The sequence below is a fragment of the Aethalodelphis obliquidens genome, unplaced genomic scaffold (genome assembly GCF_003676395.1).
Source record: "Aethalodelphis obliquidens isolate GAN/ISIS:26980383/991018 unplaced genomic scaffold, ASM367639v1 scaffold8, whole genome shotgun sequence".
NCBI lineage: Eukaryota > Metazoa > Chordata > Mammalia > Artiodactyla > Delphinidae > Aethalodelphis > Aethalodelphis obliquidens.
This window is the reverse complement of record NW_020837952.1, coordinates 1098361-1242539: the sequence shown is the minus strand read 5'-3', so window position 1 is coordinate 1242539 and position 144179 is coordinate 1098361. Positions and strand designations below refer to the sequence as shown.

At 39.9% G+C, this 144179-nt stretch overlaps 3 protein-coding genes, 3 non-coding genes and 2 pseudogenes across 14 annotated transcripts; 6 read left to right on the top strand and 2 right to left on the bottom strand.

The window, feature by feature from the left end:
• Positions 1-27570: 27570 nt before the first annotated feature.
• CCNT1 (cyclin T1) lies at positions 27571-65885 on the top strand. Of its 3 annotated transcripts, XM_027106098.1 has the most exons (10): positions 27571-28771; positions 32325-32406; positions 38874-39002; positions 41111-41171; positions 42790-42852; positions 44632-44677; positions 45841-46004; positions 46167-46237; positions 65122-65211; positions 65788-65885. In XM_027106098.1, the coding sequence occupies exons 1-9, from the start codon at positions 28611-28613 to the stop codon at positions 65173-65175; spliced, it is 831 nt and encodes a 276-aa protein (XP_026961899.1). In that variant the 5' UTR covers positions 27571-28610; the 3' UTR covers positions 65176-65211; positions 65788-65885. The 3 variants fall into 3 exon arrangements, with proteins under 3 accessions (XP_026961899.1, XP_026961898.1, XP_026961897.1); XM_027106096.1 differs by lacking the exons at positions 65122-65211; positions 65788-65885 and adding an exon at positions 55685-61649 and having other exon boundaries at positions 27575-28771; XM_027106097.1 differs by lacking the exons at positions 38874-39002; positions 65122-65211; positions 65788-65885 and adding an exon at positions 55685-61649 and having other exon boundaries at positions 27573-28771.
• A 142-nt stretch (positions 65886-66027) lies between these two features.
• Positions 66028-85486, top strand: KANSL2 (KAT8 regulatory NSL complex subunit 2). Of its 7 annotated transcripts, none has more exons than XM_027106100.1 (10): positions 66028-66131; positions 66691-66949; positions 67747-67925; positions 68437-68551; positions 73085-73248; positions 73460-73626; positions 74963-75059; positions 79003-79256; positions 83970-84089; positions 84780-85486. In XM_027106100.1, the coding sequence occupies exons 2-10, from the start codon at positions 66699-66701 to the stop codon at positions 84909-84911; spliced, it is 1479 nt and encodes a 492-aa protein (XP_026961901.1). In that variant the 5' UTR covers positions 66028-66131; positions 66691-66698; the 3' UTR covers positions 84912-85486. The 7 variants fall into 7 exon arrangements, with proteins under 7 accessions (XP_026961901.1, XP_026961906.1, XP_026961904.1 ...); XM_027106105.1 differs by having other exon boundaries at positions 66114-66131; positions 66691-66760; XM_027106104.1 differs by lacking the exon at positions 66028-66131 and adding an exon at positions 66169-66334 and having other exon boundaries at positions 66691-66760.
• On the top strand, positions 75150-75286 carry LOC113621405 (small nucleolar RNA SNORA2/SNORA34 family). The gene has a single exon (XR_003433186.1). It is a non-coding gene; the product is annotated as a small nucleolar RNA SNORA2/SNORA34 family (small nucleolar RNA).
• On the top strand, positions 82680-82811 carry LOC113621409 (small nucleolar RNA SNORA2/SNORA34 family). The gene has a single exon (XR_003433190.1). It is a non-coding gene; the product is annotated as a small nucleolar RNA SNORA2/SNORA34 family (small nucleolar RNA).
• LOC113621407 (small nucleolar RNA SNORA2/SNORA34 family) lies at positions 84423-84559 on the top strand. The gene has a single exon (XR_003433188.1). It is a non-coding gene; the product is annotated as a small nucleolar RNA SNORA2/SNORA34 family (small nucleolar RNA).
• A 24592-nt stretch (positions 85487-110078) lies between the features above and the next one.
• Positions 110079-110878, bottom strand: LOC113621236 (olfactory receptor 11A1-like; annotated as a pseudogene).
• A 13777-nt stretch (positions 110879-124655) lies between these two features.
• Positions 124656-126657, top strand: LALBA (lactalbumin alpha). The gene is made up of 4 exons (XM_027108224.1): positions 124656-124808; positions 125133-125291; positions 125769-125844; positions 126325-126657. Exons 1-4 carry the CDS (start codon positions 124679-124681, stop codon positions 126383-126385), a joined length of 426 nt encoding a protein of 141 aa, XP_026964025.1. The 5' UTR covers positions 124656-124678; the 3' UTR covers positions 126386-126657.
• Positions 126658-130307: 3650 nt separating this feature from the next.
• LOC113621235 (glutamate dehydrogenase 1, mitochondrial-like) lies at positions 130308-131935 on the bottom strand (annotated as a pseudogene).
• Between the last annotated feature and the right edge of the window lie 12244 nt (positions 131936-144179).

Genomic DNA, 144179 nt, shown 5'->3' with positions numbered 1-144179 from the left:
TTCTGAGTCTCTGGTCTCCATGCCAACCAGGCACAGGGCAGGGATCTCTCCAAGCCACTCACATCCGATTCTCAGGATCTCAGGAGTCAAATCAAAATGCCTGTGACAGAGGGGAGGGAGGGAGAACAGTGATCAGACCTTCCTCACTACTCTCTTGCTGCTCCCTGACTCCTGGTTTTGAGTGGCCTCCTGCTAGAATCAGGATATTGACAAACACTTAGGGTTAGTGTAGGTGAAAAAGGCCCCTTGTCTGGATGGATATTCCTTTCCTGAGATTGGCATATTTGCAGAGCTTCAGTTGGTCTAACAGGGGAAATTATGTTTAAGCTAAGTGTTGGAGGATAAGAAGGGATTCATGGGACATAGTAGTATCAGGAAGAGCATTTCGGGCAGCAAGATATCAAGTGCGTTAGAAGCGCTAGAGAGGTCTCAGCTTGCTGTTGACTTAGAGCTGGACTAATGCTGGGTAAAGTGGAGAGGGACGGGGCCGGCAGCTGGAAAGGCAGTGTAGAGTAGGGTAGTGTAGACTTAGCATTCTTATGGGAGTTTAGGAATCTCCTCTGAGGCAAAATCTGTATCTTACAGTGACTGAAAAAACCAGACCTTCCTTACTCAGTGCTATGGTCTGAATGTTCCCATCCCCCCCAAATTCACTTGATGAAAACTTAATGCCCAAGGTAATGGTATTTGGAGGTGGGGCCTTTGGGATGTGATTCATGAAGGCAGAGCCCTCATGAATGGAATTAGTGCCCTTGTAAAAGAGACCTGAGAGAGCTTCCTTGCCCCTTCTGCCATGTGAGGAAACAATAAGAAGTGTGCAACCTGGAAGAGGGCCCTCACCTGGCATCCTGATCCTGGACTTCCAGCCTCCAGAAATGTGAGAAATAAATTTCTGTTGTTTATCAGCCACCCAGTCTATGGTATTTTGTTATAGCAGCCTGAATGGACCAAGACACCCAGCCTCTTGTGTAGCGAGGCCATGGGCAAAGAGTTTTGGTAGGCCAATCAACACATCTTCTCCAGATTTTGAATCAAAGATTGGGGTTGCAAAGAAGCTGGGACCATGTAAAGTCTTTTTCTGTTGATGGAAGTTGGGGCAGTGAAGCTGCATCTTGTTTCGAGCAGCAGTATCCGGGGCCCAGGGTCCTTGGTGTCAGCAGTGCCCACCACAGCATCGAATGCAGTGGCGTCTGTGCCCAGCCAGGTCTGCAGCATGATTCGGAACATTGTTTCTGGTTACCCTCTGCCAAGCTTTGTTCCCTGTTCCTTCTACAATTTTTATATGTTTCCCAATATTCCTTTTTTTATAAACTACTTCATTGTATAACAGAAAAAGTTGTATATATTTAATATATACAGCTTAATGAGTTGGGAAATAAGTATACACCTGTGAAACCATCACCACAATCTATGCCACAGACATATACATCACCTCCAAAAATCTCCTCCCACCTTCTTTGTTTATTGTTGTTATTATTTTTTTGACAAGAACATCTAACATAAGCTCTAACCTCTTAGTGAAGTTTTAAGTATATAACACAGTATTAACTATAGGCTCTGTGCTGTATAGTAGATCTCTAGGACTTATTCATCTTGCATAACTGAAATTTTATACCCTTTGATTACTACCTCCCTGTTTCTTCCTCCCCCCAGCCTCTGGCAACCACCATTTTATTCTCTGCTTCTATGAGTTTGATTATTTTAGATTCCTCATACAAGTGGTATCATGTAGTATTTGTCCTGTGTCTGGCTTATTTCACTTAGCATAATGTCTTCCAGATTCATCCATGTTGTTGCAAATGGCAGGATTTCCTTTTTTTTTTTTTTAAGGCTGAATAATATTCCACTGTATGCATATACCACATTTTAAAAATTCAGGGACTTCCCTGATGGTCCAGTGGTTAAGACTCCGCCCTCCCAATGCAGGGGGCCAGGGTTCAATTACCTGGTCAGGGAACTAGATCCCTCACGCCGCAACTAAGAGCCTGCATGCCACAACTAAAAAAGATCCCACGTGCCGCAACGAAGACCCCGCGTGCTGCAACGAAGACCTGGCGCAGCCAAATAAACAAATAAATCAACATTTCAAAAAATAATAAAATTAAAAAGTATAAAAAACCCATTCATGCGTTGATGGACGTTTATGTTGCTTCCATATCTTGGCTGTTGTGAATAATGCTGCAATGAATATGAGAGTGCAGATATCTCTCTGAGGTCGTGATATCCATTCCTTTCAGGATATCTATTAGAAGTGGGATTGCTGGATTATATGGTAGTTCTATTAATTTCTTGAGAAACCACCTTACTGTTTTCTATACTGGCTGCACCCACTTGCTTTCCCACCACAGTGCACATGGGTTCCCTTTTTTCCTCACCAATGCTGGTTATCTTTTGTGGGTTTTTTTGATTATAGCCACTTTAACAGGTGTGGGGTGACGTTGCGGTTTTAATTTGCATTTCCCTCATGATTAGATGTTGAGCATCTTTTCATATACCTGTTGGCCATTTGTGTGTCTTCTTTGGAGAAATGTCTTTTCAGATCCTCTGCCCATTTTTTGTTGGATTTTCTTTTTTTTTTTTGCTGTTGAGTTATAGGAATTCCGTATATATTTTGGATATTAACCCTTTATCAAATACATGGTTTGCAAGTATTTTCCCCCGTACTATAGGCTGCCTTTTCATTTTGCTGATTGTTTCCTTTGCTGTGCAGAAGCTTTTTAGTTTGATGTAATCCGACCAATATTCTTTTAATAAATTCATGTTCTGCTTAAATAGGCTAGATTTGGCTTGCATCTCAGAATCCTGGGCTTGTCAGGAACTGGGTCAAAATTTGCCATTCTCTCTTGAAATTGTTAAGATAGCTGACTCACCTCTGGTGGATGGTGGGGATGCCCCCTCTGTTTTAATTAATTAATTAATTGATTTTTGGCTGTGTTGGGTCTTCGTTGCAGTGCGCGGCCTTCTCATTGCAGTGCCTTCTCTTGTTGCGGAGCAGAGGCTGTAGGCGCGCGGGCTTCAGTAGTTGTGGCTCACGGGCTCAGTAGTTGTGGCTCGCGGGCTCAGTAGTTGTGGATCACGGGCTCAGTAGTTGTGGCTCGTGGGCTCTAGAGCGCAGGCTCAGTAGGTGTGGTGCACGGGCTTAGTTGCCCTGCGGCATGCGGGATGTTCCTGGACCAGGGCTCGAACCCGTGTCCCCTGCATTGGCAGGCAGATTCTTAACCGCTGTGCCACCAGGGAAGCCCCCCCACCTCTGTTTTATAGTCCTTCCCCAGCTCCTGCTTTCCCCCTTCATCCTGCTTGGCCCCACGCATTCGTCATCATCTGTCCCTCCACACTCCCTTTTGCACTCTAGTGGAAATCTCCTTTAACATTCTCTGAGACAATGACATTACCAGAGTGGGACACTGTTTGAATCCCCTCCCTTGACAGTTGAGGGCTTGGGCAGGTGGAAGCCTGGACTGAACCAGGGGCTGAATTTACTTCATCACAGTTTATAGCAATGAGGGGCCATTTCCTAGAAGCAGTGTCATTTGAGTTTGGTCGTTTGACTTTGGGCTAAGTGAGGGTGTCACAACGTCTATGGCCAAGTAAGTGTAGACTGAGGAGAGAGAGCAAGAGCATATTCCTAGTAGGCAATGGGACCTGGACTACAAGTAATTATTGGTCTGGGTGCAGGTGACAGTGGGAGCTCTTTATCGGGTCCCGAGGGCTCAGACTGTTCTTTAGGGTACAGCCAGATGATGCTCTCTATTATCTCAGTTTCCAAGTAGTAGTCTTCCAGCTTCCTGTATGGGTTACTGTGTGCTTGGAGGTGTATTGGACAGCATCACCCACTTGGATGCCTTCCTCTTGACTCAAGCACCAGTTGGCATATTCCTCAGATCAGTATTTGGCGAGCTGGAAGATATTTTTGGTAACCCATAGCTTCTGCAAGCTGCCAAGTTTTGGAAGCCACCTGAGGTGAAGGGTGGTGAGGGGTAGGTGAGAATCATGCCACAGCTACTTGTGAAAGGGCATGTTCTGGGTAGAGGGATGCAATGAACTCTTTATAACTCCACCATGGCAAGGTAGATGAATCCATCATTTTGTTGGTAGATGGTATAACACAGGTTCTTCGCTCACCCAGTTAATACTATACTCCATATGTTTTTTTGTGATAAATAGATACGAAGGAAGGGCCCTGACAGTTTCTTCTAGAGCCAGGCCATAAATTAGGAGTTGCCATAAGACCAGATTTAATGCTTTGAATGGACCACGAAGGACATATGGGGTAGTGCAAAAGTACTTGGGTGGACCTTCTACTTTTCCAAATTTATGTTGCAGATTTCTCAATAGTATAAGCTTCCCAGAGCCACTGGGATGGTCACAAAATCTTAGTTTTCCACTGCTTTGCCCATTGCCTCTGTTAGCTGGAACTGGGGCTGATTGGCCGCAATGTTTTCAGGCTGAAGAATTTTTAGAATGGGTCTACCTCAGTGGCTCCCAGGATTCTGACTTTCAGGTTAGGGTGTTTGCCTGTCTGTTGCAGATTCTGAGTACATGGTGGTGATAATATCTAACAGACGTTCCTTGCAGTTGTCTTGAAGTTGGTGTCACTGCAAGCAGAGTAATACCACCCTGACTAGAAATTTATACAAGATCAGTTTGAGAGAAAATGTTGTGGTACTGTACATAAAATATGACTCCTGTCTAAGAGGTCGTATCAGCTGTGGGGCATTAATCCCTCAAAGTTGAGTGGCGCGTTAACATGGATTGAAATTGGCTAAAGTATGTTTTGAAGGCTATCTTGCACTTATTGTCTTTCCTGAGATAAGGAAATAGTCAGTGCTTTGGGAGGAAGTGGACAAGAGCATAAACCCAGGGAGCCAGACCAATTCCCAGGGCACATTTTACACATGGGGACAGTTCCTTTGCCTCCAAAAATATCTTCCTCAAAGTGGTGCACTTGTTACACAGGGGAGGTGGAGGGGGCACGAGATAACAGAGAGGCTTAGTGCTGGTTGCAGACGGCTGATGTAAAATGGACAACACGGATATTCTAGAGATAACAACAATAAAAAGGGCTAATAATTAGTGAATGTGCTCAGCACAACTATAAAAGGTAGGTACTGTTACTATCTTATTTTGTAAATGGAGAAACAGAGGCCCAGAGAAGTTCAGTGATTTGCCCAAGGTCACATAACCAGCATATGGCAGAGACATGAGTTTAACCCAAGCAGTTTGGCTCCAGAGCCCATGCTCTTAACCACCGCATTAAACTGGCTCTTGAAATCATCTCATCAGGCCTTCCAGGAAAGACCAAGGACTAAGGAAAAACATGAACTGATAGAACTAGCCTCTTAGTGGGCTCCCCTTTGTACAGCTCAATGGGGGCCCTGTCAAGGGTGTCTGCTCAACTTGGAGAAGGCTTGAGTTGGGAGAGAGACATGATGATATCACCTTGTTCTAGAGGCAGATCCCTGCCTCCCTGAGATTCACTGAATTGTGGAATATCGTTTCCTATGGCCAGCATCGAGGGAGCAGAGAGGACTGGAACCTGGTGGGCCAGTCTTCAGTGGATTAGATCAGTCCCAGTGAGGAAAACCAGTGGGGAAATGCCAAGCCCCTGTGGAAAATGTGGTCTATCTGCTGCAATACAGACACAGTCATCCACCTTGGAGGTGCCCACTCCCTAGGCTTTGGCAGATTGTAGCTGTGAGTAGCTTGAGTACCTTCTCCCTTCTGGTTTCAGGTGGATGGGGATGATGGTCTATAGCAGCTATGAGACGTATGAGTGTTTCCAAAATACATTTCTGTAACTTCAGTATGTTTATCCATTTAGAAAGGCAGAGGGGCTCCGAGGTTTTGGCCAGTTCACTCTTGGCTAATTGTGCCATTCATGCTCCTGTTTGAAAAGCCAGAACCACAGTGCCCTCTGCTGGAGTCTAAGCGGCATCTCCAGCTGTCTCCTAATAGCGGGTCACCAAACAGGCAGCTAGGAGAGGTCAGGAGAACTAGGAGACTGAGCAGAGGACATTCCAATCAGGGTGGGGAAAACCACCTATGGGACCCCTTTGACACGATCCAGAAAATGAGAATACAAGTGATATATGCTCGGCTTTTACCAAAAATGTGAGATTTACTTTTTCTTTGAAGAGATTCATTTGGAAGTAAGAGCAACTTGGAGGACTCATTAGTGAATTCCTCTGGGAGAAGGAATGATAAAGGCAGCAGTGGAGGAAGATGGAGTGAGGCCCTTTGGATGTGCGGAGCTTGGAGGTCATCGTGTCTGTGGCTGGAGGGCAGTCACTAGAGAGTCTGGCAGGGAGAGGTCATTTGTTTCAAGCCAAGAATAAGCATAAGCACTCTTAACCACCCACCCCCATCGATTTGCCTCTGAGACACCTGTCAGTGGGCAACGCCCTGAGTGTAGATTTGTGTTAGGCTGATGCCTAGCTTGACCACGGGTTTTCATATAACGAGGCAAGGGAGTTAGTTGTCTCAGCAAAGGGCCAGAAAAAAGGGAATTTTTCTGAAATTCTGACACTCCTGGACCAAGAGGGGTGTCCAGATATGACGCTAAGAGTAGGTGGGAGAACAGGGTTCAAAGCAGGTGGTGAGATAGATTCAGCAAAGAAAAAGACATATATGGCCATGCTCCCCTGGGCAGGACAGAGAAGGGAAAGCTTAGGCACTCAAGGTGAATGAACACAGGAAGCTGGGCTGAACCTGCAGAGGCAACTAGTAGTATTATCAGGAAGGGTGAGTCTGGGAGGGGCAGGAATCTACTGATTAGTAGACAAGAGAGTTCTGGTCACTGGTCAGGGATGCTCTTCTGTGGGTGGCTGCAATTGACCAGGCTCTTTCAGGGCCTGGATGAGCTATCCTTTGAAGCCAGCTAGCATTTGTTGCTTCTCAAGGAATCTTATGGTTAAAAATATTGCTTTCCATGGGAATTCCCTGGCGATCCAGTGGTTAGGATCATCACTTTCACTGCCAAGGGCCCAGGTTCAATTCCAGGTTGGGGAACTAAGATCCCACAAGCTGTGCGACCAAAAAAAAAAAATGTACCAAAAAAAAATGTGTGTGTGTATATGTGTGTGTGTGTGTGTATTGCTTTTCAGGTACCCTGTCCTGGCAAGTATGTTTTGAGTAGCAGGACAAAGATATTCCAGTCAGAGGAAAGGTGTATATTCCATATGTAAATAATAACTTATTATGGTTTATAACTTTTCTTCCAATCATCTGTTGTACAGTTTTATGTGCTAGGTCTTAGCTGTATTACATACAATATATAATTTAATCTCCACAACAAATCTATAAGGAAGGCATTATTATCTCCATTTACAAGTGAGGAAACAGGCACTCTGAATTTGCTTAACGAGTTAGCTCCATGAATCTGAATAACTTTGAGTACCTGATACAAATGAGTTTCTGAAGTCAAGGATAGATCAAGGTATGCTCTCCACACTCAGTTTTCCTCCTTGGTTTTTCTATTTTGGTTCTTTATCAGGAGGAAAAGAAAGGAAGGAGGCAGAGACTGGCAGAATAGTTACCTGTGTTGACTCATGTCTATGAGTTTTCATTATGACTATAATAAGGAAAGCTTGAGTGGACCCTCACATCTACTAGAAGGGAAAAAAACTTTCTTCAAAGAAAAATTGTGAATGACTTAAAAATATTATAGTATGTGTTAAGAATGAGAAGTGTTAATAAGTTCATTTTAATGGTTGCTGTTAAAGCCCTCATTGAAGGGCCAGTTAAGAGTGCGGTTGATTTGAGCATGGAGAGCAGGTTGAAGTGCTAGTACAGGGGGACAGAAAAAGGTCAAGCCACTTGAGTGAATGTATTAACAAGGTGAAATCAGCCAGAAAGAGAGCAGGGCCAGAGAATCATTCTGAAGACAAGTGTGAATGACAAATTAGAGCCCTGCAAGATCACATGGAACTAAGGGTGAGCACAGTCAGGAACTGTGTGTTCCTTGAATTAATGAATGTAGAAATAGGGATTAGAAAGACTTGGGTAAGCAAGGTGGATGGATGTTGTTTTCTAAGAGCCAAACAGAATGCTGTATTTTCTCCATACATACTTTCCCAAACCAGTTCTGAAGTAATAGGAAGGTATGAGCCAAGTTCCCTGTTACGGTGGTCCACATTCCCAAATCTCTGCCAGCTGACATATTTCAAGCAACCTCAGCAGCACCAGGATTCAGAACCAGGTGAGCTCTGTTGCACTTTCCTGTTGATATGTTAAATAAGATGAGAGCTAAGAGCTTACCGTTTAATTTAGCAACATCGCCATGGATGTGAGCATTGGTGACTAGACACATAAGAAGTTTCAGTGGAGTGGTAGGGGCAAGAGCCTGATTGGCATGGGTTCAAGAGAGACTGGCAGGGCTTCCCTGGTGGCGCAGTGGTTGAGAGTCCGCCTGCCGATGCAGGGGACACGGGTTCGTGCCCCAGTCTGGGAAGATCCCACATGCCGCGGAGCGGCTGGGCCCGTGAGCCATGGCCACTGAGCCTGAGCGTCCGGAGCCTGTGCTCCACAACGGGAAAGACCACAACAGTGAGAGGCCCGCGTACCGCAAAAAAAAACAAAAACAAAAACAAAACAGAGACTGGCAGGATATTTAGAAACAGAAAGACCAGACAACTCTTTTGAAGAATTTTTCTGTATGGGGGGTGGGCAGGGAAATAGGATGTAGGGCTTTAAGATGGAAGAAATTATAGCATGAATGTAGGTAGATAGGAATGGCCAGAGATAGAAAAACTGATGCAATAGAGTGTGAAGAATATTGGAGTAGTGTCCTTGAATAGTCAACAATATGAGATCTGATGCACAAGTGGAGGGGTTGGTCTTAACAAGTGTGTAGACCATTCACTTATTATAATAAGACATATACAGGCACAGATGCAGGTAGATGGATAGACATGATTTTGTGAGAGGTTATAGAAATTATCTTCCAGTTGCTTCTGTTTTCACTGTGAAATAGAAGGAAAGTCATTATGTGAGAGTGAGGATAGGAGATGAGGTGTTAGAGGTTTGAGGAAAGAGAAGGTATGAAGTGGCCTTCAGGAGAGTGAGAGAATGCATAGAACAAGGAAATGTAATCTGACTTCTGGGCAGCCATAGAGGCCCACTTGAGTTTAGTGAACAGGAATTTAAGGTGAGGCCAATCAGCATGGTTGTTTTTCTCTTGTCGATGAGTATAAACTACTTTTCCCAGGAGTTTTGGTATAATCAGGAGTGGGAAAGGGGAGAAGGTGGCGGAGAAAGAAATGGGGACAATAGCTTGAGGGGACCATTTGGTCAAGAGAGGATTCTTTTTTTTCCCCAGATGGAATGATTACAGCACATTTGTATACTTATGGAAATGATCTGGGAAGAGGGAAAAAACTGAGGGAGAGGGGGATAATTACAGGAGCAAAATCTTTGAGGAAAGTGTGGATGAGATCCAGTACGCAAATGGAGTCAGTTCATTCATTGTACCAGAGGGAAGATACAAATGCAGTGGAAGGTTAAGTGTGATGATGGAAAGTCTCTTTTGATTGCTTCTATTTTTAGTTAAATAAGGAGCAAGGAAGTTAGCTCAGTGAGGATCGAGAGGGGATTTTAGAGATTTGAGGAGAGGGGGAGTTGCCTTGAGGAGTGGGAGAGTGGCTAGGGAAATATAATAGGATTTTCAGGAAGTCCCAAGTGCTCACTTGAGATTTGTGGTTATGGTACTAATCATTCTAGGAAGACTAGGTGTCCTAGAAGGAGGGCCAAATACACATACCTTTGTCTTCATAGGTTTCCCTGGGGCTCCACACTCCAACACCCTGGAGTTTCATAGCCTTATCCTGAGCTTCTAGAGTCAGCCTATGTGCCCCGGAGCTTGGCCATGTGGTCCCAGACTTCAGCTCCTGGGCAGCTCAAGTGGCTTCAAGGAAATACTATGAATAGCACATAATTACTATTGAGTGGAATTTTCAGGTGGAAGTGTCAATAACATGGTTGAAGCCAAAGTTGGCAGAGGGTAGCCAAGTTCCCTGAATGTCTTTGTGCACAGATATTTCAGGATGTGCACAATTAAAATGACTTGTCAAGAACCTACAATATGCTGCCACTTGAGGGCAAAAGACACACATAGATTGAAAGTGATGGGATGGAAAAAGATATTTCATGCAAATGGAAATGACAAGAAAGCAGCTGTAGCAATACTCACACCAGACAAAATAGACTTTAAAACAAAGTCCATAGAGAAAGACAAAGAAGAATACTATATAATGATAAAGGAATCATTATATTATGAGAAGAGGATATTACACTTGTTAACATATATGCACCCAATATAGGAGCACCTAAATATAAAACAAATACTAACAGACAATAAAGGGAGAAATTGACAGGAATACAACAATAGTAGGAGACTTTAATACCTCACTGACATCAATGGACAGATCTTCTAGACAGAAAATCAATAATGCAACAGAGATCCTAAATGACACAATAAAACAGTTGGACTTAATTTATATCTACAAGACACTACATCCAAAACAAAACAAAAACAAACAAACAAAACAAACCCAGAATACACATTCTTTTCAAGTCACATGGAACATTCTCTAGGATAGACTATATAAAGGACACAAAACAAGACTCAACAAATTTAGGAGGATAGAAACTATTTCAAGCATCTCTTCTGACCATAACAGTATGAAACTAGAAATCAACCACAGAAGGAAAAATGAGAAAAAATGGCGTGTCAGAAATGGGAGATGAGTTACAGGGTTCTGGCCGGGATGCAGTGAAAGCAGTCTGTGATCAAAGTGGGAGTTGGAAGTGCTTTGTTATGGTTTTAGCCTTGAATTCCTTCTAGATTTTGAATTTGCTCTTATGAGGATGAAGCTCTTGCCTCAGCTCTACACATGGCTGGCTCATTCTCATTCTTCACGGTGTGGCTCAAACATTACCTCCTTGATTACTGTCTAAAGTGGGCCTCTCAGGCTTCCCTGGTGGCACAGTGGTTAAGGATCTGCCTGCCAATGCAGGGGACATGGGTTTGAGTCCTGGTCCGGGAAGATCCCACATGCCCCGGAGCAACTAAGCCCATGCACCACAACTGCTGAGCCTGCACTCTAGAGCCTGCGAGCCGCAACTACTGAGCCTGCATGCCACAACTACTGAAGCCTGTGTGCCTAAGAGCCCATGCTCTGCAACAACAGAAGCCACCACAGTGAGAAGCCTGTGCACTGCAATGAAGAGTAGCCCCCGCTCGCCTCAACTAGAGAAAGTCTGCGTGCAGCAGTGAAGACCCAACGCAGCCAAAAAAAAATAATAATAATAAATAAATAAATAAAGTGGGCCTCTCCAAGTTACTCTCCATCATGGGATCTGCAAACTCAGTTGCCTATAAGAGTCAGGCAGATAATGTTTATGAGTAAAACAACTAAGAAACCTGTCCCATCTAAAGGGGCAGCTGCTACTTTGCTCTGGTCAGCTGTGGTCATGTGGGAATTTAGGGCCAGTGTGGCCAGTTCTAATTTTTAAGAGAAGTCAGAAATGTGGATTTTACATAAAACCTCCTGATTTTTAGATGTGGGTCCAAATTTTTTAAGAAATCACTCTGCAGGCTGAGTCCGGCCCTCTGGCCAGCAGTTTATAACTTCTGATCCATTGCATCAACTCTCCCACCCTATATCCTTCCCAGTACTTGTTATATTCTGTGAATATCTTGTTTGTTTATTTACCTGTTTATTGTCTGTGTTAGTCACTGTTGTATTCCTAGTGCCTGACACAGTGCCTGGCACAATCAGTTCCCAATAAATAATTATCTGATGTTGGATGAGAAGGGGAGTCTGGATTGGTGCCTTACTTGGGAGGTTTCTATGTATTCTGAAATTATATATATAAATTATAAATATGAATATATGTATATATGTGTGTGTTTATATAGAGGTGTGTGTATATATGTATATACGTAAATATATGTGTATACACACACACACACACACAAACACCTGTATATGGCAAATCTTTTCTCTTAGTCTCTCTTTTATTTATCTATTTATTTTGGCAGTGCCGCACGGCTTGTGGGATCTTAGTTCCCAGACCAGGGATCAAACCCAGGTCCTTGGCAATGATAGCACAGAGTCCTAACCCCTGGACTGCCAGGGAATTCACCTCTTAAGTCTCTTTCTTGCCTTTTAACTTTATGATGTCTTTCGATACAGAATTATAACTTTTATTTAGGAAAAATTGTCAATCTTTTCTCTTAGGCTTCTGGGGCTATGTCCTATGGGAAAGTTTTCCAAATTAACTTACAAAGTGTTTTCTTTTTTTTTTTAATTTTTAATTTTATTTTTGGTTGCATTGGGTCTTCATTGCTGTGTGCGGGCTTTCTCTAGCTGTGGCGAGCGGGTGCTATTGTTTGTTGAGGTGCGTGGGCTTCTCATTGTGTTGGCTTCTCTTGTTGCGGAGCACGGGCTCTAGGGTGCACGGGCTTCAGCAGTAGTGGCACACGGGCTCAGCAGTTGTGGCATATGGGCTTAGTTGCTCCGCAGCATGTGGGATCTTCCCGGACCAGGAATTGAACCCGTGTCCCCTGCATTGGCAGGAGGATTCTTAACACCTGTGCCACAAGGGAAGTCCCTATACTTATTTATTTTAAATCTGCCTTGTAATCCAAACATTTACCAAAAAATCCTCTTTTCACTTACTTGATAGTGACCTTTTTTTTTTTTTTTTTTTTTTGCGGTATGCGGTCTTCTCACTGTTGTGGCCTCTCCCATTGCGGAGCACAGGCTCCGGACGCGCAGGCTCAGCAGCCATGGCTCACGGGCCCAGCCGCTCCACGGCATGTAGGATCTTCCCGGACCAGGGCACGAACCTGTGTCCCCTGCATCGGCAGGCGGACTCTCAACCACTGCGCCACCAGGGAAGCCTGATAGTGAACTTTGAAGCACAAAAGTTTTAAATTTTGATGGAATCCAATTTATCTGTCTTTCCTTCTGTCACTTACGCTTTTGTTGTCTTTTCTTAGAAACCACTGCCTAATCCCAAGGTCATGAAGATTTTTCTCCTAAGAGTTTTAAAGTTTTAGCTCTTACATTTATGTCTATGGTCCATTTTGAGTAAATTTTTGTATATGGTGTGAGGTGGGGTCCAATTTCATTCTTTTGCATGTGATTATCCAGTTTTTGCCACACAATTTGTTGAAACAACTATTCTCTCCCATTGAATTGTCTTGGCATTCTTGTTGAAAATCAATTGACCATAAATTAAGGGTTTATTTCTGGACTCTCAATTCTGTTTCACTGATCTATATGGCAATTCTTATGCCAATATAACACGGTCTTGATTATAGCAGCTTTGTAGAAGATATGAAATTGGGAAGTATGTCCTCCAACATTGTTATTCTTCAAGATTGCTTTGGTTATTCTGGGTCCCATATATTTCCATATGAATTTTAGGATATCTTGTCAATTTCTACCAGATATCATTATCTTTGGGAGGTATTTCTTTTTTTAAAAAAATTGATATATAGTTTACATAAAATATTATGTTAGTTTCATTTGGGTGATATTTCACTACAAGGAATTCTAAGCATCTAAAATGTGTCTGGAAAGGGATCTCACATTTATTCCCCCCCTGCATCCTAACTCACATACTGAATTTGGCAAATATTCAGGAATCTCCAACTTGGTCCAGGACACTTATCTATGTTTTTATCAGTAATCCTTTAAGGTACTCTAGTTTCTTTTTGTTTTTTTGGCCGTGCTGTGCAGCATGCGGGATCCTAGTTCCCCCACCAGGGATCGAACCCGTGCCCCCTGCGTTGGGAACGCGGAGTCTTAACAACTGGACCACCAGGGAAGTCCAAGGTGCCCTAGTTTCTTGATGTATTTTAGACTATTAAGTGTGAATAGCTCAATATTATATATATAGTAGAAGCTCTTCTAAGGAAGCTCCATTGAGGGTACTTTCCTGGTGGTCCAGTGGGTAAGACTCTGGGCTCCCAATGCAGGGGGCCCAGGTTCAATCCCTGGTTGGGGAACTAGATCCCACATGCATGCTGCAACTAAGAGCTCGCATGCCGCAATGAAGATCCCTCATGCCGCAGTGAAGATCCTGCATGTTGCAACTAAAGATCCCGCATGCCGCAAATAACATCCAGCGCAGCCTAAATAAGTAATAAATAAATAAATAATAAATATTAAATAAAAGAAACTCCATTGAATAGCCTTGCTAGATTAATTAATGTTCTCCATTTCCTCTGAAAAACATATTAAAAAATGCCTGCAACCCTCCAGTTGCAGCCAAGAGCTACTCTAGAGTATACCTGCACACTTACGCTCCCACTGGAGTTGTGTGCACACCAAGAGTCAGCTGTGGTTCTCCTCCCCATACAATTTATGCCAGGTTTATTCTGTAATTGCAATATTGCAATTTAATGATATATTATTTCAACTAATAGAATATGTATTTTTCAAAAAAGAGCAGTGAGTGCCTCCATGAGATTTACCAGGGGCACCCAACGCAAACAGTCCCAACCTTTCTACATAAAATGTAACAAGCAAGCATTAAATAAATTTATGAGATATTAAAAAAAAGAGCAGTGGTTTGTATAAAAATGAAATTGAATGCTTTGGAAAAACTCAAACTTCAAAAAATTACACTTTAAATTCAAATGGATGTGATTTAGAAAAGTACCATTTTGCAACTATCATAGAAATAATTGAACCATCACTATATACTAAAACTAGTAAGTGAGAGTTTGATGAAGAATAGGGTATTTACATTTTTTCAAAGTATCTTCCTGGTAATTATTACTAATTACAAAACAAAGATAGTAACTTGACAGTGGAGAAAACTGGAAAACACCACCTTAATCAAATGGTCAAAGTTAACATCACCAATAATGGGACAAAATGACATCACAAGCCTCCTGATGTGATGTATTGAAGACATGATATTGCTTAGTCCTGCCAAAAATATTTAAACCTAATCTAATCTTGAGAAACATCAGACAAACCGAAATTAAGAAAAATTCTATAAAATATCTTGCCTGTACTGTTAAAATTGTCAATGTCATGAAACAAAGCATCAGAGGAATTGTTCCAGATTAAAGGAGACTAAAGAGACATGCCAACTAAATGCAATCCTTATTGGATTGATTGATTTATCAATAATTAATCAATTTAATTGGTTAATTAACCAATCAAATAATTGATTAACCAATTATTTCTATTTCTATGATCAGTCTTATCCTTAATTTTATCCTAGAAGGAAAAATTTTGTTCTAAAGGACATTAATGGGACAATTGGCAAAATTGGAATATAGACTATAGATAATTAAATAGTATTGTATTGGTGTTAAAATTGCTGAGTTTGATACCTATACTGTGGGTTGTTATCTAAGAAAATGTTCTTATTCTTAGGAAATACAAACTGAAATATTTGAGAGTAAAGGATATAATATGAGCAGCTTATTCTCAACTAGCTGAGAAAAAAATAGATGTTTATATAGAGATATGTAAATATATAAATTATATATATATATGGAGAGAGAGAGAGCAAGCAAATGTGGCCAGATATTAACAATTAACTAATTTGGGTTAAGGGTATAGGGAATTTCTTTTGTACCAGTCTTACAACTTTTCTATAATTAAAAAAAATTTATTTATTTTTGGCTGCATTGGGTCTTTCTCTAGTTGCCGTGGCTTCTCTTGTTGCAAAGCATGGGCTATAGGTGCATGGGCTTCAATAGTTGTGGCGGGCAAGCTCTAGAGCACTGGCTCAGTAGTTGTGGTGCACAGGCTTTGTTGCTCCGTGGCATGTGGGATCTTCCCAGACCAGGGCTCGAACCTGTGTCCCCTGCATTGGCAGGCGGATTCTCAACCACTGCACCACCAGGGAAGCCCTCTATAATTTTGAAATTATATCATGAAAATACATTATTTATTTATTTATTTATTTATTTTTGGCTGCGTTGGCTCTTCGTTGCTGCACGCGGGTTTTGTCTAGTTGCGTTGAGCAGGGGCTACTCTTCATTGGGGTGTGCAGGCTTCTCATTGCAGTGGCTTCTCTTGTTGCGGATCATGGGCTTCAGGCGCATGGGCTTCAGTAGTTGTGGCCAGTGGGCTCTAGAGTGCAGACTCAGCAGTTGTGGCACACAGGCTTAGTTACTCCGCAGCATGTGAGATCTTCCTGGACCAGGGCCCAAACCCCTGTCCCCCGCATTGAAAGGCGGATTCTCAACCACTGCGCCATCAGGGAAGCACTCTATAATTTTGAAATTATGTCATGAAAATACATTTTAAAGATGGTTAGTTAACCATAAAGTTTATTTCCTTTCCCTCCTAAATTTGCTAAAATCACATCAAAATAACAACAACAACAATAATGGCATTAACCTTCAAGGTCAAAGAGAGAGCGAGGATACAATAGCAAGATGATATATTTCAGTGGAAATATCTTTTGAAAAATGGAAAGTAGAGAGAGGGGTAGTAACAAATTTATCAGAATAGGAAAAGTTTTAACTTAAGTTTCTGCAGTGAAGGATGCATGTAGAATTGAGCTAATTCATTTGGGAGGCTCAAACCTTAGAACGTAGCAGGTACCACAGAAGGTACAGGTAAAGACTAGGTCCGAGAACAGGAAGGTGGTCACTGAAACTCTGTCTACAGGGCATGTGGCACAACCAGGCAAACCACCATGCCCCAACAAGGAGATAAAAGATTTCTCTGTCCAGCAATCCCACTTCTGGCTATATATCCAAAGGAAGTGAAAACAGGATCTTGAAGAGGTATCTTCACTCTCATGTTCATTGCAGCATTATTCACAATAGCCAAGATATGGAAACCTAAGTGTCTGTCAATGGATGAATGGATAAAGAAGATGTGATGTGTATATATATATATATATATATATATATATATATATGCCATGAAATATTATTCAGTCATGAGAAAGAAGGAAACCCTGTCATTTGCAACAACATGGATGAAACTTGAGGGCATTATGCTAGGTAAGATATGTCAGACAGAAGAAGACAAATACTGTATGATCTCACTTAGACGTGCAATCTAAAAAAGCGGAACTCAGAAACAGAGTAGAATGGTGGTTGGGGGGTGAGGGGATGAGATGTTGGCCAAAGGGTATAAACTTCCAGTTATAAGATGAATAAGTTCTGGGGATCTAATGTACAGCATGGTGATTATAGGTAATTATACTGCATTATATACTTGAAAGGTACTGAGAGAGTAGATCTTGAATGTTCTTACCACAAAAAAGAAATGGCAATTACGTGACGTGATGGAGGTATTAGAGCTAATACTTTGGTAGTTATCATCTTGCAATATATTTTAAGCGTATCAAATCAACATATTGTACACCTTAAACTTACACAATGTTATACGTCAATTGTATCTCAATAAAACTGGGGAAAAAGAGAAAGATTTCTCTGGAGGAACTGAATCTTGGAGGCACTGCACTCCTGCACAAGATTTACTGTGAGGGACGGCATATGGTGCAAGACTAAAAATACGATGATTAAGTGAAAATCGAGATCCTCAAAGGTGAGACTCAGTGCCCCCTTCACCTGTCTTAATCCCAGTATGCTAGCAGACAAACATGTAACCAATCCCCAGAGAAGCAATTATAGTGTTCTTCCCTGGAGAAAATGTAGAGATCCAGAGGAAAGCTCCCAGTGAAGCCCACAGTGGATAACTACCCCTGCCCTCCAGGCTTCTAGTCAGCTTTTTAGTTCCTCACTCTTAACTTATAATGGAGAGCCAAGGATCACCAGTTATTTGACAATAGTTATCAATGAGGAAAATAGAGATCAAAATAAACTCATAGGAAAAAGGGTGCAGAGGAAACAGAGCTAATGCAGAGAACAGAAGAGAATTTCAAATAAAGTATAATATCCCTAAAGAAAAAAGAAGATATGGAAAAGGAAAACCAGAGGACCAAAAACAGCCCTTGGAAATTAAAAATATAGTAACCAAAATAAAATGTTATGATACAAAGGTATGGTGATTTTCCTGTAGGTCCACAACTTCTTTATTACCCCTCCCCTTGAGTGTGGGCTAGATTTAGTAATTCTCTTCTAACAAACAGAATAAGGTGGAAGTCACAGTCACTTCTGGGACTGTCATAAAAAGGCATTGCGGCTTCCTTCCTCCTCCCACTCTCTCTCACTCTCTGATCACCTGCTCTGAGGAAAGTTAGCTGCCAAGTGAGAACAGTCAGGCAGCTTATTGGAAGGCCCACGTGGTGAGAAACTGAGGTGTCTTGTCAATAGCCAGAGAGGAACTGAGGCCTCCAGCTATGAGATGACTGCAGCCCCTGCTGACATCCTGTCTGCAACCACAAGAGAAACCCTGAGCCAGAACCAACCAGCTAAACTGCTCCTGGATGCCTGATTCACAGAAACTATAAGGTAATAAATGTTCGTTGTTTTAAGCCTCTATGTTTTAGGGTAATTTGTTACACAGAAATAGATAATTAACATAGAAGGTTGGAAGATAAAAGTGAGGAGCCTCCCAAAGAGTAAATGTTTTAAAACCCAAGGGAAGCATAGAGAAAGTTTAATTAAGTTACAGGACCAGTTCAGAAGGTTTTAGAGCTGACAAATGGAAGTTCCAAAAAGAGAGGAGAGAAAATAGAGAATAAATTAATAAAGAAATAATAAAGGAAAATTTGTCAGAAATAGAGTGCACAAATTTCCAGATTGAAAAAGCTCAGGGAATGTCTATCACAGTGAAGGAAAAAAGATCTACAGCAAATTCCAACATTATGAAATTTCAGAACACTAGGGAACAAAAAGAAAATCAAAAGCTTCTGGAGAGAAATACATCATACACAAAAGAATCCAACTGGAAGTTAGAGGACAATAAAGGTATAACTTCAAAATTCTCAGAAAATGATTTTCGACCTAGAATTTCATATCTGGAAAAACTGACAATCAAGTGTGAGGGTAGGGCTTCCCTGGTGGCACGGTGCTTAAGAATCCTCCTGCCAATGCAGGGGACACGGGTTTGAACCCTGGTCCAGGAAGATCCCACATGCCGCGGAGCAACTAAGCCCGTGGCCACAACTACTGAGCCTGCGCTCTAGAGCCCGCATGCCACAACTACTGAAGCCTGTGCGCCTGAAGCCCGTGATCCGCAACAAGAGAAGCCACTGCAATAAGAAGCCCGCACACCGCAACTAGGGAAAGCCCACGCACAGCAACGGAGACCTAACGCAGCCAAAAATAAATAAATAAATAAATTCATTAAAAAAAAATGTGTGAGGGTAGAATAAAATCATTCTTCACTCAAAAATATACCTCTTACACATTCTTAGAAAACTATTCAAGGATATATTCCAGGAAAGGGAGAGAGTAAACCAAGAAAGAAAACATGGGATCCAGGAAATAGGGAATAAAACTTTGGAGAGAGGCAAAAGCAAGTGTCAGGACAAGAGCTATGCGCCAGGAGTAGGAGAAGGCAGAGTATAGGAGTAGGAGAGAGACAGTTTGGGAAAAAAGGAATTGGTAGATTATTTGTCGTGTTTTGGTAGATTGTTGTGTTTTGAGTGATTGGAAAAAATATCATTGGGCATTTAATAGAGCTGTTGAAGTAATTTGTGGAAAAAAGTAACAGTAGTTACCTGGAGAGCTAAGCAAGTGAAAAAATGGTGGCAATTCTTAACTCTAGGGATGAACAAAAAATTGAACAAAAAAGTTATTATAGTGACATTATTTGGCTTAGCAGTGAACAATTTTTACATATTTGTAAGACTACAAGACTATAGATTTAAACTTGTATGTTCTATTGTTACATCCCAAATCATCAAATTTAGTGGCTTAAAACAACATCCACAGGCTTCCCTGGTGGCACAGTGGTTAAGAATCTGCCTGCCAATGCAGGGGACGTGGGTTCGAGCCCTGGTCCAGGAAGATCCCATATGCCATGAAGCAGCTAAGCCTGTGCGCCACAACTACTGAGCCACAACTACTGAGCCCGCGAGCCACAACTACTGAAGCCCGCATGTCTAGAGTCCGTGCTCTGCAACGAGAGAAGCCACTGCAATGAGAAGCCTGCGCACCGCAACAAAGAGTAGCCCCCACTCGCCACAATTAGAGAAAGGCCGCGCGCAGCAACGAAGACCCAACACAGCCAAAAATAGTAAAAGAAAAAACCCCAAAAAACAAAAAGCAACATCCACTTACTATCTCACAGTTCTGTAAGTCTGGTAGTCTCTGCTTAGTCTCACAAGGCTGAAATCAAGGTGTTGGCTGGGCTGGGGTCTTATGTGGAGACTCTAGGGAAGAATCCATTTTCAGGTTCATTCAGGTTATTGGCAGAATTCAGGTTTTTCTGGTTATAGGACTGATGCCTTGCTGACTGTCAGCTGGGACACTCTCAGCTCCTAACTGCCACCCACATTGGCATGGAGGTCCCCTGCATCTTCAAAACTGCACATGCTTCCAATCTCTGAATTCCTCTTTTGCTGTTAACTGGAAAAAACCACTCTGCTTTTAAAAGGCTTGTGTGATTAGATTAGGCCCACTCACATAATCTCCTTTTTTCCATGTAAAGTAACAATCACCAGAGTGTTATCCATCATATTCTGAGGTTCTGCCCACATTCAAAGGGGAGGGGATTATATAAGGGCAAAGTTCATTGAGGGTCATTCTTAGAATTTTGCTTACCACAAACCTAAAACTGTGACATAACTATACTGGAAAAACTAGGATGAGAGAGGGGAAGCACACAGTATAGTATAAGAAAGCTAAATTTTCAACTCTCGTAACAGGAGGGCAGTATGTAATAGCCCAAAATGGAAGAAGGGAAATTTGTGGGTTAGGCCAAGTGTGTTTCTCTGAGAGAGGGTGAAGAACTCCTAATTTGGAGACAATAGCATCCCCGTGGCATAATGCCAGGACCCAGCTGGGTGGGGGCAAGCAGGGGAGGGCTGGTGTAGGCCTATTAAGGGATTCCTAGTGTCCATTAGTGGGAATGTGTGAAACAGAGCTGAATACGTGAAACAGAGCTTCTCTGATGGAATTAGAAAGAGAACAGAGTGTGCCCAATGGAGGCCTGTACAAGATCAGTCCTTCTCAATCTTAACGTTACTTTATTTTTTCCCAGTTATCTCCTCCCTTTACCCCAACGCAACTTTTGCTTTAGTACCTGCCCACGCTTAGTTTCCTTCACGTGGGTTCTCCATTCTGCCTAGAATATCCTTTCTCCTTCATTTCTGTGCTTTCAAGCAATTCATCTTTTAAGACCTTAATCTTGTTACATTTCCTGTAAACCCTCCCTTTAGAATTAGTTTAGTCACTCAGTATCACTTATTCATTCACTCACCCTACAAATATATTTGTCAAACTTCTATTATGTGACGTACTGCTAGGTATTGTGGATATAATACAGGTCTGATATATACTCACTGCCTACTAAAACTCCTTCAATGGTTCCCTATAAAGTTAAAAGGTTTAGCATGGCTAACAGTATACTCAGTTATCTGGCCCCTGCCTAGCTTTCAAGGCCTGCTTCTCACCTCCTGTCTATGCTTTATCTGTACCCAAGGACTTGGAGTTCACTTAATAAGGTTCTCTCAATTTTCTGTTCCTTTGTCTGTGCTGTATTCCCTTGTCATCTACTTGGTTAACTCCAATCATCCTTTAATACTCAGTCCTGGAAGCATTTCCTGTGTGAGGTCTTCTCTAAAGGATCCCCCTATTCTCATTTCAAATCCAGTAGCATCAGGTACTTCCTCTTTTGTGGTTCCATAGCATTCCATATTTAATTGAATCATACACCATATTGCAAATTTTTTTGTTTGCATGCTTATCTTCATCTGATGGTCAGCTACTTTATGGCAGAGAGAGGTCTAATCCTATCCATCTTTGTAACGCTAGTCACCAACATAAAGCCTGACACATAGTTGGTGCTTAATAAATGTTGACTAAATGAGCAAATGAATAAGAATACACTTATTCGGTTGAACAAATTGGGTGTCTTAATAAGGATATTAAATGATAGGAGAGGGAATGGATATCTTCCATATTCCATAATTTTAACTAGTATAATTGTTAATCTTGGGGGATAAAACTCTAACCCAAAGTAGGAAAAGAAATGGCTAAGAAGTGGCCCTTCTAACCCTCTATTCTATGTTCCCCTTACATGTTTCTTCAGTTGTGTCCCTTTTCTTGTTCCGAAAGGCATTTTGATATCCTAATAGATATAAGTTGAAGAAGGCCATCTTGGGTCCTCCCTGTCCTCTTCTGGAATGTTCAGGCGGGAGCACTGGAGTCTGTTTGGTAACCATGGTAATGTCCTAAAGAATCACTATGACTGACACTCCCTTTGTCTAAGGAGGCACAGGATTTATGAGTTCACAGTGGGGCTGGAGTGGGCTGGAGTGGCACAGGAAACAAGAGCCAGTCACCCTTTTGCTTGCCCTAGTCTTTTTTTATTTTTTTTATTTTTTAAAAATGTATCTATTTATTTATTTATGGCTGTGTTGGGTCTTCGTTTCTGTGCAAGGGCTTTCTCTAGTTGTGGCAAGCGGGGGCCACTCTTCATCGCGGTGCACGGGCCTCTCACTATTGCGGCCTCTCCTGTTGCGGAGCACAGGCTTCAGATGTGCAGGCTCAGCAGTTGTGGCTCACGGGCCCAGTTGCTCCGCGGCATGTGGGATCCTCCCAGACCAGGGCTCGAACCCGTGTCCCCTACATTGGCACGCAGATTCTCAACCACTGCGCCACCAGGGAAGCCCTGCCCTAGTCTTATTTGCAGAAAGCAGTGAGTAGAAAGAGCAATGACCTGGGCTTAAATCTTAGTTTTGCCATACTCTAGGTGTCTGACTTTGAATTGATTAAGCTTCAGTTTCTTAATTTAAAAAAAAGGGCGGATATCTAGTTCATAGAGTTATGAGAATTAAATGAGATAATGTGTGCAAATTTCCTCAGCATAGTGTTCTGCATATAATGGAACCTTATATATGTATATAATGCATATAATAAATCTGAATGTGGTACTTTCAAGGTTATTTCAAGCAGCAGTGTGCTGAGCCAGTTCATACTGACTTTTGAGAGCTACTTGCTAAATTTTCAGGCATTTTGCAAGCTGGTTGTTAAGCCATTATTATTATTATTACAGATAATTTGTCTAAACTTACAATTGAATAAAATATATTTATTAAAAATAAAGGTAGTGAATACTAAAAACTCATCTTTTCCTAATTATTTTATTACACTTTACTATTATCTATGTTCACGAGGTTATTTACATCTTTGTATCTAGACATTCTGTTCTGCTGTTTTCATTATTTTTCCTCTTTGCTTTTCAGTTTGGGAAGTTTCTATTGACATATCTTCAACCTCACTGATTCTTTCCTTCATCATGTCCTGGGTACTGATAAGCCCCTCAGAGGCATTTTTCATTTCTGTTACAGTGTTTTTGATTTCTAGCATTTCCTTTTGCTTCTTATCGAGTTTTCCTCTCTCTGCTTACATCACTCATTTATTCTTGCATGTTATCCACTTTTTCCATTTGAGTCCTTAGCATATTAATCATAGTTTAATTCCTAGTTTTATAATCCCAAAGTGTTTGCCATATATGAGTCTGGTTCTAATGCTTGCTTTGTCTCTTTAGACTGTGTTTTTTGCCTTTTAGCATGCCTTGTAATTTTTTTATAGAAAGTGAGACATGATATATTGGGTAAAAGGAACTGAGGTTCTATGTTTATCTGGCTGGGAGTTAGGCTGTGTTTCCTGTTTGTTATAGCTGTAGGTGTCAGAGGCTAAAATTTCCTCTGATGTCCTTGTCTTTGTCTTCTCTGTTGTCTTTGGGTTTCCCAAGAAACTCCTTCTTTAAAAAAAAAAAATTAATTAATTAATTAATTATATTTTTGGCTGCATTGGGTCTTCGTCACTGCACGCGGGCTCTCTCTAGTTGCATCATGTGGAGGCCACTCCCACGTTGGTTAGGCTCTGTTAAATAGTTTCCCTTGAGGGAGGGTCTTTGTTAAGGAGAATGGAATGCTGTGGTATATTTCAAAATGGCTACTTTTTCCCTCTCCCTGCTGGAAGGATGAAGGGATTTTTCTCCAATCTTCATAGTAAGACCTGTGGGGCTCCTAGAGGTAAAACTCATGAAAACGTGGGCAACCCCTTAGGCTGGGCCTCCAGGAGTTTTTAAAAAAATCTTTCAATCTAGTTCAGTCTCCACCAATTAGTCAATTGCCCTTTAAGTATTCCTGTCAGTTGCTGGTTCCAGTAGTAGTTTTTGCTCCTAGTAAGCCATGATTTTGTGTTCTGCCTATTCTGATCTTGCCTGTCTCTCTAGTTTTTGTGGTGGAGATTTGCCCTGTCACTTCAATTCTCTGATGGATCTAAGAAGGGTTATTGATTTTCAGTTTGTTCAGTTTTTTTGTTGTTGTGAGAACAGGAGTGATAATTTCCAAGCTTTTTACGTGTCAGATGGGAAACCAGAAGTCCCTGTCTATTGCACCTGTATGGAGGAAATACTATGTGATGGTATGTTCATCTCTTCCCAATTTCATGATCACTGATGTCACATTGGTAGTTTGAAATTGACCATGGTGGGAGAGTTTACACTATAGAAATTGGCAAATACTACAAACAAGGTCTTAATTTGTTTTGTTGATTGTCAAGAAAGTGATCAAGAAAATGTTAATAATGTAGATTAAGTTTAAAAGTGTATCATATCTGTAGCCATTACATTGTCAAAAGCACAAAAAATGGAAATATTTTTGCAGTATTCAAAAACTATTATCCAATTCAGCAAAGATGTTGCTCAAGTCACTAACAAATAAGTGAAGTTCCAACATAAGTCTCATTGTTTCACTTTCATCTTATTAATGCAAATGAAAATGTCAACCAGAAATCAAAGCTATACAGGCATCCCTCATTTTACTGCACTTTGCCTTACTGCACTTTGCAGATACTATGTTTTTTACAAATTGAAGGTTTGTGACAACACTGGATTGAGCAAGTCTACTGGCTCAGACTTTTTTTCCAACAGCATCTGCTCACTTTGTGTTTCTGTGTCACATTTTGGTAATTCTCGCAATATTTCTTTTTCATTATTATTATATTTGTTATAGTGATCTGTGGTCAGTGATGCTACTATTGCAAAAAGATTACAACTCACTGAAGGCTCAGATGGTGGTTAGCATTTTTTAGCAACAAAATATATATATATATATTTTAATGAAATCCTTTAGTTTATTTATTTATTTTTGCTGTGTTGGGTCTCCGTTTCTGTGCGAGGGCTTTCTCTAGCTGCGGCAAGCGCCACTCTTCATCGCGGTGCACGGGCCTCTCACTATCGCGGCCTCTCTCGTTGCGGAGCACAGGCTCCAGACGCGCAGGCTCAGTAGCTGTGGCTCACGGGCCCAGTTGCTCCGCGGCATGTGGGATCCTCCCAGACCAGGGCTTGAACCCGTGTCCCCTGCACTAGCAGGCAGACCCTCAACCACTGCGCCACCAGGGAAGCCCCCCAAATATTTTTTAATTAAGATGGTAGTTTGCATTTTTTTAGCAACAAACTATTTTTTAATTAAGGTATGTATATTGTTTTCTAGACATAATGCTATTGCACACTTAATAGACTACAGTACACATAACTTCTTATGACTGGGAAACCAAAATATTCGTGTGACTCACTTTATTGCAATATTCGCTTTATTGTGGTGGTCTGGAACTGAACCCACAATATCTTCAAGGTATGCCTGTATTCATTTGTCAAATGGCATCATAGGTTGGTTCTTGATTCAAGAGTTTGGCAAAAGTCAATGAAAGCATTCTGTGAGAATCAGTTGGCTATGAGAAATTTATGATAAAGAATATTGTATATTTTAATTTTTGTAAATTGCATGCTATACATCCTTTCTATCAGTAAATTTTACAATAAACTTATGTAAATATACACATCACTGAACATAGAGTTGGGGATAGTTATGAATAGCACACCATCCTTTCATATTTTAGTTTGGAGACTATATGAATGTTGGGGAGAAACTGTTTTAAAAGTAGTAAATGGTAATGTGTGACATGACTGAAATATGACATTCACAAGCACAAAACAAAAAAGATCAAACCATGGAATATCATCCTGTACCCAGAATAAGTAGCCTTACAAGTGTGAGTTACAGGGAATGGAGTCCTATTTAAAATTTTAAAAAAGGACAGGAAAGTTCCTCTGGTCTAAGATTTTGTCAATTGTTCTTTAAGGGCAATGTATCTGAAAGCTAACATCTTTTACAATAAGCATGTATTGAACACCCACCATATGTCAGATGGTGTTCTGTTCGGGATGACCCTTATGATCACACAGCTAGTTAATACAGTAACTGGGAAATTTTAGGACATTATACTAAGTGAAATAATCCAGTCACAGAAAGACAAATACTGTATGATTCCACTTATACGAAATATCTAAAGTAGTCAAACTCAAAGAAACAGAAAGCAGAATGGGAGTTGTCAGGGCTGGGGGTAGGCGGAAATGGGGAGTTAAATGGGTATAGAGTTTCAGTTTTGCAAAAAGAAAAAGTTGTAGATACCTGTTGCCTAACAATGAGAATATAGTTGACACTACTGAACCATACACTTAAAAGTGGTTGAGATAGTTTAAAAAAAAAAAAAGAATAGCTGGGCTTTGAAACCAGACCTGAATCAAAAACTCATGTTTAGCAATTATGTAATCACAGCTGCCTACTTTCAAATAATTTCATCTTCAATCAAAGAATATTTCCTTTCTCTGATTTACACGGGTCCCCCTCTTCTGTATGGCAGGGTAGCAAGCCATTGGCTAGCAGCTGCATTGCCTGAAGCCTGTCAGATACCAGAACGTTTTCTTGGAAGATTGGTACACAGCCACCATCGCAAATTCAAAATGGGGTCATCAATCCAAGAGATTTAGTGGAGAAACAAACACAGGTCAGAGAAATAGGCAAGAGGAGTCTGGGAGAAATAATTTTGGCTGTTTAAAAGACAAAATTCATGATGACATAACTGAGAACGTGCTTTTCTATTAAAAGAAAAAAGTCTGTCATGGAAGAGGTTTGAAATCATAATATTTTTAATGTTATAACTTGAAGTATTTTTTCCTGAATTCTTACAGAGTAAAACAGAGCTAAAGCTAATTATAGGCAGTATATGGCAGAGGAGGGCCTGGAGTGGAAGAAAATACTTCTGAGAATGAATTAGAATCAAACTGAGTGGGAACAGCCATGTCTAGAAGTGACAAAACTCAAAATATTTATTATAAAAGACAAAAGATTCTAATATTACCCAAATTTAATCAAGGTGAATTGACTGTTCCAGAAAAGCAAGAGTACAGCTTGCTAGAATGGAAAGAACAATGGAATCAGACTTGATTTTAAAATCTACACTGATAAGTGGTGTAGTGTAGGACAAACTACTTAATCTTCCCAAGGCTGTTTCTCTACTGTAGGTTGTTGTGAGCAGTTGTTTGACAAACACTTATTGACTACTAGGGCCAGGACTGACTGCGTAGGTGCTAGGGATACAAAAATGAAGATAGTATTGTACTTGCCGTCAACTTCAATATAATATAATAAATATTATGAGAAAATCTACTGAATGTTTTCTACGTGACCAGTACTAATATAAATGCTTTAAACTCATTAAATCTTCATTTAAACCTTTTCAGAAACTAAACCACATGTACTACACCATTTACAAGAGGCACAGAGAAGTTAAGTATCTTGCCTAGGATCAAACAGCCCTCAAAACAGCTGGGATTCATCTTGACAGGTGGCAGGAATTTACAAATCTGTGCATGCGCAGGGTGGGAGTGGAAGCTTTCCACCCGGAAGGAGTTCACCCGTTCGTAAAATAGGGATTAAAATATCACTACCTCTTGGGGTTGTATCAATTAAATGAGATAGTATATTTGAGTCAGCATTGTGGTAAGCACTAAATTATTTCCATTAATTTCATTTTATTCCTTTAAGTTGGCCACCGTGGCGAAGGAATGTTTTCAAGGCTTTAGCTACATATTGCAACGCGGCTTTTCAAATGGGTAATTTATACTGCTACCAACAGTGCGAGAGCTTTCCAGTTGCTTTATGTTCTAATATACGGTAGGGCTACTCTCTTTGATTACTTTTTTCAGTTTTTGACAGTCTCACCCCTTTTCTCTGTTAAGTTCGCCATCTGCCCAGTTTTATACCGTCACCTACGTCACAAGCGAAGTTCTCCGAGGAACCGCCCAGCGGCGCGTGAGCGGACGCCGCATTCAGCTCTGCTCAGCGCGCGAAGGCAGAACCCAGTTCTCGCGGGAAGAGACGTGGTTTATTTTTGAACGAGAACTCCTAACCGCACCTTGCCTCTCAAGGGTCACATGACTGGCGCCTGTGTCCTCGACGCAAGGTGTTTCCTGTTGCCTGTTAACTCGGCTGCAGAGTGACCCGAGGTCCGTTCCGGAAGTGGATTCTTTAACTTAGCAACCCGTCGGCGGAAGCGTGTCACAATCCAGCCGTCCTCCCCTGGCGGAAGTTTGTCACGTCGCAGTTGTCTCCGTACAGCGGATGTGTGTCGCCGCTTAGGTGACGCTGGGAAGTGCTTGCAGCCGCCGCCGCTGCCTTTTGGTTGAAGCACTATGGAGGGAGAGAGAAAGAACAACAATAAACGGTGGTATTTTACTCGAGAACAGCTGGAAAATAGCCCATCCCGTCGTTTTGGCCTGGACCCCGATAAAGAACTTTCTTATCGCCAGCAGGCGGCCAATCTGCTCCAGGACATGGGCCAACGTCTTAACGTGTATCCTTGCGGCCTAGGCCTTCGGCCTTGGAGTAGGTCCCGCCCTGTTTGGGCGTCCAGGCTTCAAGGTCTGTCAGACAGAAGGGAAGAGGGTGGGCAGGGACTGGATGTCTAGTTAGGAGAGCCTACGATGGGGCGAACTGAAGTTAAGTGTTCGCTGGAGGGAAGCGAGGCCGAGTTAATTTCCCGCTCGCTCACCCGTGCCATCAACCTTGCTGGGAACGCGTATCCTTTCCGCTTTGTGTTTTAACTCCTCTTCCTCGTAGTCTGTTTTCGGTGTGTTCTGATCTCCTACTCCGGTGACTTCGAGATTCTGCTTTTCTACTATGCCCTAGGGATCTGGTGGAGATTTCACTGTTGATGGCTGCCTCTTGAACTTAGTGTGTAAAGAGAGTTTTGAGAAATTTCGATACCTGAAGGTCTTATAAAGAGAGTGGTCTAGAATTAATGCCCCAGCTTTGGCTTAAAATCCGTTCCTTCCCCTTACTAGTTGTTTAAGAAACCTGTCGAATTCTTGGTTTTCTTGTCTGTAAAATGGGGGCGATAACTCATGAATTTGATTTCTGTGCCCAACACAATGCTTGGCACTCGTATGTTAAAGTAGCTACTGTTAAGAGTTTTATAGCATTTCAGAGGAAGGAAGGATGTCAGTGTAGATTTGTAGGGATGTAGACCTACAGATCTAATGTTCTAAAAAACCTTTTATAAAATACTGTGTTTTAAAGTTACTCAGAGTGCTAATGTATATTCGTTTTCCTCATATTTCAGAGATTTAGTGAATTTTTTTTTCCCTTTAAGTGTTTTTGTTTGTCAGAAAACCTACTCATTTTGTAGCAGAGAAAGCTATATAAAGTTCTTTCCACTCAGGAAATGAAAATTTATTCTTGGGTGCAGCTTCCATTTAAATGTGTTGCTGGCTGTATGTTTGTGTCTTAAGGTTGTGCTCACTTCGAAAGTGGTGTCCTCTTTGGTGCCTGTATCCAGTTTGTTTCCTAAGCATCCAGTCAGTACTGAGTTAAACCTTTTTCTTTTTTTTTTAAATTCTGTTTCAGTGCATCCTAGCACTTGCCTTTTTACATGTGTGTTATTAAGGTTGTTGCCATTGTGGTACTGTCTCATCTCTGTATATCCCACATTGTTTTCTGAGGTCTTTATAATAAGACATTCAAAAGTTTCTCTTTTCAAGGGAACCCTTGTACACTGTTGGTGGGAGTGTAGCTTGGTGCAGTCACTGTGGAAAACAGTATGGAGGTTTCTCAAAAAGCTAAAAATAGAACTGCTGTTTGACCCAGCAATTCCACACGTGGGTATATATCTGAAAAAAACAAAAACACATATTTGAAAATATACATGCACCCCAGTGTTCATAGCAGCATTATTTATAATTGCCAAGGTATGGAAGCAACCTGAATGTTCATTGAAGGATGAATGGATAAAGAAGATGTGGTATATATACACAATGGAATACTACTCAGCCATAAAAAAGAATGAAATAATGCCATTTGCAGCAACATGGATGGACCTAGAGATTATACTAAGTGAAGTAGTCAGAGAAAGACAAATATCGTGTGATATCATTTATATGTGGAACCTAAGAAATACAACAAACTAGTGAAAACAAAAAGGCATATTCACAGATATAGAGAACAGACTAGTGGTTACCAGTGGGGACAGAAGGGAGGGGCAAACTACTGGCTGTAAGTTAGGCTATAAGGATTTATTGCACAACAAGGGACTGTAGCCAATATTTTGTAATAACTGGAAATGGAGCTCTTTAAAAATTAAAAGCAGAAAAAATGTTTTTCTTTTTAGTGAGTATCAAATAACTCACTGAATGAATATCAAATCATAGTGTTTCTGGTCCCAGGGATCACCTTATGAGTGCCAGAGAGAAGTAGAACTGAAAAGGTAATTGCTGGAGCTTAGAAGGTGAGGAGATAAGTGGAGACATACCTAGGGGGCAGATCAGGGAGAGTGTTGTAAATCATTTGAAGAGATATCCTGTGCAAGGATATCACCTTGGCAGGATTTTCAGTAGGCAAGTAACAGGTTTAGGTCTTACATAGTTTTGTTCATATTCCTTCTTGATCCACATGCTGAGAAGCTTTGCTTGTTTATTAATTCAGCAACTTTATAGTGAATATCTGTTACATATAAGACAGTGTGTTAAGTGTCAATTGGAAGTTAATTGATGAAAGAACAGATTTGCTTTTTAATTCTTAGAGGAAAGTATGATTTTCTTTTTTTTTTTTAAAGTTGAAGTATAGATGTACAACGTTATGTTAGTTTCAGGTGTACAGCAAAGTGATTCAGTTATACATATATATACATAGTCTTTTTTTTTTTTTTTTGCCACACCACACAGCTTGTGGGCACTTAGTTCCCCGACCGGTGATTGAACCCAGGCCCACGGCAGTGAAAGCACTGAGTCCTAACCACTGGACTGCCAGGGAATTCCCTACATATTCTTTTTCATATTCTTTTCCATTATGGTTTATTACAGGATATTGAATATAGTTCCCTGTGCTATACAGTAGGACCTTGTTGTTTATTATATATATAGTCATTTGTATCTGCTAATCCCAAACTCCTAATTTATCCCTTTTCCCCCTTTGGTAACCATAAGTTTGATTTTTGGGTCTGTGAGTTTGTTTCTGTTTCATAAATGAGTTCATTTGTGTCATATTTTAGATTCCACATTTAAGTGATATCATATGGTATTTGTCATTCTCTTTCTGACTGACTTAGTATGATAATCTCTAGGTCCATCCATGTTGCTGCAAATGGCATTATTTCATTCTTTTTTTATGGCTGAGTAGTATTCCATTCTGTATATATACACTACATCGTCTTTATCCATTCATCTGTTTATGGACATTTAGGTTGTTTCCATGCCTTGGCTATTGTAAATAGTGCTGCTATGAGCATTGGGGTGCATGCACCTTTTCTTTCTTTTTTTTTTTTAAATTTATTTATTTTATTTATTTATTTTTGGCTGTGTTGGGTCTTCGTTGCTGCGTGCGGGCTTTCCCTTGTTGCGGCGAGTGGGGGCTATTCTTCGTTGAGGTGTGCAGGCTTCTCATTGCGCTGGCTTCTCTTGTTGCGGAGCACGGGCTCTAGGTGCACGGGCTTCAGTAGTTGTGGTGCATGGGCCCAGTAGCTGTGTCTCATGGGCTCTAGAGCGCAGGCTCAGTAGTTGTGGCACACGGGCTTAATTGCTTCACGGCATGTGGGAATCTTCCTGGACCAGGGCTCAAACCAGTGTCCTCTGCATTGGGAGGCGGATTCTTAACCACTGCTCCACCAGGGAAGTCCCTATTTTTAGTTTTTTAAGGAACCTCCATACTATTTTTCATAGCGGCTGCATCAATTTGCATTTCCACTAAGAGTGTAGGAGGTGTCCCTTTCTCCACACCCCTGAGAGGTAAGTATGATTTTCATTTAGGGGCATCCACTGTGCTTGGCTGCATGGTCCTTCTGGGAGGATATAGAGGTTGTATTTTTGGGAATTGTACTGCCCGTCTGTTTTGGGACCTTAACTTGAACATTTTAGCTCACAATTGACCATCAACACTGCTATAGTGTACATGCATCGATTCTACATGATTCAGTCCTTTACACAGTTCCATCGAAATGTAAGTATAATTTTTATATATGGTGTAATCCTTTTGTGATTAATCTCAACTTCATATTTCTTTTATGGTTGATCTTTGCTGCTGAACTGGGATTTGAAGTTTAGAGTTTATGATTGATCACTTTCATTATGTGTCACACTGCTGTTCTGAATCCAGCCTTCTAGTTTTCCTGTGAAGTGTCTAGCTAGTTGTTTAGCTTTAGTGCATCCTTAGAGTAGGTGGATTCTCTAATAAAATAGATTATTGAACATTTAAACTTAACGTTTTTGGATTGGGAGAGTAGCCTTAAAGGGGGGTAGCATTACACTTAATTTAAGTGTGATTTTTGAAATGTTTAATAATAATATGGGCACAGGAAAACAAGTGAATGTTAAGTCATTTACATTTTCTAAAAACCTTTGATAAAATTCCCATCAATGACCAGTTGGAAGGGGAAGGTGTGTTATGTGATAACTGGGGGATGACTTTTAAGACAGAAAAAAGAAAATAATAGTAATAAAGGGATTTTTTTTTTTCTGGACAGAATTGTAAATAGTGCTATTTTCAGTTTTGCTACCTGAAATGGTCCTATTTAACATTATTGTAAATGACTTGGAAGCGAGTGCATAGTGATATCCCAGTTGCAGGTAAGCTTATATTTGTTTAATAAAATCACAAGGTAATAGGGCTAAACTTGAACACTTCATATGGATTTGTGAGTCAAATATTTCATTATTTTTTTAAGAAAAGGTTACGTTTTGAGAAAAGGTGTTTCAGACTTTTCCTTAGGATGATAGTTTTTTTTTTTTTTTAAATAAATTTATTTATTTTTGGCTGCATTGGGTCTTCATTGCTGCGCTCAGGCTTTCTCTAGTTGTGGCGAGCGGGGGCTACTCTTCGTTACGGTGTGTGGGCTTCTCGTTGCAATGGCTTCTCTTGTTGTGGAGCACGGGCTCTAGGTGCCCGGGCTTCAGTAGTTGTGGCTCGTGGGCTCTAGAGCACAGGCTCAGTAGTTGTGCACGGGCTTAGTTGCTCCACGGCATGTGGGATCTTCCCGGACCAGGGCTCAAGCCCATGACCCCTGCATTGGCAGGCAGATTCTTAACCACTGTGCCACCAGGGAAGTCCCAGGATGATAGGTTTTGAATTTTTATGCCATAGGAAGAGAAACTGGAAAGTTAGATATTGCTCTTGTAAGATATTGGTGGACTCAGTATTGGGAATAATTGAACAGGAAACCCTTTAGAGTGTGGATTAACTATTCCCAATTTTTGCTGATTATTCAATCAGTTGGGCTGTCTCCTACCCTTAACCTCCCTACCTCCTCTGATTGCAAGGAACACACTCTTAATAAGAGAGAGAGAAGCATTTAATGAGGCTGTCTGATAGCTCTAGAATAGAAAGTAGTGGATAAAGAATGGAATTTGAAGAGGAAGTCCATAGTTGTCTTGCCCATTATGAAAGTTTTCTACATTTCTTTTATTATGGTAAAGGTTTGAAATCCAGGGTGAACTACATCTCAAATCAATTTGTCCACTCTATGCATATGTATGTGTGTGTGTATGTATATTTCCCCTATTTTTACCTTTTAAATTATATCTTGTTTTATTTTCTATGCATTTATCTTAGCAAGGACAGAGACTCACTTTTCTGTGTATCCTCTAAAGCACTTTCAGTAAACTTGTTGAATGAATGAATGATCTGGTAATTATCCAATATACAGAGATTCTTCTGGAGTTTATGACCTTTTCCAAAATGCAATGTTTTTTTTTTTTTTTCCTGCGGTACGCGGGCCTCTCACTGTTGTGGCCTCTCCCGTTGCGGAGCACAGGCTCTGGACGCGCAGGCTCAGCGGCCATGGCTCATGGGCCCAGACGCTCCGCAGCATGTGGGATCTTCTCGGACCGGGGCACGAACCTGCGTCCCCTGCATCGGCAGGCAGACTCTAAACCACTGCGCCACCAGGGAAGCCCCAGTGATTCTTTCAGTTTGAGGTTATTGGTCCTCTTTAGAGAATTGATTTTAGGCACATTCTGGAATTAACAGATGAAAAATATCACTCCTTTAGTATGTTAATTCTAAGAGTTTAGCTGTAATGAGTCCAAATTCAAATTTGAGGGGACTTAATACATTGTTGTGGCATTGAAATGTAGTATGTAGTGTGAAGTGCTCATACATTTTTCTTGTTATTTTTTCTTATTACAAAGGTAGTAGGTGCTCATGGTAAAAATTAAAACAGTACAGAAATGTGTAAGGCAGAAAGTGAAAGCTCTTCTGTAATCCCATCCTCCAGAAGTAGTAACCTTTGATAAACATTTTGGTAATAGTGTCTCAGACATTGTTCTGTGCATATAGTACCAGCATTTATGTATTTCTATAAAAATCACTTCTTACTGTACCACTCTTACACAATTGCCTTTATTGCTTAACAGTATGTATGTATTGGACATTTTCTTATTGGTTTCTCATTTTAAGTGGCCACATAGTATTTATTTGAGTAGTTACTATAATTTATTTTACCAGCTCTCTATTGGTGGATATTGGGGTTGTTTATAGTTTATTGTATTATAAATAATGTTACATAAGTTAGTCTGGTACATATATCATGCATTTATATGACTATTTTATAAATTCCTATAGGTGGAATTGCTGTGTCCAAGGGTATGCATTTAAAAGCTTTTTTGTGTCAGTTTGCTCTACTGAAAGATTATGTCAACATACATTGTTTCTAGCACTGTGGGGGAGGGTTCTTTCCTCTGCATCCTCACTAACAACAAATACTCATTATTTCAAGAAATATTAAGTTCTAACTACTTGTCAAGCACTAGGGCTAGAGTGGTGAGCAAGATAGTGGAAGCCCTAAGTTATTTTCTTAATTTACATTTCTTCAATTAGTGAAGTTGAACTTCTGATGCCTATTGGTCATTGTTCTTGTGAAATTGAAGAATTATCTGTTGTTTCTTTTTGCCCCTGTTTTATTTTTTTTTGATTTTCTCATTTAAATGAGCTCTTTATATATCAGAGCCGTATGTCATGTGCTGTGAATACTTTTTTCGTTTTGTTGTAACTCTTCGTTTATAGTGTTTTCAAGCCTAGAGTTCTTGCCTTTTTAAAAAAATTTTTAAATTTTTGTTGAGGTATAACATAAAGTAAAGCACAAAAGTCTGAGGTGTGCAGCATGATTACTTTTTGCATTATATATACATAACCATCACTCAGAACAAGATGTAGTATATTTCCAATACCTTGGAAGGTAGAGAAGCTGTCTTTTGATTGAAATAAACTTTATTTCTTAGCAGACATGATTAAATGACTGGTTTATTCTCACTTAAATCCTGGCATTGCATTTACTCTCTTTTTGAGAAGAAATTCAACCTCATTAATTGAATTTCTGTATGTACTGTCCTAAAAGTTTTCAAGTGGGGGAATGTAAAAGTAGTGGTGAGCAACTTGGTGTGTGTGTATTTATTCTGTATTTTATAATATTTGATATACAGGTGTTGTCTTTTAATAGCTGACAAATTTGGGTGTATATTATTCTCATTAGCTGACTCTTAAAAGGTCAAGTTTAGTGGTTAAGAGGATGGGCTCTGGAGTCAGACTTGTCTGGATGCGGATCCTTGCTGCACTGCCTACCAGCTATATGCCTTTGAGCAAGTTACCATACGCCTCAGTTTTCTCATCTCTTTGGGGTCAATAATAGTGCCTACCTCATAGAGTAGTTAGTAGGATATAGGTGAATTAATTTACAAAGTGTCTGCATATAGCAAACAAATAAGTATTAGCTAGCATTATTATTGTTCTTTTAAAATGGAGAAAATCTTATACTCCTACCTGGAATTCCTCTGGGAAACTGCCTTTGATGGGAAAATAGTTTGATAAGCTAGCTTGGTATATGATTCCATGAGGAGCTATGAGTATTTACATGGTTGATTGGACAAAAAGGAGGTTGAAATTTATCTCTTGTGGTCTTTCACTTAACAGATATTATCTTGCCTTGTAAGCCATTGTTTGTATGTCGTATTTTCGTTAGATTCTTTCAAATATATTTTTAGCCTCTTGAAAGCAAAGTTGTAGGCTTAAAATCTTAAGTGTTGTCTCTGAGTTGTCCTTTTCCTTTTCCCCTGTGTCCAGTCAGTTATAAAGTCCCGTTAATTTTTATAGTGGTACCATTTTTTCTTCCCCTGTAAATATATATTGTCATCATAAAGTTAAAAGAGGACAGGGACTTCCCTGGTGGTGCAGTGGTTTAGAATCCACCTTCCAATGCAGGGGATGTGGGTTCGATCCCTGGCCTGGAAGATCCCACATTGCCACGGAGCAACTAAGCCTGTGCGCCACAACTAGTGAGCCTGCGTTCTAAAGCCCACGAGCCACAACTACTGGCCCGTGTGCCACAACTACTGAGCCCATGCACCACAACTACTGAAGCCCGTGCGCCTAGAGCCCATGCTCCACAACAAGAGAAGCCAGCGCAATGAGAAGCCTGTGCACCGCAACGAAGAGTAGCCCTTGCTCACCACAACTAGAGAAAAAAGCCCATGTGCAGCCACAAAGACCCAATGCAGCCAAAAAAAAAAAAAATTGAAAGAGGACAGATTAAAGGAGAAAGTGATGGTTTCCCTATAACTCGGTGTTCAGAGATAATCCTGTTAACGTTTTGGTGTATATTCCATTAGAATTTTTTTCTCTGTATGCAAATACATATATTTACTGAAAACCTATTTGTTTTCCAAGGTGAAAGCTGGGTTTCTTTTTTACTTTATTTCTACTGCTAGTGCCTACTCTAAACTTTATTTCCTAATGCCTGTGTTATCATTATTGTTGTTTTAATATTTATTTGTTTATTTTATTCATTTATTTGATTGTGCCGGGTCTTACTCAGTTGTGGCAGGCAGCCTCCTTAGTTGGGGCATGCATGTGGGCTCTAGTTCCCCGACAAGGGATCGAACCTGGGCCCATTGCATTGGGAGCACGGAGTCTTAACTACTGTGCCACCAGGGAAGTCCCTGCCTGTATTATTAAAATTTTCTCTTTAATAAAATTAACTTTTAATGTATCTATCCTTTCCTTTTAGTACCACCTACCACTGGATTAACCTTTCCAAATATTTCTTAAACTCTGCATTTTTTTATCTAAAATCTGTAGTGTCACTCTCTTCTTAAAAATCTTTTGTGTCCCACATCACTTTATTTATATCTTTTAACTCAACTACTCAGTTTAGTGTTCAGAATGTGCTTTATGCCCCGATTTCTCACACATTTGTTTGTGCCCATTTTCCTCTGGTTTTTCTTTGTTTATCCTAAGGTCTAGTAGAATATATGTAGCAAGCTCCATATATAACTGCAACAAATATGAAGGAAGAGAATTGTTATTCTGAATTGAATTTGTGGAGAAAAATCTATTCTAGCAAAGTATAACAGATAACTGCAGGGATACAAATAAGTGTTAGAATGCATGTCAGTTCTACTCAGTAAATAGATATTTCACTTTTATAAAATTATTTATTGCTTTCTTTAACTCCTGATGAATTGTAGTTCATGCCATTGCCATCTTTGATTCACTGAAATATTCTTAAGGTTCTAGAGACGTTGTGCTCCCTGAGGTTTCCCAGATCACCAGGCTATGTTTATGTCCTATTGCTCTAATTTCTTGTTTAGTGTCTGAGTTTTCTGTCTGCTTGTGGATTGGCTTGACTTTTTTATTTTGGTTGTGCTTCGAGGCTTACAGTATCTTAGTTCCCCAACCAGGGATGGAACCCCGGTCCTGGCAGTGAGAGTGCCAAGTCCTAACCACTGGACCGCCAGGGAATTCCCTGGCTTGACTTTTTTTTTCCCCCTCTAAGTACCTTCTACTTATAAGCTGTTGAATATAATACTATACTTTGAATTCTTTTTTAAAGATTTGTGCTCCTCTCCATATGTAAGTATAATTGAGGTAATTCGCATACAATAAATTTCCTCCTTTGGGTGTACAATTCACTGGTTCTTAGTATATTCAGAGTTGGGCAACCATCACCATGATCTAATTTCAGAGCATTTACATCACCCCAGAAAGAAACCCCTCATGCTTTAGCAGTCGCTCCCATTCCTCTCTTCTCCCAGCCCCCGGCAACCACTAATCTACTTCTGTCTCCATGGATTTGCTGATTCTGGACATTTCAGTTTACTCCTTTAAAAAAAGTATATAGAGTGCTTTGATAAAACTTAATAATCTCATTTTAAATAGAAAGCTGTCTATTTACATCTAGTGGTTTCTTGAATAGGTAGCTTTTAATGAGAGTTTGTTGAAGGATTGGTTTTCAGAAGTGGACGTGGTTAATGGATAGGAGAGGAGAAGATATTTAAGTAGAGGAGGAGAAAGCATAAACAAGAGGTGACGAAGTTGAGGTAAGCAAAGAAGTTGGTTTAAGACTTAGTTCTTTTTTAGATCTACCTTACTCTAGAAATAAACAAATAATAAATGTGATTTATTTTCTCTTCATCCAGTCTGTGGCTCCAGCAGCCTTATTTTTAGCAGCCAAAGTAGAGGAGCAGCCCAAAAAATTGGAACACGTCATCAAGGTAGCACATGCTTGTCTCCATCCACAGGAATCACTTCCTGATACTAGGAGTGAGGTAGGGGATTAATTACACACATCTGTTTTTCTTAATTTATTTTGATCATAACTTAGTTTTTTAACTTTGATTTACTGAAGTCTGAATTGGGGCTGTTAAAGGAACTTTTAGTGTTTGTTTTTTCCTTAACAAAAACATCACAGAAATTTATGGCAAAAGTTAATTGTATTCATTCTGGTAAAATTGGAAAATGCAGAAAAAGAAGAAAATATATTACCTAGATGTAATTTGTACCACAGATATATAAATGAACCAGTATTTCCAGCTTCTTTTCTATGAGTAGCTACACATGTATATATTTTATACCTGCTTTTTTCACTTACCGTATACCAAATATTTTCCCATCAATTCTCTGCTTCCTTTAAATATTGATATCGTATTTTGTCATATACATACATATATTTTAACCATTTTCTCTTAAGATAATTTCCAGCTTTTAACCACTATAATATCACTATGAAGAAAATTCTTTTAGATTTTTTGTTAATGAATTTTTTTTAAGTGAATCTTGTCACTGGTGCATGTGTGCTTAACTTTTTAAGAAATTACAAGTATGCTCATTATAAAAGAACCCAAATACTAAAGAATCATTTAAAGTCAAAGGTAAAGCTCATCTCCTCTCCTTCTCCTAGGAGGATACTGCTGATTACAGTTCAGATATATATTCTTCCACACCTTTATCCTATGTGTATACATATAGCTGTTTTTCCCTTTCCATCCTTCCTTGACCTTCTAAAGAAGGGAAACTCTCCTGGCTTTAGAAATCAGTGATTGGGGAATGATGAGTTTGGAGAAAAATTATGGATTTCTGTTACTAGATTATTTGTCTGTTACAGTGGGTGCATGAGTCATCCATTATCAAATTAAGTGGAATTGTGTGTTCTTCTGATCATATTGGGCAAAGTGGTTGTGGGGACGGTTTGTTTTGATAATAGCCCCTTATTATGTAAATTAAGTGTTTTGCATAGTAGTGTCTTGACTTACTTTGTTTTCTCTTTGGGCTGCACCAGTAGTTTTGTTGAAGAGCTGTTGGTCTGGACTTTTATTTACGTTAGAGACTACTAACTGCCACTGGTCTATAGAATTGACCAAATAAAATTTTATTTTAACAAAATAAAACAAAAAATAAAATCCCTACTTTATTTTTTTTTCTTTCAAGTATATTTACATGACTTCTCACCTGAGTCTCTCTTATGAGGTGACTAGGAGAATATACTTTCTTCACTATATGGAAAGGGGAACTAGCATAGTTTAAGTCCTTACTGGACTTATTCAAGATCATAAAGTTCAGTGGAAAGTTAGCAGCAACGTAAGTCTCTTAACTCCTGGCTCAAATCTCATTCTCCTAGAGTTCTAGACCAGTGCTGTCCAATAGAAATATAGGGGAAGTCACATATGTAATTAAATATTTTAAACTTTTCATTAAGCTTTATATAAAAATCTTTACTTAAAAAAATTAAGATTAATTTTAATATGTTATATTTTATATATTATTTTCTTTAACCCCAAAATATAGTCATTTCAGCATATAATCAATTTTAAAACATTATTAATGAAGTGGTTTACATTATTATTTCTTAACTAAGTCTTCACAATTCAGTGTGTATTCTACACTCATAACACATTTCAAGTGCTCGATAGCCATGTGTGGATAGTGGCTACAGTAATGGCCAGTACAAATCTGAAAGAATTTTTTGTTTGTCCCCTTTTCCTTTGAACCCATTTATGAATTTTAAAAATCTAGCATTACTCCAAAAGGAAGGTTTAACAGGAGTCAAATGTTTGAGATTGCCTATTGCCTGTAGGATTCTGTCTACATCATACGAACTTTAGAACCTAAAATGTCAGTCTGAAAATGAACTAGATCTCTGGTGCTTTTTCTGTAGCCATTTATAAATAAAGTGACATCTCTCACTATACCACTTTTTTTTTTTTTTTTAAGGAGAATCTGTTAGGAATAAGGGTTAATTTCAGTTCCTACTCTCCCTCATAACCCCACCCTTGCCTTTTGAGGCTTTGATTTCCCTTGAAGGTTGTTAGAATTTGCCTACACTTTATATATTATATATTGTATCTTTTGGGGGAATAATTTGTCTTCTCACCTGCAGGCTTACCTGCAACAAGTTCAAGATCTGGTGATATTAGAAAGCATAATTCTGCAGACTTTAGGTAAGTTTATTTTCCTTTAAAACATTAAAGAAATATGTACATAATGTAATGATTTTAAAATTTGCAAAATAGGAAATAGGAAGAGAATTTCTTGGGAAGGTTTTTGCACATTTTAGAGGTCATTTAACCCTGGCTTATACCACAGAGAGAATGCAGGCACGGCTGACCTTTGAAATAGCAGCTAGCAGGGGTTTTTTGTTTGTTTGTTTTATATTCTAGAATTCATGATTTGCTTGTTAAGATTTGGCAGTTTTTAACTTTCTGATAAATAATGGCAGAAACTATCTAAACAACTTTTTTTTCTTCCATGGATTTTTATAGTCTGCTTGTCATTATATTTAGATAACAGCATTTGTTTTTAAAATTGATAATCAGTGTTCAGAACAGTGGAGTGGAGGTGGAGGAATTCAAGCTATAGCAGTTGATGGGCTAAAGATCTGATGATGTTCTGCTATTATCTATTATTTTCATCAAAGAGACTGCCTTTAAAAGCTTAGCAAATATGGAAAATAAAGATTTTCTAGTTCTTTTGGACTATCATTTTTCTCTTTAGGTAGGGGAGTATTTCGTGAGTTATGTTGGAAAGTTACTGGTAGGGCTGTATTTTTGCATGTACAAAACATACAGTGAATTCTTCAAAGTTTGTCTCTGAAGTTAGTTTCTGCAAATTTTTACTTTAAATTAGTTTTCTTCAAGGTAACCATATTTTAGGGGACAATGATATTTTTCTGGTGGAGTAAATTTTTATTAATATTTTAATGTGGAAACCAGTAAGATCTAATTAGCAAGAATCAATTATACTTTTAGAATAATTTGCATCAAGTAAATTTCTCAATAGAATTTTTTTTCTTTCTTTTTTATTTTAATCAGTTTGTCTCAGACTTTATTTTTATTTTTTAAATTTTTTGGCTGCGGCACGCAACTTGTGGGATTCTGGTTCCCCGACCAGGGATTGAACCCAGGCCCTCTGTAGAAGAAAGTGCCAAGTCCTAACCACTGGACAGCCAGGGAATTCCCTAGAATTTCCTTACTTGTACTGGAAAATTTTATTTGCATACTCGAAAAGAGAAATTTCATTGAAAAATTTAATTTATATACTCAAAAAGAGAAACTTCATTGAAAATTTTTGTAGACATACCGATCTTCCTTAAGTAATTTTGGTAAAGATCATTTAGAGTTAGATAAAATGATCAGTACTTACAGTAATTGAGATGATGAAAAGGGACAAAACTGAGGTAAGAGAGGAATAGGTTTCAAAATGTTTTCTCAAGGTTAAGCTTTCGAAGATAATTATTACATGAGTAATTGCTTCTTCCAACCATGTATTATATTCTGTTGTCCCTAAGAAAATGTTTTGTGTTTAGAAGTTTTTGGTAGCTCAGGGATCTTGAGACTGCATTAGCTTTATTATCTGAGTGGTGCCTTCTAGCTCAAAACATAAGCACCTTTGAAGATAATCTTAAAGAAGAGTGTGCTCCATACTTTGACTCTCTTAGCCTCTAAACGGCAGGTTTGGGACCAGAAAATGAGGGAGGCCTTCAATGATGACTCGGATAAAAGAAATATAAGATATTTTGAGTATCTTTAGCTTTTTAACCAGTTACCTTTTTTTTTTTAGGCTTTGAACTAACAATTGATCACCCACATACACATGTGGTAAAGTGCACTCAACTTGTTCGAGGTAAGGAATCCCAACTTGAGATGCTGTCTTAAATTGTTTTACCATTTAGAGGCTAAGATTTGCTCTGGACAAATACAGAACACAGCTGCTTTGGCCAAAATTTAAACTAAAAAACCTACCTGGCTTAAATCAAAATGAGTGGTTGGAGTTTTTCTGTTGGGTTCTTACAATGTTTTTAGGTGATCTCCAGATAAAGAGAGTTAGTTTCTTATGGATGTTTGTCAAAGCTGGGGGCAGATTTTGAAATGTCATCAAATCATAAGTATCTAACAGCAATTTTAAGGATGTCTTGGGGGTTAATTTGATTCTAGGGTTGATTGTCCTAGGCACTCTTAAGGCCACCCAGAGGGTCATCTAGAATTTATTTGAACTTATTTTCATCTTTGTTAATTCCCTGGCAGGACTTTTTTTTTTTTTTTTTTTTTGTGGTACGCGGGCCTCTCACTATTGTGGCCTCTTCCGTTGTGGAGCACAGGCTCCGGACACGAAGTCTCAGCGGCCATGGCTCACAGGCCCAGCCGGTCCGCGGCATGTGGGATCTTCCCAGACCGGGGCACGAACCCGTGTCCCCTGCATCGGCAGGCGGACTCTCAACCACTGCGCCACCAGGGAAGCCCAGGACTTGGTTTTTATTCCGATTTAACTTTAGTAGCTGTAATTGCACAAAACCTAGCTCTTATTTATTTAAATAGTAGTATCAAGGCTATCTAGACACCATTGTGCGTTTAAATGCCATTTTTCGTTTTGTAGACTTAACTGATTGACAATTGGCCTTATTTGTGTGTTTCATCTGAAAACTCAATTTTCCCTGAGTTCTTATATTTTGAAAGGTTTACACTAAACAGAGATGGATAAATGCTAATATTTAATCTAAGGAAGGTTAAAATTTGCTTTGTTACCCAGAGCATTTTTTTTTTGAAGGAGGAATTTTTATTTGTTTATTTATTTATTTTTAATTTATTTTATTTTTTGGGCTGCATTGGGTCTTTGTTGCTGTGTGCGGGCTTTCTCTAGTTGCGGTGAGCGAGGGCTACTCTTCGTTGCGGTGTGTGGGCTTCTCATTGCGGTAGCTTCTCTTGTTGCAGAGCACGGGCTCTAGGTGGCCGGGCTTCAGGAATTGTGGCTCGCGGGCTCTGGACCACAGGCTCAGTAGCTGTGGCGCGTGGGCTTAGTTGCTCCGCGGCATGTGGGAACTTCCCAGACCAGGGCTCGAATCCGTGTCCCCTGCATCGGCAGGCGATTCTTAACCACTGCGCCACCAGGGAAGCCCGAAGGAGGAATTTTAAAAATTGTAATATATATGAATAATTTATGTTATTTGCTAATTTTTTCCAGATATAGCAAGGTCTTCTGGATTCTGATCTTGCCTCCAAATTAGTTCATCCCCTAGCTTAGAATTTCTCAGTGAACCCTTGTATCAGGATCTCTGAGTTACTAACAAGTAAAAATGTTTGTTACATTCTTCTCCAAATGTGTTGAGTCAAACTCTAGGGAGGATGCCCAGGAATTGCATTTTAAACATGTACCCCTTATACCTGGTGTGCAGAATAAAGCTTAGGTCCCTAAGTCGGGAAGCAGCATAATTATTAATATTATAATTAAAAATCACTCAAACTGTTTTCTTTGACAGTAGAATGTAAACATCAGGTGGTCAGGGACCACGCCTGCCTCATTTACCACTATATTCTCTGCCTTGCAAATATTACATGCTTACTAAATACTTGTTTAGAATGAATGGAACTAATAACCTTCTCCCCCTCCTCCCTTTCTTTTTTTTAGCAAGCAAGGACTTAGCACAGACTTCTTACTTCATGGCAACCAACAGGTTTATATTTTAGTATTTTTCTCTTCTGTTTTTGGGATAGTACTTTACTTGCATTAGAATTGTCACTTTTTGATGAGTATATGGAAAGATGACAGGTCTTGCACTTAGTAAACTAGAAGCCAAAGATCTAGGCAAGGATCTCTGATACAATGTGTTATAGACAATTCTATGGTAAAGGTTGATTTTTCTGCAGTTTTCATGTGTACCTTAAAATTTCCATGCTGCTCTTTTAATTTGTTAAAGTGATATATTTATTTATTGCTGATCGTTTGATAGCCTACTTAATTCTGCATTTGTTACTTTGCTTTAACATATCCAAGAGCATAATTCTGAAAGTTTGTTTAAACTTGGGGTTCATTGACAGTGACTAAAATCTAATTTGGAGGATTCTGCTGTTACTATATTTTAAAAGACTCTGTTTTTCTTCACCCACGCCCAGATAAATGGGCATGTATATGTGTAAAGAGTTGTGATACTTTTTCTTTCTCCTTCCTTTTTTAAAGAAAAAAATTAATACATAACTTGTATTACCAAATGACTTGCTTATTCTCATCTCCAGTCTACTGGTTGTTCATGGAAACCAAAGATACTCCTAATGACTGTCAGGGCTAAGAAGTTCATTTTTATAGCCTGGTGGGAAAAATTTTAAAAGTAAACTGTCAAGTATATTGACACTTGAGAGAATGATTGTCTGTTCATTATTTTAAAGAGACCAGACCTATGATTGGCATGAGACAAGATAATTTTTAGAATATTTCCTTAGGTATTTGACTTAGGGATTATACATATCAAAAATCTTATAATTTTCCTTAAGTTCTGAGCTTATTCTCAGGATAATTAATCCTTATTTTAAAAAACTGAATGCTCAGTCTTTTATTTTTGTTTTTATTTTTTCCAGTCCTTCATTAGTGTGTGGATTAAATGATGTGTAGTCAGAAAAATTAGAAAAGTTGTTACCTGAGCCAGTGGGTTAATGGAAAAAATCATGTTGGGTGCTGGGTCAGAGCACTGGATATTTCTTGCCCTTCTTGCTCTCCAGTGGGTTTTTTATTTTTTTAACTTTTTTTTTTTTAACTTTTTTTTTAAAGTAATGGAGAGTTTTGACTTTGGGTTCAGAATTGAGAGCTCATGACACTCTCTTGTTTCCTTCCCTCTGATGTCAGCCTGCATTTGACCACATTTAGCCTGCAGTACACACCTCCTGTGGTGGCCTGTGTCTGCATTCATCTGGCTTGCAAGTGGTCCAACTGGGAGATCCCAGTCTCAACTGATGGGAAGCACTGGTGGGAGTATGTTGACGCCACTGTGACCTTGGAACTTTTAGATGGTAAGTTTTAGAGTAAGGGACCTTGAATAGCACTTGCTCTTGATCTGTCACATATCTGGCCAAAGGTGACTTGATTTCAGATGAATATAGTTAGTTGAGGTTATTCTTATTTCATTACTTCTGCCTCTGAGTTTTTCTTAAATGTTCTAATTTCATTTGTAGAACTGACACATGAATTTCTACAGATTCTGGAGAAAACCCCCAACAGGCTCAAACGAATTCGGAATTGGAGGGTAAGAATTATTGCTGTCAGTTTGTGGAACAAACCATTTTCTTCTTTTGACCAAACCAGTGAAAATACCAGATATGGATATGTACCCTCGGTTTGGAATTTCCCTTTTTGTAGTTATGCAATAGTCATAATTTCAACTTCATAGCTTGGCTTCTGGCCCAGAAATCCATTGCTGTAGGCGACAGTGAGATTTATTTGGTGTTTTGCAACTCTTGTGATTTAGTCATTTGGTCAGCAACATTGGTTATTTTCTTGTGTGGAGAGTGTTAAGGGGAAAAATTTGGCTTTTCTGAGTCACAGAATGTTGGCTTCTGGTATAGGAAAGATTCAGAGTTAGGAGATTAGAACTGGTATTATAATTTTGTCTTTGACATTACCTGCTTTTAAATGGATTTTAGAATTTTGTTTTTATATAGATTGCAGTCTAAAGTTGTATTTCGGATATTTTTCAAAGTCTTATTTATGAGTAGTGGAATTAGCACCATTTGTTGAGAAGACTGTCCTTTCCCCATTGAATGGTCTTGGCACCCTTGTCAAAAATCATTTGACCATGTATGTGAAGGTTTATTTCTGGGCTTTCTATTCTGTTCCATTCATCTATATGTCTGTATGTCAGTACCCCACTGTTTTGATTACTGTGGCTTTGTAGTAAGTTTTGGAATCAGGAAGTGTGAGTCTTTCTGTTTTGTTCTTCATTTTCAAGATTGTTTTGACTATTCAGGGTCCTTTGAGATTCCATATGAATTCTAGGATTTTTTCTTTTTTTAAATTTATTTTGGTTGTGCAGGGTCTTAGTTGCAGCACACGGGATCTTTGTTGCGGCATGTAGGCTTCTTAGTTGCAGCATGTGGACTCTTAGTTGCAGCATGCAGACTCTTAGTTGTGGCATGCATGCGGGATCTAGTTCCCTGACCAGGGATCGAACCCGGGCCCCCTGCATTGGGAGTGTGGAGTCTTAACCACTGGACCACCAGGGAAGTCCCCCCACATTTTAACAGTATTAATGTTTGAATTAATGTTTGGATCCAGAACATAGGTGAGTTTCCAGTTATGTTTTACTTAATTTTTTTCAGCAGTGTTTTGCAGTTTTCATTGTACAAGTCTTTTACTTCCTTGGTTAATTCCCAAGTATTTTATTCTTTTTGGTGCTGTTGTAAATGGAATTGTTTTCATAATTTCCTTTTTAGATTGTTTATTCATGTAGAGAAATGTAACTGAATTTTATTTGTTGACTTTGTATCCTGTTACTTTGTCCAATTCATTTATTAATTCTAATAAAATCAGAAAAAATAAATTCTTTTTGGTTGAGTCTTTAGAGTTATCTACATATAAGTTCATGTCATCTGCAAACAGAGATAATTTTACTTCTTCTTTTGCAATTTGATGCTGTTTCTTTTTCTTGCCTGATTGCTGTGGCTAGAACTTCCAATACAGTGTTGAATGGAAGTGGTGAAAGTGAACATCTTTTCCTTATTCCTGATCTTAAAGAAAACTTTCAGTCTTTCACCATTGAATATGATGTTCACTGTGGGTTTTTTATATGTGACTTTTATTATGTTGAGGTAGTTTCCTCTTTACGTTCCTAGTTTGTTGAGTGTTTTTATCATGAAAGTGTGTTGAATTTTGTCAAACGCTTTCTCTGCACAAATTGAGATGATCATGTGATTTGTTTCCTTCATTCTGTTTGTGTGACATATTACATCAGTTGATTTCCATATGTTGAACCCTCCTTATATTCCAGGAATAAATTCCACTTGGTCATGCATGATATGTAATTTTTTTTAAATGCCACCAAATTCATCTTGCTAGTATTTTGTTGATGATTTTTGCATCCGTGGTTATAAGGGATATTGGCCTGTAGTTTTCCTTTCTTGTAGTGTTTTCTTCTAGCTTTGGTATCAGGGTAATGCTTGCCTCATAGAATGAGTTGAGAAGTGTTTCCTCCTCTTCAAATTTTTGGAAAGTTTGAAAAGGAGTGGCATTACTTTGTTAAATGATTGATAGGATTAACCAGTAAGTCTTTTTTTCCTTTGGAGATTTTTGATTACTAATTCAATTTTATTTATTTATTTTGGGCTGTGTTGGGTCTTCATTGCTGCACACAGGCTTTCTCTAGTTGCGGGGAGCGGGGGCTACTCTTTGTTGCAGTGGGCAGGCTTCTCATTGCAGTGGCTTCTCTTGTTGCGGAGCATGGGCTCTAGGCGCTTGTGGGCTCAGTAGTTGTGGCTCGCAGGTTCTAGAGTGCAGGCTCAGTAGTTGTGGCACATGGGCTTAGTTGCTCCGCAGCATGTGGGATCTTCCCGGACCAGGGCTCGAACCCGTGTCCCCTGCATTGGCAGGCGGATTCTTAACCACTGGGCCACCAGGGAAGTCCTGATTCAATTTTATTACTAGCTGTAAGTCTATTCAGATTTTCTGTTTCTTCATGATTTAGTCTTGATAGGTTTTGTGTTTCTAGGAATTTGTCCCTTTTGTCTGGGTTATTCAATTTGTTGATATACAGTTTGTTCTGTTAGAATGGTAGCAATGTCTCCACTTTTATTTCTGATTTTAGTAGTTTGAGTCTTCCCTCTTTTTTTCTTAGTCTGTCTAGCTAAAGATTTGTCAATTTTGTTGATGTTCTCAAGGAACCAATTTTTGTTTTGGTTTTTCTCTAGTTTATTTTATCTCTGCCTTAATCTTTATTATATCTTTCCTTCTGCTAGCTTTGTGTTCAGTTCTTTTTCTAGTTCCTTAAGTTATAAAGTTAGTTTGTTATTTTGAGATGTTTCTTGGTTGTTTTTTTTTTTTTTTTGGCCACACTGCACAGCTTGTAGGATTTTTAGTTCCCTGACCAGGGATTGAACCCAGACCCCCCAGGCAGTGAGCGCACGGAGTCCTAACCACTGGGCTGCTAGGGAATTCCCAGTTTCTTGTTTTTTTATTAAGTACTTTTTACTTTTTAAATTTTTATTTTTTTGGCTACTCTGTGTGGCATACTGGATCTTAGTTCCTCAACCAGGGACTGAACTCATAGCTCCTGCATTGGGAGTGCAGAGTCTTAACCATTGGACTGCCAGGGAAGTCCCTGGTTTTTTTAATGTAGTGTTTATAGCTATAAATTTCTTCCTTAGCACCACTTTTGCTGCATACCTTAAGTTTGATATGTTGTGTTTTGTTTTTCTTGGTCTCTAAGTATTTTCTAATTTCCCTTTTGATTTCTTTGATCCATTGGTTTAATTTCTACAATTTTGTGATTTTTTTTTTTCCCCGATGTTTCTTTCTGATACTGATTTCTAACTTTATCTTGTTGTGGTCAGAAAAAATACATGGTATGATATGTATCTTTTAAAATCTATTGACTAAGTTTGCAGCCTAACATATGGTCTGTCCTGGATAATGTCCCATATGCACTTGAAGAATGTATGTGCTGCTGTTTTTGGGGAGAGTGTTCTGTGTATGTCTGTAGATCTAGTTAGTTTATTAAGTCCTACTTCTTTATCTTCTGCTTGATCTATTATTGTGAGTGGGGTATTGAAGTCTCCAACTATTACTGTAAAGCTGTCTATTTCTCTTTAATTCTGTTAGGTTTTGGCCTCATATATTTTGATGGCCTGTCATTAGGTGTGTAAATGTTTATAATTGCTATGTCTAATTTCTGTAGCTAGCCTTTTAAAATATATAATGCTCTTTTTTGTCTCTTGAAATCTTTTTTTATTTCAAGTCTGTTTTGTCTGCTATTAGTATAGCCATGCATGCTCTCTTTTGGTTACCGTTTGCATTGTATACCTTTTTCCATCCTTTCCCTTTCAGCCCATTTGGGTCTTTGGATCTCAGCCTCTTGTAGATAGCATATAGTTGGATCATATGTTTTTATCCATTCTACAAATCTCTGTCTTTTCCTTAAGAGTTTAATCCATTTACACTTAAAGTAATTACATATAAGGAGAGATTTACTTCTGTCACTTAATGCTATTTGATTTTTAGACAGGCATACCTTGTTTTATTAAACTTTGCGGATATTGCATTTTTTATATTGAAGGTTTGTGGCAGCCCTGCGTCAAGCAAGTCTGTTGACGCCATTTTCCCAACAGTATTTGCTTACTTCGTGTCTCTGTTACACATTGGTAATTATGGCAGTATGCTGAACTTTTTCATTATCATTATATCTGTTATGGTGATATGTGATCAGTAATCTTTAGTATTACTACTACAGCTCACTGAAGGCTCAAATGATGGTTAGCATTTTTTAGCAATAAGGTATTTTAAATTAAGGTGTGTCCATTTTTTTTTAGACATAATGCTATTGCACATTTAATAGACTGTAGTGTAAACACAATATTTTTTTTTTTTTTTTTTTTTTGCGGTACATGGGCCTCTCACTGCTGTGGCCTCTCCTGTTGCGGAGCACAGGCTCCAGACGCGCAGGCTCAGCGGCCGTGGCTCATGGGCCCAGCCGCTCCGCGGCATGTGGGATCTTCCCGGACCAGGGCACAAACCCGCATCCCCTGCATCGGCAGGCAGACTCTCAACCACTGCGCCACCAGGGAAGCCCTAAACACAATTTTTATATGCACTGGGAAACCAAAACATTTGTGTGGCTCACTTTATTGTGATATTTGCTTTACTGAGACGGTCTGCAACGGAACCCACAGTATCTCCAAGGTATGCCTACTGTATGCCTTACGGCTTTTTTGTCCCTCATTTCCTGCATTATACTGTCTATTGTGCTTAGTTGATTTTTCATAGTGAAAAATTTTAAATTCCTTTTTCATTCATTTTTTTGTATTAACATACAAAATTTGTCTCCTTTATAGCTGCATCCTCATCCCTTTTGGTTGTTGATGTTACAAAATTAAATAATTGTGTGCCCCCCGAAAACTAATAATTCTTTTAGATGCATTAGGCTCTTATACTATATAAAAAATAAGATTTGGAATTATAAGACAAAGTTATAGTAATACTAGGTTTTACACTAATTTTTTTTTCCCCTGAGAATGTGTTAGTCTCCTAAATCATGTAGAAAGCAAAATGTGCAATTACAAACCATTGTTACAATACCAGCTTTTATAATTGCCCATGTATTTACTTTTATTGAGGTCTTTATTTCTCCATGTGGCTTGAAGTTACTGTCTTGGAGGACTCCCTTGAGCCTTTCTTGTATGGCTGGTCTAGTGGTCACGAATCCCCTCAGCTTTTTTTTTTTTTTTGCGGTACACAGGCCTCTCACTGTTGTGGCCTCTCCCGTTGCGGAGCACAGGCTCCAGACGCGCAGGCTCAGCGGTCATGGCTCACGGGCCCAGCCGGTCCGCGGCATGTGGGATCTTCCCGGATCAGGGCACGAACCCGCGTCCCCTGCATCGGCAGGCGACTCTCAACCACTGCGCCACCAGGGAAGCCCCCCTCAGCTATTGTTTATCTGGAGATAATTAATTTCTCCTTCACTTTTTTGAAGGACATTCTTACTGGATATAGGATGCTTGGCCGACAGTTTTTTTCTTTTAGTACTTGGGATGTATCAGCTCACTGTCTTGTGGCCTCCAAAGTTTCTGTTGAGAAATCTCATGATCTTATTGAGGATCCCTTGTATGTGACAGTTTGCTTCTTGCTGCTTTCAAAATTCTGTCTTTGGCTTTTGAAAGTTTGAGTATGATATGTCTTTTTATTTTTTGATACCATGATTTTAAGAATTGAGGTGTAGTTGATGTACAATATTATATAAATTTCAGGTGTATAACAAAATGATTCACAATTTTTAAAGGTTATATTCCATTTATACTTATTATAAAATATTGGCTATATTCCCTGTGTTGTACTATATATCCTCGTAGCTTATTTATTTTATACATAGTAGTTTGTACCTCTTAATCCCCTACCCTTATCTTGCCCCTTCCCCCTTCCCTCTCCCCACTGGTAACCACTAGTTTGTTGCCTATATCTGTGAGTCTGTATCTATTTTGTTATATTCATTAATTTTATTTTTTAAATTCCACATATAAGTGGTAACATACAGTATTTAGCCTAATACCCTCCAAGTTCATCTATGTTGTTGCAAATGGAAAAATTTCCTTCTTTTTTATGACTGAGTTGTATTCCATCGTATATATACCACATCTTCTTTACCCATTCATCTGTTTTTTTTTTAATTGAAGTATAGTTGGGGAGTTACCTGGTGGTCTAGTGGTTAGGATTTGGCGCTTTCACTGCCACGGCCTGGGTTCAATCCCTGGTCGGGGAACAGATCCTGCAAGCTGTGTGGTGTGGCAAAAAAAAGAAAAAAAAAAATAGAAGTGTAGTTGATTTACAATGTTGTGTTAATTTCTGCTGTACATCAAAGTGGTTCATTTATACACATATACATTCTTTTTCATATTCTTTTACATTATAGTTTATCAGAGGATATTGAATATAGTTCCTTGTGCTATATAGTAGGACCTTGTTGTTTATCAATTCTATATATAATAGTTTGCATCTGCTAACCCCAAACTCCCACTCCATCCCTCCCTCATCCCCCTCCCCCTTGGCAACCCTAAGTCTGTTCTTTATGTCTGTGAGTCTGTTTCTGTTTCGTAGGTAAGTTCATTTGTGTCATATTTTAGATTCCATGTATAAATGATATCATATGATATTTGTCTTTGTCTAACTTTAACTTCACTTAGTATGATAATCTCTAGGTCCATCCATGTTGCTGCAAATGACATTATTTTGTTCTTTTTTAATGGCTGAGTAGTATTCCATTGTATATATGTACCACATCTTCTTATCCATTCATCTGTCAATGGACATTTAGGTTGTTTCCACGTTTTGGCTATTGTGAATAGTGCTGCTATGAACATTGGGGTGCATGTATCTTTTTGAACTATAGTTTTGTCCAGATGTATGCCCAGGAGTGGGATTGCTGGATGATATGGCAACTCTATTTTTAGCTTTTTGAGGAACCTCCATACTGCTTTCCATAGTGGCTGCACCATCTTACATTCCCACCAACAGTGTAGGAGGGTTCCCTTTTCTCCATACCCTTTCTAGCATTTGTTATTTGTAGACTTTTTAATGATGGCCATTCTGACTGGTATGAGGTGGTACCTCTTTGTAGTTTTATTTGCATTTCTCTGATAAGTAGTGATGTTGAGCATCTTTTCATGTGCCTGTTGGCCATCTGTATATCTTCTTTGGAGAAATGTGTATTTAGGTCTTCTTCCCATGTTTTTTGGATTGGGTTGTTTGTTTTTTTGTTGTTGAGTTGTATGAGCTGTTTTTATATTTTGGAAATTAAGCCCTTATCAGTCACATGATTTGCAAATATTTTCTCCTAGTCCATAGGTTATCTTTTCGTTTTGTTTACTGTTTGCTATGCAAAAGCTTGTATTTGATTAGGTCCATTTGTTTATTTTTGCTTTTATTTCTATTGCCTTGGGAGACTGACCTAAGAAAACCTTGGTACATTTATGTCAGGATGTTTTGCTTATGTTCTCATCTAGGAGTTTTATGGTGTCATGTCTTATGTTTAAGTCTTTAAGCCATTTTGAGTTTATTTTTGTGTATGGTGTGAGGGTGTGTTCTAACTTCATTGAATTACATGTGGCTATCCAACTTTCCCAACACCACTTGTTGAAGAGACTGTATATTCTTGCCTCCTTTGCCAAAGATTAATTGACTGTAGGCATGTGTGTTTATTTATGGGCTCTCTATTCTGTTCCATTGATCCAGATGTCTGATTTTGTGCCAGTACCACACTGATTACTGATAGCTTTGTAGTACTCTCTGAAGTCTGGGAGGGTTAAGTATGATATGTCTTGATGTGAGTCTCTTTGAGTTCATCCTGGAGTTCACTGAGCTTCTTGGATATCTATGTTCATGTTTTTTCATCAGATTTGGAGAGTTCTGAGCTGCTGTATCTTCACATATTCTCTGCCTCTTTCTCTTTCTTTTCATTTTCTGGAATTCCCACAATGCATACATTGGTCTATTTGATGGTGTCCCATAGGTCCCTTAGGCTCTGTTCACTTGCTTCAGTCTTTTTTCTTTCTGTTCCTCAGACTTGATAATTTCCATTGTCCTATTTTCAAGTTTGCTGATTCTTCTGCCTGTTCAGATCTGCCTTTGAATCCCTCCAGTGCATTTTTCATTTCAGTTATTGTACTTTTCAGCTCCAGGATTTCTTTCTGGTTTCTTTTAAAGTTTTTAATCTCTTTTTTGATACTTTAATTTTGTTCACATGTTGTTTTCTTGACTTTTTGACATTTTCATTTCCTTGAGTATCTTTAAGGCAGTTAATGTCTTTGCCTAGTAGATCTGCCATTGGGTCTTTTTCAGGGACAGTTTCTGTTGATTTTTTTTTTTTCCTTTGAATGGGCTATACTTTCGTGTTTCTTTATGTGCCTTGTGATTTTTTTGTTGAAGACTGGACATTTGAATCTAATAACATGGTAACTCTGGAAATCAGATTCTCTCCCTTTCCTGGAGTTTGCTGGGATTTTTTTTTTTTTTTGTATATTTGGGGTGGGGGCTTGATTTTGAAGGATATTTCTGTGCTGAGGATCAGCTTGATGTATAAAATTAATGTCTTCTCAGTTCTTATCTGAGCCTTTTCCTGGACATTTCTGTAGGGACAGTGTTTTTTTTTATGTTCTACTCTTAATATCTGGCTCCCAAAGGGAGAAAAAGCAAAAAATGAAGTGGGGGAGGAAGGGAGCTGGCCCTTTATATCCAGGGAAGTCACTTCAGCCAGAGGGGGAGGGGATTACAACAATGGAGGGAGGTGCAACAACAATGGCTACCTTTCTCTTTGTATCTCTGTGATTGAAAGCAGCAGTCAGCGATCAGACCACAGATCTCCAGTATTTGGAAAATAGAGCTCTTTTTGCCTAACCAGCGTCCCCCAAGCTGTGTGCAAGCGACTCCAGGAACAGCTGCACAGCTGACTGGGGCTGAGAGCTGAAATTGAGGGAAATTAACTTCAGTTTATTGTCCAGGGCTTTACCCTGGCAGCTGCAAGCCTTCAACAGACTGCAAAGTTCCAAAATAGTTATGTCAGACAGATTCTGCCTTTGCAGTTGTTGTCTAGGTGGGACAGATTCCTGGTGCTTCCTACTCTGCTGTCTTCACAGAATCTTCCTCCTTTTTTAAGGCTAAATGGTATTTCATTGTATATATAGACCACATTTTTTTAAATACATTCATTTATTGATGGACACTTGGGTTGCTTTCATACCTTAGGTATTGTGAAAAGTGCCGCAACGAACATGGGAGTTCAGATACCTCTTTGAGATCTTGTGATGCTTGATTTAAGGTTTAAAAAATCGTATCTCTCCTGATGGTAATAATTATCAGTCTCATGTTAGAGTAACCTCCTGGTTATGGGCTATCCCAAACTCCCAATGTCACAGCAAACACAGTCTACTCATTTCAGTGTTTTTTTTCCATTTGATAAATTACCTGAAGTGAAAAGATGCTATTTGCTTCATTCTAGGCATGCCAGGCTGCCAAGAAAACAAAAACGGATGACCGAGGAGCAGATGAAAACACTTCGGAGCAGACAATCCTTAATATGATTTCCCAGAGCTCTTCAGATACAACTATTGCAGGTTTAATGAGTATGTCAGCTTCTTCTACCACAAGTGCAGTGCCTTCCCTTCCAGCCACTGAAGAGTCAACCAGTAACTTAAGCAATGTGGAGATGTTGCCGAGTGAGCGTTGGCTGTCCTCCCACCCTCCTTTTAAGGTAGAACCTGCTCAGGGTCATCGGACTAGTGAGAATTTAGCACTTATAGGAGTTGATCATTCCTTGCAACAGGATGGTTCAAATGCATTTGTTTCCCAGAAGCAGACTAGTAAGAGTGTGCCATCAGCTAAAGTATCACTGAAAGAATACCGTGCAAAGCATGCAGAAGAGTTGGCTGCCCAGAAGAGGCAACTGGAGAACATGGAGGCCAATGTGAAGTCACAGTATGCCTTCGCTGCCCAGAATCTTCTGGCTCACCATGATAGCCATTCTTCCCTCCTTCTGAAAATGCCCACAGAGGGCTCAGAAAACCCTGAGCGGCCTTTTCTGGAAAAGACTGACAAAACAGCTCTCAAAATGAGAATCCCAATGACAAGTGGAGATAAAGCTGCCACTTCAAAACCAGAGGAGATAAAAATGCGCATCAAAGTTCACACTGCCGCTGACAAGCACAATTCTGTGGATGACAGTGTCACAAAGAGCCGTGAGCACAAAGAAAAGCACAAGACTCACCCATCTAATCATCATCATCATCATAATCACCACTCACACAAACACTCTCACTCACAGCTTCCAGCTAGTACTGGGAACAAACGTCCAGGTGATCCAAAACATAGTAGCCAGACAAGCACCTTAGCACACAAACCCTATAGCTTGTCTAGCTCTTTCTCCTCTTCCAGTTCTTCTCGTAAAAGGCCCTTCCCTGAAGAGACTGGAGGGGCAGTGTTTGATCATTCAGCTAAGACTGCCAAGAATACTAAATCCTCTTCCATAAATTTCTCCTTCCCTCCTCTTCCTGCAATGGCCCAGTTGCCTGGGCATAGCTCAGACACAAGTGGCCTTACTTTTTCACAGCCCAGCTGTAAAACTCGAGTTCCTCACATGAAATTGGATAAAGGCTCCGCTGGGGCCAATGGTCACAATGCAACCCAGACCATAGACTATCAAGATACTGTGAATATGCTTCACTCCCTTCTCCATGCCCAAGGCGTTCAGCCCACTCAGCCACCTGCGTTTGAATATGTTCATTCTTATGGAGAATATCTGAATCCACGGGCTGGTGGAATGTCCTCCAGACCTGGCAATACAGACAAACCCCGGCTACCACCTCTACCATCAGAACCTCCTCCACCACTTCCACCCCTTCCCAAGTAAAAAAGAAAAAGAGGAGAAAAAAACTTTAAAAACACATCTTTTTTTTTTAAACTACTGATTCTGGACTAAGAAAATTACTTCCCTTATGAAACATGTCACCCTTGTTGGACTAGAAATAAATTTATATTGAGACATGGGAAGGTGGTAGAGGGCCTTGGTTATTATATCGCCTGCCTCAGAAATTTAACTATTTTATTATAGTTTTTACTGAGAGGTGAGAATGTGTTAAAGCTGTGAAGGATTCAGAATACTTTCTCTGTTCTTGGCCTCTCCACCTCCTAATTAGGTCGATTAGAGTCGATATCTTCCCTCTTCTTGCCAGGACTGAAGTATGGAGGGTTTGTTTTATCAAACAGTTGTGGATCCTTTTGGTGTTTAATATATCAGAAGAGAGGAAGTATTTAAATGTCAAAATCTTTTAAGAGACTTTAAAAAAATAATTTAAAGAAAGTAAGTTATCTGTTTAGTTTTTTTATATAATTGGGGAAGGGATAGGGATTTTGCTGTGTGTATGAGATACACGGCAGTGAGTCCTGGGGGGTGGGATTGGAGGGTGGGGGGTGTGTGTGTAGTGGGGATGGGAGGATAGGATTTTGGCCGTGAGTTCTGAGATCGGCTCTGGCCACTTGAAGTGTTTCGACCTTTAAGTGTGTATGTAAGTGTGGGTATGTGTGTTTTAAAATCATGTTTTATCTTTCCTTCCCTGTACTTCACCATTTTTACTTCCTAACAGTCTACTAGAGAGAACACGGTGTGGCCTTTAAAACATAAAGGAAGGAAGAGGCCTGTATTTGACATTTCTCTTTCTTTATGTTGTAATTGAGGGTAGCCTTCTAAATTCTAGTTTGGGCAGGTGCAGCCAATGGTCTGACTCTGGACTCCATTATAAAAACTTCCTTTTTACCCCCTTTTTCCTTTTGATACAGAACAAAGGTGGGGTTGAGGAAGAAGGCTGGAGAGCTAGGCTGGCTTCTGCCCTACAGAATTGGGTGTCCTTTTTTTCATATTGGGCTTTGGGAAAGTGTTCAAGTAAGAGCAGTCTCAGGGTCTCTGAAGGGTAGGGGGATGTACTATCCTTCCTGTGAAAGCCCAGACCATATGTGAGAATAGATCTGGGAGAAGCCATGGAGCTAAAGGATACTGAAAACAATGAAAACTGTGATTGGGAATTTTTAGGACATTGTATTTTAAATTATATTATGAATGTAAGACTTGATTTTTATCTGTAGATCTGAAGGGAGGCAGCTGCATCCTCAATTTTTGCAGCCTATATGACTTCAGAGATTGGAGCTTATGAATTTAACAGTGCTGGTGCCATGAAGGTGAGCAAGCCTAGCCTTCAGATACTGTTATGTTTAGATTGTACATCTTTGGTGGTTTTAGCTTCTAGGCAGAAGTTCTTCTGTAGATTTCTAAGAGTCCTTTAGAAAAATGGATCAGGAGTCCTATTCTAATGGGTGCTTAACTATCCCATATTTTAGGAGTGAACATTTTTGTTGAGGAAAGAAATCTTTCAAGGGGCCAGAAAGAATTCTAAGCCAAGTTGTCCAGCTGAAAATGCCACCTAGCCACAGATTATTTAATGTGATATTTTTTCAGTCTTCATGGTGTTTTTTGCCATGGAAAAGGTGATGCAATTTGAATTTGTCTTCTTGATTTTAATGCAGCGTCTTTCACACCAAATATTCTTTGTGGATAAATTGATTTTTTTCATTGGTAGTCATAGGGAGATAGGAGTTGTACATGTGCTGCTGCTTGCCAGGAACAGGTTGGGGAGAAAACTGAGACAGTTGGAATTGATGATGCACTGGCCTAATATAGGAGGGAATTCATTCAGTAAGCCTTAACTGAAGGGGAATTAGTGTCCTGCACTTCTGCATATTTGAACTGTCTGGAGTGCCTGCCATTGCTGTGTAAAGTGAGCTCTGTGCTGATTGATACACCAGTAATACTTTTGACTTGGAATGTCACTTTACTTTTATGGATGACATTTTCCTCTTTCTCCTTGATATTTTCTGTGTTGTGCTAGGTACTTGGTAATTGGTAGATGCGTGGTGTGTTTACTAAATTTAGGCTATTTGTTTAGATTTTGTTTGGCGGAGTCAGCTTTCCTTTCTGACCTTCCCAAAAGGTTATTTAGTTTGCATCTGTATCTTGTGGAATTGATGATCACTGATTTATGAAAATGTCTTTTACAGCTTTCAGTTTTTCTCATCAAATGTCACATATTTTCTAACCACATTCACTTTCTCACCACAGAGATACATATCCACTTGGCCTCAGCAGTTCTCCATGGCAGTCTGTAGTTCCTTAGAACTTTGTCAGGAGTGACCTTGAAAAAAGTGCTTACTAGAGCCTAAGAGCTGCTTTACGCTGCATAGTCTGGCCCTTGCACTAGTAGATCATTGCTGATATAGGTCAATTTAGAGACTTTTTTATATTAGTGCCTCCTGATACTGTTTTAAGATACCTACAGTGTCCGCTTTTATATCTATGCATATGTCATGAAACTTCTTATGGGCTCTGCATGAAGCTGCTTACTGCATTGTCTTTGGGTTAGCAGATGTGCCTGTCAGCTAGCATGCATGTTGTCCAGATTCCATAAGCTTAGGCTTCAGAAGATTGTGTGGTTTCTAAATGCTGTGTCTTCTCTTACCCTCACCACTTCAAAGGGTGAGAAACAGGATTTATACATGCAAAGTTAGTCTAGTAAACAGGGCTTTTTTCCCCCTCCTTTTAACCTTATCAAGGGTAAGTGGTGGTAAGCAGGCCTGGAGCCTCAAGTTCTGTAAATTTCATTCCTATAACTTTGCTTGAATCTCATGTTGGCAAAAACAAATACCTGTGAATTGTCATTAGGGCTTTTAATCAGATACCTGTGTTGCTGTTAGCTGAACTCTAGTGAAGCATTAATCTAAAGCTACATTGGTCTTCTGAAGTATCAGTTATGCGTTTTGGGTTTAGAAAATATGTAGGAATTAGTCTAGTCTTTTCACTTGAATCAATGTGTTTCCATATCTGAGACCCTTAGCTTCCTCTTTTTTTTTTTAAATGATTTTAGTGTTTTGATTTAATGTATCCTTTTACATAGTTCTGTATTATTGGCTTCACCAGTATTGATAGAAAAATTTAAATCTCCAGTTGGAAACAGCAATGGATTAGGATATAGAAACAAAATCATGGTAACATCAGTGCTGGATTTACTTAAGCCTCTGCTACTTAATTCCCCATGTTGAAAATCCATACCCCTTATGCCTTGTTTCTGGACAAAGGCAATTAGAGGAGTCTTATCCCAGTATGGTTGGATTTTAAACATATCTGTGTTTCCCCCGCAGAAACACAGGACTGTGGGAACTTGGGAACTGATTAAATTTTAAAAGGATTAGTCCTTTGTTGATGATCTGTTTTGATACTAATGCCAGGAAAAGGGATTCTAGGACATCTTGAAGTTGGAATACAAATATTATTCTCTTGGGTTTGGGAGAATTTAAGCAGTCTATGCAACCCTTCACATGGTGAGAAATAAGCCCTCTGCAGTCCCACGAAACTTTCAATGACTTTGATGCCTCCCCAAATTTCTTGTGTTGCTGCTTGTTAACACCCAGCTTTTAACTGAGTGTTTGTTCCTGGTGGTTTAAAAAATGTTCATGTTTTATCACACTGTCAAGTTTTATCTTTTTATCCCTCTGTGGGATAAAAAGCATGGTACTATAATCCTGCCTGATAGAGTGGTCTGGAGTGAGAATTATTTTTTAAGTGGGAGACCATTCCATTTTAATGTTTCTAAAGTTTTTAGCATGAACTTGGCATTGGAAAAGGGAGGGCAAAAAAGGAACGTTTACTAAAAAGTGGTGTCTACTCTTCCCCTTTATGAGTGTGTATTCGTGGTGAATGAAGAGAAGAGAAAGACTTGAGAGCATGCTAATTGAAGCCAGAGCAAGTATGTCTTCATCAGGTTATCAGGAACTCTTCAGTTGAAAGCTGAGGCCTTAACTGATTAGTGGTTGATCACATTGGAATTGGTTATAAGATGGAAGTGCTGGCTGGGTTAAGCACCCAAAGAAAAGAATGCAGCCCACTAACTTAGTGTTAACCTAGGTTTCTGGATTTGAAACTGACCTCCCCACCCTACTCCACACACCTAAAACTGTTTTCTTATCAGACCAAAGAGCAAAGAAGGAAAAAAAAAAAGTAAAACACTTTTCCAATCTATGTCACTCAGGTACAATTTTGTGGTGATATTTTTGTCTGTTTTCTTTGTATTGCTCTTAAGAGCCCTTTCTCAGCATATTATTCTGTTCTTGCCTCTGTCCTCCTTGGGGCACCTCAGTTCTGGATGCTACCCCTGGGATCTCTACTGCTGTTATGTGAATGGTAAGATATAAGTGACCATTATAGTAAGGGCTCTTTGTAAAACATTAAAAAAAATTTTTTAAAAATTTAAAAAAGGATGTTGTATACATTTTATAGTCTGGCTATCAGTTTGATATCTTGCTGTCAAGTATGTTTCTCAATCTGTATTTATCCATCCCATCAATAAATGTTAATGATAAAACAATCATCTGATTATTGTTTATGTGTACTGAGTCTTCAAGTTAGTCTTTAACTGTCATTTGATTGATATGATAATAGTTTTGTTTTAGTTTTGGTAATATAGTATGTACTTTCTTACTGCACAAGATCCTATGGGAATTGAGTTCATTGGAAATAGCTAACTAAGATTTGATCATTACAGTGAACCTGATGGTATATAAAGTATGATGTGGCAGAGGGGGAAAACCCCTCATTCTGTATTGTCGCATGGATACCTGGAAGGGTGACTGGTACACAGAAAAATATATAGCTCTAACAGATGATAGCAACATGTACTGCTTATCTAGCAAGCACTATCAATGATTCATAATTGTATATTTGGTTCTTTGAAAACTGAAATGTTGGTATAGACAGCAGTGCTTTTGGAAGAAAAAATTAATAGCCTTTTTGGTGGTGCCTGGAAAAGCTGATAGGGAATACTCACCCTTTTCTTGGGACATAATAAAACCACACACACAAGGTAAATCTTGCAAATTACCCATTTAAATGGAAAGAATTTTTATGCTATAATGCTCAAATTATATAAAAAATGTTAGGAGTAGCTATAGTTTAAAAACTCTAAAAGGAACAAAATATAAGTTTAACAGAATGTTCAACACTTCTGAAAAAAAAATCACTTGAGTCTTGAGTTCTGTTCATTCCGTCCTTCCATTTTCTGAAATAAGACAACTTAAGATTTTTGTTTGCTGTGCCTCTCCTGAAACTTCTGTGGAAGCTGCCGATGTTTTAGGAATTTTGGTCTGGTTTGAATGGAAGAATAGAGAAGTAGTAAATGAACGATGTGAGAATGGATGATACTATAAATTTATTATAAAGTCATAAATAGTGATTTGCTTTTGTTAAAAGAGATATCAACTGTGTCATCCTTGGCAATAGATGAGGTATAAATCAATGTAAACTTCCAAACAGCTGGATCCCCAATTATAGAGGTTTGTTAAACTAACTGGGATAGAGCTAAGTTTCATCTTATGATCAGTGCCTAAATCATCCTGGTCTCTCAGACACTTTTGAGAGCCAATAAGATTGGCTTGATCTCTGTCATTCAACTTTCTGTAGAAAGTTTGAAGCCCTTTCTGTGACTTCTGTGGATTCCCTTAGAGACTTGTATTTATTGTAATCTCTAGCTCTGGCACCTACTTCTGCTGAATTGATTTGATTTGTGGATTGTCACATGTCTTACTTGTGCTACCTTTTTTGCATTGTGGAATCTTAACCCCTTTTCTTAATTTCACATAACACTCAAAACCAACAGGTAACCAAAAAATCACAGTGATGAAAACAAGTTAAAATTGAAAACTAGATCCATCTTTCCTGAAAAGTAGTTTCAGGCATTTCCCTGCTTTTCATTTATCCCTTCATTAGAAAATAGTATCTACCAAGTACTGTATACTGTTTACAGATGATAATATGGCAGTAAACAAAGCAAGCATCTTGCCCTCATAGAACTTACATTCTAGTTGTAGGGGAGAAAAGTAAAACATAATATGCTAGATGATAAGTACTTTGGAGAATGTAAAGCAGGGAAGGAGGGACAGGGATTTTGTGTGTGCATGTAGGTAAGTAGGATTGTTGAAATTGGAAATAAGATGGCTAGGGAGGAAGGCCTTACGAAATCATAGTTCAGCAAAGACCTGAAAGAGGTGAGAGAGCAAGCCACAGGAATATTTGTGGGTAAGATCATTCCAGGAAGCAAGTGCAAAGGCTCTGAGGTGAGAAGATACCGGCACGTTTGAGAAAGAGCAAGGAGGCCAGTGTAGCTAGTATAGAATTGAGTGAGGAGGAGAGAGTAAGTAGTAGGATAATGTGGTTAGAGAAGCAGCAAAAGGCTAGATACAGTAGGGCCTTGTAAGCCATTAGGAAGACAGTGAAATGGAGCACCATTGACAAGTGTTGAGTAGAGAAGTAACATGATCTAGCTTGGGTTTTAAAATGATCATTTGGTGGGGAATTCCCTGGCAGTCCAGTGGTTAGGACTTGGCGCTTTCACTGCCAGGGCCCGGGTTCAATCCCAGGTCGGGGAACTAAGATACTGCACCATTGCAAGCAGCGAGGCATGGCCAAAAAAAAATGTTCATTTGGCTTCTGTGTTGAAAAATGGACTATATAGAGTCAAGGGTAAGGAGACTCTCACAATAATTAAGGGAGCAGATGCAAGTGGCTTGGACCAGGTTGGAAGCGCTGAAGGTAATGAGAAGTTACATATCTTGAAGTTGGAGCCAGTAGGATCTGCTATAAGGTTGGAAGAGAAGTCGAGGATGACTCCCAGTGTTTGGCCCAAGAAACTGGAAGGAAAAAAGATGAGGATGACTATAGGAAGTGCAGGATTTGGGCATTTATTTATCTCCACTCTCACACACAAACACACTTTTTCTCTGGGATTAGCCCCCAAAAGTCCGAATTAAAAATTCTCTTTCCTTTAAGAATTCATCTTTCCTAACCGCTATTTACGAACAGCCTCAGGTCTACTTTAACCTATTCAGTAGCTAGCAAAGTGTTAATTGGATTAAAAACAGCCATCTACTTTGTTAAAAAGCACAAAGAATTTGCTAATATCTTGACCATTTAATATCTCTCCCCCACTTAGAAGGAAGTGGGGTTTTTTTTGGCTGCTTTGGGCCTTCGTTGCGCACAGGCTTTCTCTAGTTGCGGTGAGCGGGGGCTACTCTTCGTTGTAGTGCGAGGGCTTCTCATTGCAGTGACTTCTCTTGTTGTGGAGCACGGGCTCTAGGCGTGTGGGCTTCAGTAGTTGTGGCTCGTGGGCTCTAGAGCGCAGGCCCAGTAGTTGTGGCACCTGGGCTTAGTTGCTCTGCGGCATATGGGATCAAACTCGTGTCCCCTGCATTGGCAGGCGGATTCTTAACCACTGCGCAACTAGGGAAGCCCAGAAGTGGTTCTAAATAGCGTTTTTTGGTCTGTTTTGGGCTTAGCAGAAAGATTTTTTTTTCCCCCAAGACCTTCAGTAGACGCTCTAATTAAAGCCTTTGTTGCATCTCTAGTCCCTAATGCCTCTTTACATTGTTCCCTATAGTAGCTTTAATATTCCTTTTTGATTTCACTGCATTTCGTTGAAAATTCCCATATTTTCTGTAATGTGGCTTCCTCTCCTAGTTTTGAGTTACAGAGTGTTTATAACAAATGTCTTTGTACCTCTTCTGAGGGTTGGAGTGTTTGCTTATGTATATAACTCATAGCTGCTATTTAATGGCTGTATTGCATCTACAATCCCAAACTACTCTAGAATGTTTACTCCAAAAGAGCAGGTTTATTGTTCTTGTTCTCCCTGTATCCCCAGTGCCTGGCATTTAGGTGCTCAGTAAATGAATGAATCTCATGAAATGGCCTTCTAGGACTGCCCTAATCTCTGGGAAACGGGAGGTATAAGCTCTCTACCCATTTCGGTTTTAATCACTTCTTATGCCTAAACTGCTGTTCTCCAGCTTTGTAGATTCTCTACGCTCACTACTGAACCACGCTCACCTGCTCATTGGTAATGGAGAAACAGCTTACTTAAATGAAACTGACAGCAGGTGAGAGCTTGGGAAGGATGGGATGCAAAAAAGATCCAGAAGGGTTATGGGGAGAAAATGTTGGTTCCTGTCTACCAGAGGCGTGGTGGAGATGGAAGAAGGGAGAGAGGCTTTTAACTAAAGATGCTTAGAGGATGATAAAATTGGGATTGTGTCTGCCATTTCTATATAGCTGCATTATTTAGCACGGAATTGTAGAGAATTTTAGAGAATCAAGGCCGCAACGGGAACTCATATTTCCTAATTCTCAATCCAATGCTCTTCACTATATGAGAGGGAATAAAAGGGATAAAAAATGAGGGCTGGGTTCAAATTCGCCTTCTTCCCCTAATTACTAGATATGGGCTCATTCTGTTTCTCTATTATCTGTAAAATGGAGATTATAGCTTCTTCCTCTTAGGATTGTTCTGAAAATTAAATGTTTATATATGTAATTTCCCAGACTTAATAAGCATTCAAAAAATGTTTCCATCAGTGAACTGTTCACAAAACTAAAGCCTTTTCCTGTAAACACTGAGAGTCAAATGTACAGTGATCCTTTGGCCTCTATATGTCGATTTTGTACCTACTGTTTAGGGGTGGTGAGGTAGCCGCGGCCTAGGACCACAGACAAGAGAGGCCAAATGCGGCCTGAACACCAGCGATGATGGGAGATGGAAAGTCATCGTTTTCAGTGAGCGCGTTCCACAGCCCGCGCTCCCTCCGCCTCACTCTCTCTGGAGCTGAGTTACCGACAGACAGCTCTTCTAGCCACCCAGCCGCGCCTTTTCTCAGCGCCCCGCCCTCCCAGGCTTGATAGGTAGCCAATGGTGACACAGAGTTGTAGGCGCAGTAGCCAATCAGCGGTTGGGAGCCCGGAAAGGAATGGTTAGAAGCGACTGGCGCTGCCAGACCGTAAGCAGCGTGGCGTGGCTGCAAAGGTAAGATGGCGGCGGCGCTTGCTCTTCGCCTTTGCAGTTAAGCTGCTGCTTGCCCCGTCTGTCCGTTCCGAGCTGCTACTCTGCCTCAAGTCAGCGTCAGAGTCAGTCTCCTCTAGGCTCCCAGAACCCAGATTCTCCGGTGCCCGGAGCTTTAGGACAAAATGGCGCTTGCACGGGCCGCCGAGGATGGGCAGGGCCCAGCCGTGAGCTCTGAGGCGGGCCGGGACAAAGGCAGCGTGCGCGGAGGCGGGGGTGGCGGGTGGCCCTGCGGGTTTGCCGCGCCGCGTGGGGCCGGCGCTGGCGCTTCGCCCTCGTGCTGCGGCTGTGCGAGCCCTTGAGATGTTTTCAGCCTGGCGGTGGTCGGGGTGGGGGGTGGGCTTGGACTGGGAAGTTGAGGTGAGGCAAATTCACTAACGCCTGGGGGGACCTGGACGGAGGGGAGTTAAGGAGCGTGACTTCCGCTTGTCTTTTAGAAGCCATGCGCAGTCTGCCCAGATATCGTGGAGCAGGAATTTTCGGGAAGGGTAAGGGCTTTTTGATCTTTTGTGTGACCCTGCAGGTTTTGGTATGAACAGGATTCGGATCCACGTCTTGCCGACCAGTCGGGGGAGGATCACCCCAGTGCCCAGGTCTCAGGAGCCCCTATCTTGTTCGTTTACTCATCGCCCATGCTCGCAACCTCGTCTGGAGGGGCAGGAGTTTTGCATTAAGCATATACTTGAAGACAAGAATGCCCCTTTCAAGCAGTGTAGTTATATATCTACGAAGAATGGAAAAAGATGTCCCAGTGCTGCCCCAAAGCCTGAGAAGAAAGATGGGTATATATGTATAGATATCTGTCGTTTGTACTTTCAGTTTTTAAGTGAGAGGAGGATGTGGCATGATGTGGGTTGGGAATAGCTGCCTAGTTTTTTATGTCACGTGCTTGTAAAATTGAGGTTATGGGTATATCCTTCGAAAATTTAAAAAAATGGTGAAAACAGTAAGGAGACGACTCCCAGTTGGGTCACTTTGTTATCTCTTTGGATCTTTTCCCTTATCTGTAAAATAAGGATTATTCTTAACCCTAGGTTCCACGACTCTTGGCTGTCCTTGAGCCTTAGGTAATAATGCAAAATCATATTAATATATATGTATTTTTCTGGGAAAAACTTCATAGCTTTCATCATTTAAGCAAAAGTATCTATGCAGAAACATAACTTGACTAGATAATTCTGCATATATCATTTGGTTTTAAAATTGTGTCCTACATCTTATTACCTACAGTGGATTGATACTGAAGTAAAATGTTGTCTTCCAGAACCAATTTTGAAAGATGAAAGTGAATCTCTTTGATTTGTTGTGAAATGATGTCAGCATTTTTAGAGATGGAATGTTTTGTTTGATGGATAGAGCACTACTAGGTTATGCTCCCTGCATTTCCCATTAGTAATACCAAATGAGTTGACCTTGGGCCAGTTAAATTATTTAGCTTTACTGGCATTTTAAATTTATAAATGAAGATAATAGTCATTTTAATTTCCTGAAAATGATCTAAAGATCAGTGTCTGTGAAAATAGTTGAACTCTTTTAAGAGAGAACCAGAGTGTAAAATGTTAATATTTTGTCTCCTTAGGGTGTCCTTCTGTGCTGAACATGCCCGTAGGAATGCCCTTGCACTTCATGCTCAAATGAAGAAGACCAATACAGGGCCTGTGGGTGAAACACTCTTATGCCAGCTGAGCTCATATGCCAAGTCAGAGCTGGGTCCTCAGACTCCAGAAAGTAGCCGCAGTGAAGCCAGCCGAATTCTGGGTAAGGGTCTTCTCTCCCAGAATGAAAAAGGAGGAAAAAAGTTAACAAAGAACTTAATTTGGTTTAGCACAGTGCCTTGAACATACGTGCCACTTGATAGTACGATATTATTGTTAATTTGTAGGCAGTTTGGTGAGAATTCAGGATTGCCATGTTGTTCACTATTCTCTTTGGTTTTAAGTAGTGGGTGCTTAGGTTTACTACCCTGAGTTTGACTCTTTCCTTCAATGCTGTTTTTTATACGTACCATCTTTGCTAGGTAAGGTAATTTCAGGAAACAGAATAATTTTGAGTTGGCCTTTCTGTCCCTTTGAGGGCATGGTTAACTCATTTGTGTTACAAGTACTCATACTTGGGATGTATTTTCTTAAGCCATTTTTGTTTGTCAGTGCCTCTGTACTAAGCTTTTTTAATTTTAAGATTTGGGTTGATGTGTTAAGTAATCTAGTTTTGTGTGGTGGAGTTACAGAGGTGGGAAGTCTTAATGGCTGCTCTCCCTTCCTTGCCTCAGATGAAGACAGCTGGAGTGATGGGGAGCAGGAACCCATTACTGTGGATCAGACATGGAGAGGTGACCCTGACAGTGAAGCTGATAGCATAGACAGTGATCAAGAAGATCCCCTAAAGTAAGTTGTAACTCCACATAGGGCTTTTAAATATTTTAGTAGTTAGTATGTGGAATGTAGTACTGCATGCTGTTTAGTAGATTAATAACCTAGGAGGGTTGAAGATAGCTATTTGTGAGCAGTAATAAATAGCTTCTGCATATTAAAGTGTCATTGTTCACCATCTTGCTTCAGGGTAGGATTTGATTCTTTTTTTAGAAGTCTTGTAATTTGGGAAAATCTTGGGACATCAGATTCTACACATGAGAAAGTGTAGGGGAGAAAATAGATTTCTTGGACATAGGAGTGGGAGGTGGGTGGAGATCAGTTAGAAGAGAAAATTGATGTGAATTGGTTCTTGGCTTAAACCTCAGGAATAATAAAGTGATTATATTTGAATAACTACTTTTTTTTGCAAAGTTCTGTCGGATTAATTTATTTGTTTAAGAAAAATTAAAAGGTGTTCAGGAGCTTCCTTTGGTTTCATGCCTAAGAAAGAGAAACTGATTTAGAAACCCAGAAGTGAGTAATCAACCTAATTATATCTTACTAAGGTTCTGCTCATTACTTAACCCATGTTCGCTTTGGAGTTGTAGACATATTGCCACTCAGAAGTCTCATGTTTCTATGTCTCATGGTTTGGGTTTAGTTTTTGTTTTCTTTCTGATTTCTGTCTCATGACACTTCTCACTGACAGTCAGGTGGAAGAACTCTGAATAGTGGGAGGGGTAGTGAATTTCTAGACTTGACTGTGTTTGACAAATTCTTAGAATAGCATTTTCTTCGTTCCTTGGATTCTGAAGTTTATAAGAGGTCATTTACGATTACACTTTCTGAGTAGTATAATTTCATCTATTTAACTAATCTCGATGTAGTAAGCTATTCAGGAAGTACTTGTTTGGAGAGTCCATCTAAGTAGTTTGAGAAGGAATGTTTGTTTCAGGATTCTTTTGCAGTAGAAGCTTTATACCAAGCAACATATATGTTGTTTTTTTTCCCCCCCTCCTCCATTGTGCTTCTAGAAATGCCAAACTTGCTTCTTTGAGGAGGTGTACACACTGTAGGGTCACAGAGTGACTGTCTTTTGGTGTGGTAAACGCTCAGTTTTGAAGGTCCAGAAACTCGATTTTGTCAGTAGTAATCTAGAGTGGATCAGTCTCTAGCGGACACATTCATTCTAATCTGACTTAACAAGAGATTGCTATATAAACCGAAATACCAGTTAATTTTATGAGAAGTATAAATGTTAAGAGGACTAGGTACTTGATGTTAGTTTCCTTTAAAAGAAACATTCGAAGGGGAAAATAAAGCCCCAGATGTGCTCAACTATTAGGTAACTAAATATAAGGCTTTCCTTAATTCTCCCAGTGATACTATTTAAAAAAATTTTTGACCAACTAAAATCCAGTTGTCCCTCATAATTTGAGGGGGATTGGTTCCAGGATCTGACCCGGGTACCAAAATGCAAGGATGCTCAAGTCCCGTAGTTGGTCCTCCATACCTGGAGATACCCACCAGCGGGAGTAAATAGTACTATACGTATATGCATTTTTAGAGATGTAAATAGAGTTGTTAATTGTCTGCTTACAATATTTAATTCATTAATGTGGTTACATATTATATTTAATATAAGTAATGAAATTCTTTTAATTAAGAATTTTCATCTTTGGTGCTAATTTTTATTTATTTATTTATTTTTGGCTGCGTTGGGTCTTTGTTACTGCATGCGGGCTTTCTCTACTTGCGTCAAGTGGGGGTTACTTTCGTTGCGATGTGTGGGCTTCTCATTGCGGTGGCTTCTCTTATTGCGGAGCCCAGGCTCTAGGCACACGGGTTTCAGTAGTTGTGGTTGGTGGGCTCTAGAGCACAGGCTCAGTAGTTGTAGCGCATGGGCTTAATTGCTCCGTGACTAGGGATTGAACTCGTGTCCCCTGCATTGGCAGGTGGATTCTTAACCACGGTGCCACCAGGGAAGTCCCGGTGCCAATGTTTTTGTTATCATTTTTGAATCATTAACCGTTTATAGCATATACCTTCACTTGCTTGTTTCAGAAAGGGTTCTTTTTGAATTGTTTATGATGATGTCATTAGAGATTTTATCCTAACTAGAATTATTGTTGGCATATTTTTCCCCATTGTAGGTACATATATGTGATTTCTCTCAAAATAATCATTTGCTTAATTGCTTTGTAAAAAGTAATCTTTAAAAGCTTGTTTCCAGGATCATCCAACACTGGTGAAATTTTAGCTTAAGAGTAATTGTTAAATCTTTCCCTATTTAAAAAGTAAGTTTTATCATGTGACCTCTACACGCATCCAGAACTTGTTTTGGTAAAGGTCATTTCAGGTTATTGAGTCTTCATCATTGTTATCAAAATGAAGAAATTTGAGAGAATGCACTTTTAAGAAGAGACACTATTTAATAGAATATAAGGTGACTCTTTTTTGAAGTTGAATTCTAATAACAAATCCTACATTTATATTTGTGTATATCAGAGCAAGAAGAATTAGTACATGACTTTCATAACTAGCTGTGAATGTCTGGGACATCCATCTTTAAATAAATGATCCATTTTTCACATGAACTAGGCATTCATATTAGTTAGGGTGCTCATCCTCTCCCACCCCCGCCCCAAATGATTTGTAGTAAATTCTAATTTTAGTGGCTTCCCATTTATAAATTATAGTCCCCAGATCATTGGTTAAATTCTCTTCTGACAGGGTACAATGAAATTAATTTCATTTTAACAAACTTGGTACTATGTTAAGGCCTCAGTATTTTAGGGGGTACAGACATATTAATGCAGACATGCCCCATTTTCCTGAATATGAATAACCTAGTCACCTTTTTTAGACCTTAGATATTTTTAAAACCTTTTCACATTTTCTGATAGTCTTAGATTTTGTCATTTCTGTAATTTTCTGGGTTTTTTTCATGTTTTGGTTCTTAATTTCTTTTCACTTATTTTTATCAGAGTACTTTGTAGTTGTAGTTCTCTTATACACAGGTAGTTTTGTCTCCTATTTATATTTAGGAAAAGTTTTTGGCAGAGATTACTTGCTTTCAGTCCTAAAGTTAATAATTTTATTCTGTGTATTTCAGTGATTTAAGAGTTAAATTTTAAAGAGCACATATTTTTGGATTCAAAATTAGTATGTAATTTGTGTATATTGTCTTTTAAATAACAAATAATTTTTATTCAGTCAAAATATGAAAATAGCAAGTCAGGGTATATATCTAGCTTGTTCTTTCTGTTTATATAATGATCACATAAGACAAATGGAACCAAAAGTCTTTTAAATTTGCAGTTAATCCCTTAAACTTTGAGTTAAATCAGAGGCAGGAACCAGTCTTTAATTAAACTGACATTTAAACTGATTTGCTTATGCGACCTCATTAATCACTAGAATAAGTTTTTTTTTTAAGTTCTGTTGATTCATATAGTTGGTGGCAAAACTTAATAAAGTTGGGCTTCCCTGGTGGCACAGTGGTTGGGAATCCACCTGCCAAGGCAGGGGACAAGGGTTCAAGCCCTGGTTGGGGAATATCCCGCGTGCCGCAGACCAACTAAGCCTGTGAGCCACAACTACTGAAGCCCGTGCGCCTAGAGCCCGTGCTCCGCAACAAAGAGAGGCCACCGCGATGAGAAGCCCGTGCACTGCAACGAAGAGTGGCTCCCGCTCGCCGCAACTAGAGAAAGCCCGCGCGCAACAAGGAAGACCCAACGCAGCCAAAAATAAAAAATAAATTTATTTTAAAAAAAAACTTAATAAAGTTGCTGTGAATCTAGATCTTTGGCAAAGGGTTACTCCAGGGTACGATATTTTGAGAATATTGTCAAAATGAGCTGAGGACATTGACTAGCCATTGTGACCAGTGTTTTGAGGGCCTGTGTAAACTCCAAAATACAAGTGTATTTTTATTTTTTATTTCTATTTAATTTTAATTAATTAATTTATTTTTGGCCGTGTGGCTTGTGGGATCTTAGTTCCCGGACCAGGGGTTGAACCTGGGCCCTCAGCAGTGAGAGCATGGAGTCCTGACCACTGGACCGCCAGTGTATTTCCCTACGAGTATATTTTTAAATTAGAAGTCATAATTGTTTGTTATCTTTTGTGCTTTAATTAAAATGTATTGAGATACATGCTGCTAAATTAAACACTCTTAAGCTATCCTGACTGTGATTTTTCGGTATTAAATTATTAAATGGAACAAGAAGGTAGATTAATAAAAATTTTGAGTATTCTATATCTTTACTCCTATTAAAACATAATGCAAATAACTGGGGAAAATAATGAAACATTTCCCTTTTCCCATATTGTGATATCGTACATTAGTATCCATTCTTGGGAATTTTCTTTTTTGTTTTGTTTTTGAGTAACAACTTGAATGGTAAAATGCTGTGTGAAAACATTCCTGTTTAATAAGGTGATTGTCTCAGCACTGACTGTTGAATAGCAAATCTAAGTCTCACCTTCACTCCTTTTTCCTTCTAAGCTTGGGTTTTATTGTTGTGCTTTCTTATCCTTTTTGAATTGTCTCTTTTATTTTAGGCATGCTGGTGTCTACACAGCGGAAGAAGTGGCCCTGATTATGCGTGAGAAGCTTATTCGTTTGCAGTCTTTGTACATTGACCAGTTTAAACGACTTCAGCATCTACTCAAAGAGAAGAAGCGACGTTACTTACACAATCGCAAAGTGGAACATGAAGCTCTAGGCAAGTTTTATGCCAGTTCCGATAAGCTGTTGTGGGTTCAACATGTGAATTTCGTAGTAGTTAGACTTCTGTCTTGTTACCTGGACTGGAGAAGGATTTGCTTTTGAAACTGTTGTATGGGCAGATTTCTCTGTTTTCTTCTTGTTAGTTTGGGGACGCATCCTTGATTGGTTGCTTGGCAGATAACATCTTGACTGATGTGACGTTCTAGGTAGTAGTCTCCTGACTGGCCCAGAGGGACTTCTTGCCAAAGAACGAGAGAACTTAAAGCGTCTAAAATGTCTTCGGCGGTATCGTCAGCGCTATGGAGTGGAAGCCTTACTACATAGGCAGCTGAAGGAGCGCAGAATGCTGGCCACAGATGGTGCTGCCCAACAGGTAATTTTTGTATATACCTCTAAGGTGTTACATTTGTTTTATTTACAGAGTTAGGGTAATTGTCAAAACACTGTTGTACAGTCTTGGTTCTGAAATCTAACTTAACTGGACGTGGGGTTTATTGAAAAGAGCACTTATCTGGAAGTGCAGAGACATGGGTTTTGGATCCCTTCTGATCAATTCTGTACCTGCACTGATAACTGAACTCTGTTTTCATCTGCATATTGAAGGGTTGCCATAGATTTCTAAGTTATTTGGTTCAGAAATGCTTCAGAAACAGGCACAGAATGCCTAATAGATTGGGACTCTTGTTTTAGAAGGCAGAATAATAGGAGCAGTGAAGGTCAGGAAGTAAGGTTGACAAGCAGAGTTAAGCGATTATTCTTAAATTTGTTCCTCAAGCCCCTGGTCTCTGCATCAGTAAGAGTAAGTCCATTTTTGGGCTTCTCTGGTGGCACAGTGGTTGAGAATCCGCCTGCCAATGCAGGGGACACAGGTTCGAAACCTGGTCCTGGAAGATCCCACATGCTGTGGAGCAACCAAGCCTGTGTGCCTCAACTACTGAGCCTGTACTCTAGAGCCCTTGAGACACTACTCCTGAGCCCGTGCACCACAACTACTGAAGCCGGCGAGCCTAGAGCCCGTACTCCGCAACAAGAGGAGCCACTGCAATGAGAAGCCCGTACACTGCAACAAAGAGTAGCCCACTCTCGATGCAACTAGAGAAAGCCAGCAACATAGACCAAACGCAGCCAAAAATAAAATAAAATTAATAAATTAAAAAAAAAGAGTAATTCCATTTATTTTTTTTAAATTTTATTTATTTATTTTTTTTGCGGTACGCGGGCCTCTCACTGTTGTGGCCTCTCCCGTTGCAGAGCACAGGCTCCGGACGCGCAGGCTCAGCGGCCATGGCTCACGGGCCCAGCCGCCCCGCGGCATGTGGGATCTTCCCGGACTGGGGCACAAACCCGTGTCCCCTGCATCGGCAGGCGGACTCTCAACCACTGCGCCACCAGGGAAGCCCTATCTTTTCTATTTTTTGAGGCTCGACGTAAGATTACGACTTAAAAAGGGTTCTGCTAAAAGACAAAATAGTTTGAAAACCATTAGGCTGTGTATCACACACTTTTGTAATACGGAGGAGTTGTATTTCGAATTATGGTTGATTCATTATTTGGACATGAGGTTTACATTTTTTTTTTCCTTTTGCATAGCATTGGTGAATAAATTTGTTAAATGTTCAAGTTTCTAGGCTTTAAGAATACAGTTTTCTTATATAAGTAAGTGTTTTCATAGATAATTTGTTTTGACTGACCTGTTTTCTCCATTTTAGGCCCATACCACTCGTTCCAGTCAGAGGTGCTTGGCCTTTGTGGATGATGTTCGTTGTTCCAATCAGTCTCTTCCAATGACCAGACACTGCCTTACCCGTATCTTTTTGCTCTGTTCAGTTTGCTAGCTAGACTGAAGGCTAGTGGGGATCTGTGATAGTTTAGTTAATTGAAGGTCTTTGTTTTCCTTTGGCCCTGAATCAAGGCCAGCAGTTTGCTGAAGCTGTTGGTTTCAAGCAGGAGCCTAAAGAAATCTCTTTCTATGGTCTGTTGGCCGTTTCAGAACTTTGGAAATGTAATGGTCAATTCATTAGAAAGAAACATCTGTCATTGGTGATAGATATGGGCTAATACTCACTTGTAGTTGATTAATATTGGGATTCCAAAATTTAGAGATCCCTGATTTATTAACTCATTCATTAGAATTATAATACTGTTAAATCCAATTACTACAAAAAAATTGCTGAGGATCCAAAAACAGTTGGATGATTCTGAAATGTGATCTTTCTTTGAATATTATCCTTTTATGGTCAGGGCCCTGACTTGTGTATTTTAGACTTCATTCAGATAGGAAACTTACATTTACTAGTGGGCTGTAAAAGTTTTTGAGCTGTATGTTGAATTGTGAAAGTGCATCTATATGGTGGACATTGAGAAAGTTACTTTCACAGTAAATGCACTATTTAAATATGGTGATCTTCATTATATGAAAGGCATAAATCTTGCTGGATTTCATTTGCCTGGCAAGATATACAAATATTTGGAAAGTAAAATGTATTTTCTTTAATAAGAAGGGAAGGAAGACTTTCTTGCTCTTTTGAAAGGAAAACTGATTTTTTCTCTATTCTGCTTATTAAATATTTTACCAATTTATTAATTACTGTAACAAATGTCTGGTAAAGGATTACTGTCCTTAATATATAAAATTCTTGTGCAGAGTAATTAAAAACTAAAGATAAATGCTCAAAACATAATTGGGCAAAGGCTATCTATGGACAGATTAAAAGTAGAAGTGGCTGATAGTTGAAAAATATTTACCTTTACTATAAATAAGTGAAATAAGAAATAAAACAAGGAAGTTTTTTTAATCCATACTTATTTTTTTTTGGCTGTGCTGCACGGCTTGTGGGATCTTAGTTTCCGGACCAGGGGTTAAACTTGGGCCCTGGCAGTGAGAGCCCTGAGTCCTAACCACTGCACTGCCAGGGAATTCCCTAATCTATAAATTTGAGACTTATCTATGTATGAGATTTAATGAGAAAGTTTCAAAAGTTTGTGAGGGAATGGTGAAATGGGCCCTTCTAAACTCTGCCAGCGGGACTGTAAAGTGGCACAGGCTTTTAGAAAGCAGTTTGAGAATATTCATATTCTTTGATATGATAACGTCACCTCTGAGAATTTATTTTAAGACGATAATCAAATACAGACGATTATTGTTACACAGAATTCCTCCAACCGGAGAGAGCCTTAAAATTTTCAGAGATGGGGAATAGAGAGGAAAATTGTGACACAGCATAGTATGGAATATGTTCAGGAATTAAACATTATATTTAACAAAATTTATGAATGACATAGGAAAATGTTTGATAGTGACAAAAATAGAGTATGGAATTCGGTAGAGTATGTTTTAACTACATGGAACTAATACTAGGAGGGAATGTGACAGAAATGTGACTATTTTTGGATGGTGGGGTTATGAATACCCTTTTTCCCTCTGCTTTGTACTTTTCAGGTTTTCTTCAGTGACCTTGAATTACTTTATAAGGCAGAAAACCCAGTTTATGGATATTGAGTATTTTAGACTTACAGCACTATACTCAAGATAGTTTATTAGAATATTAATATTTTAAAAAGCAAAGTTGAAAATGTATGTGAAAAGAGAAGGGAAGTATTATTTTTCTCTTTTATGCTCTTTTCCTTTCCACTCTGTAGTTGCCTAAGTCACTTACCCTTCCTTAAGTCCTTATCCCAGAGAAAGATGCGACTGCCATTGGTGACCTGTTAACTCTTTACTCTGGTCTAATGGAGACACCACTGGACTGAAAGTGAAGGACCCAGACTCTAGTTGTAGGTCAACCATTCCCTTCTTTGTCTGTTGTCCCTATCTGAAAGGAAAGGGGGTGGAGGAGGATGGGGGAGGGCTTTTCAAGGATACTGTGATATTAAATAAATAAGAGACTTGTGAAAATCCTTCGAATTACATGAAAAAGGTTCCAATTGAAACAATTTAATGGATTCACATTTAAAATTTTAATAATTTAAATAAGATTGAGCTTCTTAAGCACATAGAGATTGCAAATCTGATTGTTCCCATCAGATTCATGTTTGTTCATTTGAGCGCTGATTTTCATTGAATAATTATTTGTTTACTTTGAGCTATATACTGTTCCTTTAGAGTAGTGGTTCTCAACCGGGGCCACTTTGTACCCCATTTGGCAGTGTGTGGAGACATTTTTGTTTTGTCTTAACTCTGATGGGGGTGCTACTGACATCTAGTGGCCAGAGGCCAGGAATGCTGCTAATAAACATTCTACAGTGCACAGATAGCCGTAATGCCAGTGGTGGCAATGCTGTGAAACTCTAATTTAGAGTTTATCAAGTTCTAAGGAATGGATTGAAAAAAATGGCTTTTGTTCAAGAGGGTTTATTAGGTTTAAAATTTATAATGTACATTAGATTTTTTAACTTCAAAAAATTACCTTAAAATTTGGGGGATAAAAATTACCCATTCTTCCATAATCCTGGGTACAGTTTACAGAAAATTTTGCTTTCTGGTTTAAAAAATAGGCCCAAGTTTGAAATAATAGTTGTCTATTAATCTAGGGAAAATAACCATGTAGTTAGGATTTCAGGAAATGATAAAACTTGAGTAAAATATTTTGTAGAGTGACTCGAATCAGAATTTTGTTATCTGATCATGATTTCAATGTTGATTCATCCCACAGAACTTCTTTGCCAACTTGGAAATATAGCCTTTTTCTGCTTCTACCCTTAAGAGAAGTTGTTAGGGCTCCTGGAGCATTCCTGGACTACTTCTTTCCATGCGCCATAAGCAGTTATTTTCTTCTTCCCTTTCTTTTTTAAAAATTTTTTTTTTTTTTTTTTGGCTGCATTGGGTCTTTGTTGCTGTGCGCAGGCTTTCTCTGGTTGCGGCGAGGGGGGGCTACTCTTCCTTGCGGTGCGGTGGCTTCTCTTGTTGCAAAGCATGGGCTCTAGGCACGCGGGCTTCAGTAGTTGTGGCACGTGAGCTCTAGAGCGCAGGCTCAGTAGTTGTGGTGCACGAGCTTAGTTGCTCTGTGGCACGTGGGATCTTCCCGGGCCAGGGCTTGAATCCGTGTCCGCTGCATTGGCAGGCGGATTCTTAACCACTGTGCCACCAGGGAAGTGCTCTTCTTCCCTTTGTTTTTGGGATCATAACAGGACTCCAGTGATGCCACCCCCCTGAAAAAGGGTGTGTGTGTGGAAATTTAATTTTATTTCCTGTCAGGATAGGATACCTAGTTACTATTACTGGAGCTTCTATTTTCCCCAACACCCTGCTTCTTTAAACAAATGTATCATGTAAACATTTTGGAAACAAGGTTCAAAAAGTTTTGAGGAAGTTTTTGCCCCTCTGCTTAACAGCAGAAACAACATTGTATCTCTTGACTCTTGGAAGGGGTTGCTAGGGGCCTCTGCAAGCTATTTGCATTTACCATGACATGTTTCTTCTGAATAGGTACAGTTTTCTAGGATTGTTAACTGCTGTTTGCTTAGCACTATGTTTTGAAATGTTTTTCATTTGACTCATAGGGAGAACAAGATTAGTGTCTCTACTTTAAATGGAGGTGGGGGACTAGTTTTACATTACTGGTAGAGCTAGAGTTATGCTAGTAAATGACAATTTGAGAAGTAACTTTAAAAATTGCTACCTGCATTTGGTTCTATATCAGATGTAACCAAATATCATGTGTTGTCGAGACCTTGAATTTTACATGGCAGACACCTCCTTTTTTGTGCCTCCGATAGATCCATTTTATTTCCCTTGACCATTTTTCTACAGATATTTGTCAGGACACGAATCAGGTTCTCTTCAAATGCTGCCAGGGGTCTGAAGAGGTACCCTGCAACAAACCAGTTCCTGTAAGCCTCTCTGAGGATCCCTGCTGCCCACTGCATTTCCAGTTGCCTCCTCAGATGTATAAGCCCGAGCAGGTACTGTCTGTGCCAGACGATCTGGAAGCCGGCCCCATGGATCTGTACTTGAGTGCTGCTGAGCTTCAGCCCACTGAGAGTTTACCTCTGGAGTTCAGTGATGTAAGTTAGAGAAGCTCTGCTCTGGTTGGCCCTTGAGGCAAGGCCTTATTTATTAATGGTGAGAATAGGTTAGTCTTTTGTGGTTTAAAAAAAAGAAAAAAAAGAAGACAACTTTGATAAGTTTTTTGAAATGATATGTGTGTATGGTTGTATTTGTATGTTAACATATTCATTTAGAGACAGTTTAAATTTACAGAAGTTTTTTTTTCTGAGGGAATGATAAGGGAAATTTTAAACTAAGGGAAATTGGAAAGTCAAGATTATGGTTGGATTTGTGTCGCTGGGAAATTTGGTGCCCATCCACAAGGTAAGTAATTCACTTGAATCTTAATAATACAAATTAATGCTGATAGCTACTTGACAATGTAAATTTGTGTTTTGGCCCTATAAGAGTTCTCATTTTCAGATTAATGTGTCCTCCCCTAAAAATGACTCTAAACTTAGCTCTGCATACTGTTTTTCATTTTTGATATGTTATTAAAGATTCTGTTGTGAATGGACCAGAACAACAGTGATCTCCCTAAATATTTACTTTTATAGCCTTCTAAGTGTGTACACGACTCTACCTTTTTCAGTCTGCTTCTTGATTGGTCCCAGCGCATAAACCCATCTCTGATTGCATTTGTTTCCTTAATTAGCACTACCCTACTATATCATTCACTTCAGGGATCAGTTGACATTCCATCTTTTTTTGGCACTTTGCTTAATCTTTAGCCTTTTGGATAAAGGTCTTCATTATTTATTCTGAAGATAATTCTTCTGAATTTCATAATAAAGGTGTCTTGTATCAATATATAACCATGACATATTTAAAGTGATAAATCTAAATGGAAAATTCAGTATAGGTTACAAGATTGTTTGCCTAGGGGTAGAAGCAGGATTTGGGTGGCCTCGAGTGTTGCTCACTAAAGAAGATATATCAGGACAGGCTAATATCTGAAAAAGTGGCACTAAGAGTAAACTGATTCCAGGGAATTCCCTGGTAGTCCAGTGGTTAGGACCCGGCACTTTCACTGCTGTGGCCTGGGTTCAGTCCCTGGTGGGGGAACTAAGATCCCACAAGCTGTGCAGAGTGGCCCCCAAAAAGAGTAAACTGATGCCAATTAACTACGCCCCCTCCTTTTGTGGCTGTATACTGTTTGTAGGATTAGTGAACTTGATTTTTGTCACTTCATTTATAACAAACTTATAATTTTTGTTATAATCCTGATTATAATTGCTTTTTAAAAAGTTTCTTTCAAACAGATTCATAGAATATGAGAACCTTAGAGATTATATACTCCAGTGCTTCCCAGAGTTTTCCAATGAGATTATGTTGAAGAGAGTAAATGAATAGATAGCCCTAGATTGATGCAGATTTTTGTCCACTTCCCTTCATTTTACATGTGAAGAAAACCCAAAGAGGTGCTACCTTTCCTTTTTTTTTAATTTAGTTACGAGCAGATTTATAGGGTCTAAAAAATAACCTAATCACTACATTGCCAAATTCCCTTCAAATATTAATGTACATATGTAGTAACTAGCACATGGGTTTTACATAGATGTACTAGGTTATTAACTTTTATTTCATCTGATTGTTAATTTCTAGAGCCATTGCTATTTTGACCTTTTTGCTTTTCCCCTTTCACATGTTTTTGCGTTAGTTTTAAATAGTGTTTTCTTAAACTTCTGATGATCTAGAGCTAAGAAAATATGACTGTTCCAGTATGTTTGAAGATTATGTTCTTGTTTGCTCTTTGGAGAATAGTAACACAAAATATTAGAGATTATAAGATGTGATCATAGCCTAAAAGTGACATTTAAGGAATCTTAATTTTTAAACATTTAAAAATATATTGTCAGATCTTCTAATATTTATTTTATGGTGTGAATTTTTTAAGGAATGTATGAGAAGTAAGTTGATTTTTGAGAATCTCATGGTTTTTTAAGGTGGACCTTTGTTAGAGGTTTAAAAATGATAATCAGCTATTTGTACTTGATCATCTGTTATGTTTGTATTAATGTACTTTAGATGAACCACGTTGGTCGTTAACAAGTAGTTTTATTCTTAATCTTCGGAGGTAAAAATTCTCCAGAAAATGTTGAAACAGTTCTGTTTTAGAAAAGAGTTTTTGTCCTCCCATAAATTCTGGATATATTTAACTAGTCTTTTGCTGGGTAAAAATAATTTCTTAATTATATGAATTCCACCCAGCAATCTTACCTGTGTTCTTTCTTAGATATCATTTCTGTTATACTTATTAATAATTTCTGGTAACTTTACTTGTGGGAGGACCAGGTATCAGATATTCATATGGGTAAAAGTTCAGCCTTTCATTCTGGATATTAACACTTGCCTGTTTTCTGTCCTTTGATCCGAGGTTATTTGACAAATAAGAATTTAATACCTTAATCCTATTACTTTGAGCTTGCTCTCTTTTTGTGTTTGTTTTTTGAGCTCTGTTTTTGACATAGAACAAAATGTGGATTCTGTCTTTGTGTCCTGATTCATTCCTCTTAGGATAGGCATTTCTGCTGATCCTTTCTTCTCTTATTTTAGGTTCCTGTTCCCAATTTTAATTCTTATAAAAGACAACACTGAATATGTGAGGAAAGCCTTTTCAGTATCTGTTTTTGTTTGAAAATTTTCTGTACCACTGTTATCTTGAGACTTGGAAACCTTTTGCCACACTGTTTAAATGGGTTCTTTTAAATTTCAAGTTAATTATTTATACAGTTGACCCTTGAATAACATGGGCTTGAACTGTGCAGGTCCACTTATACACAGCTTTTTTTCCCAGTAAATTCTTACTGCAGTCTACATGATCCACAGTTGGTTGAATCTGAGGGTATAGAACCATGGACAGAGAGGGCTGACTGAAGTTATACACGGATTTCTGACTGTGGGCATCGGTGCCCCTAACCACGGCGTTGTTCAAGGATCAAGTGCATAATAATTGTGCATACTAAAAGAATCGGAGAAAACAGTTCACAGTCTTACTTAACAGTGTGAGAACATGGTGGTTTCTGTGGATAGTGCAGAAGTTTCTAACACATCTGACGTAGATGTTAGGTAGCCAGCTGTATCCTTTTCCTTATGTTTCTGCTTAAGTTGAGCAGCTTTAAGTCCAGCACGTCCTTTAATTGTGTTCTTTTCTTTACCTTAATTATCTTGAGGATGTGATTCTTGTTTTTGGTGATCAGCACAGCAAAGAAAGGGAAAGGATTTCAAACTCCTAGACTTATTTTAAAAGCACAGAACTTAGCTTTTCTCAAGAAGCTCAATCACTGGAAACATAGAGCCTCTATAAAGTAGCTTGGACACAGGAGAGTACAAACCCTTGGGTAGTTTTCACTCTTGGGAAGCAGAGTTTAGCAGTAGATGCTTAGACAGCAGAGGGATGAAAGTCAGTTTGACATATTGTCTGAGCCTTTATAGTGCTTTAGACCCTGAATCAAGACCAGTAGTTTGCTGTAGCTATTGGTTTCACGCAGGAGCCAAGAGCAGTGTCTTCCTATGGTCTGTTGGCTTCAGCCCCTCTGCGGGAATGGCCAGTTCAGTTGGAAGAAACATAGTCTGTAGAAGACAATGTTTTGTGCGTGCATGTGTGTGTGTGTTTTATTATTTATTTGGCTGTGCCGGGTCTTAGTTGTGGCACTCGGGATCTTCCTCACTGCGTGTGGGATCTTAGTTGCGGCACGCGGGATCTAGTTCCCTGACCAGGGATTGAACCCAGGTCCCCTGCATTGGGAGCTCAGAGTCTTAACCACTGGACCACCAGGGAAGTCCCCCTGTGTGTGGGTGTTTTAAAGAGCAATTGGATATGTTAGGTTTAAGAATCAGGGACTTTTCTCTGTGGGGATAGGGACTTAACTAAAATATTTCCTGGCCATTCGTAAGGACTTTGAGTTTTTCATCTTCCTTCTTTCTTCCCCCATCCCCTTTCCTCTTTTGCTCCCTGGCTCGCTTTGTGGCCATTAGAATATTAATCAAGTGGTCTCATATTGTCCAATCTATTAAGTCAGTATTTCATTTTAATTTGCATGTATGCTGATTTTCCATATTAGATTCATCACTGGTGAACTTAGATGCCGACTACAGTTAGTCTTAGAAGTATATGCCTTTTTTTTTTTTTGGTCACGTGGATCCTAGTTTCCCAACTAGGGATTGAACCTGTGCCCTTGGCAGTGAAAGCGCAGAGTCCTAACCACTGGACCACCAGGGAGTTCCAGTATATGCTTTTTAAAAATATTTCTTTTTGTGGTAAGATATTTGTAATGTAAGATTTACCATTTTAAAGTGTACAGTTCAGTGGTATGAAGTACATTCAAAACATTGTGCAACCATCACCACTATCAATTTCCAGGGCTTTTCTGGCAGTGCAGACAGAGACTGGACTCATTAAACTGCAACTCCCACTGCCCCTCTATCTCCAGCCCCTGGTAGCTCCTGTTCTACCTTCGCCTCTGAATTTTTCTGTTCAAAAAGGATATGCTTTTTAAAGCTACTATAGTGGTCTGTGCTTTATATTTGGCAGCAAGGAAAAAATTCTCAGTGCTTTTCAATCTTATCCCATTTGTTGCACACTCTGGGGAACTCGTTATTTGTTTTAAAGGTAGGCGAGGGGTGAGGGAAATGAGGGAGAATTCTTCGAGGTTTGCTAAAAAATGCCAACTTTAGCTTATTGGTCCCCTTGATATTGCTGATAGGCTTTTTTCTCTTTCCTTTCCTAGGACTTGGATGTTGTGGGTGACGGTATGCAGTGCCCTCCTTCACCCTTGCTTTTTGATCCTTCAGTAACCCTTGAAGATCATCCTGTAAAAGAAATTGCTGAAGGCCCAGTGGATATTTTGGCAAGTGAAGAATACCTCCAGCCAGGCAGAGGGTCCCCTGCTGGCTGTGGCCAGCATGTACTCCTGGGGGTCGGGGTTGTCATCACTAGCTGTGCAGGTGCTCCAGATGGCAGTTCTCCAGATGGGCCTTAGAGAGAACACCTAACTAGCTCCTGGTCCCCATATCTGGGAGAGCAGGACAAATTTATTTAGTTAACTAGAAAAGGTTGAGACAAGGAGTGTAAGAAAATTGTTGCTTTAAGGGAGAGTTCAGCCCTGGAATTGTTTTCATCATAGAGTTAAGCACAAGCAGCACGATTTGGCTTCTTTCTTTGAGCTTTGGGTGGGACACTCATGGCTCTGACTGAAGACCTGCAGTTATACTATAGCTGTTGGTTTCAAACAGAGGCCCAGAGGACTGTCTTCCTGTGATCTGTTGGCTGTTCTGGAAACTCAGCAGAGAATGGCTATTTCATTTGGAAGAAACAACCCACAGCTCTCCTTTCCATTGGGAGGGCCTCAGGAATGCTACAAGTAATGACTTCTGACTCTGAGGGTCAGGGATAGTTAAGTATGGGGAAGAGCAACCGCATAGAGTTATATCTGCTGTCTTGTTCTTGTTGCTACTATACATGGGCATTATATAAGTCAGATTCATGCTTCAGACCACAGTTAATGAGTTTGTAACCAAAGTGACTTTTCTTTTAACAGGGCCAGATGCAGATGGCTGGAGATGGGTGCAGATCACAGGGATCCCGAAATTCTGAGAAAGCCTCTGCGCCATTGCCTCAGAGTGGAGTGGCTACTGCAAACGGAAAGCCAGAACCCGCTTCTGTCAGTTGATAGTTTGCTTTGGGAACCAGTTGACTTTGGAGGATTTGTATTTCCCATTTAAACAAGTATTTCTGACCGTCTCTCACTAAAGGACAACCTGGACTACCTTGTTTTTCTTCTGGGTTACTGAGTGCTATAGTCAAACCACATGTTGGGGGAAGGAACCAATAGTGTCTAAAAATTGTGGATGTCTTCCCACTGTAGGCAAGGAAGAGAGACAGGTGATTCCCATCGGAGCTGCTGAGATTGAGAGTATTTTGGGACTGTGCCTAAGGGGAGAGAGAGTTTTGTAATGCTGTTTCCCAAGTCTAGGGATGTTGATGGACCCAATGGCTGTTTATCTCTGTCTAGCAGCCTGTTTTAGCCTTTCCTCACTTCTCACCTAATTGGGTAATCTGAAGCCCCTCCCCTCAGTGAACTCTGACCTATAGCCTCTGAGAAAATAGCCTACAGGACTGGGCCCTCCTTAACCATCCATCTTGCTTCTAACCTATGTAAATTTCTGTAGTGGCTATCTTATGTAAGATACAATAAAAAATTATCGTACATAGTTTCTATTAAATGTTAAAATGTTATGAAAACAATCACTTGAATGCATGTTTTGTTTGTGTTTGAGAGAGAGTGTGTCTGTGTGTATTTTGGGTTTTTAGGGAGCTGCCTCTGATGGAAAAGGGAAAACAGGACACATATACTTCCATCCCAAGAAGTAAATACATTTTCAGTAACTTAATTTGCTTTTGGTTTTGGTTGGGAGGATAAGTTAAAAACCATGTAAGAAGTAAATGGAAAGGGTGGGACTTCCTTATTAAAGCCTACCTACCCAGAGTTATGTTATTTCTGCAAATATCTCCCAAATGTCTTCTTTTTACCCTCTGTGCCGCACCCCTCCTCCCACTCCCATTTCTTTCTCACAATTAATGCCTGATTATTGTTGCAAAATTCTCTAAGGCTAGGAATGTGTGTATAAAACCTCTAGAGAAATTGGGCCTGATGCTGGATCACAGACTTAAACTGTCAAGATTATTTTGAAGATGAATCTAAGGGTAGGGTTAAAACAGACGTTCAGATAGGGTTAATTTACATATGCTAGAAGTTGTCTGTTACTATAATGCAATATGACAAGAGGCCAAAAGATTACCTTTTATAAGAACTGAACTGAGGAACAGAGAAGGGTTGTACAGTTAACACCGTCACCACCATCACCTTGGCTTTAGTTTAAATATTTACTTCCAGGGAATGGTTAGGAAATGACGCAGAAGACGCATCAGGTGAATCCTGACATCACCTGTAATAGGGCTTGCAGTATACTTCTTTACACTGTATCCACAAAGACAGATATTACTTCTTAAGCAGCTTGAACATACCTGCTTCTGCAACAGGATTAAGATTAAAACATCCTCTTCCCATTGTTTTATTTTTTTCTTCCCATTGTTTGTTTTATTTATTTGTTTATTTTTGGCCACTCTGTGTGGCATGCAGGATCTTAGTTCCCCGACCAGGGATCAAACCTGTGCCACCTGCAGTGGAAGCGTGGAGTCCGAACCGCTGGACCACCAGGGACGTCCCATCTTCCCATTGTTTTAAAAAGTAACCTGCAAACCACTAGCATCCACATCACCCAGTGTGATTGTTTTGTAAACTCCAGTTTCTCTGGAGTTCAACTCTTATTAAGTCCCTAGCATGCTCCTCAGCTGAGTCTGCTCTTATGCTGCATGTGATAAGGGCCCCCTTTTAAGGAACCCCTCTGGCTCTCTCACCCTTCAGCTATCTTTAAAAATTAACTGTACATTACATCCCCAGAATGTATTAATCTTATAACTGGAAGTTTGTACCTTTTGACTACCTTCACTCATTCCCCCTATCCCCACCCCTCCATCCCCCTTCACCTCTGGCAACCACAAATCTGCTTTCTGTTTCTATGAGTTTGGGTTTTTTTTTAGATTCCACATTTAAGTGAGATAAGGTATTTATTTTTCTCTGTCTCACTTATTTCACTTGGCGTAATGCTGTCAAGGTCCATTGTTGCAAATGGCAAGATTTCCTTCTCACAGGAAGCTTTGTAAACAGTATGTGGCTGGGATAAAGATAGGTTGATGCCTTCAGAATCCAGCAACCAGGCATAGTATAATGGGCAAGAGGTCATAGTTTCAATCTTCTTTGAATCTAGCTTCCTCTAAGTGGAGACAGTATTTTCTGGATTCCCTGTTCTTTTATTTTCCTAACACTTTGGGGTCCCCAACTGGCTCTGCTGCCCAAATCCTACAACCTGCAATGATTGGCCACCCTGGTTGTAACCCCAGGTCATCAAGACTGTCACTATCCTGGCATCATCAGGCAATACCAACTGGCCTCACTGTTCAGCCCCTGTGGATGGCTGCATTTGAACAGTGTATCTAACCAAAGTCCCTCGGATCTAGTCTGCTGGTTCTAGTGCCCTCCTGCTTTGATCAGGTGTCACTTATGCAGCTGAGTCAAAGATGTAGGGATGGGAGTGATGAGTAGAGAATTGAGGGCTATGGTTTGAAAAATGACTTCTATTCCCTCCCCCAGCCCTATATTTGTGCTGCCGATTAGCGATAGCTACCTGAATGTCCTTTAAACCTCCTCTACCTATGTCTCATGACTTAGTGAATGGCATACCATCCACTCTGCCTAAACTGGAAGCCTAGCAGTCATCCATTGTCCTTCCTCTACTCTATAGCCCACATCTGATTGATTACTATCTGGTTGATTCTTCCTTCATAATATCCCCTGAGTTTGTCCCCTTTATCTCTACTGACATTACCTTATTTTGAACCACAGGTTGCAAACTGGTGACGTTTGCACCAGATTTGGCCATTTGATTGGGTTTAGTTTTGCACAATTTTAAAAATAAAAAAGTTACATTGAAATTTTCTTGAAAATTTGTAAGATCTAGCAATACCGGGCAGCATTCTTGCATGAAAACTTATTAATTGGAGCTGAATAGTGGCTATCTTTTTAGAGAAGTTATGTGCTTTTGATTTTTCACAGTTCCCACCATTCCCTATTGTCTTTAGGACCTGCCTGCTTCACTCGTTTTTGTTACATGTCTGGCTTCTGCAGGGACTGGAATCTGTGACCCCTTGTTTTCTCTCAAGAGAAAACCTTCTAACTGGTTTCCCAGCCTGAAGTTTTACCCTTCTTTAACCCATACTGCAGCCAGAATGATCTTGGAAAGAAACTTTATCCAGTCACTCCACTGCTTATGCCAACCTCTAGCCTTCAGTGGTATCTCACTGTTGTCAGGAACAAACAGCTCTTTAGTATGATGACATTTAAGACCCTTCGTGATCTGACCTTACTTATCTAATGTCAGTCAGCTCAAGGAAATGTTCCTTCTCTTACACATTCCTCTCCAGCCATATTCAGCTTCTTGGATTTATTTGAAAAGAAAGCATTAAAATGTGGCCATGTGTCTGGGGTTTGGATTCAGAAGGATATGGACTTAAAAAATTTGCTGCAGGGTTTTTTTGGCAGATACTATCAGGTTAGCGAGTTTCCTTTCTATTCCTGGTTTGCTAAATTGAAAAAAAAAATCACACTGAAATTTTTCAGAAGAATTCTGCGTTTATTGAGATGACTATGATTTTTCTTTTTTTATGTCTAATATGTTGAAAGACAGATTTATTTCTAATTATAAGCATATTTTTTTATTCCTCATATAAACCCTACTGGTCATATTTTATTATTCTTTTTAGACATTCTTGGGTTTAGGCACTGTCTCTCCTCTCTCTCTCTGTTTATATATGTATGTTTAGGAAATTTTGCATCTGGGCTTATAAATGAAATTGGTAATTTTTTTGTTTTGCTATCATGGTTATGCTACTCATAAAGTGAGTTGGGCTTCTATCCTTTTTTCACATTCTTTGGAATAGTTTGTGTAAGATTTGAATTATTTTTTTTTCCTTGAATATTTAGTCGAACTTGCCTATGGAGCCATATGAGGCTAAAGTTTTCTTTGTGGAAAGACTTGTTTTCTGATTCAATTTATCTACTGATACATGGTTACTAAAATTTACTGTTTCTCCTTGTGTTGGTTTTGGTAAGTTATGTATTTTCTAGGAATCTGCCCATTTCACATAAGTCTTCAAACTTATTACAGTTATTTATAATATAATCTTATCTATTTTAAGACTGAGTAACATTTAGTGATTCTCTTTGTTTCATTCCTGTTCTTGACTATCAGTGCATTCTCCCTTTTTTTTCTTAGTCTCTCCAGATATTTATTAATTTCATTAGTTTTTCATTAGACTTTTGGTTGAGTTGTCCTTTTCTAATGGATTTTTGTTTTCTATTTTATGTAATTGTGCTCTTATCTTTATTATTTCTTCCTACTTTCTGCCTCAAATAATCTATTATTTTTACATCTAGTAGTGCTTTTGCCTAAAAGTACAGGCATATCTCATTTTATTTTACTTTGCTTTATTGTGCTTTGCATATACTGGTTTTTTTTAAACAAATTAAAGGTTTGTGGCAACCCCGTGTCAAGCAAATCTATTGGCACCATTTTTTCCAACAGCATTTGCTCCCTTTGTGTCTCTGTCACATTTTGATAATTTTCACAATATTTCAAACTTTTTCGAGGCGAGACCCTCCACCAACAAAGAGATTATGACTTGCTGAAGGCTCAGATGATGGTTAGCATTTTTTAGCAATAAAGTATTTTTAAAGTATGTACATTGTTTTTTTAGACATACTGCGGTTACATACTTAATAGACTATAGTATAATGTAAACTAAACTTTTATATGCATTGGGAAACCGAAAAATTTGTGTGACTCACTATTGTGATATTGGCTTTAATGTGGTGGTCTGGAACTGAACGTGCGATATCTCTGAGGTATGCCTGTTTATTTGGCCTCACATTAACATGTGTATATCAGCTTTCCTGCTCTCTCTTAAAAAAAATTTTTTTTAACTTTTGAAATAATTATAGATTTTTCTCAGAAAGTTGCAAAGATTGCACAGAGAGATCCTGTGTATACTCTAACCAGTTCTCCCCAGTGGTTACATCTTATATAACTATAGTACAATATCAAAATCAGGAATTTGACATTGGTACAATGTGTGTGTATAGTTCTTTTTCATCTTATCACATGTATGTATAGATTTGTGTAACGACCACTGCAATCAAGGTATAGAACTGTTCTATCACCACAAGATCTCTTTCATGCTACCCCTTTTATAGTCACATCCACCCTCTCCTTCCCATCGTACTTAACTTTGGGCAAGTACTAATTTGTTCTCTGCCTTTATAATTTTGTAATTTAAAAATGTTGTATAAATGGAATCATACAGTCCGTGACCTTTTGAGATTGTTTTCATTCTGCAAAATGCCCTTGAGATCCATCTAATTTAATTTGCCTGTATCGGTAGTTGGTTCCTTTTATTGCTGAGTAGTATTTCATCATATTGATGTGTTCTATAGTTTAAATGTTCACTTAATTTTTTAAATTGAAATATGGTTAATTTACAATATTATATTAATTTCAGGTGTATATCAGAGGTGACGCAGTTCTAGGTAATGGCAAGATTCAAGATGAGACCATGGGAATGGGTGACTGAAGTGGAGCAGAGGTGAGGCTTATTGTGTTGAGGAGGCTAGGTTTTGGAGAGGACACTCATATGGATGTTTGAATCACTTGGGGGTAGGAGTAGATCTTGGGTTGGAGAGGAATTCTATGAAGTAAGTTCCAGTGTTCTCAAGGAATGAGGGAGAGTAACCAAAGGGAGATGGTAGGCATATGGCCAAAATACATAAACCTCAAAGAAACAAGAGACTTTAAAAGAAGGTGGAGTTAGTGATGGTCTTAAAGTGCCAGGAGTAGCTTTTGCACAGCAAAGTAAACTATAAACAAAATGAAAAGACAACCTACGGACTGGGAGAAAATATTTGCAAACAATGTGACCGACAAGAGCTTAATTTTGAAAATAGCTCACACAGCTCAATAACAAACAAAATGAAACAAACAAAAAAGAAAAACAAGCAACCCAATAAAAAAATGGGCAGAAGGCCTAAAAAGACATTTCTCCAAAGAAGATAACCAGATGGCCAGTAAGCACATGAAAAGATGCTCAACATCGCTAATTATTAGAGAAATGCAAATCAGAACTACAATGAGGTACCACCTCACACTAGTCAGGACGGCCATCATCAAAAAGTCTACCAATTATAAATGCTGGAGAGGGTGTGGAGAAAAGGGAACCCTCGTACACTGTTGGTGGGAATGCAAATTGGTGCAGCCACTGTGGAGAACAGTATGGAGGTTCCTCAGAAAACTCAAAACAGTTCCCATGTGATCCAGCAGTCCCACTCCTGGGCGTACATCTGGACAAAACTCTAATTTGAAAAGACATGTGCACCCCATCAGCAGCACTATTTACAATAGTCAAGACATGGAAGCAACCTAAATGTCCATTGACAGATGAATGGATAAAGAAGATGTGGTATATATATATATACACAGTGGAATATTAGCCATAAAAAAGAATGCAATAATGCCATTTGCAGCAACAAATGGACCTAGAGATTATCATACTAAGTGAAGTAAGTCAGAAAGAGAAAGACAAATACCATATGACATTACTTATATGTGGAATCTAAAAAATTATACAAATGAACTTATTACGAAACAGAGATTCACATAGAAAACAAACTTATGGTTACCAAAGGAGAAAGGTGGCGGGGGGAGAGATAAATTAGGAATTAGCAGATACAAACTACTATACATAAAATAGATAAACAGCAAGGTCCTACTGTATAGCACAAGGAAGTATATTCAATGTCTTGTAATAAACTATAATGGAAAACAATCTGAAAAAGAATATTTTATATATATATATGTATATAACTGAATCACTTTGCTGTACACCAGAAACTAATAAAACATTGTAAATCATCTATATTTCAATTTTTAAAAAAGTGCCAGGAGTGAGATTTATTACTTCTAGATCCAGATATACCTGGGTTTGGGAGAATAAATAGTCTCTACTTGAGGCTATTTTTACAGAGGATTTTGAATTTGTGTATTATTTCTATGCAGATTTTCATGTCTTTATTATACATGTATATACCCACAACAATATATGTATTGTTTTGTATGGTTTTAAACTTTAAACAAATGACATAATACGCTGCATATTATTCTGTACCTTGTTTTTCATTCAATTTGTTTTAAGGTTTATTCACGTTGATACTTGTTCTCACTCACATTAACTACAATATTTAATGGTATTGCTACCTGTTTTGTATTCATTCTTCTGTTGGAGTATGATTGTTTTACAATTTTGTGTTAGTTTCTGCTGTATAACAAAGTGAATCAGCTATACATATATCTATATCCCCATATCTCCTCCCTCTTGGGTCTCCCTCTCACCCTCCCTATCCCACTCCTCTAGGTGGTCACAAAGCACCGAGCTGATCTCCCTGTGCTATGCAGCTGCTTCCCACTAGCTATCTATTTTACATTTGGTAGTGTATATATGTCAGTGCTACTCTCTCACTTCGTCTCAGCTTACCCTTCCCCTCCCGTGTCCTCAAGTCCATTTTCTACGTCTGCATCTTTATTCCTGCCCTGCCCCTAGGTTTGTCAGAACCATTTTTTTTTCCTTTAGATTCCATATATATGCGTTAGCATACGGTATTTGTTTTTTTTTTTTTTTTTTTTTTTTTTTTTTTTTTTTTGGTGGTACGCGGGCCTCTCACTGTTGTGGCCTCTCCCGTTGCGGAGCACAGGCTCTTGACGCACAGGCTCAGCGGCCATGGCTCACGGGCCCAGCTGCTCCACGGCATGTGGGATCTTCCCAGACCAGGGCATGAACCTGTGTCCCCTGCATCGGTAGGCGGACTCTCAACCACTGCGCCACCAGGGAAGCCCTGTTTGTTTTTTGATATTGAGCTGCATGAGCTGCTTGTATATTTTGGAGAGTAATCTTTTGTCAGTTGCTTCCTTTGCAAATATTTCTCCCAGCCTGAGGGTTGTCTTTTCGTCTTGTTTATGGTTTCCTTTGCTGTGCAAAAGCTTTGAAGTTTCATTAGGTCCCATTTGTTTATTTTTGTTTTTATTTCTTGTTTTATTTCTCTAGGAGGTGGGTCAAAAAGGATCTTGCTCTGATTTATGTCATAGAATGTTCTGCCTATGTTTTCCTCTAAGAGTTTTGAAGAGACTGTCTTTCCTCCTTTATTTAGCTCATGCTTTTTGTTTAAGCAAGAAGGGAGATTTATTAGAAGAAAACTAAGAACAAGTTATGGAATCATAAAAGACCCAGAATTGCCAAAGCAATCCTGAGGAAAAAAAAACAAAGTACGAGGCATAACTCTCCCAGACTTCATACAATACTACAAAGCTACAGTAATAAAAACAGTGTGGTATTGGTACAAAAACAGACATATGGATCAATGGAACAGAATAAAGAGCCCAGAAATAAACTCCCACACCTATGGTCAATTAATCTTTGACAAAGGAGGCAAGAATATAAAATGGGAAAAAGTCTCTTCAGCAAGTGGTGCTGGGAAAGTTGGATAGCTGCATGTAAATCAGTGAAGTTAGAATACACCTTGACACCATGCACAAAAACAAACTCAAAATGGCTTAAAGACTTAAACATAAGACATGACACCATAAAACTCCTAGAAGAGAGCATAGCAAAACATTCTCTGACATAAACCATACCAGTGTTTTCTTAGATCAGTCTCCCAAGGCAATAGATATAAAAACAAAAATATACAAATGAGACTTAATCAAACTTACCAAGTTTTGCACAGCAAGGAAACCATAAAAAAAAATGAAAAGACTACCTACAGAATGGGAGAAAATATTTGAAAATGATGTGACAGACAAGGGCTTAACCTCCAAAATATACAAACAGCTCATACAACTCAACAACAGAAAACCAAACAACCCAACTGAAAAATGGGCAGAAGACCTTAATAGACATTTCTCCAAAAAAGACATACAGATGTCCAGTAGGCACAAGAAAAGATGCTCAATGTCACTAATTATTTGAGAAATGCAAATCAAAACTACAATGAGGTACCACCTCACAGCAGTCAGAATGGCCATCATTAAAAAGTCTACAAATAACAAATACTGGAGAGGCTGTGGAGAAAAGGGAACCTTCCTACACTGTTGGTGGGAATGTAAATTGGTGCAGCCACTATGGAAAACAGTGTGGAGGTTCCTTATAAAACTAAAAATAGAATTACATTATGATCCAAAAATACCACTCCTGGGCATATACCTGGACAAAACTATAAAAAAAGACACACGCACCCTGTACGTTCATAGCAGCACTATTCACAATAGCCAAAACATGGAAACAATCTAAATGTCCATCGACAGATGAATAGTTAAAGAAGATGTGGTACATATATACCATGGAATACTACTCAGCCATAAAAAAGAATGAAATAATGCCATTTGCAGCAACATGGATGTAACTAGAGGTTATCATACTAAGTGAAGTAAGTCGGAAAGAGAAAGACAAATAACATACGATATCACTTATATGTGGAATCTAAAATATGGCACAAATGAACCTATCTACAAAACTGAAACAGACTCATAGACATAGCGAACAGACTAGTGGTTGCCAAGGTGGGGAGTGGGGGAGGGAAGGACTGGGAATTTGGGATTAGCAGATGTAAGCTATTATATATAGTATAGATGAACAACAAAGTCCTACTGTATAACGCAGGGAACTATCTTCAATATCCTGTGATAAACCAGAATGGAAAAGAATATATATAAAAAAATGTCAATATGTGTATAACCGAGTCACTTTGCTGTACAGCAGAGATTGGCACAACACGTAAATCAAGTTTACTTCAATAAAAAAAAAAAGATAACATCATCATGGTTTCATAGTGATGCTTCTAGTTCAAATGCAGAACTATATAGGATTTTAATTTAACCTCATCAATCTTATACTTGCTTCTCCTTTTCACACGCTGAAATTTTCAGGGTCGGACTTTCCTCGTGGCACACGGGTTAAGAATCTGCCTGCCAAGGCAGGGGACATGGTTCGATCCCTGGTTGGGGAAGATTCCACATGCCATGGAGCAGCTAAGCCCGTGCGCCACAACTACTGAGCCTGAGCCCTAGAGCCCACCAGCCACAACTACTGAGCCCGTGAACCACAACTACTAAAGCCTGTGAACCTAGAGCCCGTGCTCCACAACAAGAGAAGCCACCACAATGAGAAGCCCGCGCACCACAACGAAGAGTAGCCCCCACTCGCCACAACTAAAGAAAGCCTGTGCACAGCAATGAAGACTCAACGCACACACCATACACAAAAATAAACTCAAAATGGATTAAAGACCTAAATGTAAGGCCAGACACTATAAAACTCTTAGGGGAAAACATAGGCAGAACACTCTATGACATAAATCACAGCAAGATCCTTTTTGACCCACCTCCTAGAGTAATGGAAATAAAAACAAAAATAAACAAATGGGACCTAATGAAACGTAAAAGCTTTTGCACAGCAAAGGAAACCATAAACAAGACAAAAAGACAACCCTCGAATGGGACAAAATATTTGCAAATGAAGCAACTGACAAAGGATTACTCTCCAAAATATACAAGCAGCTCATGCAGCTCAATATCAAAAAAACAAACAACCCAATCCAAAAATGGGCAGAAGATCTAGATAGACATTTCTCCAAATAAGATATACAGATTGCCAACAAACACATGAAAGGATGCTCAACGTCACTAATCATTAGAGAAATTCAAATCAAAACTACAATGAGGTATCACCTCACACCAGTCAGAATGGCCATCATCAAAAAATCAACAAACAATAAATGCTGGAGAAGGTGTGGAGGAAAGAGAACCCTCTTGCACTGTTGGTGGGAATGTAAATTGATACAGCCACTATGGAGAATAGTATGGGGGTTCCTTAAAAAACTAAAAATAGAATTACCATACGACCCAGCAATCCCACTACTGGGCATATGCCCAGAGAAAACCATAATTCAAAAAGGGTCATGGACCACAATATTCATTGTAGCACTCTGTACAATAGCCAGGACAAGGAATCAACCTAAGTGTCCATCGACAGATGAATGGATAAAGAAGATGTGGCACATATATACAATAGAATATTACGCAGCCATAAAAAGAAACGAAATTGAGTTATTTATAGTGAGATGGATGGGCCTAGAGTCTGTCATACAGAGTGAAGTAAGTCAGAAAGAGAAAAACAAATACCATGTATTGTCACATATATATGGAATCTAAAAAAAAAAAGGTTCTGAAAAACCTAGGGGCAAGACAGGAATAAAGACGCAGACGTAGAGAATGGACTTGAGGACACAGGGAGGGGGAAGTGTAAGCTGGGACGAAGCGAGAGAGAGGCATGGACATATATACACTACCAAATGTAAAATAGACAGCTAGTGGGAAGCAGCCGCATAGTACAGGGAGATCAGCTGGGTACTTTGTGACCACCTAGAGGGGTGGGATAGGGAGGGTTGGAGGGAGACACAAGAGGGAGGGGATATGGGGATATATGTATACGTATAGCTGATTCACTTTGTTATACAGCAGAAACTAACACAACATTGTAAAACAATTATACTCCAGTAAAGATGTTAAAGAAAAAAGTAAGATCTGTAAAATATGAAAATGATTGGTTCAGACAATCAGGCCTTCCGCTATCTGGAGAAAGAAGACATGACTGTGTCTGGGATGTTAAAGTGATGCTTCCTTAAAGAGGTTGAACGGCAATTCGAGGTTGGTGAAAGAGTAAACAAGAGTCTGGAAGACAGAGGACGGATGATCCTTCAGCCCATGGTCAGAAGAAGTTTAGCAGAAGCGGAGTTCATGGCAAAGAGCAGTAAGAAGTAAGGTTGGAAAGTAAAAATGGGGAAAACTGTGAAGGAAACGAAATGTGATGTTGGGAATTTTTCTTGAAGGCTTCTCAGGCTTTAGTGTGCATGTGAATAACCAGGAGAGATTAATTAAGGCACAAAATGCAGGGCTCCATTTCCTGAATTTCTGATTCAATAGGTCTGAGGCGGGGCTCCAGATACTTCATTTGTAACAAGTGCTATGGACTGAATTGTGTCCCCCCAAATTCATATGTTGAAGTCCTAATCCCCAATGTGACTGTATTTGAGATAGGGCTTTTAGGAAGTAATTAAGGTTAAATGATGTCATATGGCTGCGTTCCTAAGTTGATTGGATTGGTGGCTTATTGGTGGAAGAGCCAGGAAGAGAGCTCTCACCAGAAAGCAAACTGGCCAACACCTTGATCTTGGACTTCTAGCCTCCAGAACTGTAAGTAAACAAACGTCTGCTGTTTACTCCACCCATCCTGAGGTATTTTGTTGTGGCAGCCTGAGCAGACTAGTAGAGAGTTCCCAGGTGATGATGAAATTGCTGGTCTAGAGACCACTCTGAGAACCATGGCTGTGGGCAATGGAAATCCATTAAGGTCCCTACAACTGTTTTTCTGTTGACCTTCACTTATCACAGCCTTTTATTTTTTTTAATTAAAATTTTTTTTTTATTTTTTAAAAACTGGATCCTGTTTCCAGTTCCAGAAAAGTCAACCAAAGATTATAGAAAATCTGGGGCATTAGGCACAATTAATGAGTCCCGTCAGCTTGTCTGCATGCAGTTTCATGAGTAAGGGCTCCTTGTTGAAGTTCATTCCAAAGATTTCAGTCAGTCACTCTCCAGTCCTGGAGGGTATGGCGGTGAGGGAAAATTGCTAGCCAGAAAAGTAGCTTGGTACCATCAGCTTTATTTTCTTCCATTTTTCTATTAAACTCCAAAGTCAACTTTTACTGTTTGAATTTTACTCTGGTGGTTAAAAAACAAATGCAACTTCCAAATAAGTTTAACTCCCAGTTTGGGCACCAGGAGAATTAGGTTGGAGGTAAGAGAAACAATTTGCTTTTAGTGCTTCTGGTCTTGTAGTTCATTTCTTCCCTTTCCTCATTGGTACCCTTTGCCTCTTCTTCCCCCAGCCGCCCTGCAGCCTCACACACATATTACGCTCCTATTGAAAACACAGGATGTCCAAAACCTGTGTTTGGACCTGTGTTTTGGATGCCAGAGGGAATAACTAGAGCAGCCCACTCTGCAGTTCTGTCCAGCCAGACTGTTGATTATATTTAGTATCTCACAATTTTCATAAAAGCATATTAATCTAGTGAGCTCAAATGTTAAGATCAATTAGTCTTTCTTCTTAGAAGGTAGCTGTGTAAAGGTCTCTAGAAACCAAAATTTTAATTTTGTTTCATGTCAAAACTTCAAAATGATAAGGTGGTCAGAGCAACAAAGTCACGAGGACCAATATTATGAGGTGCTCAAGTCTACTAAATGAAGCTTAGTACGTAACAGTGGACAGACAGAGGTTTCAGCTCTCTTAACCAGCTATGCATTTGCATAAAGAGAACTGATAGAATACAGTAAGTCCCCTACATATGAATGAGTTCCGTTCCTGGAGCGTGTTTGTAAGTACAATTTGTTCTTAAGTCCAACAAAGTTAGCCAAGGTACCGAACTAACACAATCGGCTATATAATACTGTACTGTAATATATAGGTTTATAATAGTTTTCACACAAATAATACACACAAAGCAAACACAAAAAATAAGGAAAACATTGTTAATCTTATAGTACAGTACCTTGAAAAGTACAGTAGTATAGTATAACAGCTGGCATACAGGGGCTGGCTTTGAGTGAACAGGGAAGAAGAGTTACTGACTGGAGGAGGGAGAAGAAGTGGGAGATGGTAGAGCTGAAGGATCTTCAGCATTAGGAGACGGAGGGCAAGCTGCACTTTCACTCATGCCTGACGTTGATGGAACGCATGCTCGCATCTTTGAAGGTTCACAACTTGAAGGTTTGTATGTAGGAGACTTACTGTAATTTATAAGGTTTTCATGTTAACATAGGAAGTATTAAGGAAATAATGCCAACTAGAGCAGAGAAAAAAATGTGTCCTTCCTGGATGGTCATTGCACATAGATCTCCTAAACTGGCACAAAGCTTTAAAATTGGGCATCACTACACATACATTATACAAACTAACAAAAGGTGGCAAAAAGGTGAATGAATGTAGTAGATGATTTTAAAATGAATATTTGGCTTTGGAATGTTTTAACATAATTCTTAGATATGAGTACCCAATATCTAAAAATGTACTCTAAACGTGATACTGAAGTTACAGGATATTCAATGGCAATGACTTCTTCCTCCTTCTGTCCCTAGGCAATTTATTCTTCTTCTTTCCAATCTTGGAATAGATATTGTTCAGATTAAGCAAAGCACCCACACTCTCTGTCTGTCTGTCTCTATTTTTTTTCACCCATTGGGGCAGGTACCAGTGCATATGTCTCTGTCTCTATAATAAAGTGTCTATATGTGTTTTAAATACATAAATAACACACACACACACACAAACATACACACAACCTCCATGGTTCCAAAAATAACCTAGTCAAATTGAACTCTTCTATCAAACTGTCCCTGAAATGAGAAACTGGTTGGTTCTGATAGGTTTCCATACTATATGTCACAGACTTTTTTTCTTTAAAAAAAATCAAGGAATTAATTAATTAATTTTTGGCTGCATTGGGTCTTCGTTGCTGCGCACAGGCTTTTCTCTAGTTGTGGCAAGTGGGGGCTACTCTCCGTTGTGGTGTGCAGGCTTCTCATAGCAGTGGCTTCTCTTGTTGCGGAGCACGGGCTCTAGGCGCCCGGGCTTCAGTAGTTGGGGCACACAGGCTTAGTTGCTCCACAGCATGTGGGATCTTCGCAGACCAGGGCTTGAACCCATGTCCCCTGCATTGGCAGGCAGATTCTTAACCACTGCGCCCCAGGGAAGTCCCTATGGCACAGACTTCTTGAAAGTAACAATACACAGAGCATATTTGAAACGCAAATGAATCAAATTACGTATATGGAATAGGTGTCTGCTATTAAAGTTGACAATGACATTTGTGGGGAGAATAATCAGGCTGATTGGCTGTAATTAATTTGCTAAATTGATAATTATAAGTGAATTTAAATTAAAAGTGACAGAGGTGGAAAAAATTAAAACTAAATGTTACCTGATACCATACATCTGAAACCAGAGTATTTTACCAACAGAGATATATTCAGTGGGGAGGGGTTGGCTTTGGTCAAATATGAGAGATAAATATCTAAAGTAACATAGACCAAATATAAATTTAAAAATCAGCCGGGATAAGAATAGTGTGAAAATGTATAACCAAAAAATTTTAATCAGTTTTTCTACTACCACTCAGAATTGCTGTTATCCTGTCTTGAGTATCAGCTCAAGATAGGAACAATGCAACTCAGGCAAAATGTAGAAAATACGTGCAGGCGTGGTTCAGAGAAATAAAAGGAAGCATAAATGACCTGAGGAGGAGAGATATAAGTGGAGTTTTACATGTAGGAGAAAGGTCTATAAAAATGAAGCTCTTGAGAAAATAAAAATTGAACCACCTTGGAAATTTCACTTTTAATGAGAAAGCAGAAAAACAAAGAAACCGGGCTTCGCTTATATTAGAAAGGATTTAGTAGAGATTTTTCTCTGAAGCAACTTCTTAGGATAGTACAGTATAGACGAAATGCTTGCCTATGCATAGAAGTTTCAGAAAGGAAAAGAAATTTAGCTTGCTGCATCAAATTCTGGGAGCTGAAATTAGATCACATGGAGATGTCTCAAAGGCTGTCTCTCAAGATATCTGACGTTACCTTAATGAGTTTTCTATGATTCAAAGTCAGATTCTTATGATAGAACTTGATTTATCAGCACGCTGTAGTTTGATCTCAAATATAATCAGTGTCTGTAACACTGAGATCTAAAATCAAAAGGCCAACATATTAATTTACAATGAGAAGAGCAAATGCTGAAAGGATAGGATTGACTAGCCAGCACATTCTATGCAGGCAAGGTATGTGGAGAGCCAAACTATAAACTCTACTCAATGCTCTGTGGTGACCTAAATGGGAAGGAAATCCAAAAAGGAGGGTGTATATGTATACATATAGCTGATTCACTTTGCTGTACAACAGAAACTAACACAACATTGTAAAGCAACTATCCTCTAATAAAAATTAAAAAAAATAAAGATGTGAGTACTTATATCCAGACCTCTGTCTTCAAGGGTCTGCTTCCCTGGTTGTGGTTGTTATAAACCTATTCTAAACCAATTTCCTAATGATGCATGTGTCTATCCTGGGCCCCTTTCCTGTACTTTCTTGCCCTCCTCTCCCAGCCGTATCTTAGATATAATGCACCTGTTAACCCAGCCCCAAACTTTAATAGTTTCATTATTTTCCCTTCCTTTGTCTCAAGAACTCAAATATTTTTTATTGCATATTTGATGTAATTTTTAGAGAATATAATGTCATTTTCTTTCTGTAACTCTTCTCACATTCTTGCATTTTAACTTTAAGCTGTATATTTTTATTTCTGGAAACAGAATTTTGGCCAAAGAAATGTTTAACCCAGTTGAGTAAAGGTCAGTTCCCTACTTTAAGCCGTAGTCCATGCTGACTACAGCAACCTCACTGAGTTCTTTAATAGTGGAATTTGGTAGTAGTGTGCTACTACAAGGCTTTGGTGAAAATTCCTCTGTTCTGACCTTCCAAATTCAGCTGCTTCCCCGGTGATTGCTTTTTTTTTTTTTTTTTTAATATTTATTTATTTATTTAGCTGCATCAGGTCTTAGTCGTGGCATGCGGGATCTTCATTGTGGCATGCAGGCTCTTTGTTGCGGTGCACGGGCTTTTCCCTAGCTGTGAGGTGCAGACTCCAGAGCGCGAGGGCTCAGTAGCTGCGGTGCATGGGTTTAGTTGTCTCCCGGCATGTGGGATCTTAGTTCTCCACCCAGGGATTGAACCCATGTTCCCTGTGTTGGAAAGCAGATTCGTAACCACTGGACTGCCGGGGAAGTCCCCCTGGTGATTGCTTTTTGATCTGAAGCGATCACCCTCTAGTCTACCAGCTTGCACCATTCTGTAACACTACCCTAGTAGTAGGTTTGACTTATATTCCAGTCACCAAAGCCATTTGCCCTTCACACCTATGTCACTAATAAAAGTACCAAGGCCCTCTCCTTAAGTGGTCCATCATCTTACCTCTCAGGAGATACACTTAATCTTGGTGCTCTTGTAGCCTTGCAAGAAAGGCCAGTCAATCCTTTCTTAGTAAATTCAATACTAATTTTCAACTTATTTTCTATAATGGCCATATATTAATCAAATACACCCTCCCCCAATCTGATTTCTATAACGTAAATGCAGTATCAGACACTTTGCACAATAAATTTAACCCTCCCCTCTTCAGGGACCCTTTGTCCTTTACAAACCAGTTCCAGATTCTCCATCTCCATCACTGCTTAGAGGCTAACATCCCAGTGTTGTCAGGAGTCATTTAGCCCACCGATGGGATGGCACAGCCACTACATCTGCTCCCAGATCAAGGGGCGGGTTAACTGTACCTTCTAGCTCTTGGCAAGAGTTAGAGTAGATAATAAAATTAGTTAGAGTAGATAATAAAATTAGAGTAGATAATAAAATAAAATAAAGTAGGGGTCAGGCAGGAAATTTAGATAAAACTGCTTGGGAAATGGAGCTAAGCAAGATCATCTAACTTATAATTAGTCCAGCACCTCAGGCCTACCATCCCTAAAGGCTGCTTTTTTTGCAGAGAGATAAGTGATACCATCCAATAGCAGATGGTACGAGTGCGAGTGAGTGATGGACACTTCTTACCTTAAGAGTAGCCTGCTCAGAGTTTGGTTTAGAAATTCCTATTGACGCTAACTCGCCCACTTAATAGTTCATTATTTCTGGATACCATCTATTCCTTTGGGCTAGTGCAATTATTACATTTAAAAAAAAGAGTTCTGGAAAATCTCAGTAATATTTCTATAGGCCTATTGGCCTCTATCATCTGATTACCTAAAACTACCTAGCAAATTAACACAACCTAGGAAAGTCAAAACTCGATTCATTTGAATATGACTCCAACAATTTTTGCTACATTTCAATTTTATTCCTTAAAAATTCTATTGCTCTGCTTCATTTTGTAGAAAAGAGAAAATTATTCAAGTCTAGAAGTGTGATTTTCGCCCCACTGAATGCTCCTGCTTCAAAGGCCCTTGCATGTGGCTCTGTAAAGCAGCCCTGTAATTACAACGTTGTTTTAAAAAAAAGCTAAATGATATCCCCTAGGTTCAAGAAATGTACTGTGGAGAGAGGGTGACCCAGTACCACAAAGGGTTTATGGCTTCTGTTTACATAATAGGGAAGGTTAAATATGATGGAAGTTCTAGTTTGTTCTTTCCTTTGTTCTATAATAGGCATTTTAGAGGCATCTTAGATTGCAGAAAGTAACCTGGCCAAAAGCCTGCTGTCTATAAGAAATGGTTTTCAGTTGTGTTTCTCACATGAAGTGGTGTTCTGGAATTACTAGTTTGTATACTCTTGGTATGTATAACCACAAAGGAGTTTAGCTTTTAAAACCCTTTATTTCTAAATGTAGACTTGTCATTTATTTACCCTTTCATCCATCCCGCAACTCTTTTATTCTTTGTACCAAGATTTGCTGAATATCTATGCTATGTAAGTTATTGATTTTTTTCTAAGTCCGTGGAGAATGAAGTCCGGTTTTCTGATAGCAAAATCCGTTTAATTGCTAAGACATCAAGAGAATATTAAACTGATATAAAATTTCCATTTTATTTCAGAGGTAGAAAGACATAGTAGTGAAATAATTTAAAACAGAAAAGGTTTTGTACAATCACATGTATACACAAATATATATATAATTAATATATAAGTGTGTATGTATGCATGCATAGGTAGATGTCGTTTTATATAGAGATAAAATTTTAGTAGTAAACATGATTTCCCATAATTACTTTAATGATAACAGCAACAAAAAATGACTCAGAAGATTTCCATTCATAAGACAATCAAGTAATTATTCATTTTTGGAATACAAGGAGAACAGCCATAACAAGTTACCTTAAGCTTCAGATTAGGGCTTCCTAGCCTTTTTGGGATTGCGAATGTTAGCTCCATAAGAACAGGGCTGCTGTCTTTGTAGTTCATTACTGTATTACCAGCATGTAGAACTGTGCCCAGCATATAATAATAAACATTACCATAATAAACATTAGTTCAATGATTGAAGGACAGAATGCAAAACCCTTTCAATGATCTGCAAAAACACACGAAGCATCTCCACAGGGAAGTGACACGGGTCCGCACACCATTCTGTGTACATTTCAGGGAAGCAATGGGCTCTCTTAACCCTCACCCACAGCTGTCAGGTTAAGAACCCCAGCCTTAGCTGAAAGAAAAGAAAAAAGACAAGATGTATACAAAAGAACACCAGCCCAAAGCAGAGAGCGCACCTGCTGTCACGGGCCGAGCCATCCCTGAGATGTCCATGTGATACTAGGAGGTATTTTTTTATCTACAGTAGATTTGCTGTGAAGTAATTTATTTCTTAAATCAGCTGTAAGTGCTATTCCAAAATTATCCCAAATATTCAGAGTAAATGCAGTGGGAGAAGGAGAAGCTCATGCTTTGAAGGACGGGGGCAGAGATAGTGAGCGATGTTTAACATCATCTTCCACAGGCATCATCTTTCACCTTTAATAATACTGTAGGGGAAAAAAATAATACTGTAGGGGAGAAAACTTCTCTATTAAAGTATCATTTTGTTCCTTCTTAGGATTAAAATCATTTAAATATTTGAAAATATTGAAATTTTTCCTAAACCCCCCCAACAATGTAATTTGTGTCCCTCAAATTCATCTGTTGAACCTTAAACCCCAGTCCCTCAGAATGTGACTGTATTTGCAGATAGAACCCTTACAGAGGTAATTAAGGTAAGATTAAAATGAGGCTGGGGGAATGGGCTCTAATCCAGTATGACTGTTGTCTTTACAAGAAGAGGAGATTAGGACACAGAGAGACACCAGAAATGTGTACAGAGGAGGGACCACGTGAGGGCACAGCAGTGAGATGGACATCTGCAAGCCAAGGAGAGAGGCCTTGGAAAAAACAAAACTGTCATCACCTTTATCTTGGGCCTTCAGTCTCCAGAGCTGTGAGAAAATAGATTTCTGTTGTTTAAGGCACGCAGTCTGTGGAATCTTGTTATGGCAGCCCTAGCAAACGTATATATCATCTTTCATCTTATAGATCAATTAAAAAACAAGACTAAGATTTATCATCTTACTTCAAATCATGTGGCTTTAATGTCCACTTCCTAAGACTCTACCTGGAAGAGCAGCTACTTTGAAAGTTATATTGTGAATAAATAATACCACGATATTGTTAAATTTCCTTTCCATATACAAGGGAAAGAAGGAAAATATTAAACGTATATAATATCAACTCTTTGCTAGACAACTGCATGTTATCTGTTTTATTGTTTAAAGAATGTTAGGAGGTAGATACTGTTAGTGATATTATAGGGATACGAAAAATGAGGTTCTGGTAGGTTTAGAATGTGTTAGTAGTGCCACTGAGATGCTAACTGGCAAAGCCAGTGCTCAGAGCCACACTTGGACTCTGACACCACACTGATCATTTCTCTGGGTCATCCTGTTCTAAAGTATACCCGAGATGCTTGCTTGTTAAAGTGAGATTGGAGTGTTAGTTGTCACTTAGTTTTAATGTGTGAAGTGATGACACTGGAAATGTAAAAGCAGGTTTTCTTTTCTATCTGTGATGACACCCCAAAAATTAACTTTTTTCATTTTTTTCCGTATGGAGGAACATACCCAGCAATTAATGTAAAAAGACAGAAATGTGACTATTGGATCCATTCTTGCATTTGTACTGAAAGGTCAGAGAACATGTAGTCAAGGCTAATTGATTAAATTGTTCATCTTGCCCCTAAGAAAGATGATCAGTTCAAAAAAGTCAGTTTAGCACAAGATAATTTTTAATACTTAAAAGATATAGGTTTAGCATGTTTTATCAATGTTTATATTCTTATGTACCTCACAATTACAGTAAGAATATTGTGGAATTGTTTATCATATTCTCTGAGAACAAAAATGGCCTTATAAGTCTATAGAAGTAGAACTTAATGGGTGTTATACAAGTTCTTTTAGTTTTTTTTATTAGCACATATGTCAAAGTTCCCCCAAATCAGCATAATGGTTGGTATTCTTTTCATGTAATGCAAGCACAGCTCCAATTTTATTTCTCTGGAAAATTTTTTTATACATTTGAAGAATTAAAAAAAAAATCTAACAGTACTAATCTGGTTGGATAAAATTCTTGATCCATTTTATTCATTCTCCCTCAATATGGTGATCTCTCAACATATTCTAATACTTACAATTGTCAAAATCTTTATCTTGACTTTATAGGGTCTTTCGTGGTCTGGCCCATGACTGTATCTGGCCTAATCTATTGCTCTCCTTGTTGCTTATGTAGCCAGGAGCCACAAAACGGGGATTCAAATCCCGTTCTATCTGGCTCTGAGCCCAGTGCTCTTAGCCAGTGCCCTACACTACCTTTGTAAGCGCCTCACCTCTTTGCCACAGAGTGTAGGTGCCAGGTGGCCCACAGGTGTAACTCCAACTCCTGTCTCCACCTCAAAGCAGCTCTTTTCTTGAAGTCTAATTTTGTTAAAGTATAATATCCATTGAGGTGTATGTAAAAATCATAGGTGTAAAGCTTGATTACTTTTCACAAAGTAAATACACTCAGGTAACCAGGAACCAGACCAAGAAAAGAAATATTACTGTGTCCCAGCAGAGCCCATGACCACCCTTCCAGAACGTATTTCCCCCAGGGCAACCACTTTCCTGAATCCTGAAACCACCAGTGTTTTCCTGTTGAACTTTATAGGACCTTTTCCTTTGCTCTCAGTAGCAAAAACTGGCCCTTCAGCTATAATCACACACCAAAGAGCTCCATTTTTCTCCATTTTTCAAATTATATCTCATGAAGTTAGTGTCCAATGATGTTCATTTGAGAATTTAAAAGTTATTTGTTCAAAATAACTAGGTTGATTTACTTTACTGTAATAAACATTTTGAATTCCTTAGAATGCAATATGGAATATGTCTTAAAATGTTTCCACAGAACAGCTAATAACAAGTGGAATACTAATATTCATCATGATATGGTGGGTGAAGCTTGACTCTGGGGATTTTCTGTGGGGTTCTCAAGAGTTCATCCTCACAGTTTATTCCCTTCCCCATTAATTAGATCCTCTGGCAGTGACCCATTCCTCACTACAGGGAAGGACAGGCTAACTCGAATGGAACGGCCCCAAGTTAATGGACCAGTGTATGCTTGTCCCTGGATATGGGCTACACATGCTTACAGGACTGGTGATTCAACCTTCCCTTCAGCTCATTAACCACAGCAGATAGTATGGAGGACCATTTAAAGGGGGCTGTTGTTTTCCCCCACATTAAGGGAAGCTCACTGTGTCTCCTTTTTGCAGAGAATTCATTAGACAATCGGATATTGGTCTGAGGCAAATGTTGGTTTGGACACTCAAGAGATTTTGTTTTTTCCTACTAACTGAAAATTTTTTAAAAATTAAAAAATTGACAGATAGTTGATTTACAATATCGTGTTAGTTTCAGGTGTACAGCAAAGTGATTCAGATATATATATATATTTCTTTTCAGATTCTTTTCCCTTATAGGTTATTACAAAATATTGAGTAGAGTTCCCTGTGCTATACAGTAGGTCTTTGTTGGTTATCTAGTTTATATATAGTAGTGTGTATGTTAATCCCAACCTCCTAATTTATCCCCCCCTCACCCCCCTTTCCCTTTTGGTAACAATAAGTTTGTTTTCTATGTCTGTGAATCTGTTCCTGTTTTGTAAATAAGTTCATTTGTATCATTTTTTTTAGATTCCACATATAAGTGATACCATATGATATTTGTCTTCCTCCACTTAGTATGATAATCTCTAGGTCCATCCATGTTGCTGCATATGGCATTATTTCATTCCTTTCTATGACTAATACTCCATTATATATAAAAATACCACATCTTCTTTATCCATTCCTCTGTTGATGGACACTTAGGTTGCTTCCATGTCTTGGCTATTGTAACTTGTGCTGCTAGGAACATTGGGGTGCATGTGTCTGTTGCATCCAGCAGGGGTGTGGGGACAAAAGGGAGAGGCTCAGCTGGAAAGGGAAGAAGGAAGTTTGGGGAGAACTCTCCAGAAAGAGGGCACAGGGAAGAACACAGCCTGCCCACCAAAATACCACCACTTTTACATGTTCCAAGTTCACGTCCACCATCCCTATTTTCCACATGCCACCACTCATGCAGGCCTGCAGCTTGAAAACTGCAAGCACAAGACTCAAGCCGGGTATTTCTGGGTCCAGAGTACTGCCTCTGGAGAAACAAAAGGCAGTCAGACCGCAGACAGCCTGTGAGACTGTCTGGCCACTGGGCCACTCGACCAGGCTGGAAGTGACCCCGTCAGATGCTGAAGGAAGACTTCTGTCGCCTCTGTGAGGCGAGACAATGTGGGTCGGAGAGTCAGAGGCGTCCGGTAATCAACCCCTATCCTCTGGGCACCTCTTTGGGGTCTGCCAACCCCATCTCCGAGGCTGGAAATCGGGCCCCAGAGCCTCAGGTGGGCTCCGCCGGTGCTCTGGTGCCCTCTAGTGGCCATCCGCTAGAACGCCAACTCTCAGGCCTTCTGCCACCCTCTCCAGCACATCTCCCTCTCCCTTTCCTGCCACATCCCAGACCAGAAGAGCTCCTGCCAAGATGTGTTTCTCCCTAGAGGTGCTGATGGGTTGGACCAGGCTCCTGAGGCCATGCCCTGGGGTGATCCCAGGCTGCTGGGCACTTTTCTTTTGTCCACATCTCTAGCCAGCTGCCTGCCACTGGCCGAATGAGGAATTTGCCATGAGGTGGGCCCACGTCTGGGATGCTCCTGAGGAGGCCCACCCATGGGAGGAGGGTCCTGTCTGTCCCGCCCTCCGATGGGCCCCAGGCTCCAGGCGGGAAGCTCTCAGCCAGTGTCTGAACACAGGATGCTGCGTCCTCATTCTTTGTAAATGCTTGGAGTTACCTCAATACCATTTTTAAAATGGATCTCCCAGTTGGCATATTTATGAGATAAAGAATTTCCCTCATTAAAAGTTAGGAACAACATATTATTAGAACGAGCAGGAAGACACAGGATGCTCCCAAATGATCTATTACTTGGAGGATTTAAAAATTCTAACGAGAAGACACTCACTCTTCACCCTCTTGGGCATCAGCACAAGGCAAGAATCGGCTGCACTCTTTATCCCTCTGATTTCTCCAGAACCTTCCCTTCGAGGGGAAATCTCTGGACTCTGCGGGGACTGTGAGTGGTGACAGTCAGCTAACTCTGAAACTGAAAAGCTGGAGGAAACGAGACAGGTGAAGGAGATGAGAAGTGGTGACAGGGAACAGCAGGGACGTCACGTTCAATCTGAGGCTGAGAGTCTGGGTTAATCTCCAGCGAAGATAAGGGCCACCAGGAGCTGGCCCCACTGGCCTTGTCACATGGGGTGGGGATGGGGGACAGCCAAACCGCCATGGCCACTTTCAGAGGAATAAAGAAGAGTGGAAGGGCACCCCTGGGAGCCAGTTTGAAAACGGTCACTGTTGTGAAATAATAAGATGCACTTTTCAGAAAAGTGAAGACTATTCTCTTGGTTCTCAAAGACTTGCAAATACTGTGTGTTCTTCCGGAGGCATGCGGAAGCCCCCAGCCTTTGAGGGCGGAAATGGGAAGTAATCTGGGTTCAAAACAATCCAGCACTCACTCCTTGAGGGTGTTGAGGATGACCAGTGCCCACCCCTCGGGTGCTGTGGGGCCTGAAATCCCCTTATCACCTGGGATGGTAGGGGCCACGCAGGTACCCCACTGGGCAGCAGGGGGCTTGGCTGGTGGGCTACAGACCATTATCAGATACATGATTTGCAAACATCTTGTGCCATTTTAGATGGTGGGTTATCCTTTTCTTTTCTCCAAGGGATCCTAAACCTCTGTAGGGCACTTCGTTGCACTTAGAGGGAGAGGAGGAACGAAATCAGGCTGGCAGGTGCCCAAGGCCAGTGCAGCCCCTAAGGCTGGGGAGGGAGGCGGGAGGAAGGGCTGAGAGTTGGCATTAGAGCAGATGGCCACTAGAGGGCGCCAGAGCACCAGTGGAGTCCACCAGGGGCTCTCAGGCCGGATCTCCAGGCTCGGAGGTGAGAGGAACAGGTGGAGAAGGCTTTCTGCTTTCCATAGCTTGAAGGTATTCGCAGCGCAGCGCTTAGAATGAAGGCATAGGATGCCACAATCCACAGGAAGGGGGCCAGTGTCAGGAAACCTGAGATGCTCGCTCCAGCTCCCCACATGACCCCCACATCACCATAGAATAGCCCTACAACTGGAGCAAACTCACAGTAGTGGTCCATCTCCCTGCTGCCAGGGCAGAGAGGCAGAGGGGCTGCCAGGGCCAGAGTGAAGGCAGAGGAGGAGAAGCCACTGAACTAGGCTCCAGGCAGCCATACAACCAGCTGCTCATCAGGGCAGGGTAGCAAAGGACGTGGCAGACGGCCAAGTAGTATCATGGGACGTGGCAGCAGTAGCAGGCACTCAACTGCAGTCAGTGAGACAAAAGAGTAGAACTGGACCAGACGGTGACCAGCGAGATGGTTTCCCGCCCATCCAGGAAGCTCTGCAACAGCTGAGGCACGATGTTTGAGGTATAGCCAATCTCCAGCAGGGAGAAGCGGCAGAGGAAAAAGTACATGGGTGTGTGAAGAGTCCGACTGGAGGCCACAGCCAGCACGATGAGGTTGCTGTCCCCGACTGTCACCACATAGACGGCCAGAAAGAGGGTGAATGGGAGAAAGCCCAGGTGTTGCAGCTCCTCAAAGCCCTCTAGGATTAGCCAGGCGGTCTGGTTCTTGCTGTCACTACTGGGCTGCTTTCTCATCTAGATTTGTCCTCAAGAGAACAGAGGAAGGTAATATTAACCAAGATTGTATTATGACCACACGCCATGTTTGGCTTATTAATTTATTCATCAAGCAAGCACCGGGTACAGGCTTTATTGTCTCCTGTTTATAGAAGAGAAACTGAGACACAGTGAGTTTAAGTCGATTATTCAAGGTCATTATGGTGGAGTCATGATTTGAACTCACGTTTGCTTGACTCCAAAGCTGCTAACTACTATCCTACAGTGCTTTTTGAAATGCTTTCTGAGTGATAGAAATGTCCATATCAGAGAGCAGTATGGGGCTCTTCCAGCCAGCTATTTACCTGACAATCTTCGCTGAACATCAACAGAAGAACCATCCCTGGTAAACTCTTCTGGAAGGGTAGGAAAAGGGCCCAGGACTTCTTGGGAGGTGGTCCTGCTCTAGGTCATGCACATTCCCGAAGCAGTCACTCACCTCAGACTATTTTCCCTTTCCAAGAAAATGAGACTTGGAAATCGTGACCAAAAATGTACATCATCTACTCCGTGAGAGACGCCATATAGAAAGATCTGAATTAACCTAGATCCCACTCTCCCGGGAAGCCATTCTTTTTCCTTGGACAAGTGCCCTGGTGGCTGTTGGTAAAGCCATTTTCAAACTTTGCCCAGTCTCTCATCAGCTTGCCGGAAGCTGGGGATACTTTCTTTTTCTTGATTCTCCTGCCTCATGTTCCCTATACAGGCCAAAATGTTCAGCTTATCTCACCTAACTGTAGATTCTTTAGAAATTTCTACCGTGGTTTGTTTTCTCTCAGTTATTGCAGAAGATAATACCAACACACAGGAAGATCTTGGTAAGTACTTGTGGAATATATGAAAAAATAAATAAATGAATTAGTTATAATAAATTTCCAATAGCAAATTGCCATGGAAACTTTCAGCATCTGAAATTAATGCTTGGGCTAGAGAAAGAGACATTTAAATGATTACCAAGAGAGAAGGAATCTTTGGTCCCTCCCCTAACTGAGGGAATATTGGAATATTGCTACTCAGAGCTTGAGATGGAACCATGATTAAGATTGTAGGTGGAAGTCAAAGAGATGTGTGTGTGTGTGTGTGTGTGTGTGTATGTGTTAAGCTGAAGAAACCAGAAAGCCCAACACAACATAGAGTTTTCTCATTTATTTTTATTTTTATTTATTTATTTATTTTTGCGGTACGCGGGCCTCTCACTGTTGTGGCCTCTTCCATTGTGGAGCGCAGGCTCAGCGGCCATGGCTCACGGGCCCAGCCGCTTCGCGGCATGTGGGATCTTCCCGGACCGGGGCATGAACCCGCGTCCCCTGCATTGGCAGGCGGACTCCCAATCACTGTGCCACCAGGGAAGCCCCCAGTTTTCTCATTTTTAAAGTTAAGAAAGATGACTTTCCACATTGGCAGATGGCAGCAAGAACACAGGGTTTTTGCATTCTTTTCCTGGTCCTACCTGTTCTTCTGGACTTGAGCTTACACCATGCAGACACACATTGGTCACATGGGCGGTACAGACATAGAGCAAATAGAGTACTTTCATATGTTTTTGAACATATTTTGTCTTCTATGTACTAGTGACTTCTTAAAGAACTAGGGAGAGACTTGAAATGAGAGTGGAATAGGACTCCAGATTTAGCAGAGAGATGGAGCAAGGGAAGAAGCTAGTAAAACTAACCAAACCAACAAACCAGTCAACTGACCCAAAACATTTCAAATCTGGACCCTGAATCGATGCTTATGATCAAAAAGTTACTATCGTTCTTGCTAACCAGTGAATTTGACCTTGGTCCCTGTTAAAATTCTTAAATAGGTGTTTTACAGAACATTTGGAATTCTCATAAGGAGATATCATTAGGAACTATATAATGCGAATTACAGTGTGAAACTTCACATAATGTCTTTTATTGATAGTATTAATAATTTAGTAGATCAAAAAATAATTCAGTAGATCAGGAGAGGGGGTGGGAAAAGGGCATATTGATTTCAGTAAAGCTTAACAGAAAACATGATGCCTGTGAGCTTAAAGAGAATACTCTTAGTTTATTTACTATATAGCAAAAGTATTCATTAATGACCCTCTGAAAGCCTGAGAAAGAAGTCTAGTGAAAAGGAGAAAGTTTTGTAGATCTTGTTTCATTCACCTATCTAGACATAGCAAATATGCATGGCTCATGAAACTTCAGATGATACGAATCAAAGAGGGGTAACCAATATTACAGGTGATAGAATTATAATGCAAAATAATCGTGTCTTTTGGAATGCTAAAGACAAGATGAAATTTAACAAGGGCACATATAAACTCTGCAGATAAGCTTTAACAATCAGTTGAAAAATTACAGGAAAGATAAGACCTGACTTGGTGCCCACTTCTGTGAGAATGATTTGAGATTTTTTTTTTGACCATCATGAATTAGGACTTAGTAGGTATAAAGTAGGAGGAACATATGAAGAGTGTGGAGAGGTTTAACCTGGAAAAGACTAAACTAATGGAAGACGATGATAGCTGTTTTCAATATTGGAGGGATTCTTATGAAGAAGAGGGATTATAATTATCCCATAGACGCTCAGAGGGCAGAACAAGGACCATGGGGGTGGTGGTAGTAGAAACCCCATACCCACCTACCTGTGCTGGTTTCACAGAGGGGATTCTTATGGGGCTAACAATTGTTATTTACAGCATGATTTTTGGGTACAAAAATAAGGTAAGGCTCACTTTAAGAGAGGGTAAGAGTGGGGACAATGAAGTTTCTTCCTAGAACCTCTAGAAGTTTGTTGGCAAATATGGGCCCCATTCATTGGAAGTACTTGGAACAAACACAAGACATTAAAAAAACTATGGCATGCTTCCGAATTTGTTTAGGTTGTGTCAGAAGTGGTCCTCTCTGGAGGCAGAGAGTTGTCTGGGCCCAGATAAATTCTAGATACTCAGGTTCAGTAGAGAGGGGACATGACCTGCTTTGGGCTTGGAGTCAATGCCTTCTCCCCTGGTTGTCTTACCCCTGGACTAAATTCTTCTTCCAGCTTACAGATCTGTGGACTTTCTGCTTCTCTCCTGTGAAGGCTCCACGGTATTGGCTTCTCCCCACTCCAAGGTACTCATGGAAGCTGTTGACCCTATTCTATATATGCTGCTATGGACACTACTGCCTTTTCCAGAGCGAGACAGCCTCCTTCCCTTCTGGGGGTTGAAGAAAAGCCTCCCTAAGGAGGAGATGTATCTTGGAGTCAACGAGATCAGCTGTATCTATGTTTTTGTTCCAGGGAAATGTTTTGGTTCATTCATCAGGGACCACATCCATATGTTTCACTCAAATCTAATGACCTCTTCCTTATGAGATAGGGAAAAACTGGAAAGACATAAGAATATCCACGATTAAAACCAATATTTAATACTTTATAATTCATAAAGCAAATATTAACTTATTTAATAAATATCTGATACTCAGAATGAACCCCAATGTGAAATGCATGTATGCTATCATTTGTTCTTGCATCATTGGGACGGATTATCTAGAGTATGACCTCTAAGGGCTAGATTAGCAGTCTTCCTACTCTGGCATGGATCAAGACCTGGGCCCTGCTTTAATCTCTAAACAGGGAGGAGGCAGGAGAAAACAGCCATATAATTCTTTTTAAAAAATATATATCTTTATTGGAGTATAAATGCTTTACAGTGTTGTGTTAGTTTCTGCTGTACAACAAAGTGAATCAGCTATACGTATACATATATCCCTATCTCCCCTCCCTCTTGAGCCTCCCTCCCACCCTCCCTATCCCACCACTCTAGGTGGTCACAAAGCATCGAGCTGACAGCAATATAATTCTGTAGATAATTTTTTCTGTTTAGTTTGATAGTTTTTAACATCACAGATTTACATAAACCAGGTCAGTCCTCTTAAAGAGAGTCCAGGCAGATAGTAAAATGCAGTTAAATGACAAATACAAAGAAGAAACCTTGCTGCAGGGATACAGCACTGAGTTCCTTCCATATGAAAGCAGAGAGGGGACCCAGGCCAGAAGGAAGACAGCACAGGGCCACAGCAGAGGTTGGATTTTTCCTAGTAACAGACTAGAATGGCTCCTCCTGGAGGAGACTGGACAAGTGTCTTACTTTGACAGCTGAAAGGCAGAGTGGAAAGACTTGGATGAGGAAAAGGTGACCTGCAAGGAAGTAACTATAATGTTGTTTTTGAGAGAGTAGCTGAGAGTAAATAGGGCTGCCTCAGTCTTGGGTTGCTGTAAAGAGCCTGAGAGAGATGCCAGTTGAGAAACAGAATAAGAAACTTTTCCAGGTAGAAAGGAAGTCCAGTGTGTGTTAATGTAGAATTTATGATAATAGCAATAAAAATACCAACTTGTGTTAAAAGTTTAATTTCAGCTTTTCTTCCCCTGAAGTGTTATCTGTGAGTTGAAAGTGGAAATGAAGGGTCTACATGCTGTTTCCTAGGTATTAGATTAGTTTTTGTATAAAACCGTGCCATACATTAATTAATTCAAGAAATATTATACTTACCAAGTATTTATGACCTGTCAGACACTGTTCTAGACTCTAGGCATAAGGCAATGAACAAAACAAAATTTGGTTAGCGGAGTTATCTGAACTACTTTCAGTTACCCGCGTCTTGATGATGGATACATGTTACCCTCATCAGAAACCTCTTTCATCCAGAGCTGGCTTTCCTGAATGCAGAAATCCTGCCTGGGAAAAAAATTCATCTTCATAGGACTAGCTTCCTGTGTCCCTCATATCAACTAACTGATACAAGCATCAAGAATGAATGGAGAGAATATAAAGAGGAGGACATGTTAAGACCAGAAAACAAAATAACGCTACTAAAAGAGATCATTTAGTGAATATCTCTTATGTGCGAGGCACTCTGATAAGAGTTTTACAAAATTATCTCATTGAAGCCTCACAAGAATTGAGGGAGGTAGTTATTATCATTATCTACAATTTACATATATCAGGTGAGTATAGCATAGAGAGATTGAGTACGTTGTCCAGGATCATACAGTCAGTAACTGGTGAAGCCCAAATTCAAAGCTGACATTCCACAGTATTGCCTTTGGATAATAGAGAAGGGTAAATAGAAGATATTAAGGAAAAGAAGAAAACTGTGATGGGTTGGCCTGGAAATATGATTAAGTTGGTCCATAAAAACTATCTTCAGACTCTTGCTACCTCCAAAGTATTGTGGAACAGACACACAGATCTACAGACATACATGAAATGTACCCTAACTTGCCTCCTATTGTCAAAATTTCATCCTGGAAAAAATAAATAAAGTGGATGTTATCAAACAATGGCCTTAGTCATTAACAAACAAAGTCTCAATAAAACACTCTTAACAATACCTCACTATGACAGTAAAACTTCCTGGTGAGCTCTTCAGGATAAACTTGTTGCAACTACATGAACTAATTTTCTCAATAAGACTGTTAGTTTTTTTTTTTTTTTTAAAGACTGTTAGTTCGATCCAGTAAGATGTTGGAGGATATTTAATAAAAATAAAGTTTGGCTTTTGGAATTACTGATCATCCTATGTCATCCTTCATGAAGGTAGTTAGATAGCCAGGCCAACTGTCTTTCAAGACTAATTTTGGATCATGGCAATAAAAACATGTGAACAGCACATATACATTAAAATAACTCCATCACCAAAAATTTTTTTCCTTCCAGTTTTTTTAATATGCATTCTTTATATAGTTGTAATTATCATCATATATAAAATTTTAATCCTAATATTTCACCTAGCATTTTTTTTTTTTTTTTGCGGTACGCGGGCCTCTCACTGTTGTGGCCTCTCCCGTTGCGGAGCAACAGGCTCCGGACGCGCAGGCTCAGCGGCCATGGCTCACGGGCACAGCCACTCTGCGGCATGTGGGATCTTCCCGGACCAGGGATCGAACCCGTGTTCCCTGCATTGGCAGGCAGATTCTTAACCACTGTGCCACCAGGGAAGTCCCAAGTCCTCATTTCTTATATCAGAGGAAGAACTGTGGATATTCGTAAGAATAAGTCATTTGTGGTTTTCTGAAAGTGAACACCTCAGATTTGAAAGCTTATGCCAATTAGGTGCATTCCTGAAAATGGGTACAAACTGTTATGTCTAATCTTTTGAGGCCAGCAGACCGTAAACAGGGGTGAACAGAAAATAAATATTTCTATTTTTGGCCTGAAAGTGGTAAAAGCTATTTTGTGTTTAAAAAAGACAGAGAGAGGGAGAAATTTCTGCATCCCAGGCAAGCATGAAGCCCTACAGGAAAATTCTTGCATTCATTCACCAGAGCATTTCTCCTCAGCGTGGCTTGGCAGGATTAAGGGAAAGCTCCAACTCCTGACTTCTTCCTGCCAAGGGACTGGTTTCTGTCTTACCCAAGTCTAAGCACTGAGAGGAATGGGATGTCAGGTCGTAAATAACAGAGGCAATCAAGGTGGCTTGGCCTAGCACCAGAATCTGCACAGATAGACACTAGGTGGAACTCCAATACTGCAACTTTCTACAGTACCAGAGAGGCTGAAGTATTGCAGTCAGACACAAGGAGGAGATCTTAAGTAGAAACTGGTAAGCCTCTTAATCAGGAGATGACATGTGCAAACCCAAAGAGGATGCACACCCAGAAAAGGCTTGAGAGGTCTACACATTCTCTAGCTGGGCTGATAGGAGAAGGTCCTCCCTGTGGAAACCAGACCACAAAGACTGAGAGAGGTAGCTGAGTTTTCAAATGCTTAAGTCCCAACGGAAAATAATACAACACACAAAGAAACAGAAAAACATAGCCTATTCAAAGGAACAGATTAAACCTCCAGAAACCAACCCTAAAGAAATGGCAATATGTGAATGACCAGACAAAGAATTCAAAACAACTATCATAAGATGTTCATGAATTAAAAGAGAACACAGATGGACGACTAAATGAAATCAGGAAAATGATGCATGAATAAAATGAGAATACCAACACAGAGATAAAATTGTAAAGAAGAACCAAACAGAAATTCTGGAACTGAAAAATACAATAACTGGATTGGAAAATGTACTAGAAGGACTCAACAGCAGACTTTACCTGGCAGAAGAAAGAATCAGCAAATTTAGGAGTTTTGAAATTACCGAGGCAGAGGAGCTAAAAGAAAACAGAAAGAAGAAACATGAAGATAGCCTGAGGGACTTATGGGACACCATCATGCAGAGCAACATATGCACTATGGGAGTCTCAGAAGGAGGAAAAAGAGAGAAAGGGGCAGAGAGCCTATCTGAAGAAATAAGTGCTGAAAACTTCCTAAATCTGTGGAGAGAACTGGACATACAATTTCAAGAAGCTCAAAAAACTCCAAGTAGGATCAGTCTAAAGAGACCTACATTAAGACATATCATAACCAAACTGCCAAAAGTCACAAAGGGAGAATCTTGAAAGCAGTTAGAGAAAAGTGACTTGTCACATAAAAGGGAGCTCCTACTATATTATCATCCTATTTCTCAGGAGAAACCTCACAAGATAGAGGGAGTGGGATGATATAGTCAAAGTGCTAAAAGAAAAAACCTGCCAACCAGAGAACTGTATCCAGCAAAACTGTCCTTCAAAAACAGAGAAATCAAGACTCTCCCAGATAAACAGAAACTGAAGGAGCTGATAACCACTAGACCGGCCCTACAAGAAATACGGAAGAAGGCCCTTCAAGTTGAAGCAAAAGGATGATAAACGGCAACACAAAGCCATACCAAAGCATAAAACTCTCTGGTAAAGGTAAATATATAGACAAAAACAGAATCCTATAGTATGGTAATGTAGGTGTGTAAACCATTTTCAAATCTGGTATAGAATTTAAAGAACAAAAGCATAAAAAGTCATTATAAATCTATGTTAGTAGATATACAATATAAAAGGGGCATTTTCTCTGACCACAGGAGAGTAAATTAAAAATCAATAGCATTTTTCTTCCAGGCGGCGGGGAAAGAGGTGGCCCTGGCGGGTCCGCGCGGCCTTGGGGCCGGAGCCCGGGTCCCCGCCCGCCCCAGCGCCCGCCGCCGGCCGAGCCCCGCGCCCCGCGCCTCCGTCCTGGGTCGCGGTGGTCGGAGGTGCGCCCGGGTCTGCGGGGACAGGCGGGCGCAGAGGTCGCTTGTGTGTGTGTGGGGGGTGGTGCGACGAGGTTCCGGTGCCTCCGCGGAGCATTGTGGGTCTGGGGCTGGGGGCGCTCTGGCTTGCTATGCTCTCCGCACTTTCCCGGCTCCGAAGCCTCGAGAACACGGCTAGGCAGCAGTAGTTTAATGGGGAGTTTGCCTGCTGGGAACTAGGGGCCTGCTGGGGTCTCAGTTCTTTTTTTTTTTTGCGGTACGCGGGCCTCTCACTGTTGTGGCCTCTCCCATTGCGGAGCACAGGCTCCAGAGGCGCAGGCTCAGCGGCCATGGCTCACGGGCCCAGCCGCTCCGCGGCATGTGGGATCCTCCCGGACCGGGGCACGAACCCGTGTCCCCTGCATCAGCAGGCGGACTCTCAACCACTGCGCCACCACGGAAGCCCTGGGGTCTCAGTTCTTGGCTGGCCCCGGAACACGAGGTTGCCAGGCGTGTGACGGCAGCAGGTAGGAGTGAGCCGCTGGTGCAGTGATGAGCAGGAGAGGAAGGACGGCGGCTGTTGGCCTGTGAACCTCGCAAGAATGACCAGCCAACACAACCCAGACCAAGGTCAGTGGGCCCAGCTCGGTCCTGGGCAGCTGGTCGGTGGAATAGACCTGCAGGTGTGGCTCTTGTCACTCTAGGACTGGCTTCAGGACAGATCCTGCTGATGAGGCCAGGGCACCGTCCTCAGTTCTCCAGGAGAGTGTGCTGGAGTGGAGCCGGTGGCGGGGGGCTGGGGGTGTGTGTGCCCGACTCAGCACTGCAACCACGCAAGTCCAGTCTGCTGGCAAGGGCAGTGGGGAGCCGGGGGAAGTCATGGCCTTGGGAATGTCCTCTGATGAAAAAGAACCTGCAGGCTTATAAAATAACTTGTGTGTGGAACGTTGGTGGGTTGAAAAGCAGTTCTGTGTGCTTTTCCCCCTTGCTGTGGATCAGCAGTGCTGAGGCAGCAGGCGTGAAACAGAAGTGTGAGCAGAGACCGTCTGGAATCCCCAAACTCCAGGGAAACTAAAGGTGACAGCCAGCCTAGTGAAGAGGAGAGGAGTTGGGGGTGGGGGCGGTGGCGGCAGCCAGCAGGTGCCCCTCATCTCAGGGCCCTACGCCTGGCTCCAGCCAGCTGGCCAGGGGCGCTGCAAGGTCTTCCGGGCGAGCAGAGCCCACAGTCCTGAGCTGTTCTTTGCTGTGTTTGGATTATCTCCCGCCATCCAAGGGGAGAAATCTAGATGAGATTTAAGAATTAGTGCTTTATGAATGTGGATCTCATAGTTGAAACCTCAGAACACGTGTTTTCAGCACAAGGTTTCATAGTTGAAACCTCGGAACACGTGTTTTCAGCACAAGGTGTTAAAGTGAATGGAAGGATTCAACCCCTTTTCAAGGAGGGTGTCTCCATGTGGGCAGAACTAGAGAATAAATGGGTCTTGAATAAAAAAAAAAATCAATAGCATTAAAATATCTAGGAACATCTCTAAGTATTTAGAATTTAAGCAATATACTTAAAAAATTGAGATATAATTGACATGTAGCATTATATTAGTTTCAGGTGTACAACATAATAATTTGATATTTGTATATATTGCAAAATGATCGCCATGGTAAGTCTAGTTAATATTCATCACCACACATAATTACAAAAAATTGTTTTGTGTGTCATGAGAACTTTTAATATCTACTCTCTTAGCAACTTTCAAGTGTTCAGTACAGTATTATTAACTACAGCAACATATTGTTAAATAACTGAAGTGTAAAGGAAGACATCACAAGGGAAATTAGAATATATCAAAATGATGCAGTGAAAGCAGTGCTTAGAAGGAACTTTATATCTTTAAATGGTTATATAGGAAAAGAAAATTTTAAAATTTTAATCTAAGCTTACACCTCGAGAAGCTAGATAAAGAAGAGCAAGGTAAACTTAAAGAAATAGAACAAAGGAAATACTGGAATACAAAATGAAATAGTGGAAATCAATGAAATACAAAAGGAACCAATAATAGAGAAAAATCAACAAAGCAAAAAATTAGATCTTTGACAAATCAATAAAGTTGATAAATATTCAGCTAGATTGATTAAAAACAGATTAAGCACAAATTATTAATATGAAAGAAGAAGAGTCACTGCAGATCCTTAAAATATTAATGGAATAAAAAGGTAGTATTATGAACAAACTTTTGCCAATAAATTTGACAATTTAAATGAAATGGAAAAATTATTTGAAAGATACCAGTGACCAAAAGTGGCACAAGAATTAATAAAAATTGGAATAGCTGTATATCTACAAAATAATTAAATTCATAATTGAAAACCTTCCCACTATGAAAACTCCAGACTCAGATTAGTTCACTGGTGAATTCTATAAAACTTTAAGTAAGAAATAATAAATAATACCGGCCCTTCAGATATTCTCTCAGAAACTAGAGGAGGAGGGAACACTTTATAACTTTTTTTGTGAGACCAGAATAATCCTAATATCAAAACCTAACAGAGACATTATAGAAGAAAATCACAGATCAATGTACCTTATGAACATAGACACAAAAATCCTCAATAGAATTTTAGCAAAATAATTCCAGCAACATACAAATATGCTTATGTGCCATGAGCAAGTGTGGTTTATTTCAGGAATGCACAATTTGTTTAATATTCAAAAATTCATTAGTGTTATTCAGAGGAGGAGGGAATTCCCTGGCCGTCCAGTGGTTAGGACTCCATGCTTCCACTATAGGAGGCAAAGTAAGAGGTATAGAAATAGATGGACACATACATTTTCAATTGATTTTTGATAAAGATGCCAAGGTAATTCATTGGGGAGAAGAGAGTTTGTCATTTCAGCAAATGTTCTAGAACAACTGGGTATATATAAAAAAACTTATAGAACAACTGTCCATATTGGGGAAAAAAACAACAAAACCAAACCAAACCCTGACTCCTATCTCAAACCATACACAAGAATTAACTCAAAGGTATTACAGATCTAACTGAAAAATATAAAATGATAACACTTCTGGAGAAAAACATAGGAGAAAATCTTGGCGACTTGGAGTATGTAGGCAAAAATTTCTAAGTTGGGCTATAAAAGGCATTAAATAAAAAAGAAAAGAGATAAATTGGATTTGATCAAAATAAAAAAACTTTTATTCAAATTACTCTATTAAGAAAATAAAAAGGCAAGCCATAGATTGAGTGAAAATATTTACAATAAATATATCTGAAGAAGAACTTGGATCTAGTATATACCAAAAAATCTTCCAACTTAATTAGAAGACAACGTAAAAAAAAAATGGGCAAAAGATATGAACAGGAACTTTAGAAAAGGAGGCTTAAAATTGGCCAATTGTTACATAGTCAATATTTTATGATAACTTTGTATGAAGTATAACCTATAAAAATATTGAATTAACTGTGTTGTACACCTGAAACTAATATAATATTGTAAGTCAACTATATTTCAATAAAAAAATCATATAGTAAAAAAACCCTATAATACCCAAAAGACAACCTTTAGAATGGGAGAAAATATTTGCAAATGAAGCAAGTGATAAGCAAGTGATAATCTCCAACATTTACAAGCAGCTCATGCAGCTCAATAACAAAAAAAACAAACAACCCAATCCAAAAATGGGCAGAAGACCTAAACAGACATTTCTCCAAAGAAGACATACAGATGGCCAACAAACACATGAAAGGATGCTCAACATCACTAATCACTAGAGAAATGCAAATGCAAAGTGCAGTGAGGTATTACTTCACACCAGTCAGAATGGCCATCATTAAAAAATCTAGAAACAATAAATGCTGGAGGGGGTGTGGAGAAAAGGGAACCCTCTTGCCCTGTTGGTGGGGATGTAAATTGATACAGCCACTATGGAGAACAGTATAGAGGTTCCTAAAAAACTAAAAATAGAACTACCATATGACCCAGCAATCCTGCTACTGGGCATATACCCTGAGAAAACCATAATTCAAAAAGAGTCATGTACCACAATGTTCACTGCAACACTATTTACAATAGCTGGGACATGGAAACAACCTAAGTGTCCATCATCGGATGAATGGATAAAGAAGATGTGGCACATATATACAATGGAATATTACTCAGCCATAAAAAGAAACGAAACTGAGTTGTTTGTAGTGAGGTGGATGGACCTAGAGTCTGTCATACAGAGTGAAGTAAGTCAGAAAGAGAAAAAACAAATACTGTGTGTTAACACATATATATGGAATCTAAAAACAAAAAAGCGGTTCTGATGAGCCTAGGGGAGGGACAGGAATAAAGATACATACATAGAGAATGGACTGAGGACACAGGGAGGGGGAAGGATAAGCTGGGACGAAGTGAGAGAGTAGCATTGACATATATACACTACCAAATGTAGAATAGGTAGCTAGTGGGAAGCAATGTATCGCACAGGGAGATCAGCTGGTGCTTTGTGACCACCTAGAAGGTGGATTAAGGAGGGTGGGAGGGAGACGCAAGAGGGAGGGGGTATGGGGATATATGTATACCTATAGCTGTTTCCATTTGTTATACAGCAGAAACTAACACAACATTGTAAAGCAGTTATACTCGAATAAAGATGTTAAAAAAAAAAAAGAAATCAGGTTTAGACATTGAGGTAGAGAGAATGACCCCCTGCATGAAGGAAGCTAACAGCTATTGGCACCGTGACGTGAAGCTTGATGCCAGCAAGTCGAAGGAATCATCAGAACTAGTATCCGAAACTCTACTGCTCAAGGACACTGATCCGAAAGCTCAGATCCAGAATCTTGTTTTATAGGCTCTAGATATATACTACTCCAACCTTCAAGTGCTGGAAGTCCAATCTTCCCACTGGCTTGGGTCACTCTTTTTTTAACCTTCTGTGGCCAACTCTGAAGCTGTCTACAAGTTTATGTGTTTATGAACAAGTCTGTTACAAGTTATTACTTTTAGGTTTACAATTTAGTGGTAGTGGTGGTTGGATGTGGGGAGGCTGATAATAGCTCATAGGGTGGCTAGATACTGTCACACACACTTTTCAAGTTCTCCATTTTCATGACATAGGAAGTCTCTGGGTCCACGTTATATCTGATTCTCAGTCTATGTTGCCATATTCTATCTCTATTCCTGAGCCCTCAGCCACGAACTGGCATATCAAGGAATTCTTCCTTTGTTTCATGCCTGGGTCGACTGGGCAAGTGGCAGCTCTGATCTTGGAACCATGACAAGTGATGATATACACTCCTTTCCCAAATTCTGTATTTCTCTAAGGAGAAGGGGGAGTTGGCCATGGACCCTTTTTGTGTTTTCGAATTGCTTCACTCGTATTACCCCTGAGGCCTCTTTTGTTCCTGAAGTAGGTTGGGGACATCCTGCTTCCTAGAACCAACACTACAAGAAATAAAGGTATAAACAAAGCCAAATGGGAAACAGGATCATGCTTGTCACTCTCTCTGGACAGGTAACAATACCTAGTATGGTCTAGAGATTCTGGGAAGGAAGGGAATAATGGGGTGAAATTACGAAGGCAGCTGGCAGGCTAAATGTTTCTTTGTTGGCATGACCAGTCTCTCTTCATCCTCTTCCTGGATGTAGGGCTTGATGCCGGGACCCCTGAGGCTTTCTCCACAAATAAAAGGAGGTGAAGCTGTGTGGTGACCCCATTTCAGAATCTTGGGAGCAGCCAAAACGATGTCCTTTGTCTCTCTGCTCTTGGTGGGCATCCTGTTCCATGCCGTCCAGGCCGAACAATTAACAAAATGTGAGTTGTTCCAGAGGCTGAAAGACCTGGATGGCTATGGAGGCGTCACTTTGCCTGAATGTGAGTTCCCTGCTATCTTGCTTTGTTCCGTACTTCATCTTCTTCTGTCTTCCCCACCCTTCTCTTCCTCCTCTTTTTTTCTCTACTTTTAACTCAATTATCTAATAATCCTCTTATCTGCTCATCTGTTTACTCTTTTATTACATTTATTCACCTATCTCTCCTTTCTCCCATTGTCTGATTGGTTTTTGGAACTCTTAATCTTATCAAGATGCTCTGTGGTCGGCCGTATTTGGAGATTGGCTGGAGAGCCTCTTTCTGTCTGTCCACATTTATGCTATATGCGGACATCCCTGTGATATCTCTTTTTCATCTTTCTTTCAGGGGTCTGTACCGTATTTCATACTAGTGGGTGTGACACACAAACCATAGTAAATAACAATGACAGCACAGAATATGGACTTTTCCAGATCAATAATAAAATTTGGTGCAGAGACAACCAGATCCCTCACTCAAGGGACATCTGTGGCATCTCCTGTGACAGTGAGTGACCACTTTTACCATGTTCCTGTGTTTTATTGGAGCCTATTCCTGGGATAATCTCCTTTTTTGGCGTCAAGCACACCTCTAACTTCACTGCCTTGGACGCCACATCAACTGTGGGACTTCAACTGATAGTACTGAGTAAGAGGCTGTTAGAATTTTTCATTATCACCAAATCCCCAGACAGTCCCTTAAAGTTCATGCGTAGATGATTTGAACTGTTTGGGGATCTTGAAGTCTAGTACCCTGCATTTTCAGAGTAAGTCAGTTGATGAAGTTGATAATTCTTCTAGAGATGCCCCCAGAGAAGTGAAGGGAGTCCTTACCTAGGGGGAGGCATTATTGTACTGGATTTATCATATAGAAAGGCAACAGGCATAAGCCTCTAGATCAAAGAAGGACCAGGCAAGAGGGAAACTCATTACCTTTCTGGGTAATACTTAGCTCTCTCATTTTTCCCCCTGTAACTCCTGCCAGAGTTCCTGGATGATGACCTTACTGATGACATTATGTGTGTCAAGAAGATTCTGGATAATGTAGGAATTAACTACTGGTGAGTCTCCATTCTATATTCTACGTTACCCTTCTCCTCCTTCTTCTCACCCCTTTAGTCCCAGCATCATCCCCCTTTCTCTCTATTTCCTGGTATTTAAGCTAGAATGTAGTCTTCAAAACAAAACTCATCAAACAGACTCAGGTTTTCAGCTTTCAAGCCTCACTCACTCCACTCCTGTTTAGCAATTTTCCTAACAAGTGTTCCCTAATAGAGGGCTGACACCCAGGCTTTCCTTCACCTGGATTTGAATATTTAATTCTAAAGCAAGCCCTTTGTACCACTGCCCTACAATTTTCTTGGAGTTAAAAAAAATGGACCTTACTCCACTAGGTGGCTCAGTGTCCCTTGGCATCTGGCTAGGAAAGTGTAATTTTCACCCATACTCTTCCACCTCGTCCCTCCTGGGGATAAAGCTAGATGGAAGTTTGCACTAAGATCCGGCCAGTCAACTTGCCTTGTTTCTTTCTTCATGATCAGGTTGGCCCATAAAGCACTCTGTTTTGAGAAGCTGGATCAGTGGCGCTGCGAGAAGTGGTGAACACCTGCTGTCTTTGCTGCTTCTGCCCTTTTTATGTTCCTGGATCTCCTCTCCCCTATGGCTACCTCGTTTTGCTTCTTTGTACCCCCTTGAAGCTAATTTGTCTCTGAGCCCTGAGCCCTGTAGTGACACCATTGGGCTATTGCAAGGACTGTTCTCCAGGGATGAGTGACTGGTGCTCTGGACTTTTGACCCTTGCTCAGTGCCCCCAGTGGCACTTTCATTACAACGGTGGATTCTACCTTTATCCTGAATAAAGGGCCTGATTTTGAGTGGCTGGCTGTATTTTCTTCCTGGAGGGAGAGGGAGGAAATAGGGTGAGTAGGTGGACATGGCCATGGGTCATAGCCACCTTCATCTCTGCTAAAGAGGAAATAGGCTGAACTTATAATAACTCAAAGGTACAGATTACTTTCTGTATCAGTTCAATTCAACGAACATTTATTGATCACCTAGCGTACTAAAAAACTGTGGAGGGGTACTACATTTGGCTAAAAGCATCTGTTGCCTCAAGGACTCGTAGGAAAGATAAGAGAAACATTAATACATAATTATAATACAAGAAAGAGTGTCATAAGTATCATGAGAGAGGTTAGAAATGTGCCCTGAGTATTCATAAGAGGAAAGATAATTTATATTTGGTGGAGGGCTGTGGGGAAAGGGCTCAAGGAAAGATTCATGACAGAAGTGACATTTAAGCTTGTTTGAAGTTGGGATTTTGACAGATAGAGATGTAGGGTGGGAAAAGAACAGCAAGGGTAGGGGCTCCAAGAATCTGAAATGGGTGACTTGAGGGGGGTTGAGGTATTTCTTTACCCCTGAGATAATGAAATACCTTTCACAAATTGCTGTGAGAGGAACTCTTTCTAAAAACAATAGATGAGAACAGCTCAGCAATTGAAGATTCAATCTGGACACCTGGGGCCTTTTTGTTCGGACCCTGCACTCCATTACCTCTTCTTGCGGCTTCTCTTTAAGGAGGAATTTTGCAGAACTGTATTCTAATTTGATTATGAGAAATGTGAAAGAAGGAGAGCCAGGAGATTTGATTCCTAAAGTCTGTTTCTGTTTCTCCTTGATGGTCCAAAGCTGGGTAAGTCATCTCTGTCTCTGGGGCTCAATTTCCTCATCTTTAAATGACAATTTTAGTCTAGTAATTTTTCTGAGATCTCTTCCTGCTTTGAGAATCCAACATTCTAAGACTCCAATTTGAATTACCCCATTTCTGTATTAGCTAAGTTATATCTTCTAATTCCCTCCTCCTACCTTCTATACCCACTGGGGCTTTAGGCATTCAGACCATATTTCTCTTGTCCCAGAGACCAGCAGCTCCCCAATGAATCCCCCATGGCCTGTTTAGGGACCTATAGGGCCAGGCAAGGGGTGGACAGGCCATCCCTCTCCTATACTTAATGAAAACAAACTCTCAGGAAATAACTTGGTATTCATCATATGATTTTAGTCTGAATTTGAACACAATGTGACACATCTCCCAGGGGTATTGCATGCTATTCCCTCCCTAATTATGGGACAGAAGGCTTTTCCCCAAGTCTACAGGGTTTTAGGAATAACCCCTGTGCATGGTGGTGTGTGGGAGGGCAGGATTGAAGGGCCACTCCTCCCACTGATCTCACACATCTACTTACTACTTTGCCTCAGTTACACCCTCAGGAAGGCATATGCTCTGGAAAATATAAGGGACCAACTCCACCAAGTGGGCAGAGCAGAAATGCAACTAAAGCTGGGACTGTTTTGCTCGGCTCCATAGCCCTGGCCTTCATTCTGTAGAGAAATATCCTGATCTTGGAAATTTCACCTGTGAATGTACCATATATGAGGCCATGATTTTCAGAGGGTTTTGCTGAAGGAAACTGACAATTGCAGAGAGGATTTTAGCCTGAGGGTCAAAGGATCAAGAACAGGTAGAAGCTAGGGAGCTGGCATGGATGTGGTCTTGACTGATGAAGACCTCTCTGCCTTTGGGTGGAAGCAGGACAGAAAGCTGCTTTTGTTCTCTTTCAGAGAACCCTCTTGGGAGCTGAATGGGACGTGGGGTGGTCGCTGAGCATTTGTTCTGCTTTTTCTAACTCCTTCTCCTTCCTCTAGGCCTGGAAAAAGTCCTGAACCAGGCAGGGATCGGAAGTGGCCCAGACTAAGGTGGGTGGTGGAGAGACTCAGGGCGGGGGCTGTCAGAGTGCACACGTTTCACCGAGCTCTGTGTGAGGAGGACCCTGGATGGTGTCCCAAAATATGGACTCTTTTTCTCTCTTTCTATCCTGATCTCTCCTCCATGCTACTTTCCTCTGTCATCTATATTGTCATGAAGCCAGGAATTTTACTGGACAAAATTGTTTCTTTTCATATGTTCTTTTTCTCACCCCCTCCTTCTCTCTCATTCATTCTTTTTTTTTTCCACACTAATTGAGAGCATATTAAGTGACAGGACAAACTAGACACTGGGGATACAGAATCTGTTAGGGGTTTTGCTCTCAAGACTTACACTTTAGAGGAGAATACTCCCTCCTATTTCCTAGAATCATGCAACAGAAAGGACTCTTCAGACAGATCCATCGTTCATTCCTGCATTCACTCCTTAATCAACAAATAGTTATTGAGGATTTACTATTTGCTATGTTCTGTTTAGGTGTTACTTGTTAAGAACAAAGACAGCAGGAGACACACTTATTTTATTTCATTTCTTTCTAAGTTACTCTGGAGCTGTAACTTGCCAGAGATTTTTTGGTATGGGAACAAAGGAGGAATTGGGTCTCAGTACTAAGAAGGGACTGTCCCAGAATTAAGTGGGATATTTGCTAGTGGTCAGATAGGTTGATTTACACTTTGTGCATAGACAAAGTAAAAAAGTGCAGGAGAGGCAAAAGGGGAGGGGTAGAAAGGACAAGAAATGAGAGGAAAAAGCAATAGCTGTGGAAATGGCTGGGGAAGCTGTGAAGATTTTCTTCACTTTTTTTCCCCAGTTTTATAGAGTTATTAGCAAAAGTCTAATTCTGCCACCCAATGGCAGTTACTGGTATTTTGAATTAGAAAACTAGGCTGTGACTAAGTGCAACCCACTTCAGACACAATTACTAGCATGCTCTTAAGCTGTGGTGGAAATAGCTCATATGGCTGAAGGACAATGAATTACCAAGATATATATTTTGATATGAGTGATTTAAGAAAGACATTCATATAAAGAGAGAGCTGAACAACACAATTCCTTGACAAAATGTAAATGTCATACTTAGGAATATGCTGAGATGGAGTAGTGTGTGTATCGTATCCATGAGTAGGTAGCCTCTCTCTATCTGTAGGATCAATGACAGAACGCTCACTCACGCTTATGAATGATCTGACTCTTATGACTCCCTTCTCGCTGAAGTGTAACAGGCTGCTTGCTCCACCATTGGGAGCTCAAGTATGGAAAAATGACATTTTGTATGGAAGTCTGCTGCTATTTGCCTAGCAGACAGTAAATTCCTAGTTGAAAAAGGCAAAAGTATTCTGCACAATGGGCTGAACTGAAAGCAATTCATGTAGCAGTACGAAAGTAATTTTGCTCCAGAACAAAGTCCTAATTCATATAAAATGCTACATACAAAAGTCAGGATATCACAGACTATTAGGCCATAGCCAATGGCCCAATGGTCTAGCTGATAAATGTTTGATGGGTGAACAATGAAAGAATACTGTGTGTGAAGAACACAGTTGTGGCAGGCCTATGGAATTTCAGAAAGAAAATTAAAGTAGATCATAGGGGTGCTCAACAAAAGAACCCAATTACTGGCTCAGAGGAGAACCAGAATGCCAAGGTGGTGACTTGGTCGACTGTTTGCAGGTAGCCACTTGGATACATGATATGAGCAGTCATGGAAGTGTCCAAGCCATGCAACAATGTTTGTTACAAAACCATATTCCATTGTCATCCACCAAAGTCACTGCTGTGGAAGTTACTAATGTAATTTCCTGGATGATAATAGGAGAAAAACTACCCAAAATTGGTCTTGGGGAGAATCTCCCAAGATTGCTAAAAGGTGGTTGACATGGGGCCACTGCCAGTGTTTCTGAAGGATTCAAAAGAATTTCAATAAAAATAGGGACTTACTTCTCTTTGGTCTTTGCTTACTCTTTAACTGAAATAGCAGCTGAAATACCATTAAGGTCCTGGAAATAGGCATTTTAAGGACCTTTAAGACGTATAGAGCAGTGACTTAATTGAACAATTGGAATGGGAGATTCAGACATTGTTATTAAAGACGTGATAAGATCATAAAGGGCTTCCTAGCTCAATTAGGTGAATTTGTGTCCGACCTGAAAACGAGGAGTGGTAAATGTGGAACCTTCTTAAAGAGATTTCTGGACATTGGGTTTTAAAAACATTAATTTAATTTTTTAAAAATCAGCTCCAGTGGTCCCAGGCTCAGGACTATATCTGCATGTTTGAGCTAAGGGGAACATTGCTTCTCAAATGCTACTATCCCTATTCTTTTGAATTAGACTGCATACTTTCCTAAGGCACCTCTGGATAGATTATTGATCTTGCCTCTTGTACAAACTAGAATTGACTGTAAGTGCCACCCCACTTCAATAATCTTTTGATGATTTACCCCTCCAACTCTTAACATCTCTCCCTGGAAAAGGACAAAGGACAGGCTCTGACAAGATTCCTATTGCTGCTTTACAAGCTTTCTTTTTTAATTATTATTATTTCTTTTACGATACGCGGGCCTCTCACTGCTGTGGCCTCTCCCGTTGCGGAGCACTGGCTCCGGACGCGCACGGGCCCAGCCGCTCCGTAGCATGTGGGATTTTCCTGGACCGGGGTACGAACCCGTGTCCCCTGCATCGGCAGGCGGACTCTCAACCACTGCGCTACCAGGGAAGCCCGAAGCCAAAGCTTTTACTTCATCTACACTCGCACCTTCACAGTAGCGGACCCTTCCTTTTCAGGGCGTGCAATGCTGGCTACTCTGGGCCCGGTAGCCCTCAGGGATCTCCCAAGAGCCGCCGTCGGCAGGATGGGGAAGGACAGGATCAGCACGTGGTTGCGGGGTTCCATGATTCTCAGCTTGCCACGCCCCGGTTCCGCTTCTGCTCCTCGCTCTCCCAGGTGTTGACGTCTGCCATCAGCTTGTCTTCCATGATGCGCTCTAGCACCGACCACGGTCGAAGAAGCCCTCCACCAGCTTGAAGAGGCTGTTTCATCGCAGTTGCTATGGTGTAGCCAGGTGGGCGGAGCCGGCCCGCGTAGTTGGACGGCTGCGCAGAGGCCAGGGCGTCGCCTGGCCCTGTGGAGGGACCACCGGGAGAGGTATGCTCTCGGAGGTCCTGGGGCGGGCTGCCTTTTAAGCTTCCAGCCTGCCTCCCTGTCCTCTGCCTCCTCGTCACCCGCCACCTGATCTGGAGGAGCGGGCTCAGCCTGTTGCTGCCAAACGACACGTGGAAACGGTGGTGTGAAACCGGGCATCCCGCGCGCTGGGCCTGGGCCTCCTCTCGCCTCTCCTGGGCCCACCCGCCGGGCGTGGGGCGGCAGAGCAGCTCTCCCTTCATTTTTGAGGTACATTTTCTTTCATTTTGAGGTACATTTTGACGTATAGAACTCTAGTTTGCATTTATTTTCTTTCATCATTATCAGAATATTAACCCATAAGACTTAAGGCGTCTATCCCTTCTGTTTGAAATCAATTTCAGTCTAAAGTTGGCTCCTTCGAAGGCAGGCTCGCCTTTACTTATTTCCCGGGTAAAAAGTACAAATGGAGGTCCTTGACCCAAGGCTCTTCTTTGTCGCACCATTGGGTCTTTCATGAACTGAGAAAGTCAGTGCATGCATGCCTCCGTAATTCAGCACACACCGTCGAGCTCCGTGCACACTCCTCACGCCTGGTGTGCTCACTCCTGTGGAAAGAGGGCTGTGAGAACCGGAAATGGACCTGAGGCTGTTTGGGCAGGGATTTCTGAGGTCCAGCTCTTTGAAGCAGGAGATACAGAGTGTGCCGGCTGTGGGTGGGTGTATCAGCTAGACTCTGCAGGACCCTCACCCTGTGAAGAGTGATGGGTGGGAAGGAAACCAAACAGGCCCTAAAACAGAAGTCCAGGCCTGGACCACAGTTGCCTGTGTCTAAAGGTGGTACTGTTATGGACCTGGGTTCTTAAACTATTTAATCAATATAAATTGATAATAGGCCAGACAAGAAATTCAGGCATGGCTTTATTGGGACTCGTGCTGCAGCACGAGGGAGTGAAAACAAGTAACAGGTGCCCTTGCTCGCTCACTGAGGGCGAGCTGTTCCCTTAAATGGGGTAAGGGTAGGGGCAGATCCGTGGGTCAGGCCAGCGGGTGGCTTAGGTGGTCTGCCCACTCCCTTGGTGGTGCTGTGTGCAGGGATCATGGGTAGTACCCTGTGTTTGCTTCTGACACCTCAGAAGTAGCAGTTGGGTTTTGGTCTTTCTCTTTTGCTCCAGCTGCACATGCCTGCAGTTATTTTCAGCCCCTTATAGTTTCTTTGTCTTCTGTTGCTGGAGGAGACTTTGTCCAGGTGCGAGCACTGCGGCAAAGGGTCCCAGGCCCCAGGTCCCAGCCTGTCTCAGTACTGTTTAAAGGTAATTTGTCTTTTGTCTCAGGCTGTTTAAATTTTTTTCTTTTTGCCTTTAGTTTTCAGTAGTTTAATATAAATGCCTAGATTTGTTTTCTTTTGTATTTATCTTGCTCGAGGTTCGTAGTGGTTATGAAACTTCTCTCTCTTATCTCTAAACCCACCCTTATGCTTTGTGATGTGCAGAATATGCAAAGTATTTTCTTCTTTGACATCTAACTCCTCTTAGGTTGTGGCACTAAAGGGAGACTACTTGCTGTTTCTGTTCGCATCACCCAGCAATAGCTGGGGCTCCACTGTCAGCTTTTTCTCAGCACTCCTGGAACTAGCTTCCTCATGCCCTCTCAGCCATAGCAGGAACAAGGAAGCTCCCCTTCCCAGCTTCATAAGACCCCTTCTCTGAGCTCCTGAGATGGCAGCACAGATGGGCAGCACCCTGCTTAAGGATCTGAGTCCCAGCTCATGGAGAAACTCTTGCAGGCTTTCAGTTGATGGTCCAACCTCTTCTCTTTGTTCCCTTAGCCACAATTCTGTGATTACTATCTCTGTATTACCATAATGTTCCCTTTTCGCTTTTCCAATTTTGCAACTTCTGTTTAACTACATTTTCGTATTAAATTATATTGCTCTGTCCGATTCTGTCTGTCCTTTCTATGACTCTAACTATACATATGTTAGATCTTACCATTTCCCATAAGACTTTGATGATTTTATGCTGTATTTCTCATTTTTTTGGTCTCTGTCTTTCAGTCAGGATATTTTCTGTTGACCCACATCCTAGTTTTATTCATCTTCTCTTCTTCTGTTTCTAATCTGCTTAATTTTGGTTATTATATTTTTCAGTTCTAGAGTTTACTTTTGGTTCTGTCTTATAGAATCCAGTTCTCTAGAGACATTCTCCATCTTGCCACATATTTTCTTGAACACATTAATCAAACTCATTTAAAAGTGCATGTCTGGAAAAAAAAAAGTGCATGTCTGAGTAGATAAAAAGTATTGTCAAGGATGTGGAGAAAAAGGAACCCTTGTGCATTGTTGTTGGGAATGTAAATTAGTACAGCCATTATAGAAAACAGTAGGGAGAGCCCTCAAAAAATGAAAAATAGGACTGACATATGATTCAGCATCCTACTTCCGGCTATATATCCAAATGAGGTGAAATCAGTATATTGAAGAGATATCTGCATTACTGTGTTCATTGCAGCATTATTCACAATAGCCAAGACATGGAAACAACCTAAGTGTATGCCAGTGAATGAATGGATAAAGAAAATGAGGTATAGCTATACAATGGAATGTTATTTGGCCATAGAAAGAAGGAAATCCTACCATTTGTGACAAAATGGATGGACCTAGAGGGCAGTATGGTAAGTGAAATAAGTCAGAAAGAAAGACAAATACTGTATGATCTCACTTATATGTAGAATCTTAAAAAGCTGAACTCTTAGAAATGGAGAGGAGATTGGTGGTTTCCAGGGGTTGGGGGAAATGAGGAGATGTTGGTCAAAGGGTACAAACTTCCAATTATAAGAAGAATAAGCTCTGGGGATCTAATGTACAGCATGATGACTAGTTAATCTAGTACAGTTAATACACTGTATTACATTCTTTAAATTTTCTGAGAGTAGATCTTAAATGTCCTCAACACACACACACACAAAATGGTAATTACATGAGGCGATGGATGTGTTAATCTTATTGTGGTAATTATTTCACAATATACATGTATATCAAATCATCCTGCTGTGTGCTTTAAACTCACACAATGTTGTTTGTCAATTATATAAAGCTAGAAAAAAGGCAAATGTTTATTGAACAAAGAGATGAATGAATATGAAAATGAAATAAAGTAAAATGCATGTCTGATAACTCTAATATCTGAGATCTCCAGTGGATCTGTTCTATGGTCTTTTATTTTCCATTTTTGGTCATTTGGTCCCGTCTTAAGGAATACCTGACATTTTTAGAAGTGAAACTGAGACTCTGGCTGATGTCATCTCAGTCCAGAAAAGGATAACTTTTGCTTTGTGCAGGCATTTAGAGTCAAATCATCTTAATCCAATCTGGCATTGAGCTGTTTCCAAATTGTGTTTCCAAATTGTTGTAAGACTGTTCTATTTCTTGTTCAGCATTACTCCTATGGTATAGTGCTTCTGTGACCTTCCATGGCTCTAGCTAAAGGGGTAATCACCACTTACCTCTTCTTGGTGGACCCTCAGCTCCAATTTCAAACTACAGTTATATCTGCTTGGCTTCTCAGCCTCATAGACTCTACTTTCTGTTCAGCTTTTTACCCTTTTATCATGTGCTACAGATGGCATTTACGTATCTCATGGGGAACATGGATGCAGAATGTTGGGCTCACCTTAAAACATTTTGCTTCTTTTGGGGATCTTGACCCAACAAATCCTGCCTGCCTTGGTAGCCCTGAATTTTAAGTTGTGTGTCCATATACCCATGAACTGCCCAAAGCTCAGCTAAGGTTCTCAGCCTCTTAGCTATCAGTTTCTGCCAGGCTTCTCAGTCTCTTGGCCACGTATCACTTGCACATAGACAAAGGCCTTGAGGAGACAATTAATTCAGAATATCAAGCTCGTCTCAGTACTCTTCTCTTCCCTCTGAGGTCTTGTTCTCTGCTGACTCTTGACAACCTTGTTAGACTTTCCAATACTTTCAGACAAATACTTTTTGCATTTCATTTATCTTTTTCTAGTTCTCAAAAGGAATGTTGATAGGTAAAGCTGGCTCTACATGATCAGGAGTGAGGTGTCTACATTTATAACTCAGAAAACATGAGATTTCTAGAATGATGGCCTAACTTTGTAGGTAAAGCCTTGAATTCCCCAAAAATCTTAGTTTGGGCTGGATCAAATATTTCTCTGTCATTTCGCTCTCGGTTGCCTTTCTCTGGATGTTCCACTTTCATCTCTGTGATAACTTGGTAGTGAAGTGATTTAAAGAGAAATTCCTTTCATTTTTCAAATGATCGTCGGGGGAGGGAGAAAGAAAGGGGGTGAAATCTGGCTTGACAAGAGCTGGCAAACCACTGCCTGTCCACCTCTGCACCTTTCTCTTATGCCCGGAAAAATTACACGCATTGATAGTACTCCTAATATTCCTATTCCAGGTTTCTAAATCTTTCAACAAAGTCCTTTAGGAATATCGGGATCCGCACCATCCCCTATTCAGAGATGACATTTGATTGATTGCTTCTATTAATTTCTCTCATAAATATTCAACTCTCTGAGTATATATAGTTGAGCCTTGTCCAGCAAAAGACAGACAATGTCCTCAGACACCTGTTACAGCGGTGGCCGAGTACTACACAGTTGCTGTCAAAATACGTCTGTTGTTCAGTGGCTACTTGGATTCTCTGTCTTTTCTTGCATAATTGGGATATTTTAAACACTTTCTCTTAACGGGGCGACAACACATTCCCAACGTTCCAATTTCTGCCTTGAAAAACTGTTACCAAACACGGGTTTGTGTGCCTGATGCACAGTGAGGCCAAACAAACCAAAATGGCAGAGTCTGGAGCAGAGAAAGGTTGATTGCAGGGCTGTGCAGGGAGAATGGGTGACTCATGCCCCCCAAACCCCCGAACTCCCCAAAGGGTTTCAGCAAAGCATTTAAAAAAAATTTTATAATGAAACAGATTAAGTTGAAACATTACAGATTATATGAGCACTATTCTTTCTATGTCTTTTCTAGGTCTCCATATGTATAGTTTCCTCTAAATATATATGCTTTACTCTTTGCAAATAGTATTTTACCTGAAAGGTGAGGAAAGTCTGAATTCATGTTTAATTCACAGAATTGCCTCAACTCAACAAATGTTTGGACTTAAGAAAATTACAGTTAGGTCTCCAGGCATCCTTTTTTTTTTTTAACATCTTTATTGGAGTATAATAGCCTTACGTTGTAGTGTTAGTTTCTTCTGTATAACAAAGTGAATCAGCTATACGTATACATGTATCCCCATATCCCCTCTCTCTTGCGTCTCCCTCCCACCCTCCCTATCCTTCTCGGTGGTCACAAAGCACTGAGCTGAGCTGATCTCCCTGTGCTATGCGGCTGCTTCCCAGTAGCTATCTATTTTACATTTGGTAGTGTATATATGTCCATGCCACTCTCTCACTTTGTCACAGCTTACCCTTCCCCCTCCCCGTATCCTCAAGTCCATTCTCTAGTAGGTCCGTGTCTTTATTCCCGTCTTACCCCTAGGTTCTTCATGACCTTTTCCCCCCTTAGATTCCATATATATGTGTTACCATACGGTATTTGTTTTTCTCTTTCTGACTTACTTCACTCTGTATGACAGACTCTAGGTCCATCCACCTCACTACAAATATCTCAATTTCATTTCTTTTCATGGCTGAGTAATATTCCATTGTATATATGTGCCACATCTTCTTTATCCATTCATCCGATGATGGACACTTAGGTTGCTTCCATGTTCTGGTTATTGTAAATAGAGCTGCAATGAACATTGTGGTACATGACTCTTTTTGAATTATGGTTTTCTCAGGGTATATGCCCAGCAGTGGGATTGCTGGGTCGTATGGTAGTTCTATTTTTAGTTTTTTAAGGAACCTCCATACTGTTCTCCATAGTGGCTGTATCAATTTATATTCCCACCAACAGTGCAAGAGTGTTCCCTTTTCTCCACACCCTCTCCAGCATTTATTGTTTCTAGATTTTTTTGATGATGGCCATTCTGACTGGTGTGAGATGATATCTCATTGTAGTTTTGATTTGCATTTCTCTAATGATTAATGATGTTGAGCATTCTTTCATGTGTTTGTTGGCAGTCTGTATATCTTCTTTGGAGAAATGTCTATTTAGGTCTCCTGCCCATTTGTGGATTGGGTTGTTTGTTTTTTTGTTGTTGAGCTGCATGAGCTGCTTATAAATTTTGGAGATTAATCCTTTGTCAGTTACTTCATTTGCAAATATTTTCTCCCATTCTGAGGGTTGTCTTTTGGTCTTGTTTATGGTTTCCTTTGCTGTGCAAAAGCTTTTAAATTTCATTAGGTCCCATTTGTTTATTTTTGTTTTTATTTCCATTTCCTTTTCTCTAGGAGGTGGGTCAAAAAGGATCTAAGAGTTTGATAGTATCTGGCCTTACATTTAGGTCTTTACTCCATTTTGAGTTTATTTTTGTGTATGGTGTTAGGGAGTGTTCTAATTTCATACTTTTAAATGTACCTGTCCAGTTTTCCCAGCACCACTTATTGAAGAGGCTGTGTTTTCTCCACTGTATATTCTTGCCTCCTTTATCAAAGATAAGGTGACCATATGTGCATGGGTTTATCTTTGGGCTTTCTATCCTGTTCCATTGATGTATATTTCTGTTTTTGTGCCAGTACCATACTGTCTTGATTACTGTAGCTTTGTAGTATAGTCTGAAGTCAGGGAGCCTGATTCCTCCAGCTCCGTTTTTCATTCTCAAGATTGCTTTGGCTATTCGGGGTCTTTTGTGTTTCCATACAAATTGTGAAATTTTTTGTTCTAGTTCTGTGAAATATGCCAGTGGTAGTTTGATAGGGATTGCATTGAATCTGTAGATTGCTTTGGGTAGTAGAGTCATTTTCACAACGTTCATTCTTCCAATCCAAGAACATGGTATATCTCTCCATCTGTTTGTATCATCTTTAATTTCTTTCATCAGTGTCTTATAATTTTCTGCATACAGGTCTTTTGTCTCCTTAGGTAGGTTTATTCCTAGATATTTTATTCTTTTTGTTGCAATGGTAAATGGGAGTGTTTTCTTAATTTCACTTTCAGATTTTTCATCATTAGTGTATAGGAATGCAAGAGATTTCTGTGCATTAATTTTGTATCCTGCTACTTTACCAAATTCATAGATTAGCTCTAGTAGTTTCCTGGTAGCATCTTTAGGATTCTCTATGTAGAGTATCATGTCATCTGCAAACAGTGACAGCTTTACTTCTTCTTTTCTGATTTGGATTCCTTTTATTTCTTTTTTTCTCTGATTGCTGTGGCTAAAACTTCCAAAACTATGTTGAATAATAGTGGTGAGAGTGGGCAACCTTGTCTCGTTCCTGATCTTAGTTGAAATGGTTTCAGTTTTTCACCATTGAGGACGATGTTGGCTGTGGGTTTGTCATATATGGCCTTTATTATGTTGAGGAAAATTGCCTCTATGCCTACTTTCTGCAGGGTTTTTATCATAAATGGGTGTTAAATTTTGTCGAAAGCTTTCTCTGCATCTATTGAGATGATCATATGGTTTTTCTCCTTCAGTTTGTTAATATGGTGTATCACATTGATTGATTTGTGTATATTGAAGAATACTTGCATTCCTGGAATAAACCCCACTTGATCATGGTGTATGATCCTTTTAATGTGTTTTTGGATTCTGTTTGCTAGTATTTTGTTGAGGATTTTTGCATCCATATTCATCAGTGATATTGGCCTGTAGTTTTCTTTTTTTGTGACATCTTTGTCTGGTTTTGGTATCAGGGTGATGGTGTCCTCGTAGAATGAGTTTGGGAGTGTTCCTCCCTCTGCTATATTTTGGAAGAGTTTGAGAAGGATAGGTGTTAGCTCTTCTCTAAATGTTTGATAGAATTTGCCTGTGAAGCCATCTGGTCCTGGGCTTTTGTTTGTTGGAAGATTTTTTCTTTTTCTTTTTTTTTGCGTTACGCAGGCCTCTCACTGTTGTGGCCTCTCCCGCTGCAGAGCACAGGCTCCGGACGCGCAGGCTCAGCGGCCATGGCTCACGGGCCCAGCCGCTCCGCGGCATGTGAGATCTTCCTGGACCGGGGCACGAACCCGCGTCCCCTGCATCGGCAGGCAGACTTCCAACCACTGCGCCACCAGGGAAGCCCTGTTGGAAGATTTTTAATCACAGTTTCAATTTCAGTGCTTGTGATTGGTCTGTTCATATTTTCTATTTCTTCCTGGTTCAGTCTTGGCACGTTGTGCTTTTCTAAGAATTTGTCCATTTCTTCTAGGTTGTCCATTTTATTGGCATAGAGTTGCTTGTAGTAATCTCTCATGATCCTTTGTGTTTCTGCAGTGTCAGTTGTTACTTCTCCTTTTTCATTTCTAATTCTATTGATTGAATATTCTCCCTTTTTTTCTTGATGAGTCTGGCTAATGGTGTATCAATTTTGTTTATCTTCTCAAAGAACCAGCTTTTAGTTTTTTGGTTTTTTTTTTCCTGCGGTACGCGGGCCTCTCACTGTCGTGGCCTCTCACTTTGCGGAGCACAGGCTCCGGATGCGCAGGCTTAGCGGCCATGGCTCACGGGCCCAGCCGCTCTGCGGCATGTGGGATCTTCCTGGACTGGGGCACGAACCCATGTCCCCTGCACTGGCAGGTGGACTCTCAACCACTGCGCCACCAGGGAAGCCCTCAGCTTTTAGTTTTATTGATCTTTGCTATCATTTCCTTCATTTCTTTTTCATTTCTTTCTGATCTGATCTTTATGATTTCTTTCTTTCTGCTAACTTTGGGGTTTTTTTGTTCTTCTTTCTCTAATTGCTTTAGGTGCAAGGTTAGGTTGTTTATTTGAGATGTTCCTGTTTCTTAAGGTAGGATTGTATTGCTATCAACTTCCCTCTTAGAACTGCTTTTGCTGCATCCCATAGGTTTTGGGTCATTGTGTCTCCATTGTCATTTGTTTCTAGAGGGCAGGTCCAGACTTTTCCCCCAACTCCCTCCCGGCTAGGTGTGGTGCACTAGCCCCCTTTAGGCTGTGTTCACGCACCCAACCCCAGTCTTCTCCCTGGGGTCTGACCTCTGAAGCTGGAGCTTCAGGTCCCAGCCCCCGCCCGCCCCGCCGGGTGAGCAGACAAGCCACTAGGGCTGGTGAGTCCTGGCCGGCACCGATCCTCTGTGCAGGAATCCCTCCGCTTTGCCCTCTGCACCCCCGTTGCTGCGCTCTCCTCCGTGGTTCCGAAGCTTCCCCCCCCGCCACCCCCTCACCCCCGTCTCTGCCAGTGAAGGGGCTTCCTAGTGTGTGGAAACGTTTCCTCCTTCATGGCTCCCTCCCACTGGTGCAGGTCCCGTCCCTATTCTTTTGTCTCTGTTTATTCTTTTTTCTTTTGCCCTACCCAGGTACGTGGGGAGCTTCTTGCCTTTTGGGAGGTCTGAGGTCTTCTGCCAGCATTCAGTAGGTGTTCTGTAGGAGTTGTTCCATGTGTAGATGTATTTCTGATGTATCTGTGTGGAGGAAGGTGATCTCTGCATCTTACTCTTCCGCCATCTTCCCCCTCTCCCCCCAGAAGCTCAGTATAATCCTTTTTATATATTGTTGAATTTGGTTTGGTGATATTTTGTTGAGGATTTTTGCATATATATTCATTAGGAATATTGGCTTTTAATTTTCTTTTTATATAGTGTCTTTGTCTACTTTTGGTATCAGAGTTATGGTGACCTCATAGAATGAAATTGGAAATGTTCCCTCCTCTTTAATTTTTTGGAATAGTTTGAAAAGTATAGGTATTAACTCTTCTTTATATGTTAGGTACAGTCCCCCTGTGAAGTCATGTGGGCTTGGTCTTTCGTTTGTTGGAATATTTTGGTTAGTGATTCAATTTCAGTACTAGTGATTGTTCTGTTCTCATTATCTATTAATTCAGTCTTGGAAGATTGTATGTTTCTAGTAGTTTGGCCATTTCTTCTAGGTTGTCCAATTTGTTGGCATATAGTTCATAGTTTCTCTTATGATTGTTTGTGTCTCTGTGATATCAGTTGTTATTTCTCCTCTTTCACGTTCTATTTTGTTTATTTTGATTCTCTCTCTTTATTTCTTAATGAGCCTGGGTAAAGACTTATCAATTTTGTTTATCTTTTCAAAAAACCAGCTCTTGGTTTCATTGATCTTTTCTGTTGATTTGGGGGTCTCTATTTTATTTATTGCCTCTAATCTTTATTATTTCCCTCCTTCTTCTGACTTCGTTATTCTTTTCTAATTCCTTGAGATGATAAATTAGGTTGTTTGAGAATTTTCTTGTTTCTTGAGGTACGCCTGTGTCACTATAAACTTCCCTCTTAAACCTGCTTTTGCAACATCCAATAGATTTGGGAAAGTTGTGTTTTTATTTTCATTTGTCTCAAAGTATTTTACGATATTTTATTTGATTTCTTCATTGACCAAATTTTTTTTTTTTTTACTAGTATGTTGTTTAGTCTCCATGTGTTTGTGTTTTTCCCATTTTTCTTCCTGTATTTGACTGTATTATAGTATCATACCTTGTGGTCGGAAAAGATGCTTGATATAACTTCTGTCCTCTTAAATTTGTTGAGACTTGTTTTGTGGCCTAGCATGTGCTCTCTTCTGGAGAACATTCAATGTGTAATTGAAGAGAATGTGTATTCTGCTGTTTTTGGATGTAATGTTGAATAGATATATTAAGTGCACCTGGTCTACTGTGTCATTTAATTCCAGTGTTTCCGTATTGATTTTCTGTCTGAATGATAGTCCATTGATGTAAGTGGGGTGTTAAGTCTCCTAGTATTATTATATTAATGTTAATTTCTCTTAAAACTGCTCCATGTTGGAGACCACCATCACAGGAACACATGTCCCTGTGCACCCCTATCCCTTTACTTCTGTTAATATTTGCTTTATATATTTAGGTGCTCTGATATTAGGTGCATATATGTTTACAAGTGTTATATCCTCTTTTTGGATTGACCTGTTTATTATTATGTAATGCCTTCTTTGTATTCAATTATAGACTGTTTTAAAGTCCAATTTGTCTGATATAAGTATTGCTACCCCAGTTTTCTTGTTGTTTCCATTTGCATGAAATATCTTTTTCCATCCCCTCACTTTCAGTCTGTGTCTTTAGCTCTAAAGTGAGCCTCTTGTAAGAAGTATATAGATGGATCTTTTTTTTTTTTTATACAATTAGCCACCCTGTGTCTTTCAATTGGAGTATTTTAGCCACCCTGTGTCTTTCAATTGGAGTATTTAGTCCATTCACGTTTAAAGTGATTATTAATTGATATGTACTTCTTACAATTTTGTTACTTGTTTTCTGTTTGTTTTTGTAGTTCTCCTCTGTTCCTATTTTCTTCTTTTAATTTTTTTCTTATGCTTTGATGATTTTCTTTAGTGATATTCTTATACTCCTTTCTCTCTGTTTTTTGTGTAACTGTTGTAGGTTTTTGGTTTGTGGTTACTATGGGGTTCATATATGTTGACCTATAACTATATGTGCTTGTTTTAAACTGATTGTCATTTAAGTTCAAACACATTCTAACAGCTCTACATTTTTTACTATCCCTATCACATTTTGTGTTTTTGATGTCATATTTTATATCTTCATATCTACCCCTCAACTATGTATTGTAGCTATAGCTGATTTTACAATTTTTGTCTTCGAACCCTTGTACTAGCTTATTTAAGTGGTTGATCCACAGCCTTTACTATATAGTTGCCTTTACCTGTGGAATTTTTCCCTTCCTATAATTTATTTCTTATTGTAACCTTTTATTTTTCACTTAAAGAAGACCCTTTAACACTTCTTGTAAGGTCCATTTAGAATTGATGAACTCTTTTAGTTTTTTCATGTCTAAGAAGCTCTTTATCTGTCCTTCAGTTTTGAATGTTAATCTTGTGGCGGAGTATCCTAGGTTCCAGGTTTTTACCTTTCAACACTTTAAATATATCATGCCACTCTCTTCTGTTCTTCAAAGTTTCTGGAAAAAATCAGCTGATAGCCTTATGAGGGTTCCCTTGTACGTGATTCTTTCTTTTTTTCCTCCTGCCTTTAGAATTCTCTATCTTTTAACTTTTGCCATTTTAATTATGATATGTCTTGGTGTGGGTCTGTTTGGGTTCATCTTGTTTGAGACCCTCTGTAATTCCCGTACCTGGATATTTGTTTCCTTCTTCAGGTTCAGTAAGTGTTCAGTCATAATTTCATCAAATACATTTTCTACCTTTTTATCTCTTCTCCTTTGGGACCCCTATAACTTGAATGTTAGTATACTTGATGTTGTCCCAGAGGTCCCTTCAACTATTCTCATTTAAAAAAATTTTTCTTTTTGCTCTTCTGATCCAGTGATTTTCATTATTCCGTCTTTCAGATTGCTATGTGTTCTTCTGTATCACCTAAGCTGCTAATTCCTGCTAGTGTATTTTTTATTCAGGTATTGAGTTCTTCAGCTCTAACTGGGTCTTTTTTTATATTTTCCAGTTCTTTATTAAAATTCTCACT

Coding starts and splice junctions, on each gene's coding strand:
- KANSL2 (XM_027106100.1), top strand. CDS start 66,699: ATGAACAGGATTCGGATCCACGTCTTGCCGACCAGTCGGGGGAGGATC. Junction 73,249..73,459: donor AGTGGAACATGAAGCTCTAG/GCAAGTTTTATG, acceptor GTGACGTTCTAG/GTAGTAGTCTCCTGACTGGC. Junction 84,090..84,779: donor AAGGCCCAGTGGATATTTTG/GCAAGTGAAGAA, acceptor TTCTTTTAACAG/GGCCAGATGCAGATGGCTGG.
- LALBA (XM_027108224.1), top strand. CDS start 124,679: ATGTCCTTTGTCTCTCTGCTCTTGGTGGGCATCCTGTTCCATGCCGTC. Junction 124,809..125,132: donor AGGCGTCACTTTGCCTGAAT/GTGAGTTCCCTG, acceptor TCTTTCTTTCAG/GGGTCTGTACCGTATTTCAT. Junction 125,845..126,324: donor AATGTAGGAATTAACTACTG/GTGAGTCTCCAT, acceptor CTTCATGATCAG/GTTGGCCCATAAAGCACTCT.
- CCNT1 (XM_027106096.1), top strand. CDS start 28,611: ATGGAGGGAGAGAGAAAGAACAACAATAAACGGTGGTATTTTACTCGA. Junction 39,003..41,110: donor TTCCTGATACTAGGAGTGAG/GTAGGGGATTAA, acceptor TCTCACCTGCAG/GCTTACCTGCAACAAGTTCA. Junction 46,238..55,684: donor AACGAATTCGGAATTGGAGG/GTAAGAATTATT, acceptor GCTTCATTCTAG/GCATGCCAGGCTGCCAAGAA.